The 144,179-nt window shown below is 41.3% G+C and overlaps 1 protein-coding gene and 1 long non-coding RNA gene across 2 annotated transcripts; one reads left to right on the forward strand and one right to left on the reverse strand.

The window, feature by feature from the left end:
* Positions 1-2,064: 2,064 nt before the first annotated feature.
* gria3b (glutamate receptor, ionotropic, AMPA 3b) lies at positions 2,065-78,621 on the reverse strand. Its single transcript, XM_034543837.1, has 16 exons — positions 78,543-78,621; positions 77,920-78,078; positions 56,289-56,528; positions 41,009-41,196; positions 30,734-30,787; positions 29,609-29,770; positions 28,640-28,807; positions 28,142-28,246; positions 26,191-26,295; positions 24,174-24,380; positions 21,695-22,068; positions 21,003-21,201; positions 9,241-9,488; positions 8,353-8,467; positions 3,792-4,039; positions 2,065-2,087 (listed from the first exon to the last, which is right to left on the reverse strand). Exons 1-15 carry the CDS (start codon positions 78,619-78,621, stop codon positions 3,794-3,796), a joined length of 2,649 nt encoding a protein of 882 aa, XP_034399728.1. The 3' UTR covers positions 2,065-2,087; positions 3,792-3,793.
* On the forward strand, positions 14,284-15,671 carry LOC117737712. Its single transcript, XR_004610059.1, has 3 exons — positions 14,284-14,574; positions 15,024-15,120; positions 15,258-15,671. It is a non-coding gene; the product is annotated as an uncharacterized LOC117737712 (long non-coding RNA).
* Positions 78,622-144,179: the final 65,558 nt, after the last annotated feature.

Below are 144,179 nucleotides of genomic sequence, written 5' to 3' on the forward strand. Positions count from 1 at the left end.
AGGGGAGCAAGAGTGAAGCAGATGGTGCTTACTATTGATCCAAAACATGCACACACACTTCCACAGACTAACGGCTCAATATTGGACCTATTACTTTGTATCTTTGTCTGCAGGGGGCTACCGACACTCCGCCACACTGAAATTAAAGTATGCTGTGTGTTTAACCTGAGCCCCGCAGCAGGCCTCGAAATCATTAGCATTTTTATTCAGCGAAGATATGTGTTGTGAAATGATATCAACAAAGACACCGAATCTTTTCTGTACATTTTATTTACAAAATGTATTAAAATTCTCTGTACAGCGCCTCACTAATGAGGTTCAGCAAATTAAGCATGCATCTCTTGCTCTTTTGTACCCACTACTACGCCCAGCAGTTTTATTGTTTTTTTTGTTGCAGAAGGTGAGGCGCATACAAAAAAGAAAAGAGGTGAAACTGATTTACAAAAGAATAACCAGGGCTGGATGTTACCCTAAGGTCGGTTTGTGAGTAGCAGAGCTCGTCAAGCATCACTGAATTCACATGCAATTTCTTAGAAAAAAGAAAGAACCAAAAGGGGAAAACCAATCGGTCATCATGTAATATAAATAATTCTCATTTATCTAAATGTACACATCTTTCTCAGCTCGTTCTTTTGTTTACTTCACATTATCAGTTTCTTTTTTTAATATATATATATTTATAAAACTATCTGGCCATAGTTTCAGGTGATTAGATAAATATCTTCCTAAATCCTATGGAATCACAGTCTTTTTGAAAGAAAGAAAAATGATTACAGCAATATGGAAATGTGCTAAGCTTCAGGGATCTCCCTGGTATAACCTTGTATAAATCTATTTTCCGTTGTATTCGTATATTTTTCATTTTCATTTACTAAGTGAAGTCACCAAACACTGCAATGCTCATTAAAGGAAATCAAATTAAAAGCAGACCACAGCTCATTGTAAAATGTGCAATTGTTAAAGGAAATGGTACGGTAATCCAAAATACTACAGTTTAAAAGCCATTACTGTTATCCTTTAATTGGATTGCAGTTAATCTACAATTAAATGACCCTTTTTGTTTGGTTTTACTTTCATATACAGGAGACTTGAATGACTCTAGACTTCAGGGAAAGATTGTTTGAAAAGAGACGAACCTTAGCGAGTCAGTGCTCCTTTGATATTTTACAAACTGGAGATGACAAACTGATTTTTTTTTTTTTTTTACTCAGCATGAATACTTTGCTTTACACACTCTTGGTCATACAAATCCCACTCTTGGCAGTATTGGAAGTGCGAACTATGACCTGGTTCTGTAGTGCGTAAAAGCCAAACCAGATCATTTTCTCATCTTCACAAGTCTCATTACACGTTCAGAAGACAGTGGCAGCAGCACCAGAGTTTAGAGTACAAACAACACACTTGTAACTGTTTTGGGCTCAATGGCATCTCGCTCGAATAAGATCAATCTGTCTTTTAAAACAAGTACAAGGTCACTATAAGTGACTCACAGCAGTATAAAAGCTATAGTCTACTAACCAGTGTCTTACAGTGCACTGAATAGATCTAATAAAATTATTTGAACACATATAATCAGTAAAAATCTGGCAGCAGAAGGATGAAGAGTAATCTGATCATATTGATTACAAGAAACCAATTAGACACTTGTCGTATAAGATTTGTCGTCTTTCTGGCACTTCAAAGTGTGCTTAGGGTTGCAAATGATGGCTTTAGTTCTCTCATTCGTTGTAACATGTCAAATGTATTTTATGTGTATATATATATATATATATATATATATATATATATATATATATATATATATATATTTTAATCACTGCACCATTCTTCCGTTTTGTATGAGTTTCAAGCAAAAAGCAATATCATCGTGAATGAGTTGCATTGATTGGACTCGGAGTTCCATAAGGCACTGAGAGAAGGGAACCGCAGCGGCTCTTCCCGTGACCAGTCCAGTCGTGTCGTCATTGCAGATTATCGTGCCGTGTCCGCCCGAGAGGAGTCGTCTTGGAGCTCAATCCTCGTGATCCTGTCCTTTCCCATAGATGTTCAGTCACAGTTGTAAAGGACCATGGAAATGTTTCCTTAACCTGTGTTGACATACATAGCACAAGCAAACATGAGAAGAGTTGAGGCAAAGATTGATTATCAAGAAAAAAAAGAAGAGACATCTGCGTATGACTGTGAACTGAAAATGTCAACTTAAAGATTTCAACATAAATATGCATTTAAGTTGAAGTACTACTTGTCATGCAACTAAAATAAGGCTACAATCTTCCTATATTTTAAAGCCCCTTGAAACATGATTTTAAATCCAATGTTTTTCACTGAGTTTAACCCTGAAACACTCAACTCATCCGCTTCATCAGAACTGCATTGATGGTTTGATCAGATTCGCCCGACAACTGTTATCAAATTCGACGTATGTGTTTTTTTTCTTCTTCTTCAGAAGAAGAAGAGCGCTGCCCAGAAAAACACAAAGACGAAAGTCTCTCATGTAACTAATCTCAATATGTTTTCGGGGCCTTTGAATGGTGTTGCTCTGGTGTACAGCTGTGCTTCTGTAAACAGACAAATCACACTCGGTGTTTAACAAGAAGCAAGAGAACACACATGCGATAAATCCAATCAAATACCAAGCTAACAATTCATTTATGGTTGTACTCATCAGGGTCCCCTTTTTTTTATTCAGTGCTGCATAGAGATATAGTTTTCATTTCCGCTTACCTCTAGTGAGCTTTCAGTGGAACTACCTAATACGTTTCTACAGAAGAAATAGTCCTTATGAAAGCAGTTCACAGTGCGCTCTGTGGGTTATGCAGAGGAATAGGTTTGTTTCTAAAAAAGAAACTGCTGAACTTTTCAAAACTGCACTAACTAATACACATGTTTATTTAAAATGGGTTATTCTATGTAATAGTCATAGTGCCCAACTCTACAGGTCCCCTCAGCACTATGGAGCGTTTTAGGCTCTTTTAGCTCCTGTTTTGGTTTCCTGTCTCGCAGATTTACTGTTTTGATTCTCCCTCCCTGCCCTCCTCAATGTTTTCGGATTCAAATTTAAGAAATGACAAAATTAGCATGTAGCAGGTAAACATAGTTGTGCATTTAGCAGCTTAACAGCCAGATATTCCCCTCAGGAGTTGATGGGTACCAAAACAGCCCCGGGGTTATGCCAATGCTAATGTTAATTATTCAATGCATATAAACTTTATAAAGTAATGATTTGTAAATGTTGTGTTTATGCTGCTACCAAGCGGACACAAAAAAACTTGCTGTGAGCAAATTGAATTCCATTCACTTCTATTGTATTGAGATAGATGAAATATCAAAACTTGTGCAAGTAAAAACCAAAATATCTGCATTAGATACCGTTAGAGGTAAGAGATTATTTTATTTTATTTTATTGTTTTATTTCGGAGAAATTACACACAAAGATTTGCAATTGCAGTTACGAAACAAAACGTATTAACTTGTTAAATGCACAAAATGCAGAATGACTAAAGAGTTTTCAGAAGCTGCACTGTGTATCTGGTATTTGTTGTGTGTTGTAACCTTCATGGAGCCTGAGGCACACCCTCTGCGGCTGTATGTTACAAGGCAGAAACAATATCTCAGGGTTTTGTATTTGAGTGGGCATGTGTGCTCTGTTGTGCCCAACATGACAACCATAAACAATTTCACAAGCAGCAGCTCCACAGAAACACATACAAATGAATTTCTGGTATGACAGGAAGCTGAATGATTCATCTGCCACTGTGCCCGGGGACAGCGCGGACGCGGAGGCGACGTACCTCTAGATCTTAACGCTCTCGGTTCCGTACACGTTGTAGCCTTCTCTGTATGTGGCAAAGTTCTGGGTGTTGGTCGGGGGAGCCGGCTTAAAATTCTGGGCATTCTTGGCCAATTTCAGCCGTTTGGTTTCTTGCCGTGATTTATAACAGAACTCTATCAGAGCCACCATCATGGCCAGCCCCAGCCCTCCAACCAGAATATAGAAGACACCAGCCACATTGCTTAGGCTGAGAGCACTTGTCTTGTCCTGGGGGAAAGTGAATAATGTAGTTAAGAGTTTTGCAAGGGCAGCAGAACAATACACAGCCTGCATCCTTCAAACTGAGCCTTGATTTAAACTGCACTAGTACATCATCATACTCTATCTTACTTGTATGGCAGATTATGGACACTAACAGCTACAAGCAACCAAAAATTTGAAGATGTAATGAGGTGCTAAGGCTGGCATTTCTGACTGAACTGATTTTCCTATGGTTGTCACAAAGACTGCCATAGTCAAACCATTCTCCACTCAGGAGAAAGAAGCCAACTCTGAATGCTCTATCTGCTGGTGAATGTAGAGCTTTCCCTTCCCTACACTACATGTATGTAAAATGGCTTCTGATCTTGACCATGTAAGGAAGCTGGTCAGTATCGCATAGGTCGACAGCTCTGAAAATCCCTATCTTTTATTTTTTAATCATCATCTTGGCGACATGTACGTATAACTCTCATGGCAACATTGTCATACAGTACAGTCAAATTCATAATAGATGAATGATAGTTCCATTAAGTTTTTTTTTTTTAAAAACACTAAAGATCAAACCATTTTGCTGCTGCTTACCTACCAAACATATTCATAAAAAATTTGTTCATTAGAGTTTTACTATTTGCAGTTTAACCCTATGAGCATGTCATGAAGCTATCAAGCAACACTGACCTATGATCTGAGGCTTTGACTGTATCTCAGAGGGTTAAATAGTGAGTTTATTACACTCTCCAACATCTTGTCCTGTGAAAGCAGAGCCTCTAACCTCAACTCCGAGCAGCCAAAAGATTTAGAGGACCCTACTGGGCTCTCGCCGCTTAGGGAAGTTGAATTTGAGTAACTCATTACAATAAGAAGCTTTGCTTGTTCACCACAGAAGGCCAAAGAGTCTAATAGACACATCTCGATGCAAACTAGTAACGACACAAATTAATCAAATTTTCATTAACAGTTTGGTAAATAGGAACAGCAGCATAATGGTCAACGTGTCATGAATGTCAAGAGTGAAAATGAGCAAAAATAGCATCAACAACTGTTGTGATTCAATTGACATAGTGTATCTAAAAGGCACTTTGGCAATTTCCCCACATTATTATCTTTACAGTTCTCACAAAAAGAGAGTTTCTACATTTTATATTACATAAAAAAATGTCTCATATCTATTGCAATAAAAGAAAAAAATAATCAATTTGGGGTAGGAGTGCCTTGTGTTGAAGCCACGTATGAACTGTGTTACAGTTTGTGGCAGAAAAAGCACTAAAAAAAGAAGAAAAATATTATGTGTGGCAAATAAGCACAATGTATAAAATAGATGTCAGAGAAGTCTTGTCTTGCATATGAACAGTACGTCAAAATGCAATTTGGAATCAGTACAAAAGACCTGCAGCGACTGACCTTACTTCCAGAGTCCTTGGTTCCACATTCACCCTTATCGTACCACCATTTGTTTTTCAGCTTGTCTAAGATGCCTTGTTCACTGAGTTTCAATACTGCAAGGTTTACAGGAGTTCTTCACGTGGGAAATAACATAAATAACATTATATTATGTTATTTTATGTTATTCAACTTTTAAACTACTACATACTTTACAAAGCGATAAAGCAGGGCTCCTGGCTATGTCAACATCACAGAGCAGGCATTCTACCTATTACCTTTGTAACCCCTAGTCTAAAGCCAGGACCTACCCATATCGCTTAGAGTAATCGGCAGACGCTGCTAACAGGGCGACGAGCAGGTACTCAAAGTACAATCTGCAAGTCTATGAATACCAAAAAGCACTGGGTTACATTGTTTGGGGGGGGGGGGGGGGGGGGGTAATGGACAACAGGGGGTTTCTGAACAGCATTTAACAAGTTCAGTGCAACAGGAGCTTTGTCTGAACAAACAGAAAAATGACTGAAAGTAATTTCCACAAAGTCAGCGTAATCTTGCGATAGCTAATAGCATCAGCACGACAACAATCAATTCTGGAGGTATTACAACCAATTTCATATCCAAGCAACTAGGCCCAAAAGTGAAAGCTTAATTAATTCCTACGTGTTCTATCCCGACATATCGCTAAGAAAACTTTATCTCCCAATTACGCCAGATTAGTGTCAGATGAGTGTATCCCAACCAAACGGCACAGAGCTGCAGGAATAAGCTCAAAAGTATCAGTGGAATAATTCCCCTCATATGTGCCTGTAGCTGCATAATCTAATGTCTGACACAGCTTTTTTTGTGCCGTTTGATATCTATGAGACGTCAAAGACGTAACCATAAATTATCATAATGTTTTAAAGCACGGAATTACTTTAGCAACAAAAAAAAGGAAAAAAAGCTGCATAAAGATCACTTTTTGCAGTGATAATGTGAACAGTGAATCATTTGTGGTTCACGTCAATCTCCCCGTGTGACCTGACTACTCCCTGGGAACAATGTCCCCCAAGGGGACTTGTGCAATGCATAATGCACTGAGAGAAGATTACACCACTGTATATCCCTCATAGCCAATCTGGAGAAACGGACTGGGAAGACCTGACCATTGTCTTGCCTCGGAGAGACATTGATTAACAATGCAATTACGCTGTAACATGCTCTGTGTCTGAAACTCAATCTAGGCTGCACTGTGTTGTGCCTGAGGGCAAGAAAGAGCTGTGTGTGTGTGTGTGTGTGTGAGAGAGGGTGCACGTGCAGCTGTGCATGATTATGTGCATCTCCTGATGTCTGTTGGAACATGGAGCTGTTAGTGGGATGGGCCCAAGTCGTGCCATGTTTGGAGCGCAGCGCTCCAGGCAGCTTTATTCCACCTAATCGGGCCTTTCCACTGAGTCCTGGGGAGCCACAACAAGCCAGGAAACAGACAGTACATACCTGTGCATGATCAAAGCTTGATGGCAGCACAAGAGACAGATGCTTTCAAATGGCTCCTGAGCATCAGTAGCACAGGGAGGCCTGTTGAGCTCACTGACTACAGAACATAGCAATGTTAGCAATGCAAACATTGAAAAAGGTGACATGCAAAACAAAACAAAAAAACAACCACTGGCTTTAAGTTAGACATTATTTGATCTATGCCTCATGCAGCCTCTATTTTAAAGATGGCTGGCTGCAGCTAAGCCTTCATTGTGGGCTTGGCCAGTTCATGACAAATGACATTAAGGGTGTAATGACACAATCTGCAGTCCATGGGACCTTTGCAGCTTTTCTGTAATCTCACCAATTACCTGATCCATATCATCACATTTGTGCTGATAGCTTCATTTGTTACTAAATTGACCTCCAGTGTAAAGAATATAATGAAACTATCTAATATGTGATCTAGAGAAAATAGCACAATTCTTTATGACACATGATCTAAGTAACATTATGTGGTCATGTTAGAGAGGGGTTTCACACTTTGCACCATTAGCTTCCACAATGGGAAAAAAAAAGAAATCATTCATCATTTAACCATAGAAGAAGAGGGAGAGATCTGATGGTCAAAAGGGTCACAGCCGTGTTGTTAATGAGTTGGGGTAGAAACTGCATGTAGTGGAATCAAACCACAGGTGGTTGATCAGATGACTAAACAGAAATCATTTGTCTTTTGTTTAATTAGAATTCTCACGTTTGCCTGTAATGCTTAGTCCCCTCAAGACGCAGCTGTTCCCCTTGCTTTCCTGTCGGCCTCAGCTGAGCAGCCATTTTGAGGATTTAAAGCTCACAGGTTCTGGGCCAGTGTCATGGATGTGAAGCAACTGTGCGGTGAAGTACTACAAAGCCACGTATTTTAGCAAACTTCACCTTCAGGAGGAAAGGCTGGAGGTTTCTGGCCTTTTTCAATGTAAAAAGTTGAATCACACAAACTTAAAGACCTCTTCTTGAATCACATGCGTGTGACTTCATCAACTGGTTTTACTCAAACTGTCGAAGCTAGCTAGACAAAGCCCTAACATCTGCAACTAGGTGATCTACCCTACACATGTGTAAGGGTGAATAAATAAAGCTCAACCTTTCACAACTGCAGGGCAGCCACATTCACCTAATAGTCTCCCTTTTTTATATTTCCATTAATCTGGAAAACAACTCCTGTCTTTATTCTCTTTCTATAAACATTACCGTCTCAATAAGCACACATATCATTTTTTTTCTGTCAGCTATGCAAAGGCTCCTTAGTTGATCTGAGCTGTTAAAGCGTCTGGTCAGACTAGCAGGTAATTGGGTAATGTGCCGTGGGGCAGCAGCAGGTTGGTTTGGGTCGGACAGTTGGTTCGGTTTTGGTTGGGTTGTTGTAACAGCCTTGCCGATTACTCTGCACTATGGTACCCGATTGTGGTGACATCGAGGCTGACCTTGGAGTCACCTCCCCCGCTGCCGCACTCTCCCTTGTCGTACCACCATTTGTTTTTCAATTTGTCCAAGAGGCCTTGCTCATTCAGTTTTAAAACTGCCAGGTTAACAGCATTTCTTGAAACGATAAAACATAACTTGTAAGAAAATGCACAGGTCCGTGAGAAATCTAATGCAAAGTAATAATTGTACTAAGCATCATAATGATAGGTAATGGTAGTGAGACTACCACTGTCAAAGCAGGGGCTTATGCACATAATCTGTTATTCAGAATGGTCTAGGAAAGGACAAATTGTTTAAGAATTTAAGGAATGTGGAGAGATAAGAAAAGGCTCATATAAGGTAAAGACAGTGTTAAATCTTGGAAAAGGTGGCATGAAGGGTTACGTAGTTTAGAACTGAAGTGTGCGGGATGGGGACACTTGTCATTGAGAAGAAAAGTAACAACAACAAACATCATGCAATTAACATTCGTCACAAGTGACAGCGCAGCTTTTAAAGGCTAAATTGAAAAACCATTGAACTGTTAAATTAAAAGTGACAACACAACAGTCAGGTAGGACAGCACACAGGACAGAGGGAGAGATCGAAGGAGAGAGAAAAGCAACAGTAAGAGAGACATAAATATGAAATGATTCTTAGCTTTAGCCTTATCATCGGGATTTGATTCTTCTACTGGATATTAGCAGCTCTTATCCCATGTATAAAACATAAACATTGATTATCATTTAACCTTTGTATCCAAGTGCATTGAAAGGCATACTACCGTTACGTCTGTGTCCATAAAAACACAACAAGAAAAGGAAGAGAAGAGTATGACAACAGGGGGACATCAGGGTAGGTGGAATACTATAACAACATGGAGGATATTGTTATATTATTCCACCCACCTTAATGCTGATCCTTTGGGTGTCGCCACACCGTATCCTTTCGAGTCGAGGTTCCCGCCCACTTTCATGGTGTCACAGGGCTTCCGCTGCTCGATGTACTCGTTCATGGTGGACTCGAGGAGAAAGGCGAACTTTCCCTTTGACTTTCGTACCCGGGCTACGCCATCGGGTGTGGTCTTAACAAACACTGAGGGCTCAGCGGATTTCATGTATGACCACATCTTCTCATACACTGCTATTTTGGATCGCTGTGCAGGGAAGAAAAAGGAGAAGTAGTTTAGAAAAATACAAACAGAAATCCTATGCATTGAATGGATTTTGCAGGGTTTTTGTGCTTAATGATCACTTTATTTATACTGGCATCATGAAGTATTCATAGACATCTTGTGAAAGTGTGATATCTTTAAATACTTCCAGAAAATATAGCAGGTGGACTTTACATGATCATGAAGTACAAACCTTTACTAAATCCATTTCTCCTCATCAGGATAGATGCACTCTCAAAATATATTTTTACAGCTTGAGGCTCAGATTCACAGAGTGTGAATGAGGACCACACATCATCTGCACAGTACATACTGTCATGCAAATTGGGTTATAGTAGAAATAATGGCATTTGTGGACTTGGTTATGCAAAAATATCTTCGAAATATTTTACTTTTGTGTCAGTGAAGTGTGGATAATGATGATCTATATGGAAACTTGCAAAAGTTTTGGACCAATCTCTTGAGTTTGAGCCTTGGTTGATAGTCTTAATTTAACTTGTAGAACTTATTACAGTCATTCAACAACACTGTCCTGAATGTATCTCAACTGTGACTCAGAGGCAACGTGCATGAGATTTAAGAGAAGTGAACAAGAAAGCGGGTTACACAGACACAAGGCAACCCATCACAAAGTGACACACATGAGCCTTTTCCCAGCGCCTGGGGTCAGGCTTAGCGAGCCTGTAAAATCTGTGGGAGTTGAACGCTATCTATAATAAGCATCAATTAAATTATTCAATGCCGCTGGATTTATTTTGGCATAGGCATTTCACACTTTGAACAGATCCTGGTCCAAGCAGCGATGAGCCAGTTGCCGAGTGGCATTGTGTGTGCTGCTGACTGGATCCCACATCAAAAATAGGCGTTCTTTTAGTAAAGGCCAGAGAGAGACCAAGGGGGTTGAATGGTTTTCATCAACTGGCTGAATCAAAAGATCTAGTGTCAATCGTAGCGTTTGTGTATGGAATATGGACCAGCTGTTGACATACCAGCACCTGCCAGAAATACTTCCCTTGTGTGTGTTTTTTTATTAACCTCACGAGATCAAAGTCATCAGTTAAGCGATACTAAAATGTGAAATAATTAATTAATTAGTTGACTGACAGAAAAAGAATCAGCAAGAGTCCACAGCCATACTAGCAGCTCTGTGAGGCGCGGCGGTGCTCAGAGCTAAATGCTAGCATCAGCACGCTAACATGCTCACACGGACAATGCTTAACACGTTGATGTTTAGCAAGTATGATGTACCATTGCTATCGTCTTAGAATGGCATTAGTTTTGCAGTTCTTCATAAACCAAAGCACTTGACAACATTTAAAAATTGATGTGACAATGGCGTTTTTTAGTAACGCCACTGGCATTTTTAGCTAGCTGGCGTGGCTAAACATACCAAAAATCTGCTGCTTCCAGCTTCTCAAAAGTTTTTGATAATATGTCCTCTGGGAGATTGTAGTGGTAACTTTTCAATATGTTATTGAAGTTATTCAATAATGTCAATAATTGTTCATTGTAACAATTAACAGGTCTTCAGTAAAAAAAAAAAAAGTAGGCTACAAATCATGTATTATAAAGCTCTATTACTGGGAGAGTTAGATAACTGCACATGGATACTGATACTACTTTTCTGGAGTCTCATCACTGTCCTTAATTGGTAAAACCGCCCTTAACGAGAGTATATCCATCTCTAATGCATTTCTATTAATAAACAAAAGCATTAACCTTGACCTAACTAAAGTGCTTTACTGGCTTTATGTAATCGTAAACAATTTGTTTGTAGGCATCTGTCATCGAGCATCAGGCCAAAGGGTGAGGATGAGATGAGACAGCAACATAACACAAATTAAAAAGTGCATGATGAATGTCCTCTGTTCAGATGAAAAAGCCTTGAAGTTGAGGTGATGACCATTCTGTTTTAATGCAACGAATGGGGTGGTCGGAGTTAGATGTGATGTTTTTGTTGGCAATCATGTTAAATGTGTTCAATTTGCATCTGTCAGACAACATGGAAAGGACACTAGTTTAGAGGGCAATTTCCCAGGCTCATCTGCTCTGCAGTGGGAAAGCTGCACACGCCTCCTCAAATGAAGAGAAAAGAATGGATGTGGGCATTGATTACTGACGACACCGTGTGCTGCCTCAGTGCTTTATGAAGTCAATTCATCAATATCAGAGGAGGGACGAAGTGCAACCAAAACCTAAATAGGCCGATTCCACTGCAACTCAAGTCACCGCTGAAATGCTTAAAGCAGATTCTGATAGCGAGAGAGCGAGACAAAACAAGATACAATGAGAAAGCCCATGTGGGAAAGAGGTATATTTGATTATTGACTGCTGTGGCACAAACATGCATACTCACAGAAACACACACATACATATATTGCATTGAAAATCCACTCTCATCTCTTTTTAAATGTAATCATTCACACTCGGGTTGACAGTGGTCATTTGAAATTCAATTAGGGAGTAATGACTGCAAAAGTCTATCATCAATGAACAGAGAATTTGTTGAGCAATTATACGTGGCCATAACTGCATCTTTATACATGTGGCTCTCCTTTACACCATATAATTGCCCTGCATCCTAAAAGAGCTTCCACACAATTAAAGAGGATAAGCGGTATTGAAAATGGATGGATGGATGGATGTTTACATATTTTATTTCAATTGAATAGCTATTGTATAAGGCAAAAAGAAACCTGAGTCTATGGAGGGTATCTTACAAACAGCTTCATCTTCCTCCTCCAAAGTGCTACATTTGAAATTGAAAGCATATCTATTGCCTCAAAATGTCTCTCAACATGGCGACGGCTGAGCCGGTGTCTCACAGCTAACAGCGCCTAACAGCGCTAACAGCGCCGACAAACAGTGCTGACAGATCTAAAAGTGTAAAAGCGTAGTAGTTGTAGACATTTCTCCAAGGTATTATAACATAGCAGCTTGCTGCTATATTAATGATCTGAATGTCATAAAGTGAACCTTAAAATGTCAGCAAATTATACTAAAATCAATCATAATGTTGCTCTGTTAAAACATTGTCGCTCTCCACCAACCTCCTACCTAGGCAACACAGTTACATAATCTGTGTAGGTGTTTCTCCTGCAAATCTGTCTGAAGCAGTGAGTTTCCTGCTGTCTGAAAATAGTCATGCTGGAACAGGACTTGGCTTTAGCAAGACAAGGTTAGAGGGAAGCCAGAGGTGGGTGCTTATTAGGGCCCGAGAACCGACGTAGTCGGTCGAGGACCTATTGTTTTCGCTATGTTTATTATTATTATTCTTATGCTGGCGCTTTGCAAGGGGAAAAGAGGGTCTAGGCCTAAAGTTGCATACTTCAAAATTCCCACACATATCAGGATCGGTGAAAATACTTATCTGATTGGGGTTTCGGAAAAAAAACGAAAAAATTAGCTCGGTGGCGCCCCCTTGTGTTGGAAAAGCTAATACTTTTTTCCAGCAATGGCCGATTGACTTGAAATTTTTTACACATGTTCACTTGGACCTGCTCTACAAATATGTTCAGGGGGTCCATAAAATGCGCCAAAATAGATTTTCCGCCATTTTGAATTTTGTAAAAAACACGTTTTTTCCATTTTCTCCTAAACCCTTGGTCCGATTTTCACAAAAGGTTCGGAGCTTCATTATAGGTTCAATGTCATCTGAGGTTATGAAAAGATTGTTGATATGACGTTGCGTTCAGAAGATATAGGCCAATTAACATCCATGGGGCGTGGCCTAATATTAAAAGACCCATAACTTCCAAATAACTTTGTTCATCCTCACCAAATTGCTAGCATATGTTCACATTGCATCCCTTAACCTACCCTGATTTTTTCGTAACATTTGAACATTAGGGGGCGCTGCAGTGAATTTCTCAATATCGCCATTTTTAGCCTTTTTTCACGTTTTTTTCAATTTTTTGGACGTCGCAAAACTGCGAACTCCTCCCAGAGCTTAAACCCGATTCATTCCAAAATCTGGCTATGTGTTCTAGAGACCTTGGCCATGAAAAGTTATCAAAGGATTATAAAATTTCAAAACTATGCGAGTAGGGTTCTATTTCAAAGCAACGCCATTTTCCATAAAACTTTACGTTGTTATAACTCGGCCATACATAATCTAATCTGCTCCATATTTTTTATATGGCATGACATACTCACCCTGAAGACATCTATATGATCATTTTGAATTCAAGTCATAGCGCCACCTAGTGGCAATTTTTTAACTTTTCCTCACGATTTGGCGAGTTGTAAAACAGTGTACTCCTCCTGGAGCTTAAACCCGATTCATTCCAACGTCGGGCAGTGTGATCTTGAGACCTTAGTAGTCAAAAGTTATCAAAGGATTTTAAAAATATAAAACTATGTGTGTAGGGCGCGACTTCGCCATGAAAATTTAATTTTTGTTTAACTTGGCCATACATTATATAATCTGCTCCATATTTGTCATATGTCATGACATACTGACCCTGAAGACATCCATATAATAATTTTGAACATTTTACATTTTTTTATTCTAAAGTTATAAACATACTCTATTAAAAAATGTGATTTATACAACTGTATCTGTAGCCCTGCGGGTTATAACTATGCTTTGGAAGCAGGAGACCTGTGTTTATGTCCCAGCTGGGACTTATTTCTTGCATGACTTCTTTTTATTTCCTTTAAAAGTTTGATGAATATTAGTGCAGTGTTAGATACAGCAAGGATGCAAGCTGCAATTGAATACCATAGAAGAAGTATTGAGTGGGCGTGTCGAGTCGACGGCTCTGCAGGCGTCAGAACAGCACGGAGCTTCAGACAAGCTCATGTCCACTGCCGGTAAGACGTAAGTTACCTTTATATGTATGTTTATGTTAATCTTTATTCTCGTCCGGTGTCACGTGACGCGACACGGCAAATGCAGCCGGCGTAGCGAGTTAACCCCGGCAAGCCACGGATACCGTAACTAGTTAAACACCGTGTTAGCTGCCGTTAAAAACCATAGAATAAGTGTGGAGTGGGCCTGTGGAGTCGACGTCTCTGCGGGCTTCAGAACAGCACGGAGCTTCACACAAGCTCATGTCCACTGCCGGTAAGACCTAAGTTACCTTTATATGTATGTTTATGTTAATCTTTCTTCTCGTCCGGTGTCACGTGACGCGACACGGCAAATGCAGCCGGCGTAGCGAGTAAACCCCGGCAAGCCACGGACACCGTAACTAGTTTAACACCGTCTTATTTGTTGAAGCTAAGGCTAGCGAACTCGCTAAGCTAACAATGCGCTAACGCTAATGCTAACATACACACAGTGAAAGAACAGCAAACTATGAACAGACTGTCCCAATGTTTCTTTTTAATCACGTCACGTGATAAACATGCACGCTGAATATTACTTAGCAGATTATGGTTATAATACAACATATACTCAATTAATAAATGAAGTAATATTATAGATTAAACTACTAGCAGTTTATTAAAACGAGTAGTGAGTCCTTATACTTGGGCTACTTAATATTTGTTTGTATGTCCTGCTTTCCATAGAGACTACTATTAATATCTGGTATGAAAACAATAGATGTATGAAGATTAAGAGCTGGAGAGAGATGCTGAGTGTCTCTCCTTCAACATGTGCAGAGCTGTGAGTAAACATCTGGTGTCTTTTATTTCTTTGTCTCTTCTAGCTGAAGATTCAAAATAATTTACAATTCATCCGATTTGCTATTAATCCTGTATTCTATTCAGCATATATGATATTGTTTTGTTTTTGTTTAACAGCTGTTTATGCATCATCCTCATCATCTGCCAGACAACTGGCAACTCCTGTACGGACCCAAACAGCATGCTGCACCCAACAACAACACATCAGATCTCACAATGTGTCAAATGTATGTATGTATATATCTTTTCTCATTTTTATGGTTTTAGATATTTGTGTTTTTGTGACCTTGCACTATAAGCTCTGTGTTCAATATTTACTGTCCCTGTTGTGGTTAATACATATTTTTCATGGACTAATATCTACATGTCTCATTAATATGTGAATCATTATAGTGAACAGTAAAGACATATTTAATTTAATTAGTTGCTAGACTCGCAGGAGAACACCATTTTTGACCGTGTGAGAACAGACAGTGTCGCAACGAATGTTTTGATTTCCTTCATTTTTTTGAACAGACAAATGGGTTTTGTAAGGGAACGTATCTTTTGGTTTGTGTTGGAAAATGTACAACATTAGAAATAAATGATCTTTTCACGTTAAAACCTGGACATTGCATCTGTTCATTGCACGCGTCTAAACTAGTCTACAAGCAACCTTCTCCTATTGATTCATAGGCTTCAAATGTGGTCAGTGGTCTAAAATCCTTGGTGATTAAAGGTTTTCAAAATCTTGTTTTGTGCAAGGCTGTTGCCGTGACATTGACACTTTGCCATGAAGGCAAAGAGGTTTTGGGGGGCTAAACATGCTCAAAACGCACCTAAACTTAGCACACACATATACTGTCTTAAATGTAGTTGTATGATATTTTTTTAATCCTTAAAAATGTCAGTCCAAAAAGCAGCTCCCAGTTTACTGGGATGGGGTTCAACTCCCTACAGTGCCATGTTGATGTAGTTGGACTTGAATGAAAGTTAACAAAACAGTATTGTCATTTGCTTTGACTTTAATTTAGAGTTTGCCCTCTACAAATATTAATTTGTAAAAATCAGGAAAAAAAACCTGTAACTCATGGACGCTTGGTCCGACAGTCAAAGACACTCTGCCGCACGAACCGGCGTCCAGCAAGTACCCTCGACGTGCGTGAATTGTCGAGGGCCCGATCAATGCTGCTCGCAGCTTTAATTATTATTGTTATTGGAAGAAGTCTTACGTATCACCACGTCCAAATCACATGCAGAATGAATGCACAGGCACTCTAATGCATATATTCATAGAGGTTTCCTGAGAGCAGGGGTTGGCAATTAGGTACAAGCATCAGCCAGCGATTGCTGGAATTTTTCACTGGGAGGGGGGCCACAATAAGTAATTTGTTGGTGGCAGCAAAAACAAGCTGTAAAAACAAAACCTATCAACTTTTACACACATATTTTGAACTTGTTAGCAAACAGCCGCCAGCCCATTGACACATCCAGCAGATGTGGAGTAACATTTGGATTAGAGTTAAGTTTCCTGGCACCTGATGAATGTGTGTCCAATAGTCACCCATTAGATTGGTTTTAGTCATCACCAAATCCTGAGGGAAATATCTGACTACAGGTGCTAAATGCTCCACGACATTCATCAGCCAGCAGTTCACTTTGTCCGCTGTTTGTTCCTTTACAGGTTTGCACTAATATGCACACAATAAACAGTAATCTGCTTTAGTTGTGGTTTGATAAAGGCACTGTTGTGTTGTTATTATCTTTTAGGCTACCACCTATGTGTATTTGTGAGCTGTAAATTTATTATGTCCAATATGCGAAAGATGTGTAATTAATACTGTTTGAATTGGATCACATTATTCATACTTTATTATTGTTACTTAATTAATTTTTAGTACATTTCTATTACACTGTCATATTTATTGAGATTTAGCTGAGCTTTGTACTTAATTTGCAACAGTACAGTTAAATGTTTTTAAGAAAAACCTTTATGTTCAACAAATCTTTTTTTTTTGTTGCAGTGCCAGATTTGGCCCACAGGTCACTATTTGCCTTCTACTGCCTTAGATATAAGTATTACTCTCTAAAACAGGCTATCTCTTCACAGTGGAGAGAAAATAATGCTTATTGGACAGAAATATAAAGCCTTTAAGGTCTTCCATTATGCACTGAAAACCAAAAGGAAGATAGAAAGACATGTGAGATTTGCTTTTCTGTATTTATTGAAAGATCATTAGTAAATCTAGATTAGAGATTTTGTCCAAAAAATGTGATTAAAATGTCTGAGACAAGTGATTAAAGTCCAAAGTCAAAGCAATTGCCCTTTCCATTCTAAACAACCACCTAATCTCTATTGATTCTCAGTTATGCAGCAATTCCAGACCTCTGTCCACTACCCTTCAAACTGCAGCCTGCTTTTTATTCTTCCTTTGCGTTGTAGGCTGCTTTCATTATGGCTGCTCCCACATGCTCCACTGCTTGTGTGGCATCTAAATGCCATCTCCAAACACCCACCGCTACATGTTCTTCTACTTTACTTCCTTTACATGTTGGTTTGTGGACGTCACCGCTTCCGCCCCAATATCCTGCATGTCAGTTCTACCTATATCTCAAGTATGCAGAAATGAAAGTTGAGGCTGTGGGGGTGTACTTTGTCATTGAAGTGCACCGCGCTTCAATGACAAAGTACACCCCCACCGGAATGCCAATTGCTCGTCTTTGATGCTTGTTGCTGGACTCCTATAGTTCTCCTCGCGCCTGCTGTTGCTGCTCATCTGAGGTTCGAAAAGACCCGCTGAGGACAGCGCATTTCCTCAGAGGTTATGCCTATCTTGCACTAGTCTATCATCACTTTTGTCAGCTTTCTCTTTTATGCAAACAGACTCTAATCTCCCCTTCACTCTGCACTGTATTGAAACACAGAGTGACAACAGCTCTGGGAATTATGCTGCCTGTGATTGCAGGACAACCTTCGGATTTCTTGAGTAAATCTCCTTGCCGGCTCCTCTTCATGCACCCCTGGCCTAATGCAGGTTTGCTCTGCATAGAACAAAACTGACTTATTAAACATTGCATTGGACCATGCAGGAGCTATAGTGTCTGCGCCACAGTAGCTGAGACGTGAAATTGATTTTCTTGCTTAGTAAAATGCATTGGTGACAGCACTCAAGCTGTTGTTCCCATCTCCAGTACACCTGCAGATCAGTAAGATGCATGGTGTTTGCTGTTGAGGCTTTGGGTGATGTAATATCCTTTGAGGGGAACAGAAAACAAACAATGCCGGTGTCTCATTCCTCAGTGCAATTATCATTCTTTCATTGCTGTTAAATGAGGTGCATGATGGGACAGCAGTGTGGTTGTCTTTGATGGTCTCACCCTGGTCTTTACACGTAATTAAACAGCCGCATCTGCCCATTTTATCATCCCAGCCACTATTACGATTGAGCTTCTCCTTCAAACAATTCAAAATGTAACAGAGTCAAACCTTTTGATGGGATAAAACCCTCATCAAGGAGATAAACATGGCCTCGTAGGTACAACTCATCATTTTGTCATCATCATCCAAAACACAAATATTGATCCGACTGCATGAAAAGATCCACGACAGGAATTAAAATGATGATACAAATCAAAGTGGTGCAGCGGGGCATGGCAGCTGCTATGTTGAGGACGAGCAGCACGAAGCTTGAAGCTATCCCACATTGTCTCAAGGTAAAGCAACAGACAGGCTGGAGACAGAGGAGAAGAGGGTGCCCAAACAAGCAGGGCAGTCTGGGGAAGAGGAGCCAAGTGCGGGTAGAGCCGCTCTGCCAAGCGCCTCGAGCCATTCAGGCTTCCACTGGGCACGTCAACGGATTCCCAGACCATCTGTCCGAGTTGGTTGTGAGCAGCTGAATCAGGGGCTTTCTCTGGGCTCTACTCTAACACCTCTCTCTTTGAAAATTCCTCTGCAGCTTCCCCTCGTTCCCACCACCAAATGAAGACGCACACGGTGATGTGAATAATGTCACTGTGGCGCAATGAGCCGCATGTCCAAGCTGTCAATGTCTCAGGAGCTAACAGAGGATCTCAAAAAGACAGCAGACAATGAGATCGTTTGACTGACTTGAAAACATAAACCGTCATACTAAGAGGTAGAGGGTTTTAGAGCTCATTATTACAAGCCATATTCATGTTACTGCATCTTATTTTTTGCTTTATGCTTCCAAAGAAAGCCGAAAAATAGAGGTTCAAACATTACTGTGTGTGTTCTACCTGTCATGCAGTTTTATAACATCATCAAAAATTGAAGCCGGGGGGGTTGGATTGGGGGGTTTAGAGATGATGACATATGTCGCGTTTGAAATATTGGACTTCCAGCTGGCTGATGCCGTATGGGTCTAATTAAGCCTGAATGTGTTTCCTGAGAACCAGATCTGAAATAGAACTTTAACTCCTATTAATCAGTGTGTTTTTTTCCTTGTCAGCCCTCTACAGCCTTAATTAAAAGTCCCTTGGAGTAGCAGTTCACACATGTCATTTCCTATTTGAGAACTTGGGGATGTAACTAGGACACTCATTATCCAGAATACAGGAAAACCGCGACTCCTCGACCACCTCTCAGTTTGTTCTACCAGCAGACCCGGGCTGGCTCCATCGTCAGGCTGCAAACCTAATCTGTAATTGGCATCCATCATGTCTGTGACACAAGGACCTACACTCTATATAAACCTGTGCAGCATCTCTGATGAAGGGGAAATTGACGACAGGCTTTGTGAGGTGTTGTGTGGAGAACAGAGTGCTGCTGTCATGCATGTCATGTTTCATGCTTTCAACAATGTACAGTATAATCGTCAAACTCTACAGCTCCTAAGAAACAAACCTTTAAAAAAACAAACTCTGCAGACGCCATATTGTCCTTCTTTGTCCAAAAAAACCCCCAAAAACCCCCGACCATGAATTTGATTTTGCATTTCGTTGTTCTGAGCAATTCAACCCAGGGTAGTACAAATGAATTGCTCTTTCTGCCAACAGTCTGCAGCTGTGAACCATATGAATCGTTCCTCTCTCCTGCTGATGAGTAATGAGGGAGCCTCGGATAAAAGACTGTCATACTGCCTCTTCGTCATCACAGGGGCTGTTCCATTAATTCTTTTTCAACTTAGTGCTCTGCAAACGCAAAGGCCTGGACTGCTGTTGCGGCTACGCCACAAGCTCAGACAGCAGAAGGTCGATCGCCTCAAAGATGTGCAGCGCCGTGTAACTCCTGCACAGTGAGCCAAATACACTTTCGCTTCAGATTTTACTTAATTTATCACTTAATTGCTAGGCCAGTCCCTCATGCCGACAGACATATTGCTTATTCCATCTGAACTGTCTTTCAGACTGCTCTGTTTGACCTACAGGGCTCTTCTTCATCAGGTCCAATTTACCAGCCATGGCCAGCTAGCTAATTATATTTCATGAGCTGACCCTTCTGAGTTTGAGCCTGATGTGGATGCTTTGATTAGCCTCCTGTTTTTATCACCTCTGAGTCTTCCACGTTGTTATCACACTTTCTGCTGACAGCCCCAGTGCCTCAAGGTTGCACACTGCAGTTCTGCCGCATAAATTTCACGTTTGTGTCATAAGAGTTCAAGAGCTGCTTCTCTGTCAACATGCCTCATTTGGAGCAATCTTGTGCGGGTCAATAGTGCTGCACTGAAGGTACGAAATGGAAAAAGCTGCAAAGAGGAGTTTATAAATGACATTACACAAAGTCATGTTTATTATGCACCATGCCCGAGTGCAAAATGTTTACGTCTTTGCATATTATGGAGATTTGACCCGAGAGCAAACGAGCTACTGGACAATTAATTAATAAGGTGATGTGTGTGTGCAACACTGTTTTCTTGTACTCACCCTAAAAAACTCCTTTGTGGAGCCTGAGTCCAGAGTGCCATATGCTATTTCTGTCTGCTTGGCTAAATCTTCGGCACTCTCGATAGGAGAGACCATCCTCTCCACTGTCAAGAAGGCAGCCAGGTTGGCCGTGTAGGAGGAGATGATGATGAGGGTGAAGAACCACCACACACCACCAACAATACGGCCTGACAGAGACCTGCGAGAGGGCAAACACAGAATGTAATTACGCAGGGACATGTGGTACCCATCAACCGTACTAAGATGCTAACAGTTGTGTTTAATGTACCTAATTGCACCGGTAATCATAATTCCCATGTAAATTGACTCTGTGCCGCATCAGCATTCCAAAACAGCACATTTCCAAGGAACATGCGCTGAATCTACTCAAATCCAAGTCTTTAATTGGCTGTCAAAGTTGGGTCAAAGTTAATTTCTTAGCCGAAAGAAAGTATTGTGGAAACCGTTTTGGTGCTGATAATTTCCATATACAACCTGACAAACTCAATTATACATATTATAGCTGAAATAAATGTGAAATGAGCTAAGCTTCAAATAATGAACACCTCAAGGAAGAGGACAGGAAACGAAGACACTTGATATACTCTATGTGGAGCTACAATTTCAAGTTTTTTACATTTTATTTCTACTGTTCTCTTTTCACATTTGTGTTTACTGTGAAGCCGACCCACCTGGGGGAGATGTCACAGCCCTGCTGCATGAAGGCGCCCAGTGAGAACCAGAGGGAATTGAAGATGCCAAAGTCATTGGGGGGATCGGGGGGTGTCTGTGGGTCTTTGGTCTCGTCCTGTTCCTCGAGATTCCACTCATAAGGACTGAACCGACTGACCAAGAACAGGACCACGCTCACCCCAATATAGGCAAAGACAATACACATCCAGATCTCATAGGCCAGCGGGTCCAGGAAGGAGAAAACGCCCGGCTTGGACTTTTGTGGCTTCTTTATCATAATGGAGATGCCCAAGCTCATAAAGGGCTTGGAAAAGTCTATCATCTCCTCTCGAACCAGAGTAATGGTGAGAGGTGCAACAGCTATATCTGCTCTCTGGAAACAGGGACACGCACAGCAAGCATTAGTCAAGACTTGCATAAAGAAACGTGTCTTTTATACATGTATGTGTTATGAATGACTGGACCTGGAGAAGAAGAATAAAACAATGTTGTTAGCACATTTTATACACAATTATAAGAAGTAAGCCACCGGCTGTGAACATTGATGGCAGGCTGGAAAAAAAGCCACAGACACACACACACACACACACACACACACACACACACACACACAAACACAGACAAAAGTTCACGAGGGGTCCTCCTAGACTTTCAGAGAGACAGCTTGGAAAGAATCTGCCGAGGCAGATGGGTGTTTGAGTCACGTCTGACCAAATGTCTCCTTAAACTGGACCCAATGAGGTACTGAGCGGGAAACTTTTCAATTGTGCAATAAAACAAGCAGTTTTATACTGCGTCTTACTTTTAGACTTTCTGTTTCATTAATTGTCGGTTACATTAATATTGCATATTGAATAAGTAGTGATGGGTGCAATCTAAACAGCAGAATATTCAGTAAAGAGACTGCTGTCTACCAAAACAATTTTTTTTAGCAAGCTGTGGCTGTGTAAACTTCATCACATGCCATTCAGTAGGCTGGATTTCCCAAACACGACTTATTCTGGCATTGGCTTTATTTATTTTTTCCAAGCTGTTTCTCTTTATCTGCCTCCTTTGCTCTGCTGCTTCAATCACATCACGTTATCAAAACACATCCATGGAGGTGGTGCTGCCTTTCTAGAAATCACTATAGGCTTCTTTATAAAAGTGGGATGAAAAGAGGGACATAATTAAGCACATTAGACGCTGTTACAGAAGCTAGCGTGTATGTGATTCATTAAATAACTGCTCCTCTTCAAAGCAGCACCATTCTTTGCATTGTACTGTATTGTCTTTGTCGAAATTGAGAAACACATTGGATTGAAGCAGCGCAAGGCCGAACATGTTTCTTACAAGGTCAAAGTAGGAGCACCACAAATAGACCCAATAAACATGGCTGTTTTCTTTACCCTGTCAACACATTATTGTGAAGGGGCTATAACCATTTAATTCTTGTGCAGGAGTAAGCAGCACTCAATCAATGTTGAGGGAAACAAAGCAATAAAGAGCAGCCTCGGGCCTAACCTTTAAAAGACAACTAAAATCAAATTAATTTACTGGTCAAAAGGTCAAAATGTACAAAACTATTAGTTCCGGCCCACCTGCTTTAAAATTACAGACCGGGAAAGACTTGACAGTGACGTGAGTGGGATATTTCTTTCACCCTCCATCTGCAGGGAGTGGACTTTTCCCATTTGAAAGATAATTTGGTGGCGAAAGCACATCAAACCAAGCAATCTCTCAGGCTGATAGTTGGGAAATTGAACAGATGAGGAAGCCTCACCCTCATGCATTTTGCATTTGGCCCCTGTTCAACTACTGTGGCCTCGGAGAAAGGTGAGAAAAAAGAGGGGCGTACTTTTTCGGAATGCCTGAGGTGTTGCTAGAGCCCGAGCGCTCTGTCAGATGTAAAACACGGCGTGACCCTTCCTTAATGTGAGAGGTTCAACCTCTATGAAGCGCAGCACATATGGATCTTGTTGTTTCAAACCGCAAACCCCCATTTAGCTGTTGATTCTGAGGCACATTTTCTCAGCTGTGAATTTACAACGTGGCATATTCATCATACACATCAAACATTGAACATAATTACACAATCACTTCAAAGGCATACAATCTTTCATTCATCAAAGTGATTACAGTGTGTTTGCCATATGGACTCAGTGTTTTCATGTACCTACCTCTGTTTGCGACTGTAAGGGAGAGAGAGCTTTCTAGGCTAAGCAAAAAGGATTAATTGCAGTGAACAGCCCTGAGAAATGATTTCATTTTCTCCGTCTCAAGATGATCACCAACTCCCCCAGTGCTCGAGGCTGCATTTGACAAATTCACTCACAGCAGAGCGTCCTGAGACAGCCTTAGACTTTGAACTGGGCAAGAGCTGATGACTTCACAACGGGTTGGTGATAATCTTAAGACAGAAAAATGAGATCTCCTCTCATGTTGAAGTTCCTTGCAAACTGTCATGTAATTAGCGAAATTAAGGCTCCCAGTACTCACCCCATAGACCAGTTCACCCACCATCCCGTTCCACGTCTTGGTCTCGGGGTCTCGGGCTCCGTACTTCCCATCCATTACTATAGACAGTTTGTACTTAATTCCAACATGTTTGGCAATCTCAGATGCTAAATCGACGCAGTAGCCTTCATATCTGTCATTCCCATCCAGATGCATATAATTTTTCTTGTACATCACATAAGGAGCTTCCTGTTGATTCAAACACACGCTGGTTTATTCTTTCCCATGCCTTGGCACACATTCAGTTCAACAGAAATATGCATACATGCCCTCATATGTGCCCGTGCACACACACACACGCCCACACACACACACGCACACACACACACACACACACACACACACACACACACACACACACACACACACACACACATACGCAATCACAGACAGATATTCAATATATCATAAGCTGCTATAACCACATCCATGCTGTCATGCATTTATAGATGATGCCCTGCGAATGCACAACTATACTCTGATAACAGCAGCGTGATCATGTGGTCACACTGCTTTCATCAAGCCGTGGCAGCCAGCAGACACCAAGCCCAATGCACCCAACCCCTTTTGAGCCCAAGGGTGCAACTCTGTGGCATAATAAAGAAAGGTTAAGAGAGGGAAGTTTTTTTTTCATTGTATTGTAGGAGAAGACAGAAGGCCAGAATGAGTTTTAATGGGGCTGGGAGTCATTGGTAGGCAAGGTGTGGGTCAGCTCAGAGGTGGGTGGGGATGGGAATGGGGATGGGTTTCATAAGTAAATGCCAGTGACAGGAGAGGGATCCGAGTGCCCATAGTATCTCAACATATTCAAGAACATTGCACCAATGCGCAGTTAAAGGCTGTTTCATTCCCAAAAAAGAAGAAAAAAAAATACGTTATTTGCTTTCCAGAAAAATGCAAAAAAAATACTCCATCCATAAAATAATTACATCCGGAGAGCAGGATCGTGCTATAGTTTCCCTCTCCTTTCCAAAACGCTGGTGCAGCTCGTCTTTTCATCATCATTATCAAACAATAGGATTGCTCAGGAGAGCAGGCATTGTCATTACAGCCACACACAATTCGAGTGCAAGTAGGAGAGCAATGGTTTGTTTGTTCTGTGCTGAACACACATTTTAACTCCTGACTGTATTTCTCATCTGCAGATCCAAAATGTTTCCTCTTGCTACAGAGAGACGTTGGCTTACGCCTCGAAATGCAGACGATCTAAGTGCGCATAAATAACAGAGATCGCTTTCCAAACACACACTATCTTTATTACTTTAAAATGTTTGTTTGCAGTGAATGACGTATGACGTCAGGTAATTATGATATAACTACATTTGCAATGGCTATCCGGCTTTCCAATGAGCCCACGACCTTGAGTTGAAAATAAATACATGGAAGTTATGTTGTTTGTTTCCCACTCTTTGGACTGGGAAAAATTCCCAGAAAATGATTCCGGCTAAATCACTGCCTGGAAGTTATACTTCAACACAGAACACATGTAGGAGCAATACAAAATAGATTGGAGAGGCGATATCAAGAAGAAAAAAAAATACCACACCTGCTTATCCCTCCTCCAATACTGATTATTTTGCTTTGCCCAGCTTGAGAAACCATTGCAGTATCATCCTCTAGTCATTCTTCGGCCAGTCTATCCCAAGTGTCATTGAACATTTACTTGATGAGGACAGACAGGTCTACTTACGTATGCGTTTGTATGCTTTTTGTAATTGATGGAGTCAACCATTATCATTTATACCATTATTGTGATGTCACTGCTACGACAGGCCACTGAAGTATGGAAAATCAAAATGCTTTGACACCCACACGGATACAGTTGAAACACTCCCCCGTGTCAGACCGACTGTTTCAACATGTAGTGAGTGGATGGAAAGCAACACAAAAAAGATGTGGTTCTACCCACCCAGGACAGAATGTATCACTCATTGGAATCAACACCATGACCTTGAGTGGCAGAATACGTGAAACATTTAAAACTGCATGGAAAGTGTACCATAATAGTAGTGACCACAATCGTTCGGTTTTCCACTGAGGAGTCGTTGGAGACCTGCGGGTCCATAATATTTACAAATCGCACGTACTCGTTCCAGTACCCAATCTGCAAAGAGAAAGCAGTGGTTAGTGATGCATTCCAGCACACTGAGGATATATGTAGCAACAACTGTCACGATCACAGGCTCATTAAAGAAACATTGAGGCCTGCTGCCATGAAGTTTGACCAAAACAGCAGCGAATAGCAGAATGCTAAAATGGCAGAAACAGAGTTGATACCTCTACATTCAACATGCAGTTGGTGTCATGAAAAAAAGAAATTATGAAAATATACTATTGGTATTTATGATCTACATCCGTTCATATAGCCACATTTGCAGGGACCGAGCTGCATGAGCATACGACAAACAACTTCAATCCCCTTCTGACCTTCAGCTTCCCAGGTTTTATGGTAAATAATTGATATTCAGGCCTGTGAACTGCATACACGTTTAATAATTTAGCATAATATTCCAGTGGCTCCACAGTTTCTTCTGCACAGTCTGCTGTTGGAGTTTCTCTGTACTCTGCTGTACAGATGCTTAAGTCAAACCAATGTCAACTGTTTGTTTGCCCGTCTGAAATAATGGCTGCTCTGGCTCACGATGAAACGTGTTGCATATGTTGCTGCCAATATTCTAACTGTTGCTGGCTGGGACTTTCCTCGTCACATCTGGTCTGCATTTTCTTTTTTTTGTGCGCCTCAGATCTTTAAATGTTCAGGCCAGACAGGTGTACAACAGTGCAGAGTCTTTAAACACCAAGTGGAGGCGCTAGAAAGCAACAAACGTCTCAAACGTCAGCTCCAAACTGTGGTTACAGTTATGGATGTAGTTAGTGCACTTGCAAGACTGGGGAAATGCTACTCGGGGGGGTCTGGGGAGGGGGGAGGGGGGTCTCCAGAGGCAGAGTCCTGATCTCACCCTCAGCAGCTTGGACAGATATCAGCACATACATCACTCGTGACAGTCACAGTTAAGAAGCTTCATCCTCCAACTGTCAGTGGGGTGACTAGGGCTGCAGGTCCTGACAAACTGCTGCCCCACTTGCATCATCTTCCCTCACTCGCTCACTCTCTCCCCCCCTGACCTCCTTTCCTCCCACACTCCTTCCATCCTCTCTGTTCGGCTGTCGGAGAAGGCTGTAAGGGCTGTGTGATGCTAACTGAAGTGTGGGCTTCGGGAGGCAGGCGGCATTATTAGACTGAGCCCACACTTATCCAGCTAACAAGAAATTCACAGCTGTCGTTTGGTACTCGGTGAGATTGGGAAATAAAACCAGAGGTCATCATGCGATACCGGTGATAATGTCAATGTACCGCTGGGAATTACCATCTTTAAGAGGAGTCAGAGGAATTCTTGGATCCTTTTATAATAATTGTTTATTTGAATGGTAATTACTGTCATGAGAGCGGCCAAAAATCATGTATCTGCGCTATTACACCGAAATAGTCCTCTATCATTCTTTTGATAGGGCAGTTTAAGCTATAAGAGCTAGCAGGCTGTGTGTGATTTGTGTGGCGTGTGATGCTTGGGATAGCTCATCAGAGGTGGTACCTAACAGGTAGAGGAAGGCAATTTGCATTACTCTGCACTGTTCTGCCAGGCCTGCTGGTCCCACATGACTGGAAAAGCCCTCAGCACTTTAATGAACAGAGGTAGAGGCTTGTTTGATTTCTTTTGTCTTCTTTCACAGAATCATGCTGAATCAGTTCCCTGAAAATAGTTTTTAACACATGGCCAACATTCACTGACTTTAGTTCCTCAGCAGAGGTGATCGACCATTTAAAATTGGCCAAATTCCGCACTTTTGAGTAATGAGCGAAACCTTGATATGTGCTAAAGGGTTTTTGATCAGGTCTGGATCTCACGGTTGATGGATGAGAGTTGATAGAGGTCCCAGCTCTGACTCACCTTCCGCAGCCCACCGGTTTTCATCTCATAAACATCGATGGTGTAGTTGATCCTGCGGCCATAGTTGTCGAACTGGATGTTCCCAGTCATACCGTGTACTCGGACCTGCCACGAGGGACAGAGACAGGCAGACAGACAGACAGACACAGGGGAATGTATAATAGCCATCACTTTGCATATCTAGCTGGCATTAAGGTGCTCGTGTCCATGGAGCTACTAGATTGCGCGCAGTCTGTTAATCAAATGATGAACTGGATACTCTTTAATAAAAGATGTAGTTTTATGGTAATGAGCGCCTGGATTTGAGTGAGCTCTGTGCAGAGATATCTGGGGGCAGAGGGAGGAGAACAGCTCTGCGCACTCTTCCATTCTCTCTGTCACTTTCCATCTTTATCACCCTCTCACTCCCCATCTCTGCTTCAATTCTTCCAGCCTCTCCTTTAGTTATCAGCTTGCCACTCTTTCTCTCCCCACTCTGTTTCTCTTCCAAGCCCCTACCGTTTTGAGAGCTCTCTCGATGTCGATGCCTTGGCTCCAAGGTACAGCGGGATTGGCCAGGCAGTCTCCAGCGCTGCCCCGGCGAGAGACGTCCACGCGCTGGCGCCGCAGGTACCTGAAGGCCTCTGCGATCACCAGGATGGCATCATGGGTCAGAGCTGAAGTGTACTATACAAAATCAAAGAGAACGCAGTGCACACTGTGAGACAGGAACACATGGTGAGAGGAAGAAGACCTGTAAAGGTTTTCAGATATATACTTTATACTGTGTAAAGACTGTATTATATGTTTTCTAAGAGTAAAACAGAATAGTTTGACTTTTATTCTGACAATATTTTCAAATGACTCTGTTTGCATAAGTTTTTGCTTGCAGTCAAATTAATCCCGTGGAAAATTGGGGCAGTCCATGAGTTGCTTTCGGCCCATGCATGTCAAGTCAGTGTGGGTGGGGTGGGTGCAAGCTCTGACGCCTTGCTTATGATAAAAATAGTCAGATAGACAGATGTAATTAGAAAAGCCAAGACATGTCAGACGGTCAGGACCTCGTTCAAAACTTTTAGTGCAGAGTCGGGAAGTAAATAGACCATTAATACGTGATTTTATCTCCCACGCACTTCCCCTCCAACTTCGCCTGACCTTTTTACCACTGATGGTTTGAGCCACTTGTTTGTTGACCACTGCACCATGACAAAATCTAATTAAATGCCATTCAAAATCCATTTCTTCCTTGATCATTGTTTAATTAGATGTAAATTGAGGCTGCGATATAACCTTGCCTTGCACCGCCTATCAATATATGGATTGCTGAGAGGGATGCAAAGCAACAAGGAGGAGGCCAGGGGTGGGAGTGAGACAGAATGACAAAGGCAACCAGAGGATAAGAGGAGGAGAAGAACCGATAGAGAGCACTTCAGAAGGGATGATTGGTGTATTCTGCATGTGCAATGAAAGGCTTTGCAAGCAAAGTACCTTCAGAGGAGTGTTTCGGGCTTCTGGGAATTCTCTTTCATCCAGTCGCTCCCAGCGCTGCATAAACTGCTGCACGATCGGGTTCTCAGGGTTGACGATCTGAAAGCCTGAAATGTTGGCTCCACCGGCGAAGACTTTGTCCAAGCTCACATTCGTGAATCCCTGATATGAGACAAAAAGGAAACTTGTGTCACGTATTTTTCTTTGAGGTTCAACCTAGGGAGAAGCACCCACAAAATATTAGCAGATATTCTGGCAGCGGGCCAGGTGCGCTTTCATCATCAAAGTTGCTGAGAGAGCAATGTGTTTTCCTTTACACCTACTTCTTTAAAAGTTGTGGTGTAGGCTAACCCAAACTTATTTACAGAAACCTGCCAGTCGAGTTTGTGTCAGATCATGTGGAAGTCAAAATATTTTACTTGACACAGGTGGCCTACTTTTATTCAGAAAAAAAAAGAAAAACAAAAAAAACAATTTTCTCATGCATTTCAAAAACCTCTGCTGCTGAAGCATCCTGCACGTTTCCTTCCTCGCCCTGGAGCTATGGCAAGAGTTATTTATTTTTATGGTCAAATTGCTGTTTTTTAAGAGCAGCATTGTGTGATGGTGTGCAAGGACACATGTTCAACTGCTGCATAATCACATCTTCAAAAGTCGGGGAAATAGCAGCAGGGGATCAGCAAGTGAGAGCAGGGCCGGCCTCCACTTTAAAACTCTCATGCTAATATCAGGGCTAAATGAACATTTCACTCCCAAGAGTGGGAGGAAAACATGGCTGCCCTCCAAAGATGGTTAAAAAGGTTAAATGCTGTTTATTTATTGCTCAGGACATTCAACTATACTTAAACATAAATATATTAATTTAGGTCAATATGCAATGTAGTCAGACTGACAGATTGTGATTGATTAGACATGGGCAACAAACAAGAAGATGCCCTATATTAAGGAGAAAAAAGAAAAATATATACAAGTGTGTTTTTTTTCTCTGCCTGATTTCATACAAAAGCTTATAATCTACTTATTGCACATGCACATTTGTGCTTATGGCTGAGACTGTCCCATCACATGCAGCAAAAAAATGCTGGTTCCACTCCCTCCCAGGGGAGCGGCTCGGTTATTACTCACAAGATTGGCCAGAATGTAGTGGTAACCACGGCTGTTCTTCCCCAGGGTCACAACCTATGGGAGAAAAACATTGATACAGTAAACCACCCATGAGATGAGAGCCAAGAGGCACAGCGAGCACGCAGGGTGCCACTGAAGTTGAAACAATGCAGAGTCGAACGCGGAATAACAAGAGCGAGAGGGTGCGGCGAGAGGAAGTGATAATTAAGGAGGACCTGATAATGAGAGAGACACAATGTGGAACACCCTTAAATGCTCTGCTCACTTTGAAGGCATTCAAGGTGTAGAGATAGGAGGCCTCGGCAACTGTTGGACAGAAGGTAGAAATAGGGAAAAACATTTTTTTCAAAGACATTTACAGTGAGATGTGGATCTCGCTCTGCTTTGAAAATATCACACCTTTGGAGCATAACAGCATGTTTCAACCCACGCAGCCTGTCTGAAAATAGTAAGTGGTGTTCTAAGCCATTCCGTCACTGTAGAACCAACCATATGCTGCGTTTTATTCCAGAGTGTCTTCTTTGTGTTGCAGGCCTACAGATGAATCAAATAGTGAGACTCTAAATTGCCCTGTCTGTTTTTTTCTCATTACATGCCGGACAGGGTTTTCAACTGGGCCTCATGAGGTCTGTTATTTATGAGTCTGCTGTGGATGGACTTCTGAGTGGCTGCCATGCAGAAACCTGACAACCATGTCTCCTTTTTCATCTGCGTTCTACAAACACAGCAACACAAGTTTACAGCAAAATCAGCATGTTTGCACATGTTCTGGCTCTGTCACGAAAACAAACTGTCAGTTCATCATCTGTTTGTGTGTGCGTGTTAGGCCGGGGATGTTGGATATTTGTTACTGAGGATCGTTTACGACATTCCCGCTCAGCGATGAAACGCAAACGTGTATCTTCACATCAGATGCTGCACAAAAAAGAAAGAGGAGAAAAAAGAAGAAGAAAATCTATGAAGGACGGTTTCAGTTTCACTCATTTCAACTACAATTACACCTTTTAATTTAGCTGGGGTGAACTTAAACTGATCTGGGAGTACTAGAACTGTGTACAGTAGCGCCAAACAATCCTTGCTTGGAATGAGCATCCTCCCGAATAAAATAAACCACTTTTCTCGCTCTCAAATGGAAATCTGAAGGTTGCACACAAAACATGAAGGGAAATTGGTGGTGTTTTTCATAAAGGACAGCGCACGGGGAGCACAAACACACAAAGCCTTTCACTCACGCTATCAAGCTGCTTGGGTGGGTCAGCATTCTCTGACAGCCTCCCCATCATTAGGGCTTTAAACCTCCAACACCGCAGGATGTCAAACAAAGGAGAACAAATCAAAAAAGAGAAATAGAAAAAAGGGGGAAATGAGCTGATTATAATTCAGAGTTGGCTTTTAGAATCCATCAATCTGCGTCTAATAAGAAAATGACAGACAGCCCCGTGAAAAGAAACCTCTGCAACACTTCCACTGCGGCGTTATTAGAGCCACACGGATCCCACTGTAATTGTTCCAAAGTCTTATTTTCATACTTCTAGCCATGCTGCATTTTCCTTGGACAAACCCCACAGCTCCATACCTCTTCACCGAGTGCTGCTAACCTTGACTCGGGCCTGAAGCCTCCTCACACCTGCCCTGGAGCGAGGCAGAGAAAGGCCTCGCCCCCCCCCCCCCCCCCCCCCCCCTCCCCCCCACCTGCTGCCCCGCAGCTCACAGCCAGCCTGGCAACCGCTACAAGCCACAACCTTGGGATGAAGCACAGCGAGGCACTGATGACATGGAGATACACAGAACCTCCGGCCAGATCACTCCAACCTCTCCCCTCAGCCTCTTTAATTAGGCAGACGGCGAGACCCGACTCCAGTTGAGACGGACAGATTTCACTGTTACTCGCTGATTGCCCTGTCCTTAAATCCCTTCGCTGCTGCAGACGGTGATGACTATCTTTCAATGGCGCTGATAAGACGCGATTCTCTTTAATTTCCTTTGAAGTTCAATACTTTTGGAGCAATAACACACTGTTATCTGAAACAATATTTACTCAGATAAGAAATTAGCTCACTTTATAAACAAAAGTGCAGCAGTGCATGCTGTTCAGTTATAGGCATTTGAAGGCATAGTTTTGGGGAATACAAGAGTGAGATGAGAACACCGATGCTAATCTCACGTCTACGGAGTCGGAGTCCAGACCTGATAAGCTCCGCCTCATATAAAGACTGGAAGGACAGGGGAACAGCTGGTTCTGTTCATAGTTCAAAAACACAACTACCAAACACTAAAGCTCACTAATTAACATGTGGCGTCTTTTAAGCAAATGTGCAATGTGACGTCCAGATGTGATTGATAAGACATGAGCAACAAAGGTGCTAGTCATGACTCAAGTTTAGCATTAAGACTTCAGAGGAAAGAGCTAGAAAAATGTGAAAACTGACACAGTTTGTGAAAGGATTAAACAAATGACGCACAATGCGTTGATTAATGAGCTTTAACAGTGTTTTTGTTACACTTTTAGCTAGCTGTTTCCCCTGCCTTATGTCTTAATGCTAAGCTAGGCTAATCATCTCATCTTCCCATCTCACAAGTATTTCTCAAAATGTTAAACACTAACTTTGCTACGATGGCTTCAGCTCAAAACAGATATTCACCAAAAGCACAGACTTGGGAGACTTTGCATTATATTTCAAAAACGGCCTTGGATTTTCAAGAGACTCTATTTTTTGTCTTCCATTCGGCTTGAATCGATTTTTATTGCCGTTGATCGCCTTTGGAGCACATACATACAAACACAAGCCTACTAACCAATTATTTGGTTTCCCAGTGACACAGACAACAAGAAATGTGTTTAGTGTGCTTCCATAATGCCATTCCTCTTTTTCATACAGTGTACCATCTTTCACATCGATCCGCTAACTGGCTCCACCACCTTTTGTTCTGCTGTTGAAAGAAAGTGAACATTTTGCAGACTGGAGTTTTCTTTAAAGCGTGATGGGGACAGACAACGAGGATGACCTTGATTTCACCGTCATCCAGACTCGGCACCGCTAGAGAGAGATAGAGCCCTAAATATAAAACTACAGCTACGCAGTCTCAATAAAACGCCAGACCGTTTTCCCCCAAGTCTGACCTTTCCACTGCAGAGTTTGCCACAACACAGTAAGAAGCAGACTGAAAACGATAGGCTACCCTGAGTTTGTAAAGATATCATACCATTCACTGAGGCAAAAGGGAGCAAATAAAAATGAAATTACTTTTAGCCTCTTATGAAAACTTTAAGACCAGACTCCCTGCCAAAGTGATACGGAATATTCAATTAACTGGTTGATTATTTTTGCAATTAACCAAGTCATCCATATAAAATATCAATAAATATCAATGACCTTCATAATATTTTTTACACCTGATGTTATTTCCAACCAACACTCCATAGCTCCAACCTCTACAATCTACAATGATATACATAAAACAGGAAGAAAAAAGTCCTCAGATTGGAGATGATGAGCGAAGCTTTTTTTGATTAAGTTGAGCATCAAAGTCAAATGGTTACTTCAGCATTAATTGGAAGGTTATAATTATGAAGATAATCAGTGTTTAAGCCATCATTTTCAACAGCCCAGGTGGTCACTGCTCATCCATGGGAGATGATCAGATATGAATCTTTGTTCCACCACAACAAATATGTTAAAAAAGTAAACTTCAAAGAATGTATCCATAGCTAGAAAGCCAGAATATTATTATGGCACACATTTAGTAAATTACTTATTCTTTATTTTAATAATTACATTCAAAAGTGGAATTATTATTGTTGACTGCTATGTAACTAAATTGCTCGTGATGTGTGACGATTAATCTGAAGATATATATATATATATATATATATATATATATATATATATATATCATCTAAATTAAGGCATTTAGACACCAGGGGGTTGACAACTAAACAACACAAAAATGCTAAATAGTTGTCTGCAAGTATTATGTGGCGAGGGCTTTTATTGTGAAAAATAAGAACAGAAAATGTGGATCTTTGTTAAGGTTGAAAGGAGTTTGAAAGTGTGCCATCTTGGTTTGGACCACAGAGCCTCCCTGTTGTTGTTTCATAAATATATCTTTTGGGCACAATTCAACCCATTTCCCACAACCCGATTGGTTGATGCCTTTATATGAATTGCGCAAGCTTGAAACATCGAATATGTATAGTGTATCTGTAGCTAGATTTAAAAAATCTAATAAGAATTGAAAAAAATAAAATAAACGATTGCTCCGTGTGATATTCACAATATGTGTGAAAGTATTCATGGCAAAAACAACTGATCGAAAAAAATACATAATCGTGTCACTTATTCATATGGCTGATTTCTCTCTTGCAAACCAACTTTGGTCAAGTGTAAATCGTGATACAGCACAATTAAAACATTAAAGCAGCTTTGATCTCGTCCTTGATTTTCTGGGGAACAACTGGATGCAGGGTCGAGGCTGTAGTGACGGAACATTTAATGTTTCTGGCTTGAATATCACTGTACATTATATTTGCATTATTAATCAGTGCAGCATATAATTTGTGGCGGCAAAGATATCCACTTCACACATAATTCACGATGGACAGAAGGGTGAATTAGAGCTTTATGCTTTGACACAAAAGGACTTCTTCAGTCTCCAGTTGTGCTTCAAGGCTCTTGGTAGAAGTGCTCTTGGTGGAGCACTCTCTAATTAATAGCCAGTGGCAGCTGAGGCTGAGAAGCTTTTCTTGGCAGTCGCGTTATTACGGGGCTGAAGATAGCAGGGGCATAAAGTCTTGGCCTTTGACCAAATGCAGAACATTTTAGAGACACCTGACTCATATCCAGATGATTATGTATGGCATTGCTCTGAGATACCGAACACTGTGAGACGTGATAGCTCGGGTGGATGGAGTCACTGACACTGCAGCTGGTACGCCCTTGTGTTTGTGTGGCAAAACCTGGCTCCGAAACAGCAAGATGCCCTTCTCCGTTTTCACTGAACATGATCAGGGTAATTTAGCTTGAGTGATAATGGGGGGGATGTGTGTGTGTGTGTGTGTGTGTGTGTGTGTGTGGGGGGGGGGGGGGGGGGGGGGGGTCCTCAGGTTTAAATACTGTACTATTATAAAACGGTGTTCTTAACACAGTTATAACTACACAGGCAAATTGTCACAGGTCTCAGCTTCCCATTCAGTTGTCGAGTCAGCAGGTCCCATTCTGTTTAATGATAACACTATAATCCCATTTAATTCTATAATCGTAAATGGCCCTCAACAGCCAAGGTTGGTGCTAGTGATTTAAAAACACTATGTATCCTCGGCTGTACATCCTGCAGAGGTGGGTGTGTGTGTGTGTGTGTGTGTGGGGGGGGGGGAAACAATAAGCCGATGTTGAGATCAAGAGCACCTTTCATATCAGTAGAGACATTAGCTCTCTGTCTTGCCTCTCTCCGCCTCTCTCCTTTAGAACAAAATTAGAGACATGCCAGGAAGTGTTACCAGAAAGCGTAGTCAAACTAGGGAGGCTTGAATGTCTGTGAGGGTTCAATGTTTACAGAACATTCATTCAGATTTTATTTCACTTTGTAATACCTCTCGTTTGCCAATGTGTTACATGAGCACACACATGTCATCCCCCTGCTTTACGGGATGTTGCTATTGCTTCATTTTTTCATTGTTTCATCCACAACCCTGATTGAGCATCTTCCTTTTATTGCTGACATTTTCCTATCAGCTGCTGGCAATCTAGTGTGCATTCTCTCCCTCTCCCACGACTCCTTATCTCCCATGGTCAGATTTCTTTCCCTTTCTTGAATTCGATACAACACATTTTTTTCTTCTATAAATCATCCATACTGTGGATTTTCCTTTCAGTCCTTAATTCAAGAGCAGAGAGAGAGGGGTATGGAGGATCTCTAATTCTCCATGGGGAGGCAATGTGGCCACCCTTCATGCTTCTACAGGCGGCAGAATGTAGTCCGTACAAATCCCCAAATGTACCGCTCTTTTTTTCTTCTTCTCATTCTGTCAATCCTTTTCACTTCTTATTGTATTTCTTTTTTCCCCTGCATGAAAATGCAGCTTTTGCGGCTGGCAGAGGGCTCACTGCCTGTCTGTCTTTGAACAGCTTGCGTGCCCTGGGCCTGTCCCAGACGCCGTTCTCTTTTTGCCTGCCTCTCTTTACACTAGTGATGAGCAGGTTGTTGCCTCTGAGCAGACTCCAGCACAGAACTCCCTGGAGGAAAGAGGGCCAGGATGGAGCCTTGAGGCAGATATGACGCTATACGTGCAATCTCATAGATGGATCAGATTAGGCATGAGCATATGTACAGTCAAACACACATGCAGGCTCTCAAGAGACCGGCATGCACATACTCGCTCTACAAAGTCATCATTACGAAGAGTGGTGGTATTACAGAGATGATTATCTTATATTCAGTCATAGTATTCTGCCCCTCTTTAATGCCACACACGTTTTCCCATTTACTATCATAAACCTAGATGGTTCAATGAGTCAGTTGGATATGATTCAGCGAGCAGAGGCTCTCCTGTCTTTGTCGAAAGGAAAGGAATGGAAGGCATTGGGTTAATTTATCTGCAGTGCAGTATATTGATGGAAAGGTCCTAGCGATAAATCCTGAGCGGTTGTTATTGCATAAAATGATAATAGCCCGGGTGTAGCATTCTCCTCAGCATCCCAAAACAAATTTGTTGTGAGACTCACGCTGCTCTTATATAGCAGCAAACAAAACTGCGCCTGATGCAGCAGTATGCAAATACTTTCCTTACCGCACTTCTACATCATGTCAACTGATAAATGAAGCTAATAAAAGTGACATTCAGCTGAGTGTGCATACGACTGAAAATGAGGTACATCCAGTGTGTTTGTTTGTGTGTCGGATCAATGACCATTTAAAGACATTGCTGTCCAACACCGAAGCACAGAGCGGAAACCAAGAGTCAATTAATTGATTTGTCAACACGAGATGAAATTGCGACAATTCTGACGATAGAATTTCTTCTGAAAGCAATAAAAAGGTAAAGTATTTGCTGGTACCAGCTTCTTAAAGGGGCCACATTAAAAATTCAGAGCATATGATCATATCTATCATTGAGGGATTTCCTACACACGAAGCTCAACATGACGAAGGGCTGAGACGATGACGACATTTTTAAGCTTAGAGGAATCGGAGGATGGGCACTACGTTTCCACGACGACACCGTTATCAGCTGGAACTGCAACATGAGAACAGCGCAAAGCGTCCAGAAGGGCGGAGCTAGCCAGCATGGCAAAGCACAGAGAAGCTCCTCTATTCACACAGAGAACGAGAGAGAGTCATTACTCCACTGTGTCTTAACATAGCAATTAGTTGATTGCTGCTATATTCATTATTTAAATGAATCAGATGTAGCCTCAGGTAGCCTAAAGTCTCGGGAAACTTATTTCTTTATAACATTAAATTCAGACCAAATAGCTCAGCATCAACCAACGTTAAAGTCATTATTTATTCATATAGAAAACACGATTGGAGGCCTTTGAGAGAAGGGATTTGCTGCATTCCTGTTTTTGTATACTTATGACTAAATTATCTTTGGATTTTGGACTGTTTTGTCAATTTATGCAATGAACAATAAACAGAAACATTTAAAATAACTGTTAATTGAACCCCAGTTTGGAATACATCGATTGGTAGAGTAAATAGGCAAAAGCTAATTATACTTTCAGTGTGAGCCGCATTTTAATGTGTTTTATATATCTATATATTTTTGTTATTTTGTTGTTTTGTTTTTATACAAAAAATAAGTTCCTATCGTCCATTAATACCTGCAAACTAAAATGCCAATTGTACTTGAGTACAGTAATTGAGTACATATAGTATACATGGATGTTCCTTTAAATATGAAATATTGAGGAACATTGTTGCAATGCCGATACACTCTAACAGTGCAGTGCACTACTGTCGTAGAGAAACAAAGGCCCAGCAAGACCGGAGCATTCAGAGCAACAGGATCAAAAGTGGTGCTAATGAAGAGAGAGAGTTTTTTTGTGTGCAACCATTGAACCAGATTGTGGAAGCTCGACAATTACCGATTCTATACACCATGAACTTCACTGCCTGGTATGAAGACGCTCATTCTGTGCTGGGATTACTCCCACAGAATCATAAAACTAAGCCACTGAGCTGATTCCCATTTCCCCCAGCAATCAGCTGGCTGAATCTGTCCTGCCTCATGATCCTCCCTCAACAGCAGTGACTTTGACGGATTGAAGCGACACACACACACACACACACACACACACACACACACACACACACACTGGCCTCGGCACGCAGGTTCTGCTTAAACTCTCACTCCTGTCCAGAGATGAAACTCGAACCCTCAATCATTGGCTAATAGAACTACAATAGCAGGTAGACGCAGTGGGTTTCCACATAGCTGACAGTGGGAGCCATTTTCTGGTGTGATTGCCCTCATGGGGGACAGTCCATCCTGGTTTCAATGTATAATGGTCTGGCCCAATAGGGGGTGGCTGCCGAGTGAAGTCCAGCAGCTTTGCTGAATGCTTGTGACTCATCCATATTGGCAGAGCTGGACAGATTATTTCAATTATCTCTAGGAACAAAAAGAAATCCCACGCTGAGGTTGTCACTGAAACAAGGGGCAACAATGAGCACACTGCTGCTTTGAAGGTTAGTTGTTGTAAAAGCTTTATTTTCCCCTTCTGTACTAAATCAAAGTTAAGGGAGAAAAATGTTTGATGGTGAAAGTATGAGGTGGAGGAAGGGAGAGAGCCTAGACAAAAAAGAAATAATGAATTAATTGAAAAACGACAGAAACATCAAACAGATTATTGCTCTGCATCCTTATTATTGTTTGCAGGAGGGGGCGGGGGGAGCAATTAAAGACGCAACCATTAATATGCCTAACATGTGATTTGTAATGCTTTTCCTAAAAGCTGAAGCATAGTCTTAACACAAAAAGGAAATAGATTTCCGTATAGTGCCTGAATAGTAAAGGAAGGAAATGTGCAGTACAAGAATTACATTAGACGCAACAAATTAATACTTAAAGCCATTCTGCTTTAAACTGTGACTCTGGGATCGAATTAGATTCATAAGAAAAAAGGGAAACAAACACTGGTTGAAGGGATATTGTGAGGCAGAGAGAAGCCAATATCTAAATGAATGTTAACGAGCAGAATCCAAAGTGGGAGCTGATTGCCTTGTAAGCAGAGGAGTGTAGGGTGGAGCGGGGCGGCCCAACAGAGGAGATGCATGGCATAATAGCCACTCATCTATTCATGGTAATTGTGTTTCCCCTACTACAAGGACTGGTGGACCTTTCATTTCCTCCTCAGGCATTGTGATAGAGGAAAGGAGGGGTTTGGGGTTGTTAGAGGAGCATTAAAAACGATGCCTCATCCAGTGGTTTCTCCAAATGGCTGCTCACATTCGGACCTCTCTACCTCAGGCTTTCGGGCCGCTTCAACAGCACGCACTGGTTTTCAAACAAGCCTCCAACTTAGCAACCAAACGCAGCTTCTCACATCTACTGTGTTGCCTGACATTCAACTTAACACAGCATTTATGAGGTTACACAAACTCAAGGAAATGACATATGAGCTATTTGTAGAAACTCACATGCAAAACAAGCAGCACAACAAAAATGATCTTAGTCAGACTTAGCGAGTCTTAGATCTTTGATCTAAAATGCTGAATAGGCCACTTTTATTGGAAGATGTTTTGACATCTCACAGTAGGAAAAGCACAGGTGCAAATAATCAATGATGGCTGAATTCACTTCAGCTGCTTTGATTTCAGGGTCCTGGTATTGTTCATGTTGCCTCACAGTCACGTTTGAACACTTGCATAGAAATAAAAACAATCAGTGGTATTGTCAGTTTTTCTTACTATAAGTCAAAATGTCTGCTGTGAAAAAGACGTATTATGGACTGAATGCTTCCCAAAACTGCAGAACCACTCCAGCACTTCTTTAATGTCAGAGGACTGAATCGATATTTTTGAACAGCTTTATTTCATATGCATCCAGTTTTTGTTATATATTTGTCGTCTTCCAGTCCAACTCAATATCACCATGACTAACAAGTTGACAGGTACAATTGATGGAGTGGCCCTTTAACATTTGTTACTTAAAATGTGCTTGGTAATGATGTGACTTAACCAGGAAGCCTGAAAAGGGCTAGATGGCCAGCGCAGGTGTTTAGTTATTTAATCGACAGCTGTTACCACATGTGCAGTGAGTTTGAGGCTCACCTGTTCTAGTATGGTGTTGATCCTGTTCACCTCGCAGTCAATCACGAAGCGCTTCTCCTGCCTCCTGTCCATCTCCTCAATGATGCGCTTGAACTCTGCTGCATCTGTTGTGCCGCTTACAGAGCGGGCGGTCACCTGCCAGTTGTTAGCTACTGCTGCCTCCATTATGGCCTGCAGTATGGAGAAACCTAGAGAGAGAGAGAGAGAGAGAGAGAGAGACCCAGAGGATTAGACAGAAAAGAGGCACACGGTTACAGTTATGCAAGAACTGGGAGGCTGCTAATTTATTCTGGAGAGGCTTTTGCTTGAATCCAAAGGTTAAAGGCCATCTCATTACAATATAAAATAGCATTCCAAACTCTGCAGGCCCTTGAAAATATTGTCTCGAGTCTAGACTTTATTTGCGAGGGTGGAAGCCATTGTGAATTTACCTTTGCATACTGAAAAGGCAATATCATTATGAAGTAAGGGGACAGGAATTGTATCTCCATATTATTAAAAGATCAGCGGGTGATGTTATTGCGCTTGGCATCAATTAAATCACGGCACTTAGCTCAGCCACATGTTAACTTTGACAATGTGGTGAAACACATCCCGGCCCGTGTCTCCTTGGAGGATTGCGCCAACTCATTTCAAGATAAAGACAATGAAAGATTCATCCAGGCCAGTCGTAGAAAGAGATCATTATGCTAGCAGAAGAATGGAGAATGAGCCCTTCCGATGATTAATTCACACGTGAAATATTTTAATTTAACAGGGCACCCAGAAACACTATGGTCAAATCATATACCACAAAATGAATAATGAAGTTCTATCACAGCACAAGTAAAAAGAAAACGTAACTCTTTTCCAACATTAAAGAGGTGCGAATGAACATAAAGGTTATTAATGAAAATCAAGCACACTACTGGTATTTTATTAAGACATGGACAAAGCAAATGTAATACATGTATGTACAATAAGCTTCTGTTCTCTCTCTCTGTTCATCTTTTATCGTCCGTCATGTGGTTAGCCGATACAGAGAAGCGGCGAAAAACTTGCAGCAACAGCAAATCTGGGCATGCACTCAGACATATAAAGATCTTATGAGAATTACTATTAATGTCATATGTGATTTGGTATTTTACAAATTGCCTGACACACTGAACAGCTGTGTGCAAAGAAAACCGTCTGCAGACAAAGCCAGCAGAGAGACTAAAGACACAACAACAGCTGTATGAGGAATCCACTTTGTGACACTCTTCATTTCTCTGCTTTTGAAATCTTTTCCAGTCCATCTGAATGGTCAAGCAGCCCTCTTTTTCTTGACTCGTAAATGCGTGTGTCTGCAACCCCGGTGTGCGGCCGCCTCTGCAGCGCACGGCCACAGTTCCATCGGATGAGCTTTTGGCATGCGGCACAGCGAGCTGCAGAGGATGACGCACTGTGCGTCATCAGTCCAGAGGACAACAGCCTCTCAGACCTCGAGGTTATCTGGCAAACAGGTTATCAGGTCACATCTCCAAGGAGTTCAGCATAGTTCATTAATGTGCCTTGTAGCACAACTCTGAGTTCAGATGATGTTGTGTTTGCCTGTTGAGGGCATGTAGAGGCACACATACAGTATAGTCCCTTTGTAGCTTCTGGGTCACAGAGCTGTTTAAAAGTATCAACACCTGTACATCTGACGTGAAACACCACAAGACAAGAAGAATATGAAGGTAGTGTAGCCTGAAGGCAATACAATCGGCAAATGTACTTTTGATTTCTACCTGGACAAAAGCCACAATTTCTCTAGGAAAAAGAAATAAATGTAAAAGTGAAGAAAAAACATCTGAAGCTTTTCTGAGGTATCATCATTTTTACATGAGCACAGCAGCGGCAGTCTCTCATGTCGTATGCCTCCTCACATCTCCCCTACCTAAAGCAAAAGTTACAGAAAGAAGGTTTGAATAACATGGATGCATTATTCATTTTCCTCAGGCATATGCTCAGAACCTCAGCAACCACAAGCCAGCTGGATAGCATGGCAGTCTTCCCAGCAATAAAAGCCTCTCACATTAAGAGATGTCATGCAGATTAACTGGGTCAAAATGGTCTCTTTTGGTTTGGAAACTGACAAGAATATGGCTGGTAAAGGTAAAAAAAATGCCAATGAACCATTTAGCACACTGTAATCACGTTGGGTGTACGACATGCCATGCATATGGGTTAACATGATAGGGTGGGTATTTGTTTCAGGGCTGCAAGTATCAGGCCAATCACTGATTTATGTTCAGCTTGAAAGAGGCAAGAACACGTCAAAAGAAAATACAAATGCCTACAGGGGAATGCTCTAGGGATTTGGGCTTGATATATTTGAGTATCTGGAGTGTTCTGTATAAAATCTGTGCATTTCCAATTTTCATTTCTGAGGTCTGAGGTGGCAGGAAAACATGAATTATGCAAACTCTTATGTGAATGAAGGAAACAGTATCCTGTCAATCAGATTACAATCACAGAGAGCTTTTATTTTGAAATTGCCGATTTGTGGGGAGCTCATCTTCTCCTGCCTCCAGCAAACCCTTGAACTGCGTTGAAACAATTGGATTCATTTAAGATTCACAGAAGATGCCATCCCTGACTAGTTTTACATTTGTATGGAAATTAAGAGATGGAATCTGGTGGTGGTAAATAGTCTGTCCAGAAATGGATTATTTTTGCTCATGATTTTTTTGACAGTCAGCAGAAAAGTTTATGTTTCATGGTTTGGACTTCAAAATTGAATTTTAACAAAATACTTGAGTGCAACTTAATGTGACAGCAGCAACACGACTGACAGCTCATTTTTCTTCTCCACCAACAAGAAAAAAATTAAGCGGTTTGTTATTCTCTGCATAAATGTACAAATGCCAATCACCTTTGTCAGCTGGAGTCCATTTCAGCTTCAGCTAATCAATAGATTCATCATCATGATTCATCCTACAGCATTGAAGACCCCTCATAAATGCTTTTGCTTGTGATATTTATTTCGAACATGAAGCTATAAATCCTTTTCACCTCTTTGCATTCAGGAGCCCCACATCTGTGTTTCGTCCAAAAATGTAAAACAGTCGACTACATAAATTACTGAAGACCACAACAAGATTTCCTTATCACTGGCTATAAATCCCTGCTGTGCAGATGTCGCAGCAGAGAGCAGCAGTTTCTGCTGATCATGCTCCTCAGAGCTAATCATGCCATCGAGGTGGGGAGAATTTAAACATGGTGTAATGCTCGCTGACGCCAGTACGTACTGTTAACAAAGAAACATACAAACAGTGGAGCAGAGTACAATGTGCATATTTGATATGCAAGCATAAGATACACAGGACATGATATTCATGTTATACTGTATATGTGTGTCTGTGTGTGTGTGTGTGTGTTCATATGCATGATCCCTACACTGGTTATAGAAAACACCCTGAACAAAGTTATTTATCTAGCGATAGCAATGTGCTTTCCTGTGCTGTGATAAGAGTGCGAGGACGAATTATTAAGTTTCACTCATTTAGCTACTGGCTCGTTAACTACTTAGCTAGCTAGCTGCCTTGCTAAATCTGCCATGCTTTCATGCTAAAGTCACACATGTACAGGAAAAAGCGCCCAACAGCAGGCTGGTGGCCAGAGGGGGCGCTGGGCCTACGGTTCCTCGGCTACTTCCAGTAGTAGGCCGGCAGGAGCTCTGGAGACTAGCGAGCTAACTAGCCGGCCTTTCCGCTCCAGTGTCGACTTTTTGAGGGACTCTACATGTTGCGAGAAACTCATATTTTCTTTTGCCCTTATATAAAAAACAAGCCAATACAACTTGCTAGCCAGTGTTAACTAGCGTGCTCAGATAATTATTGTGCCTCCACCTATACTTCTCCTATAGGAGGGGTCTATTCACCACACATATTGTTAGAATGACGATGCATGAGACCAGTGCTGCAGTTTATAGTCCGGCGTTGTATGTACAATTTTGCATAAGAAAATAAAGACTTCTCTATTTCCACGCATAGTACATCAGTCTGTCTATTGGCTAACACTGACAGGATGTGGGTCTAAGTTGGACGAAGGTGAACTCAGACTGAGTCTGTTGGACTGAAGAGAGACAGAAATTGCTTGCTTTAATTTGTAAAGGCTGGAATATGCTGGGGATGCATGTACTGGAGGCGGATGTGCACAGAGGTCATTTGGATACATTGAGAGTTTCTTTCAAACTAAGATATGTACAGACTATGAGTATAAAGTGTATCTGTGATTTTGCTTCGTTTGGAACCTCGTGACCTATGAACAGCATTCTCTGCGTTCGGTCCGAGGAGAAGTTTACATGTATCTTCACTGATGCATAATTCCAGCCTACGTCTAACAGACATAAGATATCTATATATATCTAGATCTATAGATATATATCTATATAGATATAGATATATCTATATAGATGTATAGTGGTTGCGGTGGGACGGTGAGGACAAAGCAGTATGGATGGCATCCTGATATGGCGATTAAATGACCCGCCCTTTTCTGCCTCTGATCATTGGCTTGAGAATTGACTTTGGTTAGGGTTAGAATAAGAGGCAGAATTGGCATAGTAGGAATATGTTAGTGTGGGGGGGTTAACGCTTTTGTTTTCATCAAGCTTGAACAGGGTATTAGGTTTCTCTTTACTCTCAAATACACACTTGAAACAACTCTGTAGTTGGTGGAGCAGTGTATAAACGGTTGAGATGAGTGAAAACTCAATTATTTCGTAATTTTCCCTTAAATCTATATCAGAACATTGCAGCGTCTGCTAGCAAATCCCGACAGAGCCTAACGACGCCCCGTGTGCTTATAAATCAGAGCTGTTGCGAGTGACATGTTGTGGCAGTGCAGCATACAGCAGCTGAGTGAGAGCTTCGTCTGTGAACCGGATCTTAACAGGATGAGTTCTGAAGCGTCACCCGTGGCGGCTCAGCGGTAATTGAATTGAGTTGCATCTAATCTCATTGCCCAGCTCCTTTGGTTCCCTGCCTCTCATTAGGGTACGGTGCAGAGTGTCGCAGAGTGTCACAGGCCTCCATCTCTCTCTCTCTCACGCACACCCCCTCTCTTATCTCACAGCTGATCCAGGCTAACTAGGCAAATCAGAGAAACCATATTGCAAATTCCTCTAAGCATCTTGCTCTGCATTAGCCACAACTGCTTCAGAGCCACAACTATACCCCTTGCTTACATTACACTGCATCATCGCACTTTGTCACTGTTGGTATTACACTAATCCACATCCATCAAAAATGTTATCTACTAATCTAATCAAATTATGAAATGTAAGTAAATAAGTTGCCATCAACTACACTACACTACACAACACAAGGAAAAAAGGGAACCAGAAGCAGCTGATTCTACCTGCCGACACCAAAGACTGTGAAACCCCCCAATCTGAACTCATTTCTGAAGGATCAAAGTCCAAAGCTCGCACATGAAAAAGAGGCGGTGGCTGTTTAGCCAATAGTGAATGTGGCTGCTCTCCCCTCTAACTTGCAATCCACTGGTAAATGAGGGTCTGTGGCTGCTGAGCCTTGTCCAGGGTCTCAGAGGACGCATCAGAAACGGCTGAATTGAAGCCATAAAGATAACGGCTTTGGCTCATAATTGTGGGATTTGGCTTGATACCAAGTTCAGGACTGAACAACTGCAGAGAAAGATGGAGAGTGAACTTTTCAGACACCACAGCAACCTTGTTGCTATATAAAATATTTATATAAATCAATTCAAGTACAATACTACAATTTTAATAGACATTTTAATAGACATTTATGATAGGGGTATAAGAAAATATCAATAGACTTGAGTATTGCAATATCATGTTCTTTGATACTGTGTTGATTCTCAAAAAAACTATTATTCTTTGTGAATAATAGTTTAAGTGGCTCAGATTGCACAAAAAGTAGTGCCATGATGTAGATGTTCTGATTGCATCAAAAAAGTTAACTTTTTCTCATTTTGTGCATTTGGTGGTGGGTTCTTTTGCAAAATATTGAAACACTACAATCTTGGATTGAACTGGATGGAATGTGTCAATATGAGCAGAAATCCTAGCAAACTCAGTGTTTTGGAACTTGAGTAGGTCATAACATAACAGCTTCGTTCACACCCTTGTGTATAATAACACAACATACAATTTAAATTCTTCATCTGTCAAACTCTCACTCTTCATTAACTACGTCGCTACGTACGTTCTAATGTATAAATATTCTCACAGCTGCTTCGTCTCTATTGTCTTTTGAGGGAGCCAAAATAAATACTTACAGTATTTAGGGCCTGGAGAGTGTTTGCCTCTGGGCTAAGTATGCTCACAGGGCTCTGAGGATCCCTCCAGTGTTTGCGCAGTGGAGATCAAAATCTTGGGCTGGGAGAGGAAGACGGCTTTATATTTCCTCTCATTAGTCATCTGGCACAGGCCCAAAATATAAATAAAATAGGCTGGGATTATATGAACCGTGCTCTTGACTTGTCCAGCAAATGATATACAGACGCAACAAACAGGCAATCAACGTCTGACGGTTGATGAAGAATGAGACTAGAATCTCTGAGCAGCTGTAAAGACATGGTAATTGAGGTGCCTTTGAGGAAAGTGTTTAACTACAATTAAAAGACAAAGACGCAAAAACAGGTCCATTCAACTTATGCAATTTAGTGGAAGAGAATACCATTATAGCCAGAGCTACAGTATGAGCTCCTCCACTTCTCCCTGCCTGCAGGGGGAGGAGGCTTCACCTCCATGGCGGAAACGTAGCAATCGCCGTGATGCCCACAAGTGTGTAGCCAAGGCTTTGATGTGCTGCATACAGCGGGCCTATAACCAAAAGCAGTTCACAGCCAAGTGTTGTCCTAATCAAAAAGACAGCACATGTCAAATCAAACAGAAGCAGCATGATGTCTGTATCTTTAGAAGTGCATACATGTAGGAGGGAGGAGAGTGGCGCTTTTCCACTGTGAGAATCCACCCACAGAGCTCCTCCATCTCTGCCTGTCTTTGTTTCCTGGTCTCTCTCTCTCACTCACACGGCATACTGAGACGTATTGGCACACACACACTGATGAGCGTGTGCGCTAACAGACAACATAGAGTCACGTGTGTGTGTGTGTGTGTGTGTGTCGAAAGGATTGATCAAGTGCCCTGGTCAGCTCTGGGCTGATCAGCTGAAAATGAAGGACACATGACACACACGGAAAAAGAGACTTACCGTAAATGAAAAGAGTCCAGATATTATTTTACTCTTGTGTATATGTTGTATTTGTTGTTTCTACAAACAAATTGGCCCTGTAACATAGTGTAAGTAATCAACCTCAACGATGGCAGCATGAAGAAAAGGCCAGGACCTTTGTAATAATGAAAAAAAGAAGCTCCGAGCAGTAATTTCATGGCTGCTGAAGCTCGCAGTGGGTAGGTGGTAATATGGCTTTATTCCAGGTTCTGTTAAAAAGGGACAGGGAGACAGCATAGTGGTTTATTGTGTGCTTATTGTGACAGACAAAGGCTCTCGAATATCTTCTTTTCAAGAGGTTACTGAATTACAGAGGTTGCCACTGCAGGTTGGACTATCTGTATATGTGGATGACACTTTGGCAGTGATACCTGTTTATGTGTGCAAAATAAAAATGGGAGAAAATAATATCAGTGATGCGTAGCTTCATCCATATTTCTTTAATATAATCTTTTTTCTTGTGCATTTTATGGCTTCTCTGATGTGCCCTTTCTTGTCAGCATGTCCAAGCTGATTTATTCTCCTGATGCATGCATAATTTAGCTGTTATGAAGCTGGCGTGAAGGAGAGGGCCACTAAAGCACAAGAGGCATATGTGTGTGCGTAAAGTCTCAGCTGGGTGCAGCTGATGTGCCATTATAGTGGCTATGATGAGACCACAGAGCCAAGGAAACAAGCTGTGGTCTATGATATAGACGTGCTAGGGAGCTAGCATTCACACATATTATCTCACATTGTGAGCGGAGACTATAATCAACAATAGTGGGTGACAACATTGCACTCGTCTAGACATTATTTGTGTGAAAAGTGTCAGCGTGGCATAAAAATGACAAATTGAAAGGGAAAAGGCAGCTGATGGTTTGCAGTCACATCGGAAAAAAAACATTGCTTTGCAACCTAATGGCACTGCACATTAAAATATATCTCCAAACCTTATTATGATTATGTAAAAGAAAAGGAGTAGCCATTTCATGCCATTCCTGTGTTTAATCACTGGAGTTTGGACTTTCCTTTTGGTAGTGTAGCGCATTTGTTTATTTGTTACGTTGTTTACAACAGTAAGAGCAATGCCAGGCAACTAAAATCAAATTAAAGGACAGACTTGATTTGGTTTGCCATCAAAGGCAACCAGGAGAGCAGCGGGAGACATTCATTATTTGACTCTTTTAGGGAACAAAGGCAACTGTCTCTGGATAGCCAATTAGAGGATTGCAGAAGAATAGGGAGCAAGGTTTGCTGTGGTTACAGTGTATCTGCCTGATTGCCCCCCCCCCCCCCCCCTCACATCTGTCCTATCCTTCTATCTACAGTAGCTTGGCAGGAACTAGAAGAAATGAGGCTAACTCTGTGCGGTCATCCACAAGCCTCGTGGCCCTGTTGGCGCATCACTCTGCCAATTGTGCCAGGCTGGAGTTATCATGTCTGCCTGTTTAACAGCTGATCAACAGGGTCTGTGGTGACTTATAAGGGATTCATTCATAGCCAAGTGGTCCTGATTGATGCAACTACAATGTCATTAATCTGATTTGTTTTTGCGTTTTAGCGTGTTTGCAAATATTCATGTAATAATAATTACCCATCCACTGACAATGGCAGCCATTACAGAGGCAATCACACGTTCAGAGTTCTCATCCACTTCAATATAATTTAGGACATTTACCCTAAACTCATACTTCAGGGAGAACAGCACCATGATCCACATCTTTGTTTAATCTGGTTTATTAAGCACTTGGTGTCCGCAAGCACCAATGCTATTTAGCATGGAAATGACTAGGACACAGACAAGATGCATGTCATCAGGGAGGGTATTAAAAGGGTTTAACCAATAAATTGAAATTACAAGCTAAGGACAGCAATTTGGCCCTTCAATTAGTCATAAAACGAAAATGAAAGACTGAATATCAAGATGTGTTATTTCTAACACCTGATGAATAAGAAAATACATTTAGCATTCTTCAAAGAGCGGCTTTAGTACTGTATTGGGTGATTAATATTCACCTTGTATAATAGTAATAAAGTCTACTGTATGCATTGCTCGGAGCAATCTCAATAGGGCTTGAATAGGATCCTTTTTGTTTTTACTGTGTGGCTATTTCTTTGATATTACGAATTGTAAATTATTACAAATTAGCTGACTGAAAATCATTTGTCCCTCTAAAAGGTGTGACAGGAAATCGGCCTGCCTATAATGTGCTCTGTAACCAAGGTTTTTTCTTTCACCAAGGCATCTACATCTAGGACTGTCACAATAATTATAATAGGTGTGTTGGGCAATATATTGTCCCAGAAATTACTATTGTCATTTAAATGCCATTTCAGCCCAATGAGATGATAATAAAAAAAGGTAATATTGCAAGTACACACAAACAATCAATTTAAAATTTTTTTAAATGTCTTTTGAATGAATACAACATGAATAAAATAAAACCATACAACTGAAACAATAAACAAAATGGACTTTCAGGCGCTTTTAACAAACGTGCAATGTCTGCACATTGCCTTATAATGGTAAGTAGAACCCTGCTGTTTATTCTGGCATCACGTTGCTGAAATGTGGGTGACATTTTTACGTAAACAAAAGGCGTACCTACATCTACGTTATTCAGCTTCTTTCTATCAGTCAGACTTATCCAGTTTATCATCAACCTGCAGTGTTTAAAAACTACATAATCATATCATTGCTTCCACTGTGAGAAACCCAAATTGGCTTGTTTGATTTAGGTATAGGTTAAAACTGTTACTTTTTAAGTAACTATATTTCCCCTGAGATTTGGTGTAGTTCAACTTCTTCCTGCACTGCAAGTGCTTGCCTGTGTTTTTTTAAGAGCAACATTTTCATTCAATATTGACATTTTTAAGACCTTTAACAATAAATGTGACGGACAAGTGACTCGGATAAATACTGTATGAATGCCTGCGCACACTTTGGAGACCGTATAGTGTAGGTCAGAATTTGCACATATTTGCATGTTTTGTAATAAGCTGTTCCCTTTTTGGGTACAAATACTGCAGCAACCTCTTATGATCAATACTGTCCATGCACTTTATTGTTCCAGATAAGTTTGCTGAATTGACTCCTCAGAAGTTGGGGGTCATTTGAAATATTGACTAGTGAATATATATATATATATATATATATATATATATATATATATATATATATATATATATTTTGGACCGAATGCTGGAGTTCAGCTTTCACTTGGCAGGTTTTTGTTCAAAGAACATTTGACTTCCTGGTGCTATAATGAGACTATGACATGGAAAAGCTATTTCAACTGTCAGCAGTTAAATGATAAAAGTAAATAGCTCTGTTCTTTGAGTGCAGCGGATACGTGTTGGATCGCTTTCCTCCTAACTATATCACATTCAGAATATCGACCGTAGAGGAAATGATGTAAAACGATGACCCGCCATTGATATTCATATGTCATCAACAACTTGGTGTGGCGCTGAATGTTGTGAGACGGGCTGAAATCCCGTGTCTCACAACATCATCATGAATATAAAGAGGTGGAGGCTCCAGGCCTACTACAAAATATCAGTGCAGATTGGTATTCACTAAATGTCAATGGAAAATATAAGTGCTTTCCCACCGTCAGAGGACTCCATCAGTCATACGTACATCTTCATCCACATTGTTTTGTTTTTTTACGTCTAGCTGCTCGGTTCAAGGTGAACAGGATTTTCTCAAGACTGACAAAATAAATGTAACACAGAGAGGCAGGGGAGCGACGGAGACACGGAGCAGAGTGAAACAGCAGCCATGAGGGGAGGGCAGGCATACAATTGACCCTTTTCTTCACCCCTCCCCCATGCAGCGATGGTCCAATCACGGCTTAGCAAGCGTAACTAGGCACAGCGGGCATCTCAGATTTAGAACAATACTCATTTAATACACATTTTAAGTGTTAAGATGGCGATGTTCTTCGATTGCCTTTCCGAAAACCAAAGCCAAAGAAGCAAACAAGTAAGTAATGGAGTATCTGTTCTGACAACACATTCCTGCTCGCATATCGTCAAACACGGCAGATGGTCAGCGCCCCTACGCTTCAGACTAGGATGCTCTTGGCACACCGCTAGCGACAGTTAGACTCAGGGACGGCAGTCCGCTTGCATTGACACGCCGTGGCTTCTCAGCTTGAGGGATGTCTTACCCCGGTTTAGCCTGTCCTGTACTGGGACATATTAACTATAGCCTCAGTCTTCAAGCACAACATCATTCATGTAGCCAACAGGAAGCTTGAAGACTGAAGAGGTCAGCTGGAGACATTTTGAACTTTACACTGTGCACTTGTGGTTTCAAACGAATTATGAAACAAACCACTGGTTTGTCTTTTCTTGACCACTTTGCAGCATTTAAGGCAGGAAAATGTTTTGACTCTTGTACGACTACAGTCACAGCGAGCTGACTCTCACAAGACTCTCAAGAAGAAGGGAAATAAGAGAAAGCTAAAAGCATATGAAGACACAGTGGAGAGAGAGAGAGAGAGAGAGAGTGACTCGTAAATCAAGTAGAGGTGAGATTGCTGAATCAGGGTTGATTGTGCCTGGGAGAGACAATAAAGCCTGTAATCATCTGTCTCTGCTGCACAGACCTGGCAATTACCTGTCCATACCTGACCGCAGAACAGAAAGGGCAAGGTCCATCTACCTTCACCCTATCCAGCTCGAGATTTTGAAGGGGAAATGTGTCTGCTGATGCAAACTGGAAGGACAGAGTAAGCAATATTCCCTCTTGCAGAGCTCAGAATTGGGGAAAACACAGTATTCGGTTGAAGGAGTGCTGCGGGGACTGTCAGTCCTTCCCGGTGAGTCATATGTTATGTTTGGGAGTCAAAAGAACCAGCAGTAATATCTGTTTGGACCTTTCATGTGTTAAAGCACACACACACACACACACACACACACACACACACACACACACACACACACACACACACAGTTCCCTGTCAATAGATTACATCCTATAAAAGAATACGAGCCAATCATTAATATCAGAAGCTCCATTTGCTTCCAGTGCAGTTCCTTCATCATAACATCTGTTTTCATGCAGCTGTCTCCTAATGGCATTTAGGGTACAAATGTACCTTCATTTCCCTCCAATACATCTGAGTCTGAAGCATATGGACCATCACTCTCTGACTGAAAGCACTACACTAAGGACTAAAAGCATTTTTTTGCCAGCCCAATATAAGAGCCAAATGAATAGTGAGGCTGTAATTAATCTTTTCTATTGACTGAAATCTCTTGGTGGAACTCAGCTAGTGAATGCGCTGCGCTTTCTCTCCTGAATAGCAGAGTTTGGAAAATAATTGAAAGGTTGATTCCACTATTATGGATGATCAATGCTTTTATCAAACACAAATTAAAAGGCAAAAAAGCACTCAAGATAATAACACTGTACATCGCCTTTGCTTTTTACTTGTTTAAAGATTATTTCGGGGACATTTAAGGTCAGAGTTCATTTGTCAACATGCTAGGCCTCTTTTTTAGGCAATGCAATTACACAATGGGCAAGACAATGATCATTCATTAACTCCCAATTTAGTGACCCAAAGCAGCATTACTGAGAATTACAAAGAATCAGAGACATCCGTGACACCCCGTCCAGGTACTTGTAGCTGAAAAAGGATACGTGGAAAGATTGTCAGTCGCTCATCTAATTTTAAAAACAAAACAAATGACCCGTTAATCAAAAATACATAGAATTGTTTGAAGGAGGAAAATCAAAATCCCAAAAATAATTATGTGGATTTCTTTGCAAATGTATCAGCTACAGTGATATAACTGCACACACCAACATGAGTAATTACATGTTGAGTGTAGAAAGCATACAGAGAGGTCAAAATAGTACGCTTAAAGTAATGGATGAACCGTTGATTAGCCAAATTTAACTTTGTTTGCTTTGTATTGATTAAAAGTAATCAATAATAAGTTGAATTTATGTGGTAAAAGTAATGGATACATAGTTGAAACAGTCACCCTAAAATAAAAGTAATACATAAACAGCTGAAATGATTAGCTGAAGCTGATGAAACAATGGTTAACCGATTAACAGCAACAATTCAATCATGAATTTGGCAACAATATTAACTATTTTGTGGTGTTACCTAACATACTCTTTAATAGATGATACATTTGGAACATGACCGATGTAGTCAATAAAGATACATCAGACAAAAAAAAACTCAAATAATGCAGACAATGATACAGAAGAAAACAGTTGTCTTGACAATTTTACTTCTTCCTCCGAGCCAGAGGGTCAAAACCTACATACACCCTTGAAGACTATGTTCCCTTGTCACTCCCCCTGGTTCAGCCAGCAGCAAGTGTCCATATTGCCTGGGGAGCTGCACTACCTGATAAGCGAAGGTAGAGGCTCCCTGACACATCTGTCTGCTTGATGAGCCAAGTGTCAAAGCCCCCCAAAGTGCTGGATGGAGTGCATCAATAAACGACTTTAATCCCCCCCTGGGGCCAATGTCCTCCTACTAATAAGGGATCGTCTTACACCACTGGCAGTGGGGAGAGAGGTAAAAGTGGCTTGGCATGGGCCTCAGCACGGGTATGTACAGTACGCAGGGAATTGTCTGTACACAGGTAACAGCCTGTAAATCACACGCGCCTGCTGTTGCCTTAATTGCTGGATTGTATCGTTGTTTTGTTTCCTCCTCCTCCTCCTCCTCCTCCTCCTCCTCCTCACTTTCCCTGGCTCTTTTGACCTGTGTCCGTCTATTTTCTCTTCAAAGTACACAGCTATTTGTCATCGCTCTTTCTCTCTCCAGCACCTCTTCTGTTTTGGTATTTCAGCCTCTCTTCCCCACCTCCGCTACGTATCCAACTCTGCCCCAGACAGTCTCTCTTGCCAGACAGAAGAGGAGAAGCAGAGGGAAGGGCCAGTACGGGGCAGTATTGGCTGTGCTGAAGGACGTGTGGGTTGATAGCATCCACAGGGAAAGATCCAATGAGTGTTCTCGTAAGAGTGACCCTAATTAACCACATATTATCTGCAGGCTGTTTGGAGGATTAAGGCCCACAGCTCTGGACCCTACAGGCCTGCAGACCCAAAGACTGAGGTCTGTGCGCTAGAGGACACTTCATATTCTGCCTCAAAGCAAGACGCAGAGAGGAGTGAGGCTGGGCTGGAAAAAAAAAGAAAACAAACCATAGAGAGAGCAGATAGCTCGGAGCATATCTGGACCTTTCTATAATGAGCAAATAAACACAGGCTTCCAAACTGCTCGGTGCAGTGCAGGAGGCATACGCAGCCCCCCTTTTTCGGCACCCTCGCAAAGAGGAAGACATATTGTAGCTTTGTCTGTCAAATCCTGAATATACATCTATCCCTCCTACCCAGGTGCTGCTTGAGCAAATTGAAGTTTCTGTAGGAGGAGGGGATCATTATTCTATTGAGAGATAATGAGCTCATTTTCTCGTTCGACGTTGGAACACCCAGAAATGAACACTTTGCCGTGTTTACAGGTCATCAGACACACGGCGTGCCGCTGCATTAAACCAGCGTCTATTGTCAACGAGGCAATGCATTCTGGGAACTGCACAAAACCCCTCATTGACGCAACACAATAAGAAGCACCCACGGGCAGCCAGAGACTCTGATTTCTGTGGGAAACACTTTAGTAGCAGCTGTGACATACCTCATTTCAGATGAAAGACAAACCAATGTCAACAACATGATTAAACAGAAGATTAACTGACACCAACCAGACAATTGTTTAGATAAAAAAAAAATCCCAACCCAAAGGTTATAGTACTTAAGATGCGTTGTTTCTTAACGTGTTATTGCAAGAGTTAAGAGCTACTGGCGGATACAGTATACAGTTTTTAACATTTGCATAAAACCAAACTACTGTATAAAATAGTGCAGTGTTAACAGTTCAAGCATTTAAAGAGCTTTCATGAATTATTACAAGGGAAATCTGTCCTCTGCTAACCCTGGTGTGCTATTCTGAGCCTCTGTAACATGTCCTGCGGTTCCACACTGTAATTCAAGCTGGAAGTCCTGATTCAAGGCCCACACTGTCACTTACCTCGGTCGGTGTCGTAGAGGTAGACGAACTTCTCCCACTTGTAGTGAGAGAGCAGGCTGAGGACAGCGCCGCGGAGGGCGGGGCGCATCTGGATGACAAACTGCACCTCGTTGTCGGTGGGGTAACTGGGTGTGACAAAGGAGGTGTGCAGGGCGCCGCAGAACGAGGTCAAGGTGTTCATGGACTTCTTGTCGTAGAATCCGAAGATGGCGTACACTCCGCGGGAGAACTGGGAGCAGACTGCGGGGAGGCCAGCAGAGGACAAGAGGACACAAGTGTTAGGACATCATTCAGCCGAATATGCACATTCACACATGTGTGTCTCCTCACTTCAGGCAGTTATAGATCAATTGGGCTGTTTGACCGACCACTAATTGACAATTAAGGGTATATGTCACGTAACGACCACCAAGACATTTGACAAAGTTCTGGAAAAATATGAATAACAATAAAAATGCTATTTACAGGAACACCAGTATGACCGTTTTAATTACCTACAGCTTAAGGTGATGTATTAAAATGAAGAAGAACATTTTTTTATTAACTTCGCGAAACTCACTTCAACTAAATTGATGTTCTAACTAATTGATATTCTGTTATTCTTTGATCAGAGAGTTCCTAATTTAAATTAATGGTCATTGTCATTAGGGATACGACTCAGCCTGTAAAATTTCCTGATGTCACATTATGACATCAGGGTTAACTGGGCTTGGTTCCGGACTACGGAAACATCACACAATGATAACAGAAATCCTGTATTACAAATTGGGGGTGAGGAGTTGAAAGATGTGAGTATTTACCAGCTAGGAAGGGTCTAATGAAAGACACTATTAAGTTGCATTATGCATTATCTCTGCCTCTGCTGCTTTGACCATTCCCCTTTACTTTGTTTACTTCTATGTAATATTTTTTTTCTGTAAATATGTTTTATTTATTTTCACAGTTTTTATCCCACCAGGGAAGAGGATTCACACATGTGGAACAGTTAAAGATTGAAATTTGAAACCTCATTCCCGACCCTACCCACACCACCCCCCATCCCACCCACCCAATGTAGGGTTACAGGCTATGGAATTTATACCTTTAACTTCTATGTATTATTGCCAAAGTGCATGTTAAATTGAGTTGCGTTGCAGCCCTAAATGAAACCCATCCCTCGTGATCACAATATAAAAGTGTGTGTTCATACACATTGCACAAAAGGACAGCGCGCATTGCATCAGAAGGTGAGCCGATCTGGTAATAGAGGACTGCGTTGTGATAGGATGTCGGCAAAGAAAATCCCGCAGCTGTGAACCCAAATGGTACAGTATGTGTGTGCATGTGCGTTTTTTTTGTTTCGGGAGGAAAGTGGCAGCCAGTGGATAGAAGAAGTCACGCCGTTCACCTAAGGTCTCCGGCTCCCACCAGGAGCTCCCACCAGTGATAGCTTTGTTCCCTCATGCACAGTGAACGACTCACTGCAGCATTCGCAGCAGCTGTGAGCTGCCCGTCACCGCTTCCGTTGTCTCACGACAAAAGAGCTGAAAAAGACAGATCTTTCTGCCTCCAGTGAAAAGTGAATGCAGTTCAAACCAAAAAGGTTTGCGTTCGGCGAAGCCACAAACAGCGACGCACCTGAGTGGCAGCTTACACAGATAGAGATTACATTTTAAGACGAGATTGACCCCCACTTTCGACCAGCTACAGACTGTTCAATGAAGATGAGTATCTGAGGCGACCAAAGGTAGAAGAAAAGAAACAGTTACACCATAATCTGAATGTTTTTTTACCTTGAAAAAATGTATAACAACCTCTTCGGGGAATGAACATCTCTCAGTAATACAATACCCCCCCCCCCCCCCCCCCCCCCCCATCTACTCTTTCATTGTGTGCGCCTGATGACATCTCTTCAGAGGCATAAACGTTTCCATTCGTTTGTTTATCTATCATGCGCTCTAGTGGGACGGCGTACATCTTCAGGCAGCAGCGACTTCCAGTCAGTCAGAAGTCATTAATGTGTAAACTAACATTCAGAGCTACAGGTGCATTCTCCTTTCCCACCCCATCGTGAATGGCTGCTCACTTATTCTGATTGACTCTCAAGTGCTCCCACCGGGTAATCAGGTATTCTTAACATCCGTAAACCCTTTGAATATTCCAGTATGACGGTTGGCTGACAGAAGGGAAGGCAGGTACTATCCAGTCTTATGTAATTGGCCCGTTAAATATTTGTTTCCGGGTATTCGTACAATTGTTACGGATGAGATACAACAGACAGAAAACACGGCTCTAAATGACTCATCAAGGTTATCTATGCTGAACTGGACACATTGGGTCGCCAAGCTAATTGCCCGCGATATGAAACCACACATAACACAATGTAACATAGCACACCATAACCTCTTTGTTGTTGTTGTTTGTCTTTGTGAAAAAGAAGTGGGACAGTATGTGCAAACCTTTCAGACATCTCAAGAGGACAACATGGCCGTGGTCACGTTTCTTTTTGGGCTCCTAAGCACAATGGCTGTGGGAATAAGAGATCTAGTCACTACTGGGATTTGCCTCATCCGTTTTAATTCCATTCCCTCCCTATCTGTCCTGGTACAGACACCTCTCCCAAGGTACAAACATCCATTCTCAGCAGTGCGCACGCACGCACGCACGCACACACACACACACACACACAGACACACACACACACACACACACAGTTTCTAGATAAGTGAATCAACAGATGGACAGCGGTATTGTGGGAAAGTGCTGCAGGGTGAGTGGTGCAATCTCCCGCACTGAATGGGAGGCAGGAGGAGCTGCAGTCCTCGTTGAGGCCCAGTTTTCTCTGCACTCCCTCTTAATTTGGGCCAGTTCTGACACAGAAGCTATCCCACGGGATCAGATCTGGCAGCCTCTTTCTTTCTGCTCAGCTGTCCTCTGCTTATTAGGTTGAGCTTTGAGCAAGCCCAAAACTTTAGGAACAGATATGTCCCCCTAACCTCCCTCTTGCCCTGGTTATATGGACAGTGTCTTGATGCTGCATCCTTTTTGATGGGTTGCCACCTTATTGCAGTGGAAAGGTTAGCGCTTTCCCATGAGCTATGCCATCTCGAGTTAACTGCGCTCCAGGTATGGTCTCCCATGGCAGTGAGGATCCCACGGATGTTCTAGACTAAGAATGACCCGTTCTGTTTTGGGGGCACACACTAGCCAGGCTCACTGCACCAGAACTGCCAGCAGAAACAAGGCACCCTGCCACAACACCATCAGCACCTCCAACCTCTGCAGAGTCTGTCCTCACAAGCATCTGTGGCTCTACAGGACTGGCCTTCACATCCACGCGCATGCATTGCTGTAAATACACCCCACTACAGTTAGTGTGGCGCTAAATACAATCAATGGAAGCTACATAATTTATTTTCAATGGAGAGCGATAAGCTGTGCAGAAACCTGGTTTTCTCACTGTTAATCACCGCTGGAACATTCCTGTGGTCAGAGGCGAACACGCCACGCCACATGTTGAGACGGCGTGGGTTCATACATGTGTTTATATACTGTAGCGTGTCTGAGCTACAGTATATAAACACATGTATGAATCTGAGCTCCAGGAGCATTCAGGTGGAATACGCAGCGCTGTCCATCGTGATTGATAAAGTAAATGTCTCCACACATCAGTAAAAAGGACCCTGTACAGACACCCCTTTCACAAACTGCTGTGGGAAAATAGTGGAAAACCATTTCCTGTTTCACCCAGTGCTGGTGGAGAAAAACCAAAGGAGTGTTGGCTGTTATCACCAACAGCCAGGATCAACTTTGAGGAATGAGCTCGTGTTTTTTTTGTTTTTTTTTATCACATAATCCTGAGTAACTTTCTAATTGTATGAAATTCATGTAACAAGGTGGACCAATTTGCTACCTCGTTAATTTGTGCAGAGTGTATATTTCTTACTCTTTTAAATTTTAGTAAACTGATTCTTTCAAGCAAGGGTGAATAAAAAGATAGCAGAACAAATAAGCATAATATATACACGGGGAAATGTATTAATAGGAAATAGCAACACAAAAAAGAAAGAAAAAGCATTCAATAGAAACATATTGAAGTAGAGGAATTAAATGTTTCTTTGCAGTGAAAAGTAGAGTGAGATTCCAGATTAATACATTAAAGAAAAGAAAATAAATGCTCAAAGTTTTTTTAACACAAAGTACTGGTTGCATCTTCATTTCTGAACCTTTGCATATTGAGTTTCCTATTATTTGCAATTCTTAAGAACAAAAATCTGAACTTAAATGTTTTCAGAAAGATTCCACAGACTGTATGGAAAGAGCCGAATGCTTTCCTACACGTCACTCACTCTCCCAGAGATGTGACTCCATGCAGTACTGATCCCCCCTCTTCCTTCACCGCCTCCCTGTCTCTCTCCACTCTCCTCACCACTCTATTTGACCTCTCCTTTTGCCTCAGCCATCTGGTCATCCCCCAAAGCATACATCCTCTTCAAGCGTGGCAGTATCTCTCTCCACCTGACTGCCTCTCTCACATTGTTTCCCACATAATATCGCCCCGCTCCATCAGCGGAGCAGAGATTTGTGATAGACTTTGGTTAAAAAGAAAAGAAAAAAAAAGAAGTGCACAGTACAGTCAGGAGAGAGAGAGAGAGAGAGAGAGAGAGAGAGAGCTGCTGTAGAGAAATGCATCGTCTTCGTCTCTCTTGGTAATTAAATAAAAGTGAAGTAAATGTCCTGTAGGTGGAAATAAGAGTCTCCAACTCTGACAAAATAACACATCAGTTAATATGATTCAAAGATTCTGGGTGTGTCACCTTGAATTTCAATAATGCTAATTTGCTCAAGTCCTCAGACAACCATGTGCATCTACACAGAGCCATTAAGAGCTTGCTTGGGGACTGAGTGGTAAACAGCACAACAAAAAATCCCTCTCATCTGCTCCTTCTCCTTTCCTTCTCCTCCGACTCATTTTCCCTTCTTTATTTTTTTTCTCTGCAGCTAGCCGTGCCTCCTCCTCCTCCTCCTCCTCCCCCTTTGTGCTGCAGGGGACCATGCATCCCATCTCCAGTTCACTGGTCAAACACACACAGTGTGCCGCCCTCATTCCCTTCTATAATCAGGACACTCGGCAGTGCTACGGGGATGTTGCATTTCTGATGCATCACTTGAGATGGCTGGCCTGGAACGCTAGTTCAGATGGATATGTGGTATCCTGCAGGCACGCTGAGCTAATTCATTAAAAGAAAAAAACATTTTCCTGCTCTCAAAAGTATTTTGAATCGCGTGCTCTTTCGCGGCCCATGAGGCAGAGCTTTGCGCAGCCCTGGGAACGGGGCTGGGAACAGTAAATGTCAACGATGATTGTATCTCTTTAGCTGTTTGCCTCGTCTTTTTTCCGCAAAACCCACATTCTCTTTTTTTGTCTCCGTTGTTTCTCATCTCAGCCACACGTCCTCCATTTTCCTGAGAATGTGTCTCCTTCTCTTCCTGGTCCTCGTAGCTTCTCTCGCTGGTCTCCCTCCTCCCTCCCCCTTCCCAGTTTCACCAGCCTGCATCAGGAACCAGGCTGTCACTGGGAGATAGCTCGTAAGTGCCCTGGGGGATTGCATCAGCTCTTGTCATGTAGAGATGTGAAGTGCTTCAAACTGTTAACTCAAATGGCAGCCCTAGATTCAAGAACGACTCAACTGCAATGGTGCCGTGAGACGTTAAAAGGTAGCCATTAGTCGTCCTGCACCATCAACATCCTCTTTAAATCACCTGCTAGGTTGAATGACAGTGACTCTGGCATTGTGGAAATAGAGCAAACTAAAACACACACTTTGACTGCATACAGCCAACGTATCCAGTGGTTGACATTAGTGCAGGGCCATGTGTGTATTTTGATATTATTGTTAATCGATGTTCAGTGGAATCATGTTGCGGTAAAACAAAAAAATCTGTTTCCATTCAGACTGTAATTAAATACCTTGTTTTACACAATACACACACAGTACAACATGATTTTCCGATGTAATGCATAACAGTGGAACAGAGTTTATTGTAATACCAAAGTTTGACAATTCTGAAGGTGATTTTTGCCTATATTTGTCATATTTTGATACAGTATTTATTGATATATGAAAATACTTTCATCACTATAGAACTTTTGGAGCATTTCATGACTTAATCAAATCGCGGTAGTATGACGTGTAAGTGAGAGAGCTACAAAGGTCCCCATGGACTTAAAACACGGAAGATGCTGTTCATGGTCAGCTTCTTCTTCTTCTTCAGCTTCAACTGAGCCACAGAGCCACAAACTGTCGCAGGCTATGACACAAAATGTTGTCTTCATTGACCGCAAATAACAAAGTACATTTCTGACAACCAGTAGCGCTATGGAGCAGTCTTTCTGTCTGCGCAGTTGCACGCACGCGAGTACAAAACCAAAGGTTTCACACTGATTCCTGGTGGCAGTAGTGGGCCAAGAAACACTGCCATGCGCAAGCAAAATGCAGAAAACAATAAACAAGGATGTACAAGCTCTCCTGCCCTCATCTGCTGTTTTGGGTTTGAAAAACACAAAGTACACGCAATCCACTGGTGAGTTCAGACGCACAACTGTGTATGTGTCTTCATGCCTGTGCTTGTGTGTTTGTCTGAGTGTATGATGGATGATAGAGGGTAAGGAGCCTGGCCTGGGGATGCTGTCACTCTCTCACCCACGAAGAGAAAGGTATCTCCACACGCTGAGGACAGCTCAGCTATTATTTGAACCTTTTAATGTCGTAATTGAATACAAATTGAGTAATCGTGGTCATGTAAAGCCGCAATAGCGCATGCAAAGATTTAATAACGGAGAATGGATGTGTACGTTTCATTGTATCTATCTGGTGTAAACAACTGCAGTGTGAAGCTTCCTTCTCTGCTAGATGCATTAGTACAAGTCACAAAAGAGGTTACTGGCTAGTAACTTTAACGGCTCAAATTAGAGGGTCTCTATGAAAGAGGGGGCAGCCTGTAATGCTGGCAGAGTCGACACAAAGGAGGCACGTATAAATGTTCTGTTTCTCCACTGCCTGGCCAACTCTTACAAGAAACAGGATTTTATTCCAACACGGCAATTGTAGGTGAGAGATTGTTGCTCACGGCTACAATTTTGATCCAATGCAACCTGAAAAATAAATGGAAATGTTTTAGTATCAAAACAAGTGGAATTCATTTTTTGGCACCGGTGCTGCTCTTATTTTTAGAATAACACATGAAGAGCAGAGCAGAGAAATATGACAGGAGTCATTTCTGAGAACAAGCAAACCCAAATTGTGTCGACTGAGCAAAACTGCATGAGTTAAGCATTTATTAGAATGGCACAATGATTGATTTTATTATTTACTTTGATTTGTGTAATACTGATCACAGTATATATAAAACAGAGCTGTATGGTTACCAGGTAACCAGGAATATCCTTCGGAGAAAGAAAGAATGAATGAAAACTAATACGAAAGTATCAAATTAAAATGTTCGTTTAGTTTTTTGTATATTTAATCCTCTCTGAGCTCATTGCAGAGTGGGGAATCCAACTGAGAAGGACATTATGGAAATCTGTGTGAAAGCGTAAAATTCTAACTCTGGTTTTGCATGATTTACATTTTCTTTGAAGCTTCAAGAATTGGGCCTAAAATGCATCCATAGGGGAAAGAAGCATCTCATACCATGTTGCAACTGGAAGGCTGAAATACAACCGACAACCCCACTGCGTCCTAATGAGAGGTGAGCGGACGTCTGCTCTGTTAGCGAGAAGGACGGAGATATTACACGTGAATTATGTGTTTGATTCTTTCAAATCGTCTCCAAAGTAAGCCCGGGGAGGATTACTTGAATTGGCTGCGTTTTAAAATCACACAATATTTAAATGAAATATTTGTATACATTTTTACAATTTTGAGATGTGACTTAATAGGGTGGTTAAAAAAGAAATACTAATAAACCTAACCAGGACTATATGGCAGGTGAAAGAATGTAGAAAAAATACTTGATGAATAGGATATGTAGTATTATTTTCAAAACTTTAATACTAGAAGATTTGATGTTCAACATTGTAGTTATACTTTCATAACATGTTTCCTTCTAACAGAGATATGTGTCATAAATCCTTGTTTTAATTGATTTGGCCAATATAAGTTTTGGTAACACTTTCTACGTCTATTATGCATTATAAACAAACTTATAATGCATTATACTCTGCTTATAATACTTTATAAATACAATAATCAAAAAGATTATAAAGCATTTTATAATGACACATAAGGTCAAGCATCACAATACTTCATAACTGCTGATCACTGTAATGCATTATTTTGTGTTAATAATGCAGAAGTGTTTATTGTTTGCTTAAAGCGAGGTGGAAATAAGTTCATTAAATCTATGCAAGATGATTTGAGTCATAAAGCATTATGGGTGCATATTTACACAGTGCAATGAGCAGATTATAACACATTTCAAGCATGCTTAAAAAGCATTATAGACATGAGTCTCATAGAAAGTGTTTTGCTTTCTTTGCTTTCTACATACTTAACGATTCAAAGTATTATTGCTGGTCTGCATTCAAAGACTTATTGTTTTACCATAAATAATGGTTCGACTGCTGCAAAGTACGATCCATATGATGCCTTGAAGACGAGAAACTGATCCGGAGTCACACGGGATGTCATTCCCCATCGCTGTAGCTTTTCTCTCCCCCCTCCTATTTCTCTCTGTAGCCCTCCAACCAGCAGCTCCTCCTCTTCTCCACCTGCCATCTTGATGATAGAGTCATGTACTCGTGAGAGTGGCCAGTGAGCAATCCTCAAGGGAGTCGATGACTCTCAAGTCCATCTCCTCCTGACAGATATCTTCACCTTCAAGGTCTTGCCCTCGTGCTTTTGTTTGAACACAGGGCTGAAAGCACCCTGCCGCTCTGTAGCTCCCTTCAATGCATTTCAAATGTCCAACATGTTCACGCTCAGCCTGATGTCCTGCACGTGTGCGTGCAGAAGTCTCCCTTTGCCCTCGTCCGCTGCATTTTAATTCCTCGACACGTGCAATTATCTATGAGAGCAGATAACAGACCAACACCCTTGGCCCTCGCTTCACCTCGAGAGCCGCTCTCCAACATTCCCATCTCGTTGAACAAATAGCAAACCCGACAGGCTCTTGCTGTCCACAATTTGCTGCAATGCAGAGGGGCGCAGAGTGCTAGAGGACTTGTCTTATCCTTTCGAAGATGATCACTCCTCTCACCTTCAGGAAGATGTCCCCACAGCACACAGCTGCTGAACACTGACCCTTTGAGTGTGCCTCTGTGCATTTTCTTTTTTTAAGGAGGATTCAGCAGAGTATGAAACATGTAAGGCTTATGATATTCTGTAATTGGATTTCCAAGAAAGCTGGTGACAAAGTCCCTCACACACCACTAATCCTCCCGATCAGCACTGCGGGCCTAAAGCGTGCTCTTCATCGCAGATGAATATGGAGGACGGGACGGGAAGGGAAGAGGATGGAGCATGACGCGAGGAAGAGGACGGGGCTCGCGGATGCAGAGGGGTGTGGATTCCACCTCTGAAGGCGCGCCGACGTGTCTAATCAGCATCTCGGTGCCCGCGGCGAGTCTCGTTAGGGGAGAGTTCAACGTGTCGGAACCAACACAGCAAACATTCAAACTGTTGCTGTCAGGAGTGGTCAGGGGCTCCGCCTTCACAACAAACGGGAGATTAAGCGTCGCTGAATCACAGGAAACAGTTCACTTTCGGACGGCATGACAGATGCCTTCACAAAAAGAGGACACACGGAGGACACTCAGCCATACCAAGGAGATTAAAGGAAGAGTTTAAGACGACGCCTCTAACTGATTGGACTTGACTACAGCAGAGCTCGAGTCGCCTGGGTGAAGATTTGTGGTGATATCTCAGGTGTAGACGCGACTGGCTTGTTTTGAATCCAATTGTACACAGCAGGAGAAATATCTGGCAGCTGAAACCCTCTCTGGCTCCTTATTTTTTAGATAAAAAAACAAGCAGAGTAAACTTTGTTCATGTGTCTGGCAGGCGCATATATTTTTCCATCACTGTCAAAACGCTGGATTGTTTTTCCTGCCCTACATCAATTCTATCTGTTCTGCAGTCTTGCTTGCTAAACTAGTTTCTGTTTGTCATTTTCTCTTCTCCTAATCTGCAAAACGGGGCAGCGAGGAGTCTTGAAATGGCTATATTCCAGTTAGAGTGCAAACCATCTGAGTGTAATACTTCCTGACTGGTTGTTTCTGTCCTTTAGGGGGATTTCTGATCCGTTTTTTTCGTGTGTGTTTTATATGCACACGCAAAGCCAAAGAGGGCGCCACACAGGGCCACCAAGAGGGGATGACAATCTGCCACTCTCACAAGTTACACTTCCTGCGCATGTAAACTAAGCCTTTGCCCCCGGTGCCGCTAATCAAATTACATGTCACATTTCATATCCTATGTCGATGAAACAAACCGAGCCGAGCCACGGAGGGATTTGCATTGTGAAGCTTGATTATTACCTCTCCTGGATCAGTACCTCCCAGCTCTTTTGCCTTTCTATGAAGAATAATAGAATATGTCAACGAGGACGGGATGTAGGACCAGTTGTTTAACCTTGAAGACATCACTTAAATAATTCCCTCTCCTTCTCAGCCTCAATCCCGGCTTGGTTAAGTGCGTAGACTCCAGCACCACTTTTCATCTTATTAGTGCCCTTGCTGAGTTGACGCTCTGTCCCTGAATGATAATACTGGAGGTGGAAGGGGCCGAGAGAGAGCCAGAGATGGAAAACAGAGAGCGATGACAGTGAGTGAGCTTCAATCCTATATGTGCCCGGGCCCTGTCCTATAAACCCTTGAATACGCCTTACTCGCATTTATTGTCTAAAGCAAACTTTCCCACAAAAAACAATAAAGATTCTCCCCGATGGGATTTAGAGGCCTTTCATATAGTCGCTTGGAGAGAGGAGAGCAAGACGTTTTCTCATATTAGATGAAAAGATGGATTCTCCATTGACCTTTCATTATCTGGATCTGTGCTGGGCATTAAGTTCAATAAGAAAAAAACACGTCTAATTTGGTGCCTGTATGATATCTTGTCTGATATGGTCACTGTGCTGTCAGAATAAGTCCCAGATTTAACGGTATCAGTCTCATGACAGCATGATGAAGACACACTGAAATGGACGGGAGCTGCATGGCAGACTGATCAAAAGCAAAAATACTTCAAAGTAAATTAACTTCGAAGCTAGAGTGATAAAGTTGCCGTGAAATACAGATTTTTTTTTTTCATTTAACGGTCGCAGTAAAATCCCCATATTTACAATGTGTTGATTATTCAGGATAATCCACCGGCTTCACTTTAAACTGTCTTCAGTGAAACAGCCAAAGAAATAGTCCCCAAAGAAATATTTAGTTTTAGTTTTTCGTAGCTCTGGGCCTTTGGTTTGATGGCTTGTGGTTGCTTTCGCGTCAGACGATCATAGAGTTGTAAACAAGCCAACTTTTTTTGGAGGAGAAAAGTTGTAATAAATGGTTGTTTTCTTTAAGAGCATGTTTTCTGGCTTATTCAGACGATAATAAACACTCCGTTCATGTCCATCGTATTTGGGAGGCCGCAGGAGGCTCGATACCTGTGGTGGAAAGAGAGAGAAGGTACACTGAGTCTTAAAGATGGTGTTAAAGGTTTAATTATTATGTAATAGTTTTATTAAACCTGCATCTTTTGCCAATCCCATTCTTTCCCATAACATGGCTACTGCATACTTCTGCGATGGGAAACTCCTCTTCATTACACCTAAATATGTCACTCAGTTGCAGGGAGTCTTCGGGCTGAAAAGCTTTAACTTTGAGACAAAACCCTGAAATTGGGAGTGAAATGTTCACTGACGTTTCACAAACTTCGGCCACTTGAGAGCAATTTCCTAACTTAAGCTTCTTTATGCATAAAAGACCCAAAGTCTATCCCCTTACAGCTCAGGGATGGGACTGTGTAAAGCAGCAGCAGCAGCAGCACTACAGTGTGCAGGGGGAAAATACATTGCACAAAGTGGTGAGAAGATGCCCTCGGCATACTTAAGAAAGGTATGTTATTCAGTCTTGCTCCCCATTTCCTCAAGACAGAGCAAGGTCCTATTTCACACATATTGTACGCTCCTTTCTAGTAAGTTAATTGTAAACTGGACATCTTGCTGCTGGCCACTGTCCACCGGAGAGATGAAGCAGGGGCTGCGGTGCCGTGTTCTCACAACCCAGTTCACATCACACACACACACAGACGTACACAAACACAGTGGTTGGTCACTTCATCTCTCCATCTTCAGCACCGTGCCTCACTCCTCCACTGGTCCCTCCTCTCATCAACATAGCTAAGCCACTGAACTCTCCCAAGTCCTTTTTCATCATATTCTAGCAATGTCGAGGCTGCAAAGGGCACTGGCATCTGAGAGAAGCTTTCCATTGAGGCCCGCGGAATGGATTCACTCCAAACGGCCTTTTCATTCTGCAGCTGCGATGGATTAGCTCTGTCATGGGTCCAGATGAGGTTTGCCTTACCGATCTGCCTGCCACGCCAGAGAAAATGAATCCACGACGCCGAGATAAAGACGGGAGGAAAAATAAAAATTAAGGGACAGGAGTCGCGCCGGCGGCTACCCAATGGTCGATGATAGAACACTTCAATATTTCATCACACGGCCATGCATGGACACACGAACACGGACAGTGGCCAGGGAGAAACCGCCCACAGGTTTTATGTATCCATGTGTGAAATGGCAAGAGCCACACAAACAGCACTCCGCAAATTAACCATTGAAGGGAGAAACAGAGGAGGGTCATGGTTGAACGAGCACATCATGTTCACTTAATTCTCAATCATGGGGATAGTGAGCACCAAAGATAGGAGAACTCGCCGTAAGACGTGTGTAAAGTCAGGCGGCCTCACTGCGTCACAATCCAATCTTTTTTTCTCGTGCACACCAACTAATGCGACTTCTAAATCTCAGTTGGAAAAAGCAAAAGCTTCCACCTCCTCGATGACCGACCGGCGGATCAGTCAAAGCACCTCGGACCTAGCCGACGACAACCAAATAATTCAACGCCTATTACTCTTGGCCATTTGACTCTCATTCTACTCTTCGCGGCATTCATGCAGATTCGATTACACTCGTGTGTTCAATGGGAATCAGTGAGCAATCCGAAATGCATCGCCGCTTGTTATGGTGACAACACAGATAAAACGATTTGAGTGGCTTGGGTTCACTCCTCAGGCCCGCCAGGAGATAGCTTTGCCTCGGTGTCATCGGCAGTTCATTCCAACACGTCAACAGATCATTGCCGGGGTCTCCAATCTGCAACTGCAATCACAGCTGCAGTAATTGTCTATAACCCCCCCCCCCCCCCTTGTTTCCAGATGTGTTGGTCTGCATTATGTCAGTCAAGACAGGTTTAATATTAACCACAGAGGCTAATCATGGCACGGCATGTTTTATTTGTATCTCTGTATCACTGCGAGGAATATGCTAATATCTTCCTTATCTTCCTCCTCTCCTTCAGCCTGTATGCTAAAGTGCCCATACACTAGTTTCACAAGGTTGTGACGCTCCAGTGGCCCGGCGACTGTGAACTGTCACAAGCAATCAGTTATGATGGATCCCTTGTTTCTGCACATACATGCAGCTTTGGCAGGGCTCTGCTCGCGACTGCCTCCTTTGAAGCACGCCAGAAACGTGCAGATCAATCTGCTCAGCCGGCAGACGGAGAGCTGGAATCTGGAAGCCCCGTCGCACTGTGATCCAATATTTACTAGTTGGGAGAGTACATTGTGACACTCCCTGTTGATGTTTGGTATTCATCACAACATCGCCCCGAAGTCCTGGCATCTTCTTTTTTTTTTTTTTACTGTCTTTAGCGCAAAATCATCCTACGCCCCACAAACACACACACAAACACACACACACAGACACACACACACACACAGACACACACACATAGGGGATCCGTACATAGGTGGCAATTAAAGCTTTTTTTTCTGAGCTCATCCGAAATAATAAAAGGCTCAAAACTATTTTCTTTCATAAGCTGTCTGACCTTGGATAGGACAATGCAGTCAGCATCTCCTATTGAACACGACTTCAGAGTTTCTTATGGACCCAGTGAAGCCAGACCAATGCAGCAACTTCCGATGAGGCACGATGCGGATGTGCTATTCCAGCTCAAGTAGGGGATTACTGATTCAGTGATTACGGGTATTGTAGGGGAGTCTAGTGAATGGCCAATAGCTAGCTGAGTGTGACTGCAATGGCTGCGTGAACATCACTGTAATGGGCTTTGTGGGACAGATTAAATACATATAAAAGGAGGAATATAGAAATGAGAAAGACACAGGGGGAGTAAAAGTACCCCAAAAAATGCTGAGCGCAATGTAAGGAGAGTTTTTTGAAATGGTCTTCCTTTCTTCTTCTTCTTCTTTACTCCATCCCTGCCGTTTCACAACTTGCGCATGAGAATAAATGACATTTTCAAATGGAAAATAATCTCCGCCACAAACGACGTGCTCCACTCTCCTTGAGAGGTTTTGCTCATTGAGAAAACAAAATGGAAAGCAGCCATCACACAGAGCTGAGCTGCTGGCAGACATATCCCCGGTGCACCTGAGATGAATAGTTCACAATGGCAGCTTGCCCCCTGTTTATTTAACTTATAATGCACCACATGTGCGGCTTCTTTTCTTGTCATGAACCGTTTTCCCCAGCAGCGAATGCGTCTGATGTGTGCGTCTCCTGTGCTGTCGGTCCCTCGTGGTGTTTTTATCGTTGGCTTTTTGTGTGGTCAGCCAGCTCCTCCTGTTCATCACAACGCGGCCCTGATATCATCTTCAATAAGAGAACACCCCATTATTTGAACAGTGGTGAACAGATGTGCGCAGCATAGATGGGCTGTCATGTTGCATCATGCCTGCTGTCAAAAAAAAGGGGGAGGGGGGGGGGGGCTTGGTCAACGCCTTCAGGGGTTTGCCATAAAGCTCACACATGGGTCAGCGGTGCACAAATCGTTCTTATTCATTCTTGGTTGGTTCATGTTTTTTTTAGAGTTCTGGTAATGTTATTGTCAACAGGACCTATTTAAGTGTTAAAGCTTTATGAGTGATAATGTAACATCCCTGATACATGTAAAGCATTTCTGGCAGTCCCAGAACTACTGTAGCATTCATGTATAATATATCAAAAGCATCAGTCACATGTGACAGCACTGTGAATGGAAATCCTATGTCGGCTGCTCGTTTGAAAAAAACGCAGGCTGCAGTGTGATATTTTCAGGGTGCCATGATAGTCCGGTCACAATCATTTCACCTTAATTCCTCTTCTCGCGCGCAATTGATCACATTTGCCCCTGGAAATTAAGCAGATAGATAAAGGAAATCAATACGATATCAAAGGAACTCAACGTCCCCACCGTTGGTCTGAACGCAACACAAAAGATTGATAACTGTCAGAGGGAGAGAAATCTATCAATGTACATCTGTGATGTGATTCACTTCAAAAACTGTCCCGACACCAGATTCCTTTTGATATTCCATACCTGCTGTAGCCCAGTGTTTGTGAAAGATATATGGAGATTTGAAGCCACCACAGCAGCGAGGGAGGAAAGCTGTTGTTTTATCAAACAACATCTGCCAGCATCACTGATTCCAAGACAAATAGCACTCCAACAGCAACACTTCTCCTCAGGTTGGGTTTAAGAGGATCTTTTGATATTCTGATTAAAAAATAATTGTGTTGAATCTGCCTCTGAGTGTGTTTTATGTTTTCTAGTTTGAATCTCATTACAACTTCAGCTGTGTGCCTGACTTTAGAATAAATAAATAGAAATACAGAGGAGGGCATCTCATGGCCAGAAAATTAGGTCAAAATAATGTTACGTTTCTTTGGCTTTTTGAGTTCTTCCAGCCTTTTATGTGTTTGCTGGATGGAACAAAAACATTAACCTCATATGGCAACAACAAACAGTACCAGTTTTTGGAGTTACGTCAGCAAGACTTTATTTCATCTGTGCTACATTTCAGCAAGACACGACGTGTTTTTTCAGTCGTGGAAAAGCAATTATTGTAGCACTTGTAGTAACAAGTAAAATTTAATTTTTTATATTTAGTCGTAATGTTCCTAAAAGAATAATGATAATTACTCTGCCAGACATGTTTTAAGCTCGAGTCAGATCATAACATGTGACTGCATCTGACAGAAACTCCTTCCCTTCTCTGCCTCGTCCTTTTTTCTTTCTTTTTTTTAAACCGAGCTACACTGTCAGTCATCCCCTTCTGCTGACGTCCTGCTCCCCTCTCAGAGGCATTGCTGTTCCCAGAGCATGTAACCTCGTCGGGGGCTGTTACTGTCCCACTCATCTGACCGAGGCCCCCCATCCAGCTCCCCTCAGAGACCGCCGGGCCCGCTGGCCTCCAAATCACACCATTACGTTGCACTACGGTGGCTCGTGTTTTCTTCAGGGTGCTTATCAAATATGCTTGTCTACTCTTCGCATTTCACAAACAGTACCTCCTTAAAATTGTGTGAGCGCAAAGAGCCGGCAATATTTTTACCGTGACCTTTACTTTGGATGAATGATGAAGTGTGTGAAGGGATGCTTCAGTACAAAACACTGAAATTCACTGAGTAAGAAATATGAAGCGGGAGATGGCATGCGTCTGTCCACGCATATGTGACTGCATCCGCCTACAGTGTCTGTGTGCGTGGATCTGTGCATATGTGCTCACACGCACACACATGCATATGCACAAGCCTGTGCGTCCATAAGCAAACCTCCATCTGGGCCTTCAACACAGCTGGATTGTGATGGCATGTCCCGGCACAACCCCCATAGCCCGGAGAACTCTCTCTCTCTGGCTTGCTCGCTCGCTCACACACACACACACTGACACACACACACACACATACATGTGTGCACGCACACACATTCTCTCTATAAAAGCAGCATCTAAAACATCCTTTATTCACATTTTTTTTCCGTCCTCTCGGCTTCCTCTTACTGCAGTCTTTGTCTCTATCCTCCCACTACTCCCGTTTCCCAACTCTCACCCAGCTTCCCCTGCCATGTTTCCCCGGTCACACCTTTCAAGCTGAGTTACAGCCTGCGAGGACAAGAAGTGTAGCACTACTACAATCACCTGAGGAGCTTCTGTGGACTATAGCCTGTATCTGTCAGGCCATGCACTGGAAAAATATGCCTTCCTGTCGCTTTGTTTACCATCCATTCACACAGCATCCACCACTACCAACAACAACAACAGCCCCAAAAAACACACATAGAACAATGCACGCGAAGATTTAGTAAGGGCCCTTTTGTCTGTGCTTCACGACATATGCCATTTGCCACATGTGCTCAGTCATCGTGTGGCGCCGCCGCCAGTGGAAAGAGACCGTTGGTATTTTCTGGCCCAAATATATATTAAGCCACTTAGAATGAGAAACACACACACACACACACACACACACACACACACACACTCATTCATTGTTCTGCCCACTGCTTCACACTGACAATAAAGCAGCATGAACATCTTCCAAACATAAGTCCCTAAGTCACTGCTATTAACTTGAAGCAGTGTTTAAGGAATAGTTTGACATTTTGGGCAATACACTTGTCTACTTTCTTGCCAAGAGATGAAATAAGAGAAGATTGAAACCTCTCTCAATAGTCTGTTCGGTAAACATGAAGCTACAGCCAGCAGCAGGTTAGCTTAGATTAGCATAAAGACTGGAAACCACTAGCCTGGCTCGAATACACCGACCAGGACCTCGAAAGGTAATTAATAAACATGCTGTACTTTGTTCATTTAATTAAAAACCAAAGTGTAAAAACAACAATTTACTGCTTTACTGGGGGTTATACACAAGACTATTTCTTGACTGGGACCAGAAACTTACCGGTGCCTCAATTGGTTGCCTGGCAACTAAGAAATGATTTGTCCCACTTGTATAACCGCGTCTTAAAAAAAAGAATAATAATATTTTTTGCATCATGCCTTTGTGTGGATTTGAGACAGGAGATATAACATTCTAGCTACCGGGCTAGCCGTGTCTCCCTGTTCCCAGTCTTCATACTAAGCTAGGCTAACAGGATGCTAGCTCCAGCTTCACATTTATCATGCAGACATGAGAGTGATATCAATCTCTCTACTTCTTGGTAAAAAAAGCAAATAATCATCTCCCAACTGTTACATCATTCCTTTAACCACATTGTGTCTCAAATTACAATGAGATGCATCGCACCTCACACTCACTCTGCTTTCTCTCTTGTCTCTCCTCTTTCTCGTGCAAATCACTTGTTTTATCAATTTTTTCTCCATCCTCTTTGAACCAAACAGTTGTGCCTACAGTAGCTGACAGCGGTGGGAGACGGTGGCTGAACCGTGCTGCCAAAGAAGCATCTGCTACTGCCAGGGTTTAAGGACCTGGAGGATTCAATAAAAGAGGGGTAGGCACATGTAAAAAGGATGGCAGAAGGGACACAGACCATTAGCTTAATGACAGAATGAGGAATGAGGAGATGAGATTCAAAAGCCAAGCATTGCAAAATGGGCCTTTTACAGGAATCAAGACAAATAATCTAATAAATAGCGCGGAGAGGCAGAGGGGGGGGGCTCAGTGTTTTCTTTGCCTCCGGTAAAGGGAGACAAAGAAGAAGAAGAAGAAGAAGAAGAAGAAGAAGAAGAAGAAGAAGAAGAAGAAGAAGAAGAAGAAGAAAAGAGAAGGATGGCGGTGTCATTAAGTTGGCAAGCCGTGACCATCAGGAACATTAATGCTGTCGACTCGGCTTTCTTCAAACCGGTACCCTGTGCTTTGAACTAGTCCTGTCTTCCCTGTGAGCGTACCTGACTCAGAGTTTCCATAGCTATTATGGACCCAGCACTGGTAATTACACATTTCACAATTTCTGATGTCACTTCAAAGCAACAACAGTGTTGCCACCAAAGCACACACCATGCCTCTGCAGTACAAAGCTGAGCCTTAAGGATTACTGAAGTCACACATTGTATTGCTGCTGGCCAGTAATTCAATTAATAGCATACGGTTTTAAACTGACTTGAAAGAAGCGCTTCTGACACGAGACTGTGCCTTTCATCACACCTGAAGTTTTCCATGTTTTGTTTCTAAAAAGAGAAATTAGAATCACTATGCGTGTGCTCTTGTCCCTCTGCCTCTGTGGTATTACTTGTAAAGGGTGTTCGGCGCACGAGGAGGAGTGATCTACATGATGAGTCAGAGCAGAGGGCTGTGGCAGTATCTGTCCTGGAGTAATGAGAGAATGCACATGAAGCAGAATGTCAGCTCCAGGAAAAGGGGAGTCCGGACAACGCACAACAAATGCCGTCATTTCTACCACTCTGCAAGGTCTTAGGCAGCCAGAACTCATCTTGATCAAAGCAATAACGCTCGCCTCGAAATAGATTTATTTCCCAAACCTCCATAAATTAATAAAAAAATAAATAACTTAGTTCAGATTGCTAAATCATAAAATAGATATGTGCTACTGCTGACAAAGGTCTGCGTCAACCTCAGGGGACTATTGATGACAAATTACATTTAAATGTCCACTAAACAATTGTGAGAGCTTGCAAAACAAACAACAGCGCTGACAAATATGAAATACGGAGCTTACCAGAGGCAAAGGCTCAAAGACCTGGAAGTCAGCACATAAGTGATATCTAATAACCGTCATCTCTATTTGGTTCACTACATTGGTAGAGACAATCTAAGGTGCTTATGGACTGTGGTGAGCTCAGCATGAGCTGTCTGCAGTTTGCGAGCTCAGCTTGACAAGCGTCTCAAGGCACTACCTTGAAGAAGATCTCTGATCATACGCTACGCAGATCAGATTCAAAAGAAAACTGCATATCAGTTTTAAGAGCTGTCCTTGCTTGATTTTGTTGCTTATTTTACAATTACAATAATTAGATGGCTTTTAGTTTGTTAATAATAAATTGTCTTCTTGTATAATGTAGCAGACCGAACATTTGACACTAAAGAGAAATTTCAAGCAGCGCAGATTATTTATATGCACATCAAAGCGAAAAAGATGCTCTCACCAAACATTGTAATGACATTTGACAATCGCTCTCCTATTTTTGCAACACTGCGCGATTCATTTCTTTTCAACATTGGTTACTTGGCATCATCAAAAGCTCATAGTTTCCTTGTATCAGAAGTTCCAGGCAGTCCTGATGGAGACGCTAAGACGTGGCAGCAAGAAACAAGAAACGGGGCCACGGCTCCCACAGGAGCCCCTTCCTCTCACTAAAGCTCTGTCTGCCCCTGAATTTAATTAGATTCTGATATCAAGCCATTTTCTACTATGCTTCCCTTCCTCTTCAACATGCGTGAAATTGCACGGCACTATCTATTATTTATTCACTCTCATTTGCTTATTGTTTCTTATGGGTGCCTTCGTTAAGGCCCTCGCAGCTCTGCTGCCTGTGATATGACGCTCTGCTTTATCTCCCTTGCTGCTCAGACCCACCTCCTCTGCAGGTCTGAGCCCAACTCATTTGCTGGCATTGGTTGGGGAGCTATGGATTTCTTCCCCCCCCCCCCCCCTTTCACCCAATGACAGCACGGTGAGGTGCTATGAGGGCTGGGTGCTAATGAGCTGACTCTGCACTGCTGGGGAGATGCTCTGTAACACAGAGGGAGGTAAAGGACGACGCAGGAGGAGATGCTCTGTCACATGGAGAGTCAGAGGGGCCATTACGACTGTGCCACACAGGTTTTAGAGGGACTCAAACGCACCAGTCAGAGAGAGACGTGCGTCTTTAGAGTCGGCCATTCTGCCAAACTGAACCCATCATTTAAAATGACATCACAAAATGGCACTCGGCTCTATCTCTTCCTCTTTATGTCCACTTTTCAAGAAACTGAAGCCAGTGGGGGGGTGAAAAAAAAAAGAGGTGATTGGTTGGCATCCGCCACTGCACCAGTTAGATCACGGGCTGGACCATAACGACATAATAGCACCCATGGAGGAGGGGGGGAACCATGCGTTATATTTAATAGATACTTTACCACTTTAAATCCTTTCCTTTGGAATAGTGGATCCTTTATGTGATGAAAACAGTTGTTGAGTTATAAAATAAGCACATGCACTCCTCCAGCGCGGAGTCCTTGACACAGGGTTTCTGTAACTGGCTGCATTTTCAAGGCCAGCATGTATATGCAGAAGGAACTTATTTTACAATGTGGAATTCATGTGTGTGTAATATATCCAGACAGCCACAAACACTGTGAATGTGGTTTCCAACCACAGCTTCTGTCTCCAAAATGTTACTATGTGTAAAAGTACATTTCTAAAAATAAATGTAAAAAAAAAATAAAACAAAGGATGTATGCATGTGTGTGATAAAACCCAAGAAAGCACAGGATCACTATGGGAAGAACACTGTGTACATTAGACAAATCTGTATGTTATGAGAGAGAGAGTGAAGTGATGTGAACTTGGCTAATTCCCTGGATTGAGAGCCTCTATAGAATCCATATGGATGAGTTTGACATGATTCTGCTGCTCCGCTGTGGACATGAGTGAAGAGGGGGGATCTGGACACGACTGAAACAGAAGCACACTTACACGCATGGGTGACCGAAAAGCTGTTGGACGACTCGAGGTTGTCGACATTGTAGTTGAGGTGGAAAGGCTTCTCCGTGGTGTTTTGGTTGGTGTTGTAGAGTTGGACAGCGAACCTGAACGCGCTGTGCTCCTGCACCGTGGAACGCATGAACAGTCCCCCTTAAAGAGATGAAAAAAACAACATCACACAATCGCATCTGTGCCTTTTTAGACCTCGTGTCAGCGGGAGACCTCGTTTCCCTCAGCGAGGAGGAACTCTATACGTCCCGCTGTCACGGGAAAGGAGGCTGACGTATGAAATAAGAACTATATCGTGCATTTTTATTTATTTTTTGGACCAGTGCGCCTGTCTGTAACTCTCCAACTCGTCTTTCGTCCTCCTCCTTATTATTATTATTCTCATATATTTCAGCCAACGTTCCCAGTGACACGGACAACACTATATGAGGCTTTCATCTATAGTTGTACAGAATCAGCGGTTTTAAAATCGCAGTTTACGTCAAATCAAGTTAGTCTCTTATCACTGCGCAGAGAGCTCCGCGCTCCGGATTAAAAAACGGCAACCTTTGTCCACGCACACCACAGTCCGCAGCCTCTTATTCCAACACAGCAGAGACACTTACCGATATTTATCTGATTGGGAAATCCTGCGAACGATCTGTCACAGAGCCACAGGAGCAACAGAACCACGCGTTGTGCCATTTTCTCCGACCGATCTGTTCAACTCCTCAAAGGGACGTCTGTCTGAGCAAATGCATCCGTTCTGGATGGGAGCCGGGCGCGATGGAAATCCAGAGGAAAAGATGATGGTCGCTCACAGTGCACCAATTAGGTTCATTGAGGTGCAGCCCAGCTGCAGAGCTTTTTTTTTTTGTGCAACTAAGAGAGGGAGAGAAAACGAGAGAGGGGGGGCGGGGGGTGAATGAGGAGGAGGGGGGTGGGGGCTAGTGGGGGGGGGGGCTGATCTGAACTCCGATTGGACCCGTCGCGGCGGGCCAATGTTGGTCAAACTTGATCTGACGTTAAATCAAAATTTAAAAAAAGCCTCAACCCGCCAGATTGCGACGCCTTGGAACGAGCACGTCCCTTATTGTCAATATTCGTCTTCTGCCGGCCGCATGCATCGAGAAACACCGCAATCTCAGGTGGCCAATGATCCCGTCGGATCTCCGGAGAGGCGAACATGGAGAGCTGCGGTTGTTTCCCCCACAGGGAGAAAGTTTGTGTCCATGTTGGAGACAATACATATAGCACCTTTAAACGAGAGCCTTTTAAAATGCAATGGAGCATTTATGTCGTTATCCTCCCCGTTCATTCCGAGTGCAGTGAAGCAACCCTATGTTCACGTTAGAGAGAGGAAAAGTTGAACGCACGTGATGCCGGACCAACACGGCACCTGCGGGCGGAATGGACGTGAGGAACTGTCTGTGGTCCTGAACACATTATGGCAGATAGTTGTTTCATCACCTTCTCTGGAGGTTTGACCATCATAAACAAACCGATATCTCAGTCTCATTTTATTTACTTCGAGTTTTTCCTCCGTCTCTAATGAAACATCTATCGTTCCCACGATTCTGCATCAGAGAGAACAATTAAGGGATTATTGGCCCATTTATCACCCCCGGCAACGCGCTTTGAAAATTGAGTTTTTAATTGCATTGGAAATGGCTGAGGCTTCAGCTATTGATACTGCACTGCACTTTCAACGCATGACAGACCGTGTCAGATTTTAAACTTTTTAGCAGCAAATTATGTGTCCAGTAACCTGAAACCGAAGATAAGTGAATGCCTTAAGAGGGCCAGTGGATTCTCTGGTCTCCACAGCCGACATTTCAGAGTCGTAGGACATGGTTAGCCCGACCTTAGTGGCTGAAGTCATCATGACCAACGTCAAACTGTGACCCACAAACTTTCAGCACATAACACCTCGGGCTGAAATGTTGAAGGTTGTTTTGGTTTAATAATAAGTGGCCACCTGTGATGTTGGTTTGTTAAAACGTTGTATAGAACAATTAATTTACAGCATACCAAAGGGGCCATTTAATTGGTCATTTACGGTGCACGCTGGTGCTCAGTGTGAATCGAGTTAATCATGCAGCATTTCAAACAAAACCCATAAAGAAATAACATTCACTACAAGTGGAGCCCGAGCATTTGAGATAAGGCCTCGATATAATTGAAATTAAATGGTGATGATTGTGCTGCTGTATTTGCAATTAGGACATTTTGGCCATGCTGCATTATCCTCGAAGCTCAACCTCCGCAGGAATTCAATTTTGTGTCGAAATTCACAGATATGATCTATATGAAAACAAATCATTTCATGATATGCCTTTCTAGATTTTGAAAACTCTCCCAGGCGAAGTGAAAAAGACTGAAAAATAGATGAAACGATGTTGCCTTTTATCTCATGATGATGATGATGATTCACGGGCTATAGCTCTGAGCACTGCAAGGCTCACCAGCAAGAATTATTCATATGATCCCTGCCTTCTCTTCTCAACATAACAGGGTGGAATCTTCATCTCCCACTCTTTGAGGAAACACAAGCAAATAAGTTAGAATCTATAACATTTATTAAAAATCCAGGGGCCACGGACGGGTGTGAATATTCTCAGAGTTAATTTGCTCATGATTACTGAATAAACTGCATTTTCCTGTGATCCCAAAATAATGATTGAACACAAACCATCTCTTTGTGGTCGTGTGATAAAGACATGAGTTATTATCTAATGTATACTCTGCAGGGATTCCCAAACTTTAGAGCTTGTGACTGATATATATATATATATATATATATATATATATATATATATATATATATATATATATATATATATATACAGTCTGCACTGGTTGGGACATTTTAAAGTAGAAATTTAAACTGGTCAGTCCTTTCTGGTGGACACATGAAGTAATGCGGTGGTATCTCTCTTTAAAATGAAGCATTGTTAAATTGTTGACATAACATTAGTGATTATGGTCGCTGACATGAATGTATGTTCAGCTGTGAGCGTGGTTACAGCACATAACGCATAACTGCAGTGTTCTCATGTGTCCACTCTCTCTCTATGTGTCAAATAAAGGTCAATAAATGAAAAATAAGAATGCTTTGTGGCCTGAGGAGGTGAAAGTATCCAGCATTTCTCAAAAAACAATAAAACAAAAGTTATTTGAAAATCTGAAATATTGTACGAAATCCACATAGTGTGTAGCACTATGTGGAACAGACATAGTTGTGACTCATTCCTTGAATTATCTTGTGACCTCAGATTTATCTCCGGAGCTTCGGAGTCTTTCAGGTGATGAGACAAAGAGCTATACATTTCCTTCATTAAATTCAGAAAAAGTACATTTCTGTACTCAAGTATCAATCAAAAAATGTGACCCACGTTATTGCCTAAATGCAACATTGTTGTGTAACCAGGAGCAGCAGAGCAAAATCCCTCATCCACCACCGCTGCGTTTGGCTCCAGTCTTTTCCGGCTCCATGAAACCAAACTGGCAGCGTTCCTCGTCACGGCATTGGTGACTCCTACTGGTTGTCCGGGACGCATGTGTGCAGTTGGATTAGGATCGGCAGGAGATTCTTTGAACCGCTGCATGTGCTGCACCCTCCTGGTGAAGCTGCTCGCTCCAAGAGAAACAGAAACACTGAGTGGCTCCACGCGTATCGGAGGAAGCACATGGCTGTCGACGGCCTCCCTAGGAGAGCTGCGGGTGTTAGTTGCCACAGCAGGTTCTGCGCTGCATGGGGATTTGGCCTTTAAAAATGGGGGGAAATGCCAAAAAGAAAACCTAGAAATACAAAAAAAATACAACATCAGCAGATAACAGTATTAGAGAAGACTTGCTCCTGTTGCAGTCACAATCAAGTGACCCCAGATTAGACATACAGGCTGCTAACCACATCACAATCTTCACCTGTTCATCTAAAGTTGATATTAGGTTATACAATTATCATTTTATAATCACAAGAAAACATAACGTGTTGTGTGAAGATAGGAAGATCTTTGACCAAGAGAAGAAATGAGCATAATTGATCACTCCATCCTGCCCATGTTGTGAGACAAGAGCAAAATTGGCTCAGTATCACACATCTGCTCAGAGGCTCAGGTACAGAACCAGGTGTTGGGATAAATTCTTAAATCAGCTGCAAATGACCTGCAAGCTTTAATGCAGCGTGTTGCAGTGCAGGAAGAGCATACATCTTACATCTAGAGTGATGACTTGGATTTAACAAAGCTGATTTTCCTGCAAATAACAGTGTGCATATCAAAATAAGCTGCTTTTCATGTTAAACATTTAAACAATGAATACCTTGGACATTCCATATTCTTCTGTATGATCAGCACTCGCCACATTATGTTTCAGTTCCTTTGCTCACACGTACAACTTGACTCAACTTTTAAATCTTCTTTTTCACACCATTTAGCACACTGTCTCACATAATTCCGACCCTGCTGAGCAACTAAATTCAGTAATCATAGAAATAGGTTCCTCTGGTGAAAGACACATATTGAGAAGGGGTGAATTAGTATTGTAGAAAGTATGCAGTTAAACAAGCATTATGCAGCTCAAACTCAATGATATTTAGAGAGCTATTCCAAGAGCCTATCAGTCTTGGCCAGATGTTGGAGGCTGATAAGAGACTCTGCTCTCAAGGAGCTCTTCTTTATTCTGTCAGTGCCTCTTCCCATGAAAGAGACTCAAAGCAACGGCCTAAGGAGATATGAAGCACTTGCCATTGTCGTAGAGTGTCACACAGATGTAAAGAAACAACACATCTAGTTGAATAAAACATTCCGTGCAAACATTGTACAATGTGGAAAATCACATTTGGATAATACAATTAATACATGTCAAAAAATTAATGAATACAAAAAAAAAAAACGTTTGGGGGGAATCGCTGTGAACTCCCCACGAGGAAAATGAAAAGTGTCCGTGCGGGAACACGATAAATGACATGACGTAGTTCGAGGGATGAGGGAAAAAGTGCCTCCCCTTGGTTTCACTATTTGGATGCCACTGCGTGCTGCGTCACAAACCCATCACACGCTTTGGCTTCCTAGCAAACACTCTTTGGCCTGAGTGTGACAGAGGCGGTGTTATCAGCTGCACATGCTGACACATTTCACTCTCTTTGCCTCTGGCATTGCATGCGGCCGCAGCAGTGAGTGCAGCGTGGCAGGAAGACATCTTCCCCACATGAGGTTTAAGCGACACGGAACAGGCCATCTGCCCGAAGAAGGGTAGCCCGCAGTTAACACACATGTATGTACTGGACGTACATGTCCACGCACGTGTGCACAAACAGAACCACAGGGCGGTTTTGGCCATTTGAGTTTCGGCAGTGCAGGGGTGAGCAACCATAACCAACAACCCAGAACCTAGAAATAATTGTGCATGAGAGTTTTTTGGGAAATGTTGAAGTGCCCTCTCATCCGCATGCCAAATTGGGTGAGTTGTTATACAAGCTTTCCCGTTCTTTGTTGACACAGCCGGGTCGGCCTCGCATGACCCCCACTGGCTAACGGCCGCCTCCCTGCACCGCCTCAGAGCCGTGTGGAGACAATAATGATGCTCCCAGTTTTGCACTTAGCACCCTCTAACATAAGAACATTTTACAATGGCAATGGACATTTATTTTAAAATGCTGCCGCCAATTAGAAAAAGATTGAGATCCAAATGTAATAATTGATTAAACACTGAATGTCAAAAGCACAATGCAAAATAAAAGACATTTTCAGTTGTAAAAAGGCACAAAAAAAAGCTTTAAAGAAAATGCTAGTTTCAGCTCAAGCTAAATTTACTGTGAGTAGTGTTGGATGAAATAATGCTAGTTTTAGCTTTTTACATAGCCAACAGCTAACAGGACAGAAACTGAACCTCGTCTCATTTCCCAGAGCACAAACATTGCTGCCTATAATAGCTGTGGCTTAAGGAACATGTCAAATCCCACTTGCCTACTTTCTGGATTTCAGATGCCTTTATTATATCCCAGGACAGTTTTTTTAGCTTAATGTCACCTGCACAGCTCAGAGGGGGGAAAAGGCCAACCTGGCACTGACTTGGTTTGGTTGCAGTGACCCAGTCATTTTAGACCTCCAAAAGGGAGTGACAAAGGTTTAATATCAGGAGCAAGTTATTGTGACACGTAGAAAGAAATGAAATGCAGCCAAGAAAACGCTAAAAACAGTCCCTCAGCAGCAGCAGCGGCAGCAGTGATAACAACAACAGCAGCCTGCTATTTTCCCTTCCCCCATGGCCTCTGTTGCCATATCCCAGTAATAGGAGATGGGTGTTGCTCGCTGCCTAATTGAGAAAAAAAAAAACTGGTTGTTACAGATAATGGGAAAGGTGAGGAAAAATACCATAATAGTCACTGATCCTTTTTAAATAATTAACAGTGTCCACTGTGTAACATTAACAGCACTGGTCCTATGATTGATGTTCCAGCTATTATGGGTGTTAAGATAAAACAGCTAATAAATCAATCTTACATATAATAATGAGTGATAGATATTCTCTGTGAATAACTAATGCAGTTTAAGGTGATTTAACAACACTCTTACAACAGGTTTTTGTGTAGGCTGCTGAACAGCAAACATGACGAGCCACAATAAACGTTGTCAAACTATGAATACCATAGGCACATTAGAAAAAAAAGCAAAGAAAATATTTATCTTGATATAACAGACATAGAGGTTTCAGGCATTCAGCGCATGATATGGACTTAATGATAGTCCCTTATGCTTTGATTTCCAACATAAAGGAGGCAAGAAAGCAGCATTCAAGGTTAAGCATTTCAGTGGAACAACACACTAAGCCAACAGCAGATGATAAATGATAAACATTCTGTAGATAGTCAGTGCCATACTTCTTAATAATGCACTCCACATCTCTGCAGTTATAATGAAACATTCAGGAGATGGGAGTATGAATATTGCATTTTATTAATGGATCAAAGAATCGAGAGGTCAGGAGATGATGTATGCCTCTTCGTTTTCTTGGGGTTGTGTGTGCCAGTCAGTGTGTGAGGGAGGCTCTTTTTGTTTGTTAGTCCTTCACAGAATGTAATGCTTCAGTTATCACTCTGTTAGCCGGTTCTACTGTACCTGCAATTAAATTTCCAAAGTCAGAGGAGCTTAACTAATTACTCCCAGCAAATGGCCCCTCTTTCCAATGCAAATAACACCGCAATATGCTCTAATAGTGCAGGAAGCCATAGCGTGGGCTTGGTGAATCTTGCACTGTCAATCAATACGAAATTGGATTTGCAACATAATGTTATGTCAGCTATTTCAGGCGCATTCATTTGACAGATAAAACTGTAATCTAGCTAATGCAATGCTCTCAACACAACAGTTTAGCAGCCCAAGTTGAAATGAAGCCCGGCTGAACCGAACCCAACGAGTCTGGACTGCAGCATTTCTCATGTATGATAGTGACGAGTGCTGGACAAGGTCAAGACCAGGCAGCTCGTCTGCACGTGAATGAGAATGAAGCATTTTTTACAAATACAAATCACCCTGAAAACCTCACCTTGGAATATGAAGCTTAATGGAAATGTCCCCCCTTTTTGACACACATTTGCATATTCTCTCATGTCGTGTGCTGTCAGTGGCAGCAGCGGGTGGCGTTGGAGCGCAGAGACGCCGCGCTGTTTGTGCGGTTTGGAAGACAACCATTGCTATAATTATATGAGGACATCTGCAAGGCGACTGTCCGCCTATAAAAATCACCTGCAGACCTTCAACGCCATACCTGCATGTGTGTGACTGTGTCAAATATTGGAGAAAAGGATCTATCTCAGGGAGGTTTCCATTAGCTGTGTGTAGGAGATATAATGGTGTGATGAAACAAAGAAAAGAAGATACACTGACAGAACAGCAAACATAGCCATAAAACATCCACAATGTGCACTTGTCTCTATATCCATGTCACCTGTAGCAAATGTTTTAAAGTATTCTTTGTATTAAGATTGTATGTCAAGATAGATCAGCCATGGGCAATCAAGGCGAGTGGTAGAGCTGATGATAATGGTCTTATTGACAAAACAAACAAAAACAAACTGGCCACGAAGCGTTTTAAGGAGCAAATAAAAGTCAGTAGCAGTGTTAGTATAGGGGTTGCCTCGCTGCCTACGTTGTGTGAATTATATATTATGTCACGCTGCAGATTGCATTATTCACTGATGCCAGCAGAGGAGATGCAGATGCTCTACTGTATGTCTAGAACATACAGTATCCACCTGACAGCTGGAGGGGTTTTCTAGAAGTCATTTCAAGTGTTCATGGAGATTAAGGATGCTGCCTGCAGTTCAACTAATCACCACCGAGCTGGAACGGCTTACGACTACGATGCTGTGGTTTAGGGTTTTTACAAATATTGAACTGTGAATAAAGATGACTATTGAAAAACTGAAATCATAATCTCAACCTGTATTGTGCACATAGGAGACAAGCTTTTCTTTTTTTTTTTGCCACACTTTCGGTTATATTTTAAAGATCCTGTGTCTGGGACATTTCGTTGACATCCTGAAGTTTATCACATTTCTCACGTCATTCCTGAACACCACATTCCTCTTAGAGTCATTAATTTTTTACATATATGCTTTTTTTCTTCTAGAGGTAAAGTGCACCAGATGTGTCATCCATGTGATCCAATTCACTCTGACAGAAGACGTTATTGCTCATCCACGTTTATTCCGCATGTGCGTATGTCCTTGCAAAATTACCCTAATTCATTTCCGTTTATTTTGACCAGCGGTGGAGATGTGGCAACACTGGCAATCAAATCGTTCATTTATTAGACATGAAAGCTGATTATTACTAAAGACAGCTAGAGTGGAGACAACAAAGGCAGAGGAAATCCAGAGAAATTGGAGTTGGTTTGATCGGCCTCAGAGTTGACAAATGACGCGGTCACAGAGGGGAACTTGATCCTCTATTGCCCATCTAGTAAACCCACATTTTTGGTTAATGTTATGAAGAAATAAAGCACCCACGTGAGCACAAGCCTAATATGAAGCATTCCCTTTAGAAGTCTGGACAGGTGCCCACACACACAGTTCAGTCCATCTCAGTGGGAGTTCTGCTTTGTAGGGAGTCTCCAGAAACATATCTGAACTATAGCAAATTGCTTTGAGCTGTAAGATTCATCATTGTCAGACCTTCTTTTTTTGCCACTCTTCTATAGGTCATCATGAGCCCCTAAAACATGAATTTTCAGAGAATTTGGCACATTTATTTTAAAACCTTTTCACCTGACATTTTGAAAGGTCAAGCTCCCTGAAAAGGTCAAGCTAATCAAATAATTTCCTCTCGAAGAGAAAAAAGAATTCTCAGCTAAATACTGTGGAGACATGTCTCACACATATTAGATAATCATTTAGCAGCTCTTTGGAGGAAGCAGAGGCAGCATGTCACGTTGAAGACAGTATGGGACGAAATACTGTTATATTTGCCACATTTTATTTTAGTTTAACTATTATTATTAGAAATCCAATTCTATTAAAACGTTTTTTATATGAATGAAGAATTGACAATGAAGTTTAGGCTCCAAAACTTACTGAAAAACCAACTGTCCATTCATAATTTAGCCGGCCAGTCAAGCTCACATTTCAACACCTGAAGTGGTGTGCATGTGGTAGTAGTAAAAGTACAAAGTTTGGATGATAGTATCTTCTTGTCATTAAACACGGTCATGAGTCACACAGTCTGAGTATTGCGGCTTTTTTTTTTTTTTACACAATAGAATATTCATTTTTGCAGTCGAATGCAAAATCTGTTCTTTTTTTGTTATTTAAATCTATTTTGGGGATCTGTGAATCAATTCAGAATCCTAGAAGATAAGAATGTCAATTATTTTTCTCCCACTCCCAATGCAGACACCCTGATAGTGTTCCTAAACACCAGTAGCACAAAGTCCCAGGCTTCAAGATACCGCACATCACTCCTACCGCTCCAGAGGATCTAATTGCAGCGGTAGGATCTTACATAATAATTACATCACTGATACAACGCCCCCACAATGCAGTGATGTGACAAGAGGTGCGTTCCGTTGATTGTGCTCATATTAAACATTAGTTCTTGACCAAATGAGAATGTAAAAATGTGCCCTTGTGTCCTCTACACAAATACAAATACCCCCCCTGCTACTCATGACCTGCGAGCCTCGGGCCGCAGCATGTTCCCCCTCTAACTGACACACATGCAGAATGATTACAGCAAATGTTTTCATGTTATTTCTCTCGTGGTCCATCAGGAGGGTAGCCAGACCTCTAGTGCCCATGCAACTTCTGCTCAATTTAAGATTAACTATGATTTCCTCAACTTGTCCCCCACGTCTGTAAACACTGGCCGGGGTGAAGATGTAGTGAGTTACCAGGATCCTCATGTACGGACGTCACGTCGATGTCTTCACCCAGGCGTCAGGTCCTCGCCTTTGCATAAAAGAATGCATTAGCGTGAATGGGATCGGTGCAGCGGGGATAAGGCTCGATGCAGCCTGTGTGATTTCAGATTTAACGCAGCAGGCTATGATATAAGACTGTATCCTATCAGACAGAATGGAACGGACGGACGAGACCGGTGGAGTAATGCAGAGTGACACTCGCTCTCTCAGCGACTCCCCTAATGGCCCTCAGATAGACCGGCAACACTGGGTGCAGGGTTACAGGTTTATTCAACTACTTCTCGATCTACTCAAATGTATTCTATTATTGTGGCGTCCACATTTACCAGTGGTACAAGTTCCTCCTCTCTTTCAAAATATACCCATTGTTTGTGTAGCTAAAGGCACAGTTTGTATTTTGATCTTGTTTGGTGTGTGTGAGGGAGACTTTGGAGGAAGGTTAGGAAAGAAAAGGCTCACTGTTCATATTTTTAAGCATTTCACACACACACACACACGCACACTAACCCAAAACCGTGAACAACGGTACACAACTGTAATAAACGTGCAAGTAGGTGTTTAACCAAGTGACAGCATTCATTTGTCACCTTGTAGACTGCTGCTGGTTGACTTTTTAGAGCACAGGAGTAGATGTTATGTGTGCTTGCTTGTGTGTGTGTTTTTGTGTGTGTTTCCAGGGAAAAGTGCTGGTGGACGAGATGCTATGAACAAAAACACTATTCTACAGGAGCACTCAGGGAATGGAAATACAGAATCAGATGCATTTAGCAGTGGCCCTGATCTGCGGACATCTATAGTAAATATGAGATTGTCTGTCTTTTTACGAATCATTAAATCCAGTCGCTAACTGACAAGAATCACACATGTTCACCATAATTTTACTGCATACACTGCAGGCATTATCCTGCTTTTGAACTTTTGTTGTTGTTTTTGTTTGCCTAGCTGTTTTAGTCATGATGCTGTATCTGCGTCAAGGGGTAAACAGACGCCATCGCTGAGAGACTTCCTCTGCCTCGCTGTAGTGTTAGGACATTATATAATCTGCCCATCCAGAGGCCCTGAGCACCATGGAGGCTGCTGTTGCAACTTCAGAGTGTGCACCAGCCTGTGGAAAATGTCCTGAAACTGAAAGCAGACTCAGCTCATCCTTTCCGATGTCGTCGAGTGACAGCGGAAAGCCTCCGGGCTCAGTGAACGGTAGCTGTGCTCAGGGAAGACATTCACGTTTACGTGCGTTGGTAACTTTTCTGGAGAAATAAACTAGGATTTTCTCCAAGTGTGTAGTTTCTCCTTCTCAGCGTTTCAATATTTATCTTCCTTTACACAATAAGTTTTTCATTTAATCAAGAGATGGGTTTTCTGTGTATTCCCACTCTGCTGTGAAGCACTTTAGCAGATCACAGCTGTCATAAAAGAATACAAACTTTACTGAGATGTGACAGTACCTCTTTTTTAAAAAGCCCCCTTTCTGACAGATATATGTATGTAACTTGTAAATTTCAAAGTAAATCTACACTTGATCAGTCATTTTTGAGCTGGATTTAACAATGCAACAACATTCAACACTAATGACTGCCCTGCATCTTAATATGGGTCCTTTTCATGGAAGCACAAGCGCAAATCATAACATGAACAACGGCTGAATTAAATTCAGCTGCCTCAGTTCCAGGGTCCTGGTCTTGAGCATGCAGCATGTCTTACTGGCACGGCTTACTGGGACACTTGAATAGAACAGAGCCATCGGTACATTTATTAGTAACGCCAAAATGTCTGCTGTGAAAAGGGTCAAATCTGCATCAATGCACTTTGATAAAACAGGTGCCATTATTTTGAGAAAGAAAGTTGCATAGCAACGGAATAATGTAATACAATAACAGTCTGTATATGCAGATTATTGAGGTAATAATTGGATGACACACTTTGGAGTTGGGTTTCATTTCAGCTCTGTGAGTCTTGATTGCTGTCATGCAATCTGTTGTTTCTCTCCTGTGACCTCTGCGTTCCACGAGGACGGAGTTTAAATTCACCCACGCTCCTCCGCGACCTTCACTGGTTACCGGTGGCCGCCCGCATCCGCTTCAAAACATTGGTACTTGCGTACCGTGCTGCGAACAGATCGGGTCCGGTCTACATCCAGGACATGGTCTAACCTCACACCCCAGCTCGTTCACTTCGCTCGGCTTCTGCCAATCGACTTGTAGTTCCTTCACTACGAGCTAAACACTCAACAAAGTCACGACTGTTTGCTGTGCTGGCTCCTCATTGGTGGAATGAGGTCCCATTGACATCAGGACAGCAGAAAGTCTCTACACCTTCCATCGCAAACTAAAAACACATCTTTTTCAACTATACCTTTAATAGGGAAGGTAGAGCCGTAGTAGCACTTAAATGGCTCTTACTGATAACACTTTGTAGTTTTACTTTATTGAAGAAATTGTACTTTTTCGATTCTTGTTGTTCTGAGTTTGTACTCATGGTTGAATGCACTTATTGTAAGTTGCTTTGGATAAAAGCGTCAGCTAAATGACATGTAATGTAATGTAAAAAGCTTACAAACACCGCCCGCTAACATGTTGCTCCTGCCACCAACTTAGCTGCTCTGGTTCAACAATGTTGAATGTTGTTCTTAACTAACGTCCACTAATTCATACAGCGTAAAACAGGGGCGGACTGGCACGGGAGTTAGACTGACGTAAGAGATTAGATGAGTAAAGAAGATGTAAACCATGAGTGTGAATACAGTATAAATGTCGGTCAGTGATTATCGAATTTAGGTATTATGCTGCGTTCCTCGCCCGACTATTTGTCGTTTACTCACGTCATTGGCGCTAAATGTGGCGGAGAAGGGGCGTGGCTTATCGCCGTGGCTTTACTACGTTGAAACAGTTATCATTTCCACCATCCACCATGGAAGAAATAACCACTATCTCTGCTTTATTATACTTGTTGTGGAAATCCCACAACTTCAAACCCCCTCTTGTTTGGGTTCATAACATCACCCGTAGGCACACACATATTTTCTCGCAATGCGTTTGGTGTGAACGCAGCATTAGAGTAAATGTAACGTGTTCTGTGAAGCATAGAACATAGTCGGGGCCGGCGATGTCAGAGGGAGGGCCGGTATTGGATTTTTTAGGGTCCCACCACATATTAACGCGGTTGGCTGCCATGCTCAAGTCAAGTTTGCCTGGACACCAACATCTCTGCCGCCTACCCCCTCTCTCTACTGCTTGCATACGTGCCAGAGCACGGCGGAACTCAACCAAAAACGTCCTCAACCCAAATGTAAAAAACTGTATTTTTCTCCTCCGAGGAGTTTGCGTGGCTCAGTAAACCTGAGTCCAGACTAAGAGCCGTTCAAAGAAAACCCAAAACTCTGGAACCACGATATGTGTATATATGTGTATGTATATGTATGTATATATGTATACATTTAAATATATACATATATATTTATATATATATGTATATATAGAGGCATTCAGGAAGTGCCCTGTCTGCTAATGAACTGTGGCGGCGCACACAGACACCGGTATTGAAAAGATGCAGCCTTTACATTAGATTGATTTTTGAAAATACTTTCTGAATAAAAAGGAAGTTCAGATTAATCCGACTGCATGTATCAATTGACCCCAAAAAAAGTGTGCAATAATATAGAAAATTGAGGATGTGACAAATTGAAATGCATGAAGAATTGTATTTGAATTGTTGACAGGTGAATCACAATCACATTGAATCGTGAGGACAGTGAAGATTCACACCTCTAGTAACCAAAGTGTTGTGGAGAACCTTTTGCTTTATTTCACGGACTCACAGATGTGATTTGGGGATCTCTGAATCTATGGGTTGTCCTACCTGTCTGGGCAGAAATGAATCACAACATAACTGACGTCAATCAAGGCCATACAAAATGTTTGTGATCTACCTTTGTGGGCAAAAAAATATGTGGATATTTCCGTCTCTGCTTTTGCTTTTGAGCCCTGACTAAGCTTTTATTTTCCTCTTTGCTATAAATACACTGCTTGCCAGGGAACATCTGTTTATCTCGATAAAATCTGAAACAGGTAGAGCAGAATAGCTGTACAGATGACAGCCTTTCAGTCACTTTCTAAAGAGATGAACCACAAGATGGGAACAATATTTACAGTATGGAATGATATGAAACTTGGCAAAGACAAGTCTGAAAGGCATAAAAGACTACATCATAGTCCGACCTTTGTCACTGTGTGATTAAAATCAGAATAAACGGTGTCACAGTTTTGCCTTGTTTGATGTGTAGGTATTTTCTCGACATGAATTAATGTATTTTTTAGTTTTGCCCTGCTGGTCGGACAGAGCAAGACATTTAGTAGAGTGCTCTAGTGTATTGTGATGGTTATTGTTTTACCGTTTTCTAATGTTTTATACACAAAACAATTCACGAAGGAAATAACTGGATAGTGAATAAATTATGCAAATAATTGTTATTGTTGATGCAATAACATGAAAGCAGCATTTTAATGTTGCAGCTGATGGAGGTGGAAATGATTTTCATTACTTTATGTATGTATAGCATGTGTATATGTACATACAGAAAAAAATGCATTTTTCCTCTCAAACGTAGAGGTTTGAAGTACAGAAAGTGGAAATAGTCAAGTAAAGTACCTCAAACGAGTACTTGAGCTCAGTACTTTGTGTTTTATTTGCCCCTTTCCACAAAAAGCTACTTGAGAGCTGTCAGTGGTTGAGAGGCTGCATCAGCTCTACAGCAACAAATCCAACCAACACTGTATCGCAATATGTTTCTGTTTGTTGCTGAAATATTGTGGCTGTTTACGTGTTTCTTGCTTCCACAAAGCTAATATGTAAGATCATTTTTTATAAATAGTTGGCTTTGCCTCGAGTTGTTGCTACAGAATGTTTCGCCTAAAAAATGAACCCGCATTATAACAAAAGCTTTACTCTCTTGTGGTAACCTGTCAGGCAGCTACAATAATTGGTAATGGGATTTTCACTGAGCTCTCAAGGTGGAGTCAAAACACCAATGTACTATTAAATGATTTATTCCTACATGGGCCCCCAATGCAACACCTTTGTTATTCCAAAGAATGAACTGAACACAAACTGTATGGCACAAGCCACCCAAGGCTGTGAACTGAAATAATATATGATTCTAAATGACCAGATTTAAGGCCATTAGAGCAGGAGGTGCAACATTAGATGTTCTGTTTAAGAGAGGAATAAGAAAAGTCTTTTTTAATGAACTGCTTTAAAGTCATGTTTTAAATAACCACTATGGAGCTAACGTAATCCCATTCAAATACTCTAATTTGCACAAAGTTGGATCACCAAAAATGAAAAATACACATTGTGTTGGCATAATAGCACATTATAAGCATGACTTCTCAAAATTGAAATACAGTAATTTATCTCACTACAACACGAATACTGAAGGTATGGAGCACGCAGGTCTAAACATTTTGAATAATACGATATTGAAACAGTGCAACATGGTGAAAACTCGGGGCATATGGTTACGGTCTTGTTAGCTTTAGGGAACGTTGATCATAGTTTGGGTTCAATTGAGTACTGGTGGTGGTAGTGGTGAATGTATTTCCCCTGCGGTGATAATGATTTGTTGCAAATTAGTTAATTTATCCTAATTTTAGTGCTCTATAAATAAACAATTTTTCCCCGCCCCTGCTCCATTGTGATTGGACAGCCGTGTAAGAAGTGACAATGACGAGTGTAGCAGTTTACCCAAAGCTGAACACGTTTCAACTCTCACGGAGCAGGAAAAAAACACTCAACATTCATAGCTCAATAAAGAAAAGACAATCGAAGACTCATTCTGATGTAATTCAATTAATTCCTCATTCCAACACAATTTGTAGCATGGTGTGAATATGCAGTCCCCCCCCCCCCCCCCCCACGCAAATAATTAAAAAACAATCGTGAACATAGTGGTTGTTCTTCTGCGGCTGGCTTGTCAATAGCTTGGTATTTTAATATTGTGGTTATTGTGGCAAAAGTAAACACTGTATGTAGTAAAGAGTATAGGGTCATGCTTTAAAGAACAACTACCAAACAACAATGTTGCTTGGAGGTTGGAAAGCCTGATATTTTCTCTTCCCATCCGTCCACCCAGACCCTCTATGGACACCATGAACTCTTTAGTTGTGTAACCCTAATCCTAACCTTAATGAAAGTTGTTAACTCACAGAGCCTCATCATTTATTTGGCAAACAGGTCAAAATAAATGGTCTGGTCACATAATGACAAGCTTGTTCATGTAATAAACAGGCTAATCTAAATGTGGGCTCATTCCATGAAAAAGATCCATGTCCATGGATTTTCCATGAACCTTTGAATGACGCTTGGCCGTGTAGCGCACACACACCATCAGGCCCGACTTCCCCCTGAGGTTTCACACTGTTTAAACTGTGTCCAGTTGGGCCTCGCTGTCTTTAAGACATCACAGTTCATTGACATGAGCGTGTCTGAAGCAAACAGCATTCATTCCCTGGGCACTGATCCCTTTTCCCGCAACACTCCTCGGTGCGGTATGCTCTGTTTGGGTTTGTCACCCAAAGCTGCTGTGAACAAGGTGAATGAGTAAAGACAAGGCAATAGCAGAAAGCCATTGCAGCCTGCAATACAGATTACACTGGGCTTTGAGTCAAGGAAATGTTGAAATCACATTTAACATGTTGCAATAAAGACAGGCTCATCGCTATTCCTACGCTCCTATTGTAATATGCTATGTTACATAAACATAATGTGACTTAGTGAGGAAAGGGGCAGTTGGTGTACAGCAGAGCTTATGCTTTTTCAATGATTTGTGATGTTTGGAGGACCCAAGGACACACATTTACATTATCATTAGCTGAGAAACGTGTGTCAAAATGGTCTTCGCTTTCTGGCAGCTTTGTCCTTCTATGTCTGGATTCTTTTCATTTATATTTTGTTTCTTCCATCCTGATTAGGCAGGAGTAGTGATTTGGCATAGTAAGGAAACGGTGCCAGTTATTGTTGCACTTGACTATTGTGTCTGTTTATCTTGCAGAAACAAATGTGTCTGCGAAGGTTTCTATCAAAGTTTCTGGTCATGTCCTGAAAAAACAACATTTCACCCAGTTAAATCAAGGCAGTCTTAAAATACTGCTGTTGCACTATTGTGCAGAATTAGAGACCTTGCCGACTTAAGCCTGCATGTGGAGAGATAAGATTGAACGATCACAGTCTCCTCTGTGGTATATGAGTGGTCCAAACAACAAAAAAAGCTGCGTTTATTTTTGTTGTTTGTTTTATTCAGTTTTTCTCTTTTAAAAATGTGCATGTTTATGCTGCAATTTCTATCTCTGAGTCCATACAACCAAACAATATATATATACAGTATATATATATATATAATCTACTTGCATGCTGCATGTCTGTGTTAAAACACCTCTTAGCGTTTATATACATAGTAGGAAAGCAAAGAGTTTCGTGGAGTTTATGGACCTTGGGAGAATTGTAACACTGCACCAGCGGTCTTGATTAAAGTAGAGAGACAGTTTGTCTTCCAACAGCTCAGCATATGCTGGCTACAGGCTGGACATATGGGAGCTTATGGGCGTGTTGTGGATATGCTTTTACATTAGCTGATTCAATGTTTTTGAAATATAGGGCTTAATTATATGTGCTGTCATGGCTGAAGAACAAATAAGCTATGACAGATTTATTGCAATTCAGTGGAAACATAATTTAATAAAGTCGCTCAACGCAAAGCTCAAATATTAATGGAGGTATTTTCAATGTTTCCCACGATATGCATTCAAAAGCATTTCAGTGCGGCCGCTGCATGATTAGCACTGCTGCTAGAGAATAAAAGATCTCCCTAAACGCAATAGACTTGCTATCTTTATGTACTTAAAGCAGCTGAAGATGGGGAGGAGCAAGGATTATGAAAGAAACACCCTTTGACATCGTTTAGCAGTCTGTTATTGGTTAATAGTTCTTCAAAAGTGCAGTTTGCAACGAAGGCTCCGCCGCTGGTCTCAGTACCAAGCTAGCACTACAAGGTTCAGCACAGATGTAGCGACAACGCGGAAAACATCTGTATTAAAGGGGGTATCCCCATTTGTCGGCATGGAAAGAACCACCAAGCTCTTTTAAGCGGATAAAATCCACTCACACACACAGAAACCACAAGATGTGAAGAATAAAATCCACTCACACACAGAGAAAGTGATGAGTTGCTTTTACATTAACATCAGTCCAAATTCCCTTTGGGAGAGGACCCTGTGGAAGAAACATCAGTCAAAAATATTTGCTCAAATTCACAAAATATGAATGGATGACATATTAGGCCTATGCGTAGATGGTGTGGGTTTTTACGAGGCAATGTTTTCTGTTATGATTTCATTATCTAAACTACACCTGTTTGTAATGTGGCAACAGCTTTTAGTGGTCGCTACTTGAGCAATTACCTAACAATAGGTACATCGATAATCAATAATGAAACCAATTTCCTCTTTACAATACTTTTCCTTGTTTATTGACAATTATCTCTTTTTTCCTACATTTTTATTTAAAAAAAAGTTATGATTAACTGTGATTGAGCAAACTATCAAACAATATATCAAGTGATGTAAAGGAGCTGTACCTTCACCCAATGTAATGTAAATGCTGTGCTCACATTAATGCGTCAGTAATAATAAGCCACGGAGTCCATTCTGTGAAATAATGAGGACCTTTACTTTTCCTCCACTGCATATCTTCTCCACCACATGAATGCATGTCAAATGAAAATTATGTGCCTTTGTGCGAGTGAAACTCCAGTTGGAAAAGCACAGTATGATTTATGGTATTCATTATGCTTTAGTAATTGCACGGCTAAATCAATAAATTGAGAATTATATACACACCGCAAACCACAAACTCGCATTCATATAATCTTTTGAAAATGCATTCATTGCATGACGATGGCAAATGTATTTCTTAAGATTTAAGAATCAGACCTCCCCATCATCGTGTTCCGGTTTCTTTTCTTCTTGTTCTTACATTGCATATTCACTCGGTGTTCAAATATGGAATATAATACAGCAGGCGCTCTCCTCTGTAGGCAGATGTTTTTGACAGGCACACCATCCACAGTATGTGTTTTGCATCTGGTAACATTTGGAGGGAAAACAATTTGTGGCATATGTTTTTGACAATAAGGCATAGCCCATTCAGAGTTAATAACAAAATGGAGCTTTGAATCTACTAGAATATGCAAACGTCCTCTCCCATTGAAATACTTACACATTGAAAAAAATGCATTTTTGAATTAAACCAGACGGCATTTTCATCAGTGATAGAAGTAGCCCTATTAAAGGAGGGTGCTTCCTTTGACAAAGCTGTCTTGAACACTTCTGTTTACAGCAGAAGTAACAGCAGATTAGGGTGTGTCTGTGTCAAAATCCAGCCATTAAACAGCCAGTCACTTTTTTATCCCTGTCCACAGCTTTTAAACCACTTACCACAACTGTAAGAATTTAGACTGCTCTGTTAAAAGGATTCTCCCTCTAATTCCTGTTTGATATGGAAAATAGAAACTCTATCAACATAGGAACCAAAATGTGTGGAGCAAATTTACATTTCCTGGATGTGAAACTGGATGTGAGCTTAGCAGCATACCTTCCTGCTGGTTATTGTAGTAAGAGTCAGTTTAACCCTTGCACTTAGTTATTTACATCTATATTGGTTATTTGCATAAAAACACACAATTAAAATTTGTAGGAAAAAACGTAATTGTATTTTTACCTAAATATTTACTTTGTTTAAAAAAAATCTTGACATGAGGAGATTTAATTATGTTTTATAAGCTGCTTAGAGGGAGTGTTATTAAGTTAAATAGGTTTTAATTCCCTTTCCAATATATATTTTAAAAACTTTTACGTTTCTTGTCAATAAAAAAAAACTACATTTTATAATATTGTGTTGGGTTGTAGTGGATTTTATATGCACTTGCACATGTTAATAAGAAGTTTATGTTTTAAATTAATACATAAAGAAAGATATGATAATTAATTTGGGATATTATGAGGATTATTCTGGAGGAATGTATTATGAAACATAAGAGAGGATCACTGTTTTATTATTCTGTTTTAATGACAAATGTAATGATTAACTGTATGATGCATGAGAATGAATGAATGTTTTATTGTTTAGACAATAGTTAAAATGGATGCCGATTGAAACCTAATGTGTTGCTTTTATTCTGAAGGCAGGATAGTAGGTTTTATTCTGAAGGGGAACTTCCTGTCCTTGGCCGGAAGTGTGAGCTTTGACCTCGCCATCTTATCAATTGGCTTAGAGAACAGAACTGCGGCATCCTTTGAACTGACCAATGGAACTAACCTTTAGGTGTGAATTCATTTGCATGACCAGACTAACGACCGAGCATTTGTTCTGGGGAGACATGGTTCTACTGGTCTGGAGACTCGAGACAGCCCCGGTCTGTTGCTCCCTGGGAGCCAGCCGTCTGTGGAGAGTTCCTCCTTTCTGGTGCCACGATCGTGAACGCTACATGAGTATTATCTTTGCCATTAAATATTGTTAAACTTAACTCATTGAATCCTGAATTTCCTGCGGCCGCGGGACCCGGAGCTCTGAACACAAATCTTACAATAGCATTGAACACATCGTGACAGTTATTAATTTACTTTGCCGCAATACCATTTTTTACTGAGTAGTGCTTGAGTGCCTCATAATACCGCAAGAGTAACTCAGTGCAACCTCCAATAACGGCAGCTGTTAGCTCAGTTATTTAGCCAACATTAGTACACAGCAGCTAACATTAACTTGATTTGTTGTTCACAATGCAGCACCATCAGGGAAAAGAAGGATGCACAATATTGTATCACCATGTGTGCAGTACTAGTTTGCACATGTGCAGTACCATTCGGGCATACAGATCTGGTAGTGATTGACATGTGCAGGTGTTGTTCCTGTGTAGCATGAGCTGATGAATAATGATTACCTTACATTGGATCGCTGCATAGACTCAAGTACTCAGAGATACCCACTCCATCATTTTAGACTGTATCTGAGGAATTTCCAATACTGGTATCAGTGTCAAAACAACTCAAATTGTAGTAAATGTTATAATGTGATATGTTGTGTCCTTTAAGCCTCTGATATTTCAGGTTTCAAGACACTAAAAAGCTTAAAGTAGAGAGCCGATATGTTGAAGGGTGATTAAGACAAAGAGAGGCTATCTCTCATTCTGCCACTACTTGCTGTAGCACTAGTGTGACTAACAGCAGGCCTGAATGTCTTTTGTCAGTAAATGAGAGTTTAATATGTTGCACCATGGAGATGGGACGCAGAGATTGTGGCCCCTGGTGTTTCCTTTCATCAATGCCCTGCCTTGTCAAAGACCGCACTGCATGACTCCCCTCTCATCTTCAGCGACAGGAGTCTGAAAGAGCACAAACCTGAGACTTTTAGAACGGCCTCCTGATCTGCTTTCTGGTGTCCATTCATCAGGACTGCTGCACTCAAAGTTACCTCAAGCTATAAATCTCAATTAATATTCTGACAGACGGGATGAGGCCATTTGTCTTTTTTCCATTAAAGGAAATTGTCCCCCAAAAAATGAATGACTTACATTTATTTCCAGCTGTTTTGCTGCAACGAAAGCGCTGATGCAAAGAGCGGTTTTGTTTTCAGAATAATTTGGTGAGAATACCAATTGATTTTGGCCAGAATGTAAGATAACAGGGTTATAGTTATACTGTAAAAGTATATCAATTGCCACGTAATGCCATTCTCTCAACAATAGCCATAACTATATTGTTCTATGCAAAACGATGTACATTTATTGTATTCAGTTCTGAATTTGAAAGTCTACAGTAGTCTGTGAGAGCATTTCAAACATGCCTTTGAAATGTATTGAAATGTAGACTGAATGAGGCACTATGGTGATGTTTCAAAATCCTCCATAAGGCCGTATTTCACACAGATGAGTTCCATCAATTCTTATTGACCTGTCCGAGCCCTTTGTCTGTTGATCTCCGCTTGTAGACTTTGAGAGCAACATATTAGCATATTTGAAAAATGTCTCTGGCCAAACTTCCTGACCTGTTATTCGAACGTCACAACGCTTATAAAAAAAAGAGTTTTGGTTCCCAACCTGAGTCTGACACAGTATCAGTCTGGGATATGTTGTTGCACAGGTTCTGCTCGGGTACAGAAATGATGTTCTCTGTCTCTATCTGGCTGAGACATCAGTGTGAGTCATGTGTGCAGTGTAGGACGTGCAGTGCCGAGTAAGAAAAAGGTACTGGTCATATTAATTCCCTGGTCATATTCAGTCACCAGGCTGAGGTTAGGACAGTATAGAAAAAGCTCCCTTTTTTTTTTGTGAATCCCTTCTTTTTGTTTAATGCATTAAATTAGTGAGACTCTTAAAGGGTTTTTCAAGTGACCAAAACACAGAGTAGCATTACTGTCTCAGATGTACTTGGGGACTGTAATCAAAACTAACTTTCATATTTATGGTGGCCTTTTATATGAACTCAGAAATGATGATCATCAATCACTGTCACTAACAAAATGCTCACCCATATTTCTCAGTAAAACAAATGCTTCACCCTCAAGCTTTTGTGTTGCTCCTTGCAGATTTAATTACTTCGCTGTGCTTGTAAAAATAATCATTGGCTGTTACAGACTTTGATATTCTGGATTGTATTTGTTTAAAACAACAGTTTTAACAGAAAGTCATAAGTTAAAGCAGTGTCATTATCACTCAAGTGAGTTTTACGTCGCTTTAAAGCCTCTTACAAACAGAGCCATCAGATAAAGTGGATATCAAATATGGCTGACATTATTTCTTTGAACTAAATGATGAAAGGTCTTAGAAGTCACATTTTCTTTGATGAATTATATAATGATAATTATATGTCAGAGTTGATCATGAACTTGCATAGTTTATAATCACAGCTTAAACAATTTGCGCATGTCCACGAATACCAGGGGGCGAATATGGCACTTTGTATCTCATGTAAAGTCTTTGATCTTCTGTAAAACTATATGTGCCATATTGCATACAAGTATAGAGTGGGAGGAAAGTGTGAATATATACTATATACTATACTATGGGTCCATAACATTAACTTGTTAGATGTGAATAGCATGAAACTAGCTGTGATTGGTGTTTATGAAGTTCAATAAAAGGTAAGATAAACTTTCATGCACAACATATTGTCACACTGTCACTAACTGCACTCTATGCCTCAATATGAATAAAATGCATTGATAGAAAACAAAAAAAGTGATTTCAGAGAGAAGCAGACAGAAGGGTCTATAATATACCTTTGAAGATTATATTCAGGATGGCACACTGATTCAGCAGAGAAAACTGTTAGATAAAGATAGAACTAAAGCCTGCAGATCACAGTGTAAAAGTGAACCACCACATCACCTGGAGATTGAGGCAGAGAACAAAAATAAACGAAGGAGCAGCACTGCTCCTGTAAAGCCAAGTAGGTCTTTATTCACGGTCACAACCATTAAAAAGCCAAAGCATGTCACATTTAGTACACTTTTAGTAGCTAGCGGGGGCAACTAGGCAGTAGGTACAGTAAGCCTATATACGTAAATAGTTGACACGAGGGCAGTCTTTGTTAAATGCAAGCGCATGTATGTTGTTTTTAGTGTCCAAAACTCACCATGTGCTCAACGGGCAATGTCTACCTTTATGTTGGACCCAGGGAGCCGTGAAAGATCAGTGAAGCGAAGCTCACCTGAAAGAAGGAAATGCTTTACCGTGCCGGAGACTGACATCACTTTTGTTCGGGTTGGTCCAACTTTGGCGATGTGTTCTTGCCGACTCCTCAGGGATGTGGAACACAAAAGGCCCCCGTGAAGAAAATTAACATTTTTCACAGTTCATTGAGCTCATTTAAATGAATCAAAAGATGCAACTGACTTCATTTTCATATAGTACGGCAGAGCTGATGCCAAACACTGCTTAGTATTCGGCCTTACTGGTTTTCAAAGGGAGTTGTGTTAGCTGCTTGAATAGCCATTGTGCATTATACATTCCCCTTTGTGTTACCTTTTTCAGGAACGCCCTGATCACATTAGCAGTTACACACATTCACACCTAGAAGATGCCCAGTGCAACCACAGTCAGATCTGCTGGCCACTGAGCAGTGGAGTTGAGGGTGAAGGGCCTTGCTCAAGGGCAGCTCAGTAGTGGTAATGAAGGACTAGAGCTACTTTTTCATTTTCCCGACTGAGATTCATCCCGCCGGCTTCTGTAACCTTCTATGACCTTTAGGTTACCACCAATTTGGAAAATATATTTATTTATTCTATGTTTTTAAACTTTTTTTTTTTTTTAAAGCATTAATTAAATGTGCACAGCATGACTAATAGTTTTTGATTATTTTTGGTTGCTTAGCAAATTATCTCCAGTAATCTAAAGTTTGTCAGTGCAAAAGAAGCAACTTGTTTAATTCTCTTCGAGGTTTATGTCAGCGTTTGATTTACAGCATATTTGTAGTATTTTGCATAGTCTCGGAATATTGCCACCAAACCAATCCCATGAAAAGTTATTTTCCTCGGAGGACCATTTATTTAGTCAAGGCCGGAGTAGTTTAGCGGGATGGCTTTCATTTCACGGTTCATACTCTCAATGTGATTAATAAGTAAAATGCTGTTGAAGAGAGAGAAAAGCTGTCATTCAATCCTATCTCTCTGCAACGGTAGGAAGACAGAATATCCGAGGGCATTAGGAGCTGTTGTCAATCACTGCACTGAAAATCAAGCATGCATATTTGGATCTGGTCTGACAAGTCCTCGTCTGGTTTGACTATTTCCACAGCCAGCTGGAATAAGATGCAAGGGGTGGTAGTTACGAAACATCAGCACACCAGTACTGCAATCAGAGTCAACATTTCTTTGCAGGGATTTTATTACCCCTTCCTTTATTTTATCATGATACGCCACTAGTTTATGTGAGAAGTGATCTGATTTGACCACTGGAAGTATATTTAACCGCACTGTAGATAAATATGCATGCATATGTGCAATAATGTCTTGAACACAGCCAATGCAATATTCAGAAATTCCTCTCCTTGTGTGATGAAATATCTACTGAAGAATTTCGAAGGAATTCATGAGGAAATTCAGGAATATGAAATAAAAGAGTATGACCGCAGATACAACTCTATTTACTAATGGCATCGGGCTAGAGACTGTACAGATGGTCAGACCATTCACATCGTGTTGAACACAGGCAGCACGATTACCAACAACCAACAAACAACTCATCTGAATACTACAACACTACCTGAGTTTGTACATGTTGGCACTGGATGCTCACTGAACATAATGCAGCATCTTGTAAAATCTGCTGGACGGAGATGGGGTTGCTTCTTTTTTTATTCTTTAGCACACGCAGCAGCAGTTACTCTGCACTCACACCTGGAAGCTGCCCAGTATACGACCACGGCGGCATGACAGTGCGATCTCTTTGACAAATGAGCAACCTCCCTCGGACGTCTACCGAGGGGTTTAGGTATATCAAAAAAAATATCAGTAGAAACAGCTAAACTTCCCTCAAGCATATGATCTCAGGTAACTGGCACTATACCGAGCACATAAAGTGTCTTCAGTGATCCTTGTCATACATTCTCCAAGTTTCTGGAGCTCTACTGGAACTGTTTTCTGCAGTTATCCTACCAATTGTCTTCATGATGGTTGTGGAGAACATGTCAGGCTAAAATCTCCAATAGGTTGATTAAACAGCATCCCAGCATTCACTCATCTTTTGCACACATGGGCACACGTATCGTGTGCAATAGCAAAGCATCTGAATTAATTTAATTAAATGTACTAAATCACGGCGACAGTGTCAGCTATACTTAAAGGTAATGTTACAATTACAATGCTTACCACAAAAGATACAATGGCAACACCTGATCACAGAAAGACAGTGTGTCAGAACCTGTTGCTATATTTCATATCACAATGATTCACATTACCTCAGCGCATCCTCTCTGCCTGTAAACAATGGGCAACATTCCTCCTAAGGGAACAACAGTCACCAGAGTGTGGGCATGAATACTAAAACTATTTTAGCAGTGAACATTCACAGTTCATGTTAACAGACCATACACAAGGCCTAATTCCTTTCAATGTTGATTGCTCCATGCTGACTAACTGATAAATGAGAGCCAACTCTGTCAACACTTCACGCGTTAACTTGGAGATTGACTCTATCACAGTTAAAAAGAGAACAAAATAGCAGCAGACAATGACAAAAAGGATGACACCTATATTTATTATAATTATCATTATGGATTTCAGCCATAAAATAGCGTAGATCATTACATTTAAAATCTATATCATCAATATCACATTTAACCTTAAAACATTATTTATTTATTTTTCAAAGCCTTGCTAGAAAAGATGCCATCGTTGTTAATCATAAAATGTGTCTGAATCTGAAAAAACATCATCGCTGAGTGATTAACCATTATGCAACACCACAGTACATCCAGTAAGTATTTGCAAATGCATGCTTGATACTCAAACAACTCGCCAGCTTATGTTTATTCTGAATTTCCTACATGTTGCACCTCTGGCCAAGTGTTTATCAGAAGGAAGATACTGAGTTCAGCTTAAAACTCCATTCACTCCCCAAGGCAATGTATGCATGATTAATACAGCTGGTGTGCATGAAGTACACTCAGCATGTAACCAGTGTCTGCCGTGACTCATACAGACCGTGGCAGGTGGGACAATATCCATCTAATTTCTGAGGAGTGTGTTGATGCTCTCCTCTGCTTTGTCGGTTTTAACGGTATGCAATCAACTGCCATTGTAATTTAAGTAAGCTCTTGAATCTTCTCTGGTGTTATTGTTATTATATACTTACATTTCCATTTTACTCCTCAAACGCTGTAGCTTGATGGAGGAGAGGAACAATCATGTGACCTCTTTAAAAGTCTCGTCCCTAATGACTTGTCTCTTACTGGGTGCTCAGCACCGTTTTCAATTTTGCATTTGACATCACTGTGTGTGTGTGTGTGTGTGTGTGTGTGTGTGTGTGTGATCCTGTTGGATTCAGGGACTTTGTGCAAATATCAGCAGGCCTCTCAGCACCTCCTGAGCAGTCTAACTGGAAATGGCACTGAGACACTGCTGACCATATGGCGCTTGTAATTAATTGTGCCGATTAATTCTTGGCTCGCCCTCACAGTCATTTATGTAACACCAGAACCCCATGAGCAAGCACTTCCCCATGCCTTTCATAATGAATGCTAGAAAAATGAACAGGAGGTTGTGTTAAGGGTCACACTGAAGCAGAGAGCTTGATCTCATTCAGAAACTCATCTTATCATGTTATGTCTTAATTCATAACATCAACAGAATGGAATGCTTTTGAATTAATGAGCAAATATGTTATCATAGAAATGACCCTCCCCCCACCAATCCAGATTTAAAATAATCTAAATAATAGCAAACTACTTAGGTTTATGATAATAAGTCAATTATTTCACCTTTTTTAATTAAGCTAAAAAGACAACATGGCATCTGGCTAATTTGCTCAATATCATTGTCTGGGAATAATAAAACCACTAAAATAGGAACTCCCCTAATGTTACACATGAAAGCATGTTTACAGATATCCAGTTTACGGATGGAACACAACTTGTGCAACGCTTTTCTGCAGCAACAGAAGAAGCTGCGTCTAATGTGCTAAATTGCCTTAAGTGATGTCTCGTGAGTCAACGTTGTTGTGGTCGAAGGCTACAAGTTTTGAAGAACAGAATCTGGTGCTGTGGAGTCAGGAAGAGGTGAGGCTACTATTCAATTCAATTCAATTTAGTTTATTTTGTATAGCCCAATATCACAATTTACAAATTTGCCTCAGAGGGCTTTACAATCTGTACACATACGACATCCCTGTCCCAGGACCTCACATTGAATCAGGAAAAACTCCCCAAAAATAACCTTTCACAGGGAAAAAAGGAAAGAAACCTTCAGGAGAGCAACAGAGGAGGATCCCTCTCCCCAGATGGACAGAAGCAATATATGTCATGTGTACAGAATGAACAGCATTTACAAAGTTACATAAACACATTACATGAATATGACAATGTATAAATGGAGCTCCACAATCCATGAAACAGAAGGAGGTAGAGAGGAGGGGGCGGGGCGGGGCGATCAGCAGGGCCAACGCATGAGGCCGGCTCACCAGGCAGGAGGCATCAGACACCTCCAGGTCGAATGGACCCTATGAGACGTGAAGTCACAAAGACTCCGGGGAGGAAGCAGAGTTAATAAGGTGCAATGGAGAGATGTAAATTCATCCATAAGGAGAGAGAGAAGATGAGATAGGTGCTCAGTGTATCCTAAAACATCCCCCAGCAGCCTATAAGCCTATAGCAGCATATCAAGGGGCTCGACCAGGGCAAACCTGATTCAGCCCTAACTATAAGCACTATCAAACAGGAAAGTCTTAAGTCTATTCTTGAATGAGGTGACTGTGTCTGCCTCCCGGACTGAAAGTGGAAGCTGGTTCCATAAAAGAGGAGCTGGATAACTGAAGGCTCTTGCTCCCATCCTACTTTTTAGAAATCTAGGAACCACAAGTAGCCCCACATTTAGTGAGTGCAGCATTTCTTCCTCCCAGAAAATGACACCGGGGGTATTTTCTGATACACTGGCGCAGAATACACGCAGCCCTGGCTGGTCGTAGTTGTGGAGCAAGGCATTGCAGCACCAAGTAATGCAGAAATAATTCACTGTCCTTTCACATAGCTTGTGACGAGCAACAACTGCAAGTGGCCTTGATAGAGACTAAAACACTTAAAAGTACAAGACCAATACCATTTATTATGTATTATTTACCGCTCAGCTAAAGTAATGTATCCACGAGAAATATGAAGAATAGCCTGTGGGCATTCCCCACATGTTCATTCATAAAACAAAATATATTCATTCTAAATGCACCGCTCGTATCAGTGCACCGATACTGGATTACTTGAATGTGAATAATACGCAATGCTGTCTTGTATATGTAAGATAACCAGGCGATGCTATCAAAGACACTGATGGATGTCTGCGTCACAGCCCATGAATCTCCTTCTGCATCTTTCCGTGTTCTTCTCAGTTTTATGCGGGGCATTTTTTTCTGTTTTAATTTACTTTAATTATTTTCAGCCCACAGATTTGAGGTGACCTATAATTGCGGCGTACAGTTTGTCTACCCAGCACAGTGAAAAGCCCTAATTTGTATGCATTGAGCCGTCAAAAGAGTCACCGTCACCTTCTGTGTCGTAGGGCGCCGTGCTAATCGTCGATGGATGACTAAAGAGCTCGGTTTATGACACTGTTTCCCACACTTTTCTTCCTTATTTAAATGCAAAGGTCGGGCATGCAGAATATTAGTCGTAATATCTGCGTGTGGGGAGTCAGAGGGTGTCGCTGGGGGGAGCCGGAAGAGCTCATGCTAAGGTTTTCAAGGCTCATCCTTCTGCTGCTCTCTCACCTCAAACTGGGTTTGATAAGACTCCTGCTCCTGCAGCTGTGCTACTCTGGAGCGTTGCGCAGTGATAAGAGAGCAGCGAGACGTCAAGCTGTTATCTCCTTGATGCTGACATTCACCTCATATACTTGGGAACATGTGTCCAGAAGGTGCCGTGCTCTCACTCAGAGAGCTGCAGGGAACCAAGGAGGCAGAACACAGAGCCGGAAGACTGCTCACAATTTGACAACTGAACACGAAATGTCACAAACAGACATCATCCACTTAATGAGATGCAGATTTAGGAGTTTGACAAATCCATTTTCATATTAGCACCATTACGTCAATACTTTGTCAAAAAGAAGCAAGGCAGGCCGAGGAAGCCGTTGTGTTGTCGTTATTTGGAAGAGAGTTGCCTAAATTCAGGATCATCAGGATGCTCTTGGCTGTTTTAGGTCACATTACATATTTAGATACCCACCCAAGCCACTTCCTGTTCACCCTGCTGCTCTCTGGCAAGTGATACAGAAGTATCAGCTGCAATACAGAGAGGTATATTTCATCATGCCATGAGTCTCCTAAATTCATCCTCCACCCAACACATATAATATAGGTTTACTGTTTTTGTGTGGTTTTCTTATGTTATAAAATGTGACTACAAACTGCCTTTCGTTGCGCAACCATGTTGTTTTTACATAAATCCAAATGGTAAATACACAATCATCTGAATTGAAGATGCAGTTGAACCTAATTCAAACAAAACAATTGCATAGAAACTGTCCAAGCACTTCAAAAACTATCTCCAGTGGAAGAAAACGAGAGAACACACAAAACACGCTTTGAAGCCATTGCTCTTTTTTGTTTCAAACATGACACAAGCTGGACAGAACGTGTTGTGAGACAATGTGTTTCAAGACACTTTGTTCTTCCGAATTAAATTAAGTTTTACATTAAAAAGAGGTTTGTACTTCATAAGCGCAGGTAATAAAAGGAAAGGCTGTACCTTATCTCTGCCTGTACTTTCGCTCGCTTTTATTACGGAGGTAATTTGCATTTTAATTTGGAGCTTGAACCTGTGCTTAATAGAATTAAACTGAGAGACACATTGACAAGGTTTTTTGACCCTTCCAAGGCCTGCTAGTACAAAATCACTCAAGTTGTAGTGAGGTAAGGGGTTGACCACAGCTGAGATAAGCCTTAGAGGTAAACATTGGCTCCTTAAATGCCAATTATTACCATCATTTTCACCAGACTCCCTGCAGAGGCAGTCTATTAACCTGTAAAATGGTGTGTTATTGAGAAAACATAAATCAATGTGATTTTTTGATTTAGCTCTTCCCATAAAATATTGCCTCTTTGGTGTACACGATTGGAAGACCTTGCAGAGAAAGCAAAAACAGTATTGTCTTTTTCTCTTTAATGCACAGCAAGATTGAGCTTTGTTTTTCCATAATAACTCCCAGGCCTGTATCTGTGAAATTGGATGTTGGCTTGCCATACATTTTAATGTTTACAGCAGCTTTGAATTTCCTATTCCAGTCAATATTAGGTTAGGCTAAGGGGGAAATAGCTTTAGATGGGGAAGTGCTATGAAGCATGAACATACTAGCTGTCTACAAGAAAGAGAACCAGACAGTATGAAGTGTGGCCTTTTATAATTATGAGATGAGGGGCTGGAGCAGCAAACAATGCATTTCAACTGGCACACGTCAATGTCTTTTACTGTAAGTACAATAGCAGCAGTGAGATGTAGCATGAGAAGCCTGCCTCAAATAATAACAGCAAAACTCCTCCAAAGCATGTGATGGTTCATTTTATTACACGATCAATTTCACTGCTTTCAGTACTTCAGACTTAACTAAAAGAGGCACTATTGTCTTTACTACTGACGTTTTGTTGGCTTTCTACAGGCCCTGTACCTCCATCTGTATACAATGCGAGTCAGCTAGTCACAGACAGACAGGTCTAAACCATGTTCCTCCAAAAGTTGTCAGCCTTGACCTTTAAGGTGGTTTAAATAAAGGTATAATTGACACTGAACAGACTGTTATGCCAGAAACACAAAAAGCTGGAAAAGGTCTGACTTACACATCATTTGCCCCAAGGCCAAATTAGTGAGATCTGAAAAGATCATGGCCATACTGAGCATAGTCAAATGCTACTACAGTATCTACGGTTTTGCTCTTCATTGCAGGTATGCGGTGATGTCTGCCCACACACCTAAATTATCTAGCAGGCACTTGAAACGTTACGTGTCCGACTGTGTTATAGCAACACATAGGGATTGTTCAAAAATAAATTAAAACAGGTAAACTAATAAAGGAACACTTCAGAAACATAAAAAAAGATATATATAAACAAAAGTTAAAATATTGCGGGGCACTAAAGCAGAACCTCAGATTGTGGGGTTTTGTTCTCTCACGTGTTAATTAATAAGAGGATGTGGATTCACCACATGCCTAAATTGACTTATGCTAGTTTATGCTAATGTGATCATGTGACCGTAAATCTATACGTGCAGATCCCGAGGAAACAGGTGTTAGTTGACGAGGCGAGTGCAACAAGTGAAGAAGTTTAGTGCGGTGACGGATGCTAACACCTTGGTGGCTACCGTTGGGCAGGTGCACAGCAGGCTCCATCCCCGTCCTCAGACTGACACCAAACCTAGCTTATTGGCTACTGCCACGGACACTTTAAGGTAAAAGCCACGTGTTTGTGAGGTCATGACATTGGGATTAAGACTGGTCGGAATAACCTTTACATCGCCGAGGACAGACGTCAGGACACGTTGGTGCCATACCTCTCGAAGGGAAAGGGCCCAGAAAGTGCAGCTGACCTTTGGGAGAAACGTTCGCAACGTCGCAAGCAGATGGATACGATCCTGAAACGGTTCAACAGGGGACACTCGCCCCCACCCTGTCGGTTTTAATGGCGACTACGCCTTTATAGGCTGCATCTGGCTATGTGTTGTTCCTCATTTTGTAAACTGCTCACACGCGCTTCTATCCGCTTAGTATGACTTGTCGGTATGCTGTCGCTGTCCATGGTGTTGATCTAGAGGAACAAGCCAGTGTTGATTTGAGTGGTGTGTTGTTGCTCACTTGTATTCAGTAGTTAGGGGTTTAGGTGTCAATTCCCTTTGATTGTCTAAAACTCTTAAGTCTATATACAAACTTTCATGTGCAGGACCTCTTCTTTTTCAAGGTTGTAAGGCAGTTGGCATCCTTAACGTTGCGCCACTTCCTTTCCTTCCGTAAATTAGTTAGTTTTGTTCTGAAGTTGATACAGTGTGTTTGGTGCACTGGAGCCAGCTGCCATTGACACAATTGAGAGGAAATGTATTTCCAACAAATGTTATACTCTGTCAATCATTTAATTAGCAAAACTGCCTCATTTTTCCTGCCTATTAAATGTGAGGATTTTCTGCCTTTCTCTGATTTGTGTATTGTCGAATTTGTAGATCCTATCTCATAAAAAAATTAAAATAAGTATAATGAAGATTTCCCCTGAGATTTGGGACCTTGCGATGGTTATCTTTGACTATTCTCTCAAACCTTTTGTTTGTTACTACACTAGTCAGTTCATTAAATTAATCTATATCAGATTTAATTGTTGCAGCTCTACTTCACACATGGATGCATTTAGAGTTCTTGGTCCGTTATATATATTTGGTATTTGGTGTCCAGTCCAACCAGCGGGAGGTGACACAGCTCGGCTTTGTTTACAAACTAATTGTTCAATTAAAAAGAAGACAGGGATATTCCTGTGAGAACAAAACCAATTCATTCATTGCACCAGAGAGATCTCGACAGCAAACACTATATTTCAAATTAAATAAGCTTGCTGCTTTGATATAGCACTGCTGTGTAACAATGATGACATGTGGATTTTCTACTGGAAATATAAAAGGTACAGAAATAAGCCAGATAATAATATTAATGATAAAAAGAGTGTGTTATCCTACATTTTCTGTTTTGTTGCAGTGAAGCACTGTCCGAGAATAGATCGTTCCGGTATAAATATCTCTATCTAACTCAGATTTTTAAAGCATTATAAGCATGTTATCGACATCAAAGCCTACAACTTCCTGCTCTTAAAATAAGCCTTTTTTTAAAGCGCCAAACTCATTCGTCGGAGCAAACAGATGGTAGTTTCACACAGTTATTCACTTTGAAGACGCATCTTTGCAGTGGGCCTCACCCCGCATAGCCGGGGAGCTCTGGGTAAAACTATCTTCCAACTAGAACATTTTGACATGATTTCAAATGGTCCCCGTCTCTCGCTCTCTCTGGCTGCTGCTGTCCTCACCGCGAGCAGTTTAGAATGTGAATGTGTTTTGTGTTTGTTTTGCTGAGGGAGAAAATGCACACGCTCCAGAGTATGATCTGACGGAAAGAAGACTGAGACGGGCACAGCCCTGATCTATAATTGGAATCTGTTCTTGGATGTGGAGAGTTTTTAAACGCCTATCCTCCAAAACCCTTTCTCTTCCTAATAGGAAAGGAGCACATGGACACATCTTTTAGACTTCTGCTTCTGTCTGGGACTCTCAATAGAAGACGGTACTGTTGTTCAAAAAATATTAATGCTGCAATGCAGAATTTCTCCTTGCGCTGCCACAGGAGAAAGGTCTTATTTCTATGGGTGCATATATGCATCTTCAATAACCTCACACTCACGTGCACTATTCGAGGGTCTGTGAGATATGTACATGGTGAAAACATACACATCATTAATGCTTACGGTTCCTTGTCTTTGTGCTCCTGAGTCCTGTGCTGCCATTGATTGGCCCATTATTGAAGACACCAACATGGAGCAGCCTGTGGTGCTAATGGCATGCTCTCTCATTCATGCGGACACTGAGCAATGGTGGACCATTACAGCATGCAGCTCCTCAGCATAGCCTGTCACTGCAGCCACTGATCCGGCATCCATCCTCACCAGTAGACCCGTAATTGTAGTCGAGGGAAAATGATGGCGCTTGTTAACATTTTTTGGAGGAAGGCCTGTGTCAGGTGTAATACTTTTTGAAAAACAGTAGTAGTTGTGATGAATATCTCGAGTATGATCAGCAATAATAAGGAATCTGGGTGGATGAATATGTCTGATGGAATGCCCCTTTGTAATGTACATCATTGTTCCGGCTAAAACCAAGGCTGACATTTATCACCTTGGAGAGGATAAAAAGTTGGGTTCTCCAAGGTCCTTCTTACTCTTAATCTGTTTGGATTTCCTGAGATCCCCAGGCTTGAACCGACTTCACTCAACAAGGCTGCAGAGAAGGAAGCTAAATCCGAGGAGTAAAAAAAAGTACATTGTGAACAAGAAAAGAGGAGACTAGTAAATTATTTTTTCATCATTATTAGAGTAAGGAGGAAGGGGTTAGAGGGGAACAAGAGAAGTTAAGGAAAAAACGCAGCAGCGGTTTTCTTCTTCGGATGCAACTGTATCTATTAGAATCCCTTGTCTGGAATCAAAAGTGAAGTGCAGTTAAATCTCATTATTCACATCCCAAAGACATGTAGTAGATGTACTTGAAACGTTGATGTTTTTCTACCATCGCATCACTTTGTCATTGAGGGTTCAAAAGTCTCCCATCACTTAAAAAATGGTCTTTTATCTATTTGCTACACGACTTGGATGCTTTGACCTTCACTGTGCAGAGTGATGCATGTGCAAAGTTTGACACGAGAAGGCTGTTTTTTAAAATTCATCTGCTGATGGAAGGCAGTGTTTACAACGTGTATGTACGAGCTTTGTGACATCATAACAGTTTTGGAGGCCAATGTGTTCAAGAAGGAAACTTACTCGCATAAGTGTGATGTGGAAAGTTGAAGTATGCACTGCACATACACACAAGACTTTTCAGTGAAGCAGGAGACATCTTGTGTCCTGTGCAATGCAATGTGCTTTTACTTATCGGCCATTATATGATGATCTGTGGTGGCCCTCAAATTTGGTTCGGCCTTTTTTCTCAAGAAGTATTTACAAGAGAAGTTCAAGACACATTTATTTAAGTTTTGTAAAGGCACAGTAACCTGATAATAAATGTGAATCACACAAACAGAAAACTGATCGACCCGCCTCACAGATGAATAGTGAGAGAGAAGCACTTCCTTGTCCGTGTACCCATTTACTACTGGACTGTGAAAACTCAGAGTGGCTGGTGACAGCGATGGAAAGGCTGTCAGAGGATAAAGGCACAAACCCCCTCTCGCAACACTATTTATGGCTCGGCGCGTATAAATGTCAATAATTTATGCTGACACATGTAAACGTCCGCTGTCACATGAATAATTGTGTTGCTAAAAGTCACGGAAAAAGCATGCAGAGCTAAATGTAGGCAGGAGCGAACCCGGGATGCTTTTTTTTTTCTCCGTGTAAATCGTGCAGCGTTGTTATGATCGATGTAAGGCTGGGGTCCATGAAAAGATCAAACTGTTTCTGAAACTAACTGTGGAATTATTTTAATTGGATAATGACGCTGGTGAAAACCAACTAGGTGCATGCTGTGTGTCAATGACAAATTGGTTTGAAGATATTTAGATGACATATCTTCCCTACACTATATCTACTTGGTGCTCTGCGTGTCCCGTTTTTCAATGGGCACACCAAGAAAGGCATAGCAATCAATATTTCCTGCACTAATTGAAGTGCTTTTTATCTTGTTGGACTCGCATTGTAGTGTGTGTGTGTGTGTGTGTGTGTGTGTGTGTGTGTGTGTGTGTGTGTGTGTGTGTGTGTGTATGTGTTTGTGGGGCACTTATATATTCATCCACATAGCTGTCCACTTCTCTTTGTCTGGCCTGTCCTACCTTTTAACTCTGTCAGCCTGTGGAAGCGCCGGCCTCTTTTATCAATATTTATGGCAGACCACTATTTAGACCCAGGTCACGAGGTCCTGCATTACTTACAGTCAACTGACTGTGAATGCAACTCATGGATCACATCACCGTCGTACGCCTTAATCGTCCGTTGGTTTAACGTCCTTTTTTTGTGGTCAACCAACATTAAGTTATTGAATCATTTCAAATAATCATTTGTTTCTTTCTCTCTTTGATTTCCCCTGAGAGAAATGTTAGTATTGCAGCGATAACCATGTCTGAAGTTGGTAAATGTATCCCAGATGACAGTTTGGTTTTCTCAGTCAGAGGCACAATATGTCGCAGTGTCTAAAAGCAAAATTCCCAAAATCAATACAGGGAGACGCTGCAAATGGATATTGCCGTTTGACAGTCTAATTCCCTTTATCATGAAAAAAAACAGGCCTGAGTCTTAATAATTAATTTAACTTACGAGGCCTTGAGAAATTTGAAAGCTCATGGGTCTGAACAAATGTCTGCGGTGAAGAAAATGACGAGGACACGTTTGGGAACAGTCTTATTTTAATGTCATTATCTGCTGATGTTTCCCCTCCACTAAATGACAAAACAAATAAGGTCAAGGAGATTTCAAACTTCATCAATCCTCTCTTTCCCTGAGCATTGGTAAGGCATATAGAGGGCTGAGAGGGCCCACTATGAATTAAAATAAGTCGACAGTATGTGAGGGGAGTTTCACACAAACGTCTCTGTGGAGGTTCAGTCCAACAATCACAACTTTCTCTGCTAAATCTTCAAAACCTTCAAGGCAATTGCATAGCAAATATTAAGTTTGCCAACCGGGAAATTTCATCTGAGGCTATGCTTATGTGTGGTAATCTTCCAGACTTTCAAGTGCAACCACTCTCCACTGGAAAGTCCGGCACTTCATTTGACACGGGGTGTTACTCTGGGCCAGCGGCTAATTATGTTGGCCCAATGATTAACATTTAAAGGAAACACTATCTTCCCCAGTCAGAGCAATAGTTGCATCACAATAGAGCACAAGGGGCTGCCTATGTTTCTTTCTCCTTGTGATGAATAACTGTTTGTTTGGGTGGCTGTTTGTGTGTGTGTTTATGTCTGTTTTGAAACACACTTACATGCAACTAATGTTAGATTACCTGGAGCAAAGCTAGACTTGGTCCATCTCCAAGAACACGGCTCGAGAAACATACTTCATCAAAAAAAAAAATATATTTCCTCACAGAGCACCCATTTTAGTAGTTCTGAATAGAGGCTGTTCCATGCTACGAAGGTGGAGAGGTTTATCAGGAAAGGATGAACTCGTAGTTCACTTCTACTTATTTTTTGAAGATGTTTTTTTTGTTGTTTGTTTGACAGTGTAGAAATGGGGGAATGGGAGAAGGTATGACATGCAAGGTTATATCCATATTTCTATTATATTGAGTTATTGTGATGTGTTCAAATGTATTCTTGTAAAGACATTTACAAGACACAAACAAAAAAAGATATTTTGTTAGTATTATGACCTGGTTAACTTGCCAACACTAAGTTGAAGCAGTTCATTTGTAATACATGATTAACACTACTAATGCCAAGATTGACACAGTCTGATGGTAGAAAGTAGCAGGGTCAGTTTATTATTTGTTCTCAATAATTCATCAGAAATTGGTCACGGATTGGTTGAGAACCAGTCCACCATTTGGTCGTGACTATAGGAAACTGAAGATAAACCCTCACCATGTATTTGTTTTGTGACCTCACACTGCTTTTCCCAGTTAATTATTTTCACCCATATTCAAAGGTTGCAATGATGATGGATGCACACAAGCAGAACACACTGAATCTCTTTGTGGATCAGACTGGAGCTAATAAGTATCGTCAAGATAAAGAACAATGTGACAATGAGGTAATGACCCAAGTTCACAGAATAAATAACTGGACAAATTGCTAAACTAATAATTATTATGCTATAAAAACACCAAAGTGTTTTTGCAATGCAAAAGATCAGCATCATGTTTCAGGCCGGCTCCTATGGAGTCTGGACAAGACAGCATATAATTAAAAGCACAAATTACAGGTCTCAACGTAGTTTACTGTGTAGCTACTGTGCTGAAGCCATTGTTCATAGAGGTCCATTGTTTTCCAGAGTTGTAATGGCGTTCACAGTTTAAAGACAGGACTTGCGAAATGCAAATTCACATTGTCTTTGTTTCCACATTGAGCCGCAAGTATAGAATTCAGTCTTCAGTGCTGTGCTTTTACCACTTATCGCTTTTGGATCCTAAATGAATAACAACAATCTCCATTGTAAGTTTGTACATTGTAACAGATTTACACGTTGATGAGGTACATTGAGGTTTCAAGGTTTGAACGACAAAGTATCTAAATATTCTATAAATACTCAGCTTTGCAGAAGACCCAAACAAATCAAGAACTGGCTGAATTAGTTTCAAGGCAGCTCAGTGATGCATGAAATATTGTCCTGTGGCATGTCGCTAAGACCCACCCCCGATGGGAACGAGCCCTGAAATAGCCACCGAGCTCCAGCATTCACGCGCCCATCAGCTCAGAGACGAGGCAAACCGGTCGCGACTAACATCTCTGTGTTTCTTGATCTCATCCCATCATACAATGTCTCTTTTCTGTGTGTTATGTAACACATCTGTAGAATGCTTCTCCCTTTACAGCAGCTCCTCTCCGTCAAACACCGGCCACGTTCCCTTTTCTAACTGCATTTCTTCTGCTACTTTGAACCCACCTGTTTTCTGTTTTTAATTGCTAATGGCTGAACAGGTTAGGAGGTCGCAGTGAGTAATAGGTTCTGGGCTGTTAAGTGGACCAGACTGTCATGAGGTGACAGGTTTTGAAGCAGGTATAAACATTCATATTATACATGGTATAACAATGCCCACTCTCAATTGTTACATTCTGCCCTTTGATGTACCGCTATGTATTTACTGCTGGAAGTGGTCTTCCGTGTAATAAATGCCCTTACTACGAAATCTGTGCCCACCAGTTTGATGTCAAGCGTGACAAAAAGCTCACATTTTCACTGCACTGCCTGTTCAGTGTGAGACAAAGAACGGCTCATACGTTACTGTGTGAACATCCAGCACTGTATTCGGTGGCCTATGCTCAAGCTTCTTCATTTTTTAAGACAGTTTATGTCACTATAATTGAAAGGAACTTATTCAGCCAGACAGGGAAGCCTAACCACATACACTAAACTCACATCTAGTGTAGCCCCCCGTATCATTTATGGTGTGACTTTCTTTCTTTTTATCTTTTTTTTTTTTGTGCAAAATGTCTTTTGGGATAACTGTAATGGATGTAGTCTAATTAAATCACACTCAAACATCTCACTGCAACATATCTTCTAACCCCAAAGACAAATGTATATTAATAGAATAATACGTTGTTTTCCTATTCATGCAGGGGGACATTCCAGTTTGCTGGAATTCAATGGGAAAGACCAAAAACAACCAGTGAAATACCAGTCGGTCTGCTTTGTGTTTGTGTTTTAAGAGCTGCAGTGTTCTTTGATACATGTTTGACAAGTTAAACTACAGATTAGAGCGGTTGAAGACCGAATGGTTGCACACAAGTAATAAGTGTGCAAGAAATATAGAAGTGCCCTCTCATCCGCTTCCAAAATGATGGATATCTAAGACCTGTCCATTGAGATCCCTGTTGATAGCGTTCAGCTAGAGAGGATGAGCCGTAGGCAGCAATTAAATTGTAAACTTAGCTGACCCTGAGTGGAACTTGGCTGAGTACGCAGTTTGAACTCTACACCAACAAATGAGTATGTTTCAACAAATTTAAACTCAACTGACAGCCTTTCCCAAATCTTTTGTCTGTGCTTCATTTCATCACCACAGGCATGCTGGCTATTGGATGGGGGTCAGTGTTTGAGTTTGTCTCTTCTAGCTTGTGAGACACACCAGTGTCTTCTGCTCAAAGACAGTTGGGCTCCTCTACATACTCAACACAGCCCTGAAGAACACTGTGTTAACGCCAGGTGTTCCCTACAGTGCATCAAAGTCAGGAGCATCTGGCTCATTTCAGGGAAGAGGGCCTGCATTTGGTTTTCTTAGCAAGCAGTGTGGCACATGACACAAATGAAAGAGGCAACATCTGCATCTTGACCTCAGGTATGAGAGGTAGAGAGAAGAGCACTAGTTCTTTGGCACCAGTATGCAATATGGATCCTGAGAAGCAGGAAGTGGAAAGAAGACACACAACTAACAGTTTATTTCATTATTGATTCAGCTGCTGATTTGTTCATTACTAATTTTGCAATAGATTCATTGTATTGTACAAATATAAACCTCAAATTCCAATAATCCTAAATCCCAAAGTATATGATATACGTATGACAGATTTCCTCTCATACTGCGAGAAGTACAGAATATTTGAGATTTCCGTATGGAAAATGACGATTCGCCAGTTATCAAAGTAGTTGCAGAAATTTCTGTCATGTGAACTTCAGTAAACAACTAATCAGCTCATTGTTCAAACTCAAATTGGATGCTATGTTGATTATTGCTACAATGAAAAAGATTTACATCACATCATGACCATATACAATAGATTATAATGAGAGATTTTTAAGATGTGGAATGGTAACGAGACAGGCACAAGCATAAAATAATGGAGGTTAAATTGCCAAATCAATGCAAATCTATATTTGTAGGCCTTTTTTCCGCCCCCATTAATAGGTTAGTAGGTAGTGTGATAATGACATCCCTGTGAAGGATGATGACTGCTATGAAAACACACAGAACATCCTTGCAGATCTCAATTGGCTGTCTTCAGCAGACAACTCGCCCTGATTAATCAACTGATAAGGACATGGCAAAATGACAGTGACATGATGAAATTGCTCTAGGTTTTATCAAAAAGGGTTTTGAAAGAATCATTTTAGTTTTAGTTTTTTGTCTTGATTACCGCCACAGTCAACAATCCCCAGTTTGGAGAAGAAACAAAGCAATTCTTAATTTCCAGCAGTCACAAATGCCAGAACCCAAGGCGCATGGAGGAGGCAGATAAAGTTGTTATTGGCAAATGTCCTTGGTACAAGCAGAGTGAGCGCTCAGTAATCCTACTGTGTTATTAGTCTCCCAGGACCCTGGGACTCTGCGTTGCTATCACAGGCTGGCCCCATGTAGATAACACCAGCTCCATTCACTCTCACATCTACTCATAGCTAAATTGACTGCAATTATCAGGACTAGGGAGCTTATTATTACCCTCTTTTATTTACACAAAGAGTCCCGCATGGGCCTTACCGTTTTTAATGGTGGGAGACGTTGGACATTTCCTAACATGTCTTAATTCTCCATTAAATCCTCCGGAAGAACATCATTGATTTCATCTGCTTCCCCCTAAGCCTTAATTGACCATGGAGCAATCAGGTATATTGTATTGCTTGCATTTCCATGTGCTTGTTGACCAATCAAGAAAGTTAGTTGGGTGAACTTGAGGTTAATTCACATATGGCTCAGTGTTATACATGCAATACTATACCATTTCAGACACAGTATTTTATCGAAAATGTAGTTGATTCAGTAAATATGAGTTTATAGTCCCAACAATGCTTTATGTGTATAGTTGCCTCTAATATTTGCAGAATCTGCATCTACTTCTGTTTATTCAGTGGTTAGAGTTCACTACTGCATTCAAAACAAACAAGTAAAGGCCAGTGGCTTCAGTGTCAGCTGCCATGCGCTCAAGACAGGGGTGTAGAAATAAAAAAGGCGACAGTATGCTCCTGAAAGAGGCAAGCTGCCAAGTGGCAGGGTGAAGCAGGAGAGCTCATGACCCCCTCTATCAAAGGGATGACCTTTGGACGCCTGCTTTAGGTGAGGCCTTTAAACCTGCCTTTGCTGAAAATCTTGAAATAGGAAGTGGCCTGTCAGTGATCTAACGTTTAGGAAGGCACCAGGAGTTTATATATAATACAAAAACTTGTAATTTCTTCTCTTTTTCTTTTTTCCCTTTATTTTATGATGATAGTCAGGAAGGGGTGCGAAAGAGAGAGGGGACGTCATGCAGCAAAGGGCCATGGGTCAGATATGAACCCTGGCCGCTGCAGTAAGCACTATGCTACTGGGAAACCCCAACATGTATTATTGCTGACATGCCATGTGTTGATGTATTCTCATTTTTATTCTGAGTTTCCAGAGGCTTCTCTTCCAATTCATCCAGGGCAAAATACAAATCAGGCTTATCCATATGGATCAGCTGACATACCATTGGACCTAAAGCAAAGTACCCTGGAAAAATTATTATTCAAGAAATGGTAAAGGGGCATATCATATAGCACACTCAAGTAAGAAATTCAAAATAATAGAATTGATGATTTAAAAAACCCACTAAGATTGTCAATTGCTGACTTGCAATAACTGCAGTTAGTCATCTTATATCAAAGAAAAACAGACATATATTATGTATGAGCTTTATCATGAATTAGTGACTGTCCCAATCTTGAATGCAAGTGCATGAGAAAGCACAGAATAATCATCAGTAATGCTGAAACAGCTCCAGAGTGCCATCCCGCTTTTACGAGGAGCAGGCTGACTGTGGGGGGCCGTCGGTCTCAAAGCCTGCCCTCTGACAAAAATGGTCTCTGAATCATTTCACTCTGCATTCTGGCCAAAAAAACCGTCAAAACACTGACATTTTATTTGCATAAATCTCGGTAATGGGATATTCATCAAAGACATCGCTGAATTGGGATGGATTTGAATGAAACAGCATGTATTCATACATTATTGAACATGGACCTTCCTGAAACGGTGTGCCTCAAGTTTGCCGTGGGCTGTGTTATTCCAACTGACCTTTATGAAAATGTAATCTCTGATTACTTTGAATGGAAAGATATTTAAATAAGATTATGGAGTTAATGTTTCAACTCCCAAATTTACATGTCATGTATGGAAATGTGAAATATTATGTTTAATTTTCCATGTTGTTGTTTTGGCCAAATGGGCAATTTGAAAACAAGTCTTTTAGACGGATCGTCTACTGACCTTTTGAGAGGGAGTATGCAAAGCCCACTCTTTAAAACATATGCCTGAGTGCGTGTCTTTGTGTGGGATCTGTTTCATATTTTACAAAGAGAAATAAAGAACAAAGATGAACTTCATTGATATAGTTTGGGAAAAAAAAGTGATATTAATTCAGTAAAAGAAGCTTATTGATTTGTCTTATGGGCTTTCCAATATCAAAACTCTGCAAGAAATGGAGGATGCACAACATTTTGTGTTAAAATGAATAATTCAAGTGGGTATCTTGAAAACTTGCGATCTTGCTGATACAACATGTGAAAGGACTTGCAGTAACTGTTGAAATATTCATGCAATTAAACACAAGACACGGGGTACAGGGTTGAGAGGAGGTTAAGCCTCATATGCATCAGTCACTGACCACTCAATACATTTCTAAGCAGGACATATGTACACTGTGTATTTTTAATAACACTAAATGCTCAGTCATTGTCATTGGCATACAGCGGCTGTTAATTGCCCACTATGAACATAAATAAAACTGCTATCCAAGAGATTTTCCCCATAGGTGTAATTAGAGGTGCAGCTGCCCAAGCATCCCCTATAGAGAACCTCCAGCGGGTAGCGTTTCCTCCCCGTGGATGGCTGAAGAAAGATAATTGGTGTAATGTTCAAGTCACAGCGTTGTGAGCTAATTAAAGCTAGGGGCATTGGTTATCAGATCTCACAAACTTCATAGCAGATGTCCACTGTTCTCCAGAGTGGTCTAAAGTGACTTAATAGTATGATTCCTTCTGATTGACTGTTTCTTTAAGGATTCAACTCTTGGTCAAGAGGTGTTGGCGATTGCAATAAATGTGAATTGTCAGAGGCAAAAACCACCTCAAGCTAGCTTCAAAACTTCTTTGCAAGAAAGTTTGATCGAATTTCTCCATTTCTACACAGCTTTTTTCTGATGTGATACTTCCAAATGTGTGCGAAGATATAATATTGTTGTCACGACGGTTCACCCATGAGCGCCCATTGATCACATGAGCATGTTTTTCTGTCAATGCTGGTCAGCTGTTTTTAGGAGAGGATATTCATGTGTTGCATTGTGAGTTTATGTTTTCTAGAGTTTGATTCTACCCGGTTAATGGGTGTGATTGCCCCATTAAGAAATTATCCACCTTCCATTCACAGATATGACACACAAAAAAACAACAAGAGGGTGGATGTCCAGTTTAACCTTTACGGTAAACGTAGGAGACCATTCAGGGCTGCAATAGCGTGAGCATGATTATAGCTTTTATTGTGAGGCTTTTCACAGAGGATGAAAACAGAGCATCATTACCAAGCCATGATTAGACTCTTGTCATTAGCGGGATAATTGTCCACGAGTTTGTGATCTCTCTACAGACCTGACTGAATTCATTCTGGGAATGAAAATTGCTGCAGTAAAATTGCTACATACAGTATTAATTCTGAGTTTGAGCTCTAGCACCCAGAAAGACATTTCCAGGGATCATTTCAAGTGAAGTTTCTTCCAAATGCATACAGTATGTCGTGGTGTGATCAAAGTCTTATCATAGCAGTAGTAGAGACGGTAACAACTGGGAAAGGGGAACTTACATTTAAAACACTCTGCAATGTATTTGCTATAAATTAACATGTTTATCTACTCATCTCCTCATAATTCTTCCTCTGAGGAAATAATGGAATGAATGTCATTAGTGTCGAAACCTAAAGATATATCATATTTGTTTTTTTCTATTTTTACTTTTAAGGCGAGGTAAGCTCCTCTCCTCCCTCCATTATTGAGGTGACGGTAAAGGGTCAGGGGGACACAGACGTAGGTCTGGGTGATATCGGATGGGGGTCAGCTCCAGCAGCCCGGGCTGATAGCAGGACTGATGAGGACGGCAGACTGAGCACCGCAGCAATCTGGCCTCCTCCAGACTGGCTTCACGGACATCAGCAATGAGATCTCCATTACTCTGTTAAACTGTGTCTGAGAACGCAACCTCACTATTATGTCAATGTCAGGGGCTTAATGCTGATTCATACAGCCGCTCAAATCCCAGATTAACCTCCAAGCTGGAAGACCTCTTTCAGCAGTAAACTGCATGGGCAACTTTATGTCTCCAAGGAGAGCCAATATGATTTTGTTTCAATAGAGACAGACGGAGAGACATGCGTAATTCCAGATACCTGTATCGACATGCACAAATGGACAAGCACACAGACTGGTAGTTACAGAATGGAGACCACATAGCAGCGCGTATCTTTGGGTAATTCTAAAAAAAAGATATTTTAGATAGAATAGAATATATAGATATGTATATTGTGAATGAATTCAGCAGTCAAATTCCTATTTAATATGTTGAATGCCACATAGTTACTTACACTATCCAATGTCAAAGAAAAAGCCTGAACCAAATTTGTTGTCCTTCCTCAAAGATAATAGAGGGAAATCTGAGTCACTATTGTCGAAGTGATTCTTCTGTGCTGCAGTGCACCCCCACCCCTCTCTGGCCTGGCTGGTTGGGCACTAAGAGCCGCAGTGTTCCTGTAAGAATGAGTATTAAGCCATAGCGGGGTGGAGGACTGGTAGTGTGTGTGTGTGTGTGTGTGTGTGTGTGGGGGGGGATGTTCAGCTGCAAGCCCTTGTGTGCCGCCCAGTGGTATCAGGTTCCTTTTGCAAAAATAAACCAAGCAAAAGTGGTCAATTATATTTTTAGGAATTAGCAGGCATAAAAGCACAATGTCTTTATCAGTGAAATATATTCATCAGCACCTTTTCCTTATTCCCTCATTTGAATCAGAAAATGCTTTACAAATCAGATTGAATCTAAATTGAAAATAGGCCCCTGTGATACATTTTCGGATTATTTTTACCGCAGTCTGCCTCCTCCGGTTATTCTACGTTATCGGCATGCCGAGGCAGGCATGCAGAGAGTTTTGGTGCAGATTTGTAGTTTCAGAGCTTTTTAGAAAGGTTTTGTAGCTGGAAATTGCATCTTATCCTTTGTGAATCAACAGGCTACAATCTTGCAGAGAGAGAGAGCGAGAGAGAGAGAGAGAGAGAGAGAGTTTCTGGAAATGGGTAGGTGGTGAAAGAGTTGCAATATAATAATCAAACACACAAAGACGGTAAATGAAAGTTTCTCTCTGGACGATGGCTAGGAGGGTTCATATAAATTGCAGTTTGGTGAAAGAAGGGTTCTACTTGAAAGATTTGGCTTCTTCGTCAACAGCCACTTCCTCAACACAGGATTTGGGATAAGCATCCAACTTTGAAATGTGATACAGATTTTGGGTGGCCCAGTTGCTGAGTGTGTATGATAAACAGCTGCCTCGGCCCTCGGGTACATTGTCCCAATGTGGTGGACTGGTTCTGGACTGCTCTCTTGTTCCCAGCTCATCTTGTCATGTTCTTTTGCTGCCTATACTAATTACTGATTGTTGAGGATCCATTATGGACCAATACAGCAGCTGGAATAGGGTCCAGGCGATGTTTATTCACAACCATCCTGAAAAATCATTTCAACCGCTTGAGACTCGACTCATTTATTCATCATGTCATACCTATCGATACACTGGTACCAGTCAGACTTTCTCACTCTGTCTCCGACGGCCAGTCGATACACACACTAACCCACAAACACCGCTGCAGTGGCCCCGCCTCCGCTCACTTACTCACAGTGCTGTCTTATGGTAAATGGACTTGGATTTGTCCATAGCGCTTAATCATAGCACTCAAAAATTTCCGAAAAAATAAATAAAACATTAAAATTAAATAAAGCAGTAAAATGACAAAATCACATAGAAGCCAGTCTGTAAAATGGGTTTTAGGAAGGACTTTCAAAGAGTTTACTGCTTCTGCTAGCCATATCTCCTCAGGCAGGTCGTCCGAGGGGTCCTGATGGCAAAAGCACGGTCACCTTTAGTTTTTAGCCTCGACTTTGGAACAGCCTGAGGATTTAAGGCTGCAAGCTGGCTCATAAGAGGTCAACGTTTCTTCTATATGATTTGAGGCCAGAGCCAGACGTGCTTTGAAAGTGAGCAGTAACATCTTAAAATAAATTCTAAAACAAACAGGGAGCCAATGGAGAGAAGGAAGAATTGGGGTGATGTCGTCTGTTAAAACCAGGGAGAAGCCAAGCTGCTGCGTTCTGAACTAGTTGGAGATGAAAGAGTCACTTTTGGATGCGAGAGAGGAGGGAGTTATAGTAGTAAAGTCTTGAAAAGATAAATACATGAATTACTTTTTCGAGAATTGGTTTGATTTTGGAGATGGTTCTAATTTGAAGGAAACAGGACTGAACAACTTTTCTGATTTGTGGTTTCAGGATTAAATCTGCATCAAATTGTTTCTGTCAGTTGACTTTATGTTAACAGACAGGTGACCATCTTTCAATGGGACCAATATGTGTGCGGGACTAAATAATATGATTTGTGATTTTGAGTTAAAGAAAATGTTGTGCCATCCAACATTTAATATCACTAAGATTGAACCTTGCAGTACACCACAGATCATGTGAGATGTAGAGATAAGTAATTACCTAATATGGCCAAGTAGCTTCTATCTGAAAGGTATGAATAAAAGCAACTAAGTGCACCGTCCTTGATGCCAACCCAGGTTTTAAGATGGCTGATTAAAATGGCATGGTCTACTGTGTGAAAGGCTGCACTTAGGTCTAAAAGAATTAATATCGAGCTCTCCCCGCTGTCCGCTGCTAAAAGAAGATCCTTAGATACCTTGAGGAGGGCAGTTTCTTTGCTATGTAAAGCTCTAAAACCGGACTTATTAAGACACATAGAAGCTAAAATGTCTAAATCCTTTAATAAAACTGGATGTTTCAAAATGTGTCCTAAAATTGCAAAGAACTTCTCTACCACGATAGGACAGCAAGGTAGGCAGCTTTGTCAAGGCACTCAAGGGAGCACATTCATAATTATTCCAATAAGGGAAATTTACCAGTCAACTTATAGTGTTTTTTTTGCAATCCGCAATATAATTATTTTTGTCACATCCGTAGTCGTGGACGTCCGTTCCTTGTGGTTGGATCTTGTTTTGGGACTTCTCCCTAAAGGTGAGCCGAGACCGACTCTCGGTCTGGAGTGAAGGTGCTTTACAGCACCCCATCTCATTTACCATGCTTTGTGGTTGGGACTTGTTGCTGTGTCTTCACCATGCATATATAAAACCCTCTTCTTAATTTTGCTCGCATTTAACTTGGCCTTGTAATATTTATCTTTTAATGAAAATCTAAGATTTTGTGTCATGTCATGCCAACAATAAATACTGTATGTTAATAGATGCAGGAAATATAATGGTACGGTACATCCTTTGAATTCCTTGGATACAGCTTTGCAGACCTGGTGGAATGGAGCGATGATGGAGCACTTATTACCACCATAAGAGACTTGAGATTTGACTGATTTGCAAAACATTTTTGGCCATCACTAGTGTCTTATGAATTGCATCGTAGTGTCTTATGAATTGCATCGTCATCACGCAGATCTAGTGTGCCGGGTGCGATGCTCCTGAACGCACACTGAAAGCTGAGTAAATCTTAAAACACTGAACAGTAACGTAATTAAAGCATGTTCTTTTGAACGAAATGAAACAGTCACTTTGGAGCTTTGAATAGCTGTGATTGAACTTTTATCTTTGATTACCTGCTTTCTGACATGTTCACACTAAAGAAGAATGAGATTTCATTCTTTCATTGCAACACCCCCAATGAAAATCACCATGCATGTATTATATTAGTGTGAATATAATTGATAGCTTTGATTTTTAATTCCTTGCATTGCCATTATCTCAAATTGACATGAATGTTTACAGCTGATATGTAACATTTGGCATTTTAGCATGCCAACGTTGGCCTAATACATTTAACTGCTACCATTGGAAGGTTGTATTCAAAAGATTTATGAAGATCAGATGATCATGATCAGACATTAGCACGGCAAACAGAATATAGATGGTTTACTTTCCAGTAAACAATATGCAGATGTTTTATGCTATGGCTAATCTGTTATCTGCAGTATAAGTTTCATGTTGGTAGGATATGCGTTCATGGCCTTGGGTTCCGATGTGGGAGATGCCCTATATTAGGTGCAGTGTTCCCATAATTCTCTCAAGATGAAGCAACAGAGCGACCCTGTCCCCTAACTGCTGTTGCTCTCCACCCCAACCCTTTAATGGAACCAAAAGTAGCAACTAATACTAATAACAGTAACCAGGGTACTGCTATCTGTATGCCGTAGTTGCACATGGTAACAATGTTTCAGCCCCCTCCGCCCCCCCCCCCCCCCCCCCCCCCTTTCTTTTAACATTAACTGAGTATCACAGTCCCTCAGAGTTTACCTCATTGATCTCAGATATATCACTATGTCTCTGTAAGCTACTTTACTTCCCCCTCTAAAGCAGCCCCTGGTCTCTGGACACAAAAGGCAGTTCTGACTTAATATTCATCCCTATAAATCCAGGATAAATTTAAACCAAGGTTGCCTACACTTTGGGAATATCCACCCTCACTTAGCATGACTTAATTGCAGGTACTACTGAGGGATGTCATTTCTTTTAAATTAATTTCAGATGTATTATGACAGACTGTTCCTCTGATAGGAGTTCAAGAACGTGGTGTAAGATTTATGCCTGTTGGTCTATTACTGATGTCTATCTTCAAAGTTCACATTGCAGAATCAAAGACAATGAAAGATAGCCTCCCTAGATAGCGCAGGACGTGACTAGAACTAATCTGCTTTGACAAAAAAGATTGGTAATATTTTCTGACATGTATGTTGGCACGCACTTTTTAACTACATTTCCAAGACTGATTAATGAGAGCTAAGCCATTGCCATTTGATTTATTGGATTGACTATCAGTTTCTACATGAAGGGACAACGTAGCTTTTATAAACAGATGTGCAGCTGCAGAAAAAGATCTTCTCTGCATTGCACGCACTGCATAATGCCTCTAAAAGTAGCAGATATTCTCTAAACAGAGTTGGAAATAAATCCGTAAGAAGCTAGCACAATTGGCACTGAGACATGGCGTATCAAAGGGCATGTGCTGCAATGTCATGTGGGTCTTGGTCTTGGCATAAGCTAACCAGAATGGAACAAAGAAGCATCCACACACAAAAAAAAGTGGCTGTGATTTTAATACAGTGGAGGAAACGAAGTTGTGCCAAAACAGCTTCCTGAGCTAAGTGGCGAAAATGATGTGAAGTGAGAAGAAGTGGAGACAAAGATGTTTAGATGAAAGTAAATATGATTTTTGGAAAAATGCAGGACTAGATTCCTTTGTATTGCAAAACAATACATAATAGTATGTTAAAATCCCCAGATGTCATTTGTACTTGCTCAACCTACCAATACATGTACGTTTTTATCAAAGCAGCACAGTCTAATGGGTCTAATGAAATACTGTACACCTCTCCTGATGCAGTAGGTTTCTACTTTGTTTTGCTTGTTCACTTTCTATGCAGCTGAGCAGGTCACTTAGTGCTAAATATGCCCCCAGCTTCAGTTAATTCTGTTTCTGAACTATTGAATGGCTGTTTTATTTCAGAACGAGCCATCTGTTCCATTAATGTGTGATTGCCAATAAAAATGCTGTTTCTGAAGTTTTGAGTTCAAGCCATGGAGGGTACATTGACCCATTAACTGTGATAGCTGGTTGGCCACAATGGCGTTTCAAAACTGCTGTATGGAAAGTTGAAAAGAGGCAGGACCAGCTATGTTTATTGGCTGTTTGGAAGCAGTGACATTGTATGATATTCTCACAACCCGGTGGACTGAGTACAACTCTAGCTTCAGCTGGAGTCATTGTGGTCTTATAGGTGCTGTATAGTTTGATCAGTGTCAGAAGCAGGTGGAGAAGCTGTGGGTTTCAGCCCCCTGAACTCTCGTGCTCTTGCTTCTCTCAAGAGAGCCAACAGTTCATGCAGGTTCTTTACACTTGATTGAAGGGACAAGGGATGGTTTCAGCAAATTCTAAGTGTATGACTAAACCTCTTAAGAAATCATTCACAGCCATTTACTGAAAAGGTTTCATCATGTTCATTGTTCTTTCCGGACCCTGTCGTGTAGGCGAAGATTCACTGTAATTACTTATTGTCACGACCGAACTAAGGACTTGAACCCAAACGCACGACTCAAGAGGCACAGTTACAACAACAAAAATCACAGTTTAATAAACTGGAACAACAAACAGAAAATCAACATAAACAAAGTAGCAAAGGAACTCAACCTGGCAAATAGCAAAAAAACAAATAGCAACAAAGTAACAAAATAACATGACCTGGAAAATGGTGAATTGCAAATGGCACGGAAACGCTGGTTCTCTGGTACACAAGACAAGACGAACTGGCCCCGGACAAAGGGAGACGCAGACAATATACACACAGGGTAAGGGCAGAGGTGGAAACAATCAGGGGCGAGGCAGACAATCAGACCAGCGGGGAAACACACAGGGGGAGGAGCAAGTTTGCCTGAAACAAGAGGAAAGTTAACTATCAAAATAAAACAGGAAATCACGAGACAACATGGACACAAGACACAAAAAAATCCATATCCTGACACTTATTGATGTGGCGACTAGTATTTTTACATTGTTTAACATAATAACATAATGGGAGGGACACTGAAAAAATAATATGACATACATAGAAATTCATGAGATTTCATTGAACCATTTCAGCTTTCAGGCTTTGTAAGTCTCGCTGCTATTTATTTTCAAGAGGAACAAAATCTACTTACTAGTGTGCCAAAATCAGCTGATGCAATTTCAGGTGCACATTCAGTTGCTGCACCATAACATCTTGCACTGTGCAGGAAATTAAAATGTTGGATATGTTGAAATACAGTAAGGATTACAACGCTGAGGATTAGGCTTAACAAGCTAAGCATGCCTAATCACTACAATGATAAACAGGATTGAGCTCAGGTGAGGCTGTTTATTAACATCCATTTCAACCCCGAAAAATACAAAGAACCTCCAGCACTTCTGGTATGTGCAAGCTTCACTTGATGTGCTGGCTAGATGACAACAATATAGGGTTCAGCAAAGTCCAGCCATTTATCACTTGCCACCTCACTATTGCGCCTTGTCACCAGCTAGATTAACAGAAGACTGGGAGGAGTCTGGTTGCTAGTTATCAAAAGGCAAGTGGCTACAGTAAGCACCCAAAAGCCATTATTGTTCTCTGGTCTCTGACCAGTTTGTTTCACGTGTTTGTGGTGGTGGACATAACGATGATACAGGAGAACGGGTCGTGGTGCTGCTGTATGCTGTTTGCTGAAGCTTATGAGATGACTTGTACGGACTAGATAGGTATTCTAGAAAAAACAAATGACGTTCTTCTAGAGTTTATATGAATTACAAAATGTTGTTGCATAACATACTGGGTAGAATGCATAATGGCCAATTACCTGGAGTGTGTTGTCAGCCTCATGACTGCTCATAGATCGAACATGGATACAGAGAAACACTCATTGGATTATCTTATAATGAACAGATCTTGTCAATCATCTCTGTTCTATAAATCAAAATGAAGCTTCTCGTTGTCATTTGAATGAAAAATAACATAATCTTGTGATTGAGTTATTTCTGTAATATTTTGATGCGTACTGTTACGCAACATTATATTATAATCGCAACATTATACTAAGTAATACTTAGTGCTAACTACTTTAACCAGTTGTACTAATGATGCTTATACAGTTTCCAAAAGATGTGGCCAAGTTGCTTGGAGTAAGTCAGTTAAACAGGTGGGAGTGTTGGATGTTGTAGCGCCCCAAATGTTAGATAGCGTTGATCCGTTAGCGTTTACATATATGCATTGGTGATAGAAGGGTGCATAATGCCTTGTGACAGCTATGAAATAAAGTAAACCCAACCCTGCTGCGAGCAAGTATTTATCTATAAAGCCTTACATTTTGATGGCACAAACATCCTAAAGTGATGACAAGCGATCTCTTTTTTTCATCTTGAACAAAATATAATTTCATTCTGAATTAACTCCATATTGACCAGGATTAAGGAAGAATACTCTTTGGGGACAATTAAAGCCCCTTGGCTTGAAGATCGTCATCAATTCACTATGTTTCAACACATTACTAAAAAAAGAAGTGAGAGAAGGGGGGCGGGGGTGTGTGGGGGTTGGAGGAAAGTGAGCCTGATTTTGATTTATGACTTTAGGACAGTCACATTACTACATTACTTTTGACATTGCAGTATATATTGCCTCACACATCTATGATTGAATTCCACTATTTTACATTTTAATTGCTTTATTACCATAATTCAAGACTTACAGGTCCACGATGGTAAGACATCCCTGCATAAGCTCCATCATAAGAGCACATACAGCTACAACCAGGGTATGAATAGAAACCTGCAATCACTTAATCATTCCAACTTTTAGTCACTTAATCTAACCATCTACTGTTGTTTCCTTTGTCTTGGATCTAAATACGATATTATGTAGACCTTTGGATACTTGAGACTCAGACTTGTCAGTTTGAAGAATTTGAGTACTTGTAACTATATACATGGGACTTGACTGCTTCAGAACTTGAGTTATTTACTTTTTTTGACATACGATTATGCTAATCCCATGGCGTTCGTTTACGGCAAAAAACATGCTTTTTTCCCCCACTTTTTCTAAAATGGTGTATTTGATTATATCTGCATACTGGGCACCATAAACTATCTTGAAATTCCATAAATTGTGAATCGAAAGCTGAGACTCTTGTGAATCCAATGAGCCCCGTTGAGTTCCATGTGTGATGATGTTAATCCCCTTATTATCCATTTCACATAAACTAAATGGTCATGAAACCATTTTTTAAAATGTGACAGGAGACTCAGGGCATTCTATGGCTTTCCTAGTTATATATTAACAAAAAGTGTATTTCCAGATGTGCTCTCCATCCAATCAAAAGAAATCTCCAAATATCAAAAGTTTTAGATGCCAAATTGCTGCATGGGTTTTTTCTGCTGGTGTTCCTCAAGGTCTTGGTGTCTTGATTTGGTATTTTGAAGAGATTTGATACAATTTTTTCATCCCTTCTCTAATGGTTAATTATTATTAAATTTAGCACCAAATCTGTGTCACAAATTGTATCAGTCAAAAAACTGCTGCAACAATTCATGGCAATCATATACTTTCATCATAATTGTCCAAGCCCTTATTCACTCTCACAATTGATGTTAATCAATCGATGAATTAATTAATTAATTTTGTATTTCTGATTCATGACTCGAACAACTCACTGCTGAGCTGCATCTTAAATTAATCTTCAGGTTCCCAGCTTTCAGAAAATGTGCACCACTTATGTGGCATAAAGTGTTGACCTGCTATTTCCCCCTAAAAGTCCCCGTTACCCCCTAAAGAAGGCAAAAGCAGGTCTATGTGGGTCTCTACGGATGAATGCCTTTTTCACTTGCACTGTTGAAAAAAAAACATTGTACCATTATTTATTTCGTCATGTTGCCAAGCCATTCCAGCACATTGTAATGAGCTGATGATGAACCTTGAATATGTTAATAAGCACACACGTGCGCCGTAGACCTGGACGGGTTCGGGGTTTGTTTATTTTTAAGGGTTTACAGAAATGTAAAACGGCTCTGAAATTCTGCATGCCACACAAATCTTGTGTGTGTTTTTCCACAGTAATATCCTCTATGTACTGAGAATGAATTCATATGAGCTTTGAATTCACATACTTCACATACTGGGATTTTGAAAAGTGTATGGCAGCTGCCATGCAGGGTGGCATTGTTTGGATCGTTCTGCCTATGTTGTGTCGAGAGCGCTCTGGCTCCTGGCCCAGAGATGCAGCACAACCTGAGCGCTGTTGGTTGGGGCTCCGTGGGGCTGACTGATTGAGAGCAGAGATTGTCTTTATACTCAACCACAGCTTGTACAAGAGCTCATGCTTCAGCAACTTCAGGAGATGGACAAAATTGTCATCATTTTTCATTACTGAAGCTAACAATCAGTGCCGTGTTCCCATACCAAGGGATCCAATTTGATAAGAAAGATTTTTAAAGATGTAGAAAACCGACAGAATTGCTTGTTTGAAACGTAACATTGGTACGTTACTTTGAAATATTCATGTTTAAATTTGAGGTCATACAAGCAGAAAGCACAGTGTGATGGTTAGTTAGTTAGAATGCTGCCTTCCTAATTTAGTTTCCATCTTCTACTGTTAGTGGATTAAACAACATTTAAAAATGAAGTATTCAAAAAGTAACTTCGCCACTTGATGATGATTATTATTATTGTGTTGTTGTTTTACAATTATAGCCTAAATAGTTGTTTGTGTGTTGTGATGGGGCACCGTACTGATTGAAAGTGATCTAAAATGACATACTTGGCTTAGAAAAAAAAAGTTTGCTTCTTACTGCTTTTATTTTGGCTTCAAACCGCTTTACTGTAATATGTATCTGTGCTGCAAGCCAATTACTCAGGACATATGTTCAATGACAAGTGTTTTGTTGCTCAGAAATAACTCGGTCCAAACATGACAGGAAACAACAGATGTCAGCATTTGTCATCAGAAACTCTGAGGGAATGATATCATAAAAGCACAATTCTCTTATTAAAGTTCTGTAGTTTATGCAAAAAAGAAAGAGCTGCCCTCTGCTAAAGATGCCAATAAAAGAGAGACAATCATCATCTCCACTTTTTTTTGTTGACATGTTCTTTTATGCTTCTCACAAAATCATGTTGATAGCTCGAAAGCTACAGACATCATGCACAGTAACAGATCATGACTGTTGATGGCACCGCAAGAAGAAAAAGAATATGGGCAATTAGCATAACTCTACCATCACAGTGAACAATTTCCATGATGACCAGCTGCTGCCTGCTAGCGTGTACACCTGTCTCGCTGAAAGTCACATGCATGGTGTAAGCCACAGTGGCAGTCCGTGGCTCTGTGCCCTTTGATTACGCCTAGTTATCCCCAGGTTTCTGCTGAGCTGACAGGCCGGACACACAGGCCAGATGGTCAGGGCCCCGAATCAGGACTTGGAGTTTACATGGCCACGTCCACAGATACCCCACAATGATAACAAAATGGAAGATTTATTAGAAACTGTCCATATGGCATCAAATTCATGTCCCAGACACTTGAACGACACTGCAAAATGTCCCCGCCTTATTATCACCAAAACTGATCTACTTATATAATCGTGTAAAACGATAAGGAGTTTCTTATTCTTTAGCCCTTTGTTACAGGCTTCAGCGCACCAAGATGGTATCAGATACATTTTTATAGACGATTGGATGAATAAAGGAAGCTTTTATTAGTGTCAAGGTCAGCTATCATTCTGGTCTCCTGTCAATCTGCTGTTGTAAACTTTAATAATTGGTCATAATGGGAATAAGATGGTTGCTTAATCTAGTTTATGACTGTATTAAGTGGGGTTCTGTCAAGAGCAGTTAAAGGTTGAGTCCTCTGTCGACTTTACATCATCATATCCATTAAATATACATATATGTATATATACATATATATATATATATATATATATATATATATACATATATTCAATATTCATTTTCTCTCTCCGACAAAACATCCCATTCAGCTATTCCCTTGACACAATTGCCATTTATGTTTAAATATTTTAAACAAAGTTAATATCTTTCATTTAGTTTAATAACTCTTATTTTGCAGAAAATAGAAGTGATGTTATTGATGGAGCTATAAGTTATTCATTGAATTTCAAGTGTGCATAATTTGGCAAACTTCACCCCACTATACAAGCTTGAAAACAGAGTTTTCCTCTCAGATGTATTAATAATGGAAGAACCATACTGCAGCTCTCTTTCCTGACTCCAGAGACTTGAGACTGCTTTCCTTGAGAAATTAAGAAGACCATTGGCATATACCAGCCCCGGGTCAAACAACTCATGAACATGTCCTACATTGATGAAGGGGGATCTGAATGCTAATGCGATGTATTTGACTCACTCACATCTAGTTAGGTTATCAGTCCTAATATCATCTAAGAGCAGCTTGGTAGCTCACTTGTCAATTCAAGGCAACTTTTTTTTTTTTTGGGAATCATTTTACTCCAAAAAAAATAGTTTGACCTGCTCTGCTACATTTACCTCCATTCATTTTGCATTCTAACTCCATATTCAGAGGTGAAATCTTGACTCCTACAGAAAACTGTTCTCAGATACTTCAGCCACAAAAGTGTAACGTGATCTTTAATTTTCAAAACCACACAATGTCAGAACAGCTTTATACTGCTCGCGTGTTCAAACATAGAAAGCATAGAAGGTGTTTAGCCTTCCTGCCTGCGAAGCTCCATGTATGGCAATGTTAGTCGGCTGGTTGATCAATTAGTCTGAAATACCTTAAAAACTATTGGATGGATTGGCATGAAATTGTCAACGGTTGTTCATCGTCCCCCAATTGTTCTCTTGACATTTTCTCTAGTGCCAGAATGAGGTTGACATTCTTGGTTTGTAGTAACGTACTTTGACAACTATTGGGTGGCCATAACATTTAGCACATCTATCCATATTGCTGAGAGAATTCATCCTTAAGACTCTGGGGACCCCTTGACCCTTCTTCTAGCGCCACAAACAGGTCAAACTGTTATTTAATCAAATATCTTCACAAATGGATTAAAAAAGGATATTTTGTGCAGGCGTTCATAGTTCAGAGAAAATAAGCTTACTGACTTGAGTGATCCCCTAAAGTTACCATGAATGCAACAATGAGGTTATGGGTATAGTTCAGAATGGATAACTCCTGGATTGATTGCAAGACAATTATGTACAGACATTACGGTTTCCCTTGAGAGAAATTCTGTGATCCCCGGACTTGTCATCTAGCACCATCATCAGATCAGAATTTCAATTTGTCCAACACATTTAGGTTTATGGCCAATTCCCTGCAAAACTAATAACATTCCCTTCAAACCCCCAGGAAGTTTTGGTAGTGGCCAAACAGGGAATTGCACCTTCCAGGTCAGTCGTGGCATACGATTGGGCTCAAAAAGACTTATTCCCATAGACTTAAATTGGAAAAGAGATGCCTGTAGCTCAGCAGATATTTTTTCTTGAGGTAAGTCAACTTCCCATTATGAGCACTTGAATAGCCCTTATTTAAAGTTCTGGAAGATGTAAAATGCTCCAATAGTTGAATCTAGAGTTATTTTCCTTCTTGCATTCATGTACATGAACCCGAAGCCGAGCAGCTTGGAAGCCAGGTGAAAAGAAACACACATGTGCTTGCTCTATAAGCCTCACAGGTGCAAGAGCAGTTTGGGAGATCTGGGTAAATAAAAAAATCAGCTGTTAAGTTGTTCACATTGGAAGCCTCTTCATAGTTATGTGTTCACAGTGTATTTTGTTACAAAGTAATCTCTCCCAGTTGTCTTGAACAGCTCTCAGACGCACTCAACTCCCATCAAAGACCACGTGATGCCACTCATCTGGGTTGTGTTTCCTGTGTATCCGTAAGGAATGCCCATCTCTGGAGAGCTACTCAGACGCTTCTCTGAGCAGGAGGTCAGCGGAGCATGTGATATCTCCCCGAGGTGCTTTGTCAGAGAGCTATTAATAGGTTCAAGGGACATCCTCCATCCCCCAATCCCCAACACTCCCACCAACCTACGGCCCATTCGCAACCATCCACACATGGGCGCACCTCTCTGTTGGCGTGCCCAGTGAAAAGGCGACGGGGCAGTCAGCCATGTTGCTGTGTTTAGATGAGAAAGGCCCGGCGTGGTAAAGAGGCTCTGCTAGTGCCCTACAGGCGACGGGGCTTTTATTTCCTCTTGAGAATTACAAGAGGCTATTCACCCTACAATGCAGAGACAATACAGTGTGATATATTACAAGAGTGATCAGGACTGTAATTGTAACCATGTCAGTGGAATTTATCGCATTTTTTATGAAACTGTAAATTGTCTCTTACACAGATTGTTGAATATTTGTGTCTCTAATATCATGGGTGAAACCGATGATCCAGTACATACAGTATCTCTTAAAATATGGATGACTAATAAAACATCCCATTTAATCACTTCTGTGTCTCCCAGTTCACAAATTGATATGCAGCCCACATCCAATGTAAAGCAGGAAATAAAGTGATGACATATTCCCTTTTCTCACAGTTTGTATAGTTCCCCTCAGGCAGGTAATATACTATAGTGTGTCAAGAGCATCTAAGGAAATCAAGGCCAAATGATCCAAAATGCAGTTTTTAAATTTGTAATGATATACACACACATCCTTCTTGGACATTCCCCACGTACATATTTATAATTAAATTGTTTAGTATATTTGTAATTTTGTACGTCCATGTCATTACCGTCTGTTATGTATTGTGAATACTATGTCTATAGATTTAACATCTGCTATGTGTTTTTATATGCCACAAGTAGCCAGAGGCAAAGCTCCACATGTGTGAGTCATAAACTTTTCCAAAGTTGTTATTAAGCTAAGTTATTTCCATTCCACCTATTTACGCCACAACAGCAGAGCAGCTTGACAGAGCCGCGTAAGTGAATATTTCATTTTAATTTCGACCCCTGCAAGGCCTTCACAATGGCATTGAAAAGGATAAATGGATGAAAGTGGTTGGACACTCTTTCTTTTGGAGTCCCCCTCCCTTCTTTGCAAACTAAACTCTCTTGCAGTCAGTCGATTTTTTGAAAAACCTGGTCAAACCATGACACAGAATAGATCCATAAGGGGAATAACTGCACACTGGCAGAGGGACAAAGGCATAAAGTGAGAGCGGAGGGAAAGATTAATCACTGTTACCCTGCAGCCTTTTATTCAAACCGAGCAGAGTTAACTCCCCCGTCTCTGTCCTCCTGGACCCAAGCTAAGATCGGAGCGCTCTGTTTGCATTTCACCTACCAAAACCCACGCAACATCACTAACTTTAGCCTAAAGCACATCAAGGTCAGTCCATGTAAAGGCTTTTAGCATCTCTTAAACGTCTTACCATACAGAAGTAAAGCAAACCGACCTTCATCTGGAACTATTCATGATATGCCGTAAATATCAGCCGAGCCATCGTCAACTGTCTTCCCTCGATGTCACTTCAATAACACACCAAATGTCACCCGGTGTCAACTTCTTACAAAGTTCAATTATTAACCGTAACATTTCTGTTCTGCGAATGTCCGTTGTGCTTTGTAAGAAAATGCTTTCATTAGACAAGAATTGATTGGATGTCGCTTCCATTACCACTTGGCCTTTTCGTTATCAGTGGACATAAGACTGATAATCTATGAAGAGGTATTCAAGTGTCGACCGACTCCTTCACAGACTTGGCTCAGGCATATCAAAATCATTAGAAAATGATTGGTAATGTAATTCGGAATGTGAATCTATTAAATGTGTTTTTTTTCCTGCATTTCCATAATGCTGCATTAGATTATTGTTATGCTATTTATTGTATGTATTGTGTTTTTTTAATATTTTATCCAACCTGTGAAGCCAAAGGCTAGGACAATAAACATTGTTATTATTATTATGATTATTCTAATTTATTTTTATTATTAACCTGTGTATATCAAAACTGACATAGAGCTAAACAATACATCACTTTCCAATCAGACATGGGCAGTATATTCCAAACTACAGTAGGTTGAAATTGTCAGGTGGGCCATTAAACTGCAGATGAAGAGGGCCTGCTGAAGCCGAGGTGTTCAGTCATTACTCAAATTTTGCAGTAGGGCTGTCAAAAATTGGTCAAAACTGACGTTTGAATATTAATGCCTAAAAAACACACATTGCACATTATGTCCATGACTGTGTCCTATCTGTCCATGAGCAGCGCAGCGGGACGCCCTGTTTCTGTTCATTTCTTTCTCTCACAAAATAGCTCCTCATTTCACAACAAACAGCATTCACTGTCCGCTGAGCTCCTCAACTGCTGCTCACAGACGTGCAGAGTTAGAGTGGATGAGATCCCTTCCAGTGGGCATTCCCAGAAATAAAAAGTTCATTTCAGTTTTAATCAATGAAAGTTGTTTTTTTGCTACTATTTGAATACTTGTTTAATTTAGAATATTTGTTGACATTTGTTACTTTCTTTACTTTAGACATGTTGTATTGCCTTTAGGCCCTTTTGTGAATCTGTGCCAAGTAAAGTCCTTGAACTACCTTTGCCTGAATCCAAATTTAAACAAGTAAATTCTGGCCCTGTTTCACATTAAATCATGTAGTCTCACAGGCTAGACACCGTTATTTAAAAAAAAGTTTTTACAGCCCATTTTCACAAATTACAAATTTGCCTCAGAGGGATTTAAGTTGATCTCAAATCCAAATGAAATTATTGCTGCTTTTCAAAGGCAAGCTATTTCTTCATATGGAAATCATAATATCAGTTGTGATGCTGAGCCAAGAAAGAGGGAGATCTAAAGTTATAGTAGGCTTTCCATGAACAATTTACACAAGTTGATATTATCTGAATACTAATAATACATTACAGTAAGCCCAGGCAGCACAATGGAAAATGTCTCCTTGGCGAGGTCAGTGCACATGATGATGAAAACCGGTGACTCAATAATGAAGTATATCATTAACACAGTAAATCTGTAAATGTAATTAAAAAGTCTATTGCAAAACAACCGTTGGTTGCTCATTGCGTAGGCTAAGGTTAGCCCTTATTTGTCATAGAGAATCTGTCAATAATGATAATCCTAACCTTGATGTGCTCTTCTTGAAGTCCAATTAAGTCTGTGTGATTGCTCATATTGTTACTGTATGTAAATCAGTTGGCGCTCACTCTGCTTCCATTTTTCATACTCTGTGCGGGTGAAGGACATTGTAATTACAATCATACTGTACTGCATCACATTTGGGATTCATTACAAAACATAGTATCTGAATCACTTTTAGTGTATTTTAGACCTGCCTCAACATTTGGCCAGATTTATGTGTACCACAGCTCAGGTCAAGTACTTTCTAAATTATACCATCACATATATTAAGGGTAGGGGACGCTACTTCACCTTGCCACTGTAGTCTGTCGTATTCTGGCTCTTTTCGGTTAGGCTTGACTACCCTCCTGAATGACACCGGTAACAGCCATGTTGCAGTAATAAGCCGTAATCTTCCTACATATTCCTCCTCAGAGAGAGCTGGTCGCCTGCCACCTGTCTGCTCATCAATCTGTGCCTCTGTAGTTATAAATCAATCTCACATCTGCAGCACACACACACACACACACACACACACACACACTGAGCCCGTTGGATTCTAAGATTCAAACAAGCCAAGCAAGAAGCATGTCTTGAGTTTAACAATGTCAGTGGTTTGAAAAATCAATGTTCTCATAGGTTTTGTCACATAAAACAAGCTACTGTAAACAACCAGTGTCAAAAGATAGATTGTTTGATGTGATTATACGATGCTTTCACTACATCATGTCAAGTTATATGAGTAATCCAGCAATTTAGCATTGAACTATAGTCAGGGGAGTTGTGAGACACAAATCTAACAAAATTTGAAGCAGCAGAGGTCGCAGAGCAAAAACACTACACTTTCCATAATCCAACTTGATAGAGTTTGTTTCATTAGATCCTCCCTGCTTGATAAATGCCCACATCTTTCAAAGTATGCATAACCAGCTTGTATCTCAGTCCCAAACCAACCCTGATGGCATCGCTATGACATCATCAAGCACCTCCAGAGCCACAGAAGATATTGCACTACTGTCCTCTAGAGGTGTGAATCTGGACTGGCCTTACGTTGAACGGTTCGAATGCGTGATGATTCCTGATGCATCTCAATGTATCGCATCTTCGATGCAGCTCTTCTATTCAACTGCACAGGGCTACTGTTTCATCAATATATACAATCTAACTGAATGAAAACTGCTTTCCAAAATCAGACTTCAACCATCTACAATATGAAAGATGCAACTTTTCAACACCCGTTTCTGTGTGAGCCACTTCAGAACATTAGCCATTACCAAAACAAAACATAAATCCTTCTGCAGTGCAATACAAGTGTGCTGTAATCTACAATAATTATGTTTCACAAAACAGTACTAAGATAGGGCACTTCCTGAATGCCTATGGCATTTTATACTACATGAATTAGCCTAGCGGCTATAGCGGACTTTTCCTCACTCGTAGCTCTTCCACTCTCACAAGGTTTAAGTAATTGCATTACATTGTTGTAAAGCGAGCAGCTCATTTTGGTAGCGAGAGCAACAAGTTAGCTGACTGCCCAGTGTTCGAAATCCCACGAGGGAGTGCGTGTGCAAAGCACCGCCCTCGGTGAAACACAGATAAGAGAGGAACAAGCACGGCAGACAGTAAATGACAGGTAAACGCTTAAAAGATTAACACTGAGCTGAATTTTTTATTTTTTTTTAACTCAGTTTTGTCAGAATCGTCCACATTGAAGTGATACATTTCCTCTTCTCTGTCCTCAGTGTTTTCTATAGCGCTAACCAGCAGCAGTATAATGTAAATTGGTTAAAAGTGGCCCCTTTTAATGCAGCCGATTTAAAATAGTAGACATGCTGCGGTGGCGAACACGTTCAGATGTAGGTTGTCACGACAACAGTGTAAAATAGTTCTTCGTTCTTGACCATGTAGAAGGACAAACGAAGGTTCTAATCTCTATTCTGCAGCTCAGAGTGAAACGGTGGACCTTCAGTGTGTGTGTGTGTGTGTGTGTGTGTGTGTAGGTGTGTGTGCGTATGTGTGACCCACAGTGAAGGTACTATGGCTGACTAGCATACACTAGAAATGCAGAGCTGTGACAATCTCAATGACTTTTCTTTGTAATCCAATGAAAGAGAAGCACTCTATCGACGAGAAAATGAAAGACGAATGAGTCAAGAAATTGTGAAATTGTAGAAATGGTCTCAAGAATAAAGGGGTTGACAAAAAGGGCATCCGTTTCAGAATAGGCCCTGTTATTTTCATTATTGTCTAAAGAGGACAGATTGGTAGGTGTGAAATGGGAATGTGCCGGGCAGCTTCATGCACGTTTCCATTCCCATCACTGTCATGCTTGTTTCATGGCAGACTGAGGCTCAAACCCATCAGCGCATTATTATTCAAGTATACAGCTTCTGTCTGAATCCAGGACATGAGCATTATCATAAGAATGAATTGCCAGCTGACATCAGTAAAACACACATCAGTGAAACAACATATATTTCACTACCAGCACACAACCTTTCTTGCTTAAGTGTGTCAGGAGGTTTTGCTTGTTATGCTATATTTGAACCATATGACATGCACTTGCTGGTGAACACCATAGCTATTCAATCTGATGTGCAGAAATATAACAGTGCGCTCTACATTTAGGTGGATGCAGCTTTAGTAATGCTAAACCTTTCCATTTGATCATTTCGATGAGAGATGCTGTTTGATTTCAAATGTATATTGGGCCCACAGTCTGTTATTCCAGCTACGGTATGTGGGAGGGAAATGCTCTTCTCTGCTTTCAAGCAGTTTCACTCTGAGAGAAGGCGCCCCATGCGCTATTAGACATGTAAATGTAAATTGCAGGTAGGTGGTTATGCTTTTCCGCCCTCTCCAGTAGCTGCACACACTCCAGATTAGAAGACCAGTGCCACCTAGTGGTGTGATTTGGAGAAAAAAATCCAACTTGTGTTTTTGCAGCATGAGTGGCTCAGTTGATTAAAGCTCAGTTCATGCATCATTATCACATTATTAAAGTCAATCTAAAACTGGCTTGTGCTTTGGTTTAACACATTATTTTACATTCTAGTGTAGTAGAGTAGGATGTAGTCATTTAAAATGGGCTGCCCTTAATACAGTAAAGAGCCTTGCCACATGTGCCAAACACAAATAATGTTGTGCCTGTCTACTGCAGATCGTTGCCTTGGTACTGCAGCGATATTTCACAATACAGGATAGTGCCGTTTTTTAATAGGGTATCGTGCCATGTGAGCAGTAATGTTTGGGCTCAGTTGCTTCAAGTCTCTCAACCCTTTTGCCCCTATCTCCACGTGAAATAAATGGCCTTGGTGTGTGCTCATGATTCCACAGATTTGTGAACTCAGGAAACCACTCAGCCATCCAGTGTTCATCGGAGTAATTATGCTGTGTTGTACCCACAGAAGTGACTCGCAAAAGCACAGCTGCATGTGCTGTAGCAGAATGCCGGCACACAGGCGTGCACACAAAGCAGACATGTGCACATCTGTGCTCCATCCAAATAATGTCAGCTCAAACCAAGTGTGACAGAAACCCGCAAACTGAAAGTTAAGAAGTATGGAGAAACGTATACAAAAGTTAGAATAGCTGGATCCTCGTCCATCTCTGTTTAGAAATCTGACAGGGAAAATTAGGAAGTATGTGGAAATTAAGTTTAGGTCAAAGGTCAATCGTGAATGCAGATAAGGATGTCGCTGTTATCAGTACATTGACAAATACAGTACTTCTATACAGTCAATGTCTTTGAAGCGTCTTAAAACAATAGACACGCACACAGAATGGCCTTCACAGAAAATGAGAAGCAATACAACTTTGC

This window comes from Cyclopterus lumpus, chromosome 10 (genome assembly GCF_009769545.1).
Source record: "Cyclopterus lumpus isolate fCycLum1 chromosome 10, fCycLum1.pri, whole genome shotgun sequence".
Taxonomy (NCBI): domain Eukaryota; kingdom Metazoa; phylum Chordata; class Actinopteri; order Perciformes; family Cyclopteridae; genus Cyclopterus; species Cyclopterus lumpus.

What these genes read in the sequence shown, in the direction of transcription:
- gria3b (XM_034543837.1), bottom strand. Translation starts at nt 78,621, where the DNA reads ATGGCACAACGCGTGGTTCTGTTGCTCCTGTGGCTCTGTGACAGATCG. An exon ending in TCCCAATCAGATAAATATCG is followed by an intron (nt 78,079 to 78,542) that starts GTAAGTGTCTCT and finishes CATCTCTTTAAG; the next exon opens with GGGGACTGTTCATGCGTTCC. An exon ending in CCACAAAGGAGTTTTTTAGG is followed by an intron (nt 9,489 to 21,002) that starts GTGAGTACAAGA and finishes TTCCCTGCACAG; the next exon opens with CGATCCAAAATAGCAGTGTA.